The sequence below is a fragment of the Cyprinodon tularosa genome, unplaced genomic scaffold, assembly GCF_016077235.1.
Source record: "Cyprinodon tularosa strain WSP-4 unplaced genomic scaffold, ASM1607723v1 ctg186, whole genome shotgun sequence".
NCBI classification, from domain to species: domain Eukaryota; kingdom Metazoa; phylum Chordata; class Actinopteri; order Cyprinodontiformes; family Cyprinodontidae; genus Cyprinodon; species Cyprinodon tularosa.
Window position 1 is genome coordinate 1,713,387 of NW_024038652.1, and position 144,179 is coordinate 1,857,565.

Sequence of the window (144,179 nt, forward strand, 5' to 3'; positions counted from 1 at the left end):
CTCCATAAATTTAACTGGTCTAGAATGTGAACGCTGAATGAAAGCTGTTCAAAACCAATTTTTGTTTTGTATACACCGTGTATATATAATGACAATAAAAGTTGTCTAGGTCTAAGGGCTTTTAGCTGCTATTCTACCAATATGGAACTTCAACCCTCCATAATATAAATGATTTTGTTCTATTTAAATCTCACCTCAAAACTCACTCATTCAAACTGAACCATAAACTTTGACATAATTCGCTCTATTTGTTTTGCTTGTATCCATGTATTTTCATTGCAGTGCCACAAGGCTACTAGTGTGACAAAATTATGCAGAACCTGTAAGCACTGATTTTGTAATTTTCTATTAGTATGTTAATCCGGAGACAGTTGCCAACTGTAAGCTTAGAGCGCATTTTCTCGTTTAGCTGGAGCCAGATATTACTTCCTTAAATTAGACTCAAGTATTTAACATTACACCTGAGCTCACTGGGTCCAGATCGCACATAATCATGCTCCACCATGGCTTCTAGAGGCCATGACATTTTGGTTAGGAACATTATTTTGAATATCTTCCTTGTGCATGGGGTTAAGGGTCTTTGCTCAGGGACCCAGAACCCCTGGATTCCAAGCAACATGCCCTACCCACTCGGCTGCCACTCCACTTAATTGCTTTCATATCTGTCAGGTTTATTCAATGATGATTATGAAATTAATGTGTGGTTATGAAACATTTGTGCGATGGGATGCTCCACTCCTGTCTCATGATTCAATCAGGAGACCATCCTGCCTTGTCATTCTGATGGAGCATTCTGTCTTCATGAACTGATCAATTGTTCTGTCAGAACAATACTCTGTTTGTAACCATGCGTCATGTTCCGTTAATAAAATGCTCTGCAGAGGAGGTCCAGTGGGAGACAGTGTGTTTGAGTCTGGGGTTCAACTGTCTCTCCTTCCTGCAGGAATAGTATCGATAAGTCTGTATTTCAGTTTTTCTTAAGATTATGAACCCGACAATATCTGTCAGGTGTAAAGCTATGGTTGATTATGTGATGACTCCACAACTGGATTCAAAAATCAAGAATTTAACATTTCTTCTGCCTTTGATTTGCTTGAAATAAATGATCATCCTTGAACAAATGTGACGGCTGTACAGATTACTCCGTACTTTATGTACGTTTACACTCAGAAAGGTTATCTTAAAGGAAAAGCTCAGACATTGGGCATCAGATTAACAGACCAAAGACAGATTTTCCTGATGCCTTTAATATGTATCGTAGTTATATCTTAGATCGCCCAGAGAAAGGGCAAATAACCCAAGAAAATTGAAAGCCTTTGTAAGATTTTGCATAATCAAGTGATAATCATAGATCTTATAATGCATTTTAAAAGAAGCCAAACAAACAAATAAATAAATAAACTACAGAACAAAACCCACATATTGGAAAAATTAACAGCACAATCGATTAAGTTTGAGCAGTGAAAAAAAGTGTCAATTCCTCTTCTTTTTGACTATTGAGCCGTTGTGATGGGTAAATTTCTCCTCTCTGAGATCAATAAAGTCAATTAATCAATCAATTTATCAAAAAAAGTCAGAACATATTCTGAAAAAAAAACAAAAAAACAAGGTAGGTCGGGAAAGAAATGTGTTCTATTTTAGGTAGTTGATGAAAATGATGAATATTTCAGATTGATCAAGTAACTGGTGGATGCTGATAACTTTAGCCTGAATGCCTGTAATAGTCTGCCGTTTTTTGGATGAATACTTTTATCTAATAATCACCAGGCCAAATATTTAAGTGAAGAGGAAATAATGGGTGTATATTCACATTACATCAATGATATTACATTAGAAATAGATAAAATTAAAGTAATTGCTAAATCACAAAAAGCTCTTTACTTTTTGCACATTGCACATTGTGTACTTGACACTTGAATAAAATCTTTGTTCATGCATTTGTTTTTGCAGCTTGCAACATTTTTATTTTGAACACATTTTGTTTTTTGGTGCGTTAGCGTGTGTTTGATGTTCAAACGCATTCAAAATACAGAAATGCGTTAGCATGCCTGGACCATCATGCTTGGTGTAAGGGATTGCTTTTGAGCCAATGAGTCGTTGCAATCAGATGGTTTTCTTTAGATAGAAAAAGTATTGTCTCTGTAAAGTGCCATGAGATGATGTGTTGTGAATTTGCACTATAAAAATAAACTTAATTGAAATGGCATATGAGCAAAAAAACAAAAACAAAAACAAAAAACAAACAAACAAAAAAAAAACAAAGAAGGGAATACATCGGTTGCTAGACAATGGGAAATCCGTACACCCAGTGGTAATTGATGCCATAAACTATATATTTTCAACCTAATTTCAGCAAAATTACGATAAATAAGCATAGAACTATTTTAGTTTTGAACTGTGACCTAGTTTTAGGAGGGAATAATAAAAATAATACAAACAAATCCATGTACTTTTAATGAGTTTGGAACTAGATATTTTTTAGAAAAAAACTTCTCAGCACTGGAACCATGATTCACCAAAATCTACTAGCAATTTATTGGTCTGTGACATTCACACATGATTCATCTTATATATATGACTGAAAGATCTTTGTCGTGACACAGCAACAGTACCCATTGTGTAACTGGTCAGCCACCCGTGACACAGGACAATTAGCCACACGGTTGAACATTACAATTGACAAAGAACTTATATAATCATGTGTTGTGATTAAATGTTTGGTACGGGCGTCAAAAGTTTCACTGGAGGTTATTAACCACAATGCAAGCCTTTATTGACAGGTTGATATGCATCTCCATCATCTTTAAAGGTACAGTTTGGGAAATATGAGACTTCTGTCTTCGTGTTAAAGAACCATCCACATCACGTCGCTCTCACAACATTAAATATCGGCTTAGATATGGCAGCATCCCCTTTTTTCCTAAAATAAAAATATTCTAAAACTATGCACCAATGCACCAACAGCCATATAAAACAGCATCAAGGGATGGGAAAAAAGCAAACGCAAAAAAAAAATGTTCCTGTGCTCCTGGGTGTGGTGCCAAGTTTGTCTATGTTTGAGAATACGCCTCAGTTTTTTTTTGCACAGATATGAGAGTGCAACTGTACAGGCAGGTATGCAACTATGCCAATGTGCATTTCCAGTTCCCACAGCATGACTCATGTGTTTGCTTTCCAGCAATTTATGGTGCACACTGCACGGTGTTAACAAGATACGCTGTGTGCAAAGAGAACTAGATAGTTGGACCCGATCTGCAAAAAAGTTAATGATTTGCAAACACATATAAAATGCTTGTTTCATTTTTATGTGTCTATTTAAATGCACATGTGCATTTATGATTTTATATATATATATATATACATATATAGATATATGTATATATATATATATATATATATATATATATATATATATATATATATATATATATATATATATATATATATATATATATACATATATATATATACATATATAGATATATGTATATATATATATATATACATATATAGATATATGTATATATATATATATATACATATATAGATATATGTATATATATATATATATATATACATATATAGATATATGTATATATATATATATATATATATATAGATAGATAGATACAGAGAGAGAGAGAGAGAGAGAGATACAGAGAGAGAGAGAGAGAGAGATTAGATGGAAATAATATAATAATAAATAAATAAAATAATAAAAAATGAAAAAATAAATTATAAATAAATATATATTTATAAATGTAGAGAGAAGGACAAAAACATACAGCAAATGGACAACCTTTAAAACAATCTCCTTGAGAGATGAAAAAAGTTTTTCTTTTTATGAATGACAGGAGTTTTCTTTCATTCTACTGTTTTTTTTAGCTGCTGCAGAAGTTAGGCTGTTTCTGTCAGTACAAGCCTAAAACTTGTTTGCTCTGTTTGCAGTGACTCTTGCTACAACATAGCTGAACATATTTCTTTTTTATACATTTCCTTATGATGCACTACAGGCACGAGCAGTAAAATGGTTGTGGTAGTATTTCATTTGTTTTAAAAGAAGACCACTTTAAAAATATATCTAGACCAGAGTTCACAATAGAATATCACCTTTGTCTTTTGCTTTCTGTTGCAAGATGGAAACCTTATTAGTCAATGCCACTGCATGATGGACAGCCCTCCACCATCAGAAACACAGATTGAGTCAATTTTTAACTGATAATAGAGCAAAACGCACGAATGTCTGGAAACAAAACAGCGCAGAATTCTAGAGCAGAAAAATCATTCAACTTTTGCAGGAGATCTACAAAGATTGCTGCACAAACATTACAATATTTTGTACTATCATTGCTACACAAAAAGTAAAACAATTTAATAATGTAAAAAAAAAGTTAAACTTAAGATATAATGGAAAACATATAAAATGAAATAAAAACATGACAATGTTTTCTTTGTCTTTTAATTGACCCCATCCCAACCCATTCAGACAAAGAACGAGCAGATTTACAGCAGGTTATTCTCTAAAATGGAGCCTAGGCGGAATTTCAACTGAAGAAACTCACTGCTTTCCTACAACCACCTGCGACACAGCCAATTGGCTTTGAACCACACCTCCACCAAAGCCAGTCGGCATCCACAGTACATCTCAAAAGGCCTCCGATACGCACTTGTCTGCTCCTGTGCGCAGGCAGTGGATGCGCTGTGTGACTTCATTCAGATGACACCGTTTCAACCCTAATTCCCTATTCATTCCTGTATTATGCTTATTATGCATTTCCTTTTATGTTATATCTGTAAGATTTAGATTATGTCCTTGTATCTGTTTAGTTCCAATTAGGTCTGCCTATACAAATATACAGTCAAAATTAACATTTCTTTATCTTTTTGCTGGAAACACATTTGGCTCATCCAGGTCCACCCCTTCATGTCAAGCTTTGCTGCTACTCTCTGTTCAATCCATGTCATTCTCAGTTCTTTACTGGTGGGTAGAAACTAGCTACATCTACTAACATCCACTGAGTTTATTTTAAATTTGGAAAAAGTTTTGTACTTTATTGGTTTAACATTTTTTCCTGCTTATTCTGTCATGTGATTTGGAGGTCAAATATACCAAGTAGAGCAGACTGTGTGACTGGAAGAAACCTATTTTAACCTATATGCATAAAATAATGTAAGTACTGACAGGTTTTATTGTAGAAAGAAGATATTTAAAGATACATTTTGAGAAATATCTTTCCCCCCAGAAACTATTGTGTAATTACTATCTGTTATATATTTAGCTTTATCTCATTCTTTGAAACAGCATTTACATATAATTAGTTATTTTATAATTTTATATTTTATTTTCATCTCTGGAATAAATAAATAGAATGTTGGTACTTTAGTAGCCTTTTTACCAAATACTTAAAAATTTATTTCAGTAATTTATTGTATGGCTACTGTTTACTTTACTGAAAAATATGATGACATCAAGCTTTTTTACTTGTTTACAATTTTCTGGTACTCAACTCACCTGCCACAACCATTAGTTTCTCTTTCCACCCTGTATTTTTGTAAGTTTATTCCTTGATTGTTGACTAAATCATTCTTTCAGTCAACCTCTCTGCTCCTGTTCACCTGCCTACATATTTGCTGTAATTCCAACATCCTGGATAATATCATTCAGTTTATTCTGTTTCCCTAGTAATTTTATGTAGCTTAAGCAGCTTTCTTATGAATCCAACTGCTTTCAGAAGCCACCCCTTCTTTAAAAGGCATCAGTAGAGTATGTGTGATTTCTCTTCACCATTAATCCAGTCCCTTGGATGGGTTTATAGTCACCTGTGACATCGAAATGTACAGCTGTATATTGTCTGCATTTTTTCTTTTTATTATAATCTGAGTCAGCAGGGACAATATAGATACTGAATAGGAACGGCCCAAAGATAGACCATCGGGGAAGGGTACATGAGATCTCTGATGTAAAGATACTTTCTGTCACAAAAAAGGCCGGGTCCTTAAGGTAGAATTTAAACCAGTCCTGTCCAGTACCAGAAAGGTTGACCCATTTTTTCAGGTGCTCTGGAGAAAACCGTGTCTATTACCAGCACTGTGGTTCTTCCACAGTCTGTAAATACGGATGACATTGAGCACCTTGGGAAAGGTAGTCTGTATTGTGAATTAAAATTTGTAAAAGTAGAATGAACGGCAGATCTCTAATGCTACGTTTAGACTGCAAGGGCAAGAAGCAGCAGAAACGCATGTGCTGCTTTATTATTAATGCTTGTACAAGTTTAGCTCTGAAGCGCAGCTGAAGCATCTTGGCTACTCTAGCTTAGCGGTCGAAAAGTGGGTCTAATGCATGTTGGGTGGAGCTACCCAATCCTTTCTTTGCCTGTTACAATGGAGGATGAAATCGAGAGAGTCGCTTAGCTTATTTTGATGAATAATGCTACGTTCAGACCGCAAGCACTGGAACCAGCAAAAAAGCTATTTTAGGCATTAAAATTGAATTTAGGTGTCATGATGCGTTGGTTTTACTAGCCCATATGCAGACTCACAGACACGGAGGGAGGAATAAAAGTCCAATATTTATTGGAACTCAGAGGAATCACAGGTTCAAGGCTCAGACAGGCATGGTGGCACAGGTAAGACACACGATCCAGCACAGAGAGACATTCAAACACAGCTTAAATAGGAAGTTTCCTCAATCAGCAGATAAGCAACAGCTGATCAAGCTGAGTCCAAACTCCCAAGGCCTGGATCCACGGCGCCCTCTGGTGGGCAAAGTCCCGGATCCTGATATTAGGCATAGATAAACTGTTTCAGAAGAGCGATCATAGCGCTCTCCCTGCCTGCTCCCAGATCAGCTTCTCTGATTGGTTGATGTGGTGCGTCAAGCAGCAAAAGTTCAATTTTTCCAACTCCAGCAACTGCTGCTTCTGAGGCGCGTTGTGTGCGTCAGATACTCAGAAGCTTATGACGCGGTGCTTCCGCTGCTCAGACGTGCTGCTCTTGCAGCTCAAAATGCGCAGCAGGACTTTTTGCTACCCCCTGATTCAAGACAACCATTGATTTAGCATGTAAACTATCTGCTTCTGCTGCCTCTTGCGCATGGAGTCTGGACTTAGCTTTAGCGATCAGGCTCCTCTTCTGTGGAACCAACTATCAGTTTTAGTCCATCAGCAGCTTTACTTCATACAGATGCTTATAAACTATTCCTCATGAACAGCCTGTGCAAATAGAGTACCATGGGGCCCCAATATATCACCCATATGAGCGCTTCCCTGCGTGCCTGTGGTTTGATCGCGTGCAGCCTCCCTCATCCTCGCGTGTTGACCTGTTTCTGCTCACTTTTGTCACTTTGAAGGCTTTACCCACAGGACAAAGCACCCTGTGTGGGCCACTTTTCAGGAAATCCTGCATCTTGAGTTGTGATGCATTGCCAAGGTAACCAGTGTAAACTGTCTTCCATTTTTCAGCTTAACGTTTGAGGTTAAAGAAACTCCTGGGGTAATTGACGGACAGTGTTTTGTAGATGTCCTTTAACCCTATTTAACGGACGCCCTATAGCTCTCTTGAAGAGAACTGGTTTGCCTGAAGTTGCTTTGGTAGTAGGAAGAAGAGTACAGGCTCAAGAGGTGATATTTTCTGAAAAGTAACCATTCGCAGGCAGGTTGAGCACAACACTGGCACAGAGAAGCAACAAGCACTCATGTGGGTGATATATTTGGGTCCCATGGGACTCAATTTGCACAGGTTACATGTAAAACATGCACACAAGGAAGAGTTAATGCAGGCATCCCCAAACTCGGTCCTCAAGGCCCCCTGTCCTGCAGGTTTTAGAGGTTTCTCTGCTCCAGCACAGCTGATTTTAATTGAAAGCTGATTAACAGGCTTTTGGTCTACTGCAATCATTATAACCAGCTGTGCTGAAGCAGAGAAACCTCTAAAACCTGCAGGACAGGGGGCCTTGAGGACCGAGTTTGGGGATGCCTGATAATGAGTGTCTGTATGCAGTAATACTGTTCATAGGAATATTTATTGCACGTGTGGACTGGCAGAATACTGATGCCATAGTTTGTAAGACACCATGTCTACTTTTAAGACAAGGATTAAAACTATCCTCATAAATAAAGCTTATAGTTAGAGTGGCTCAAGTTATTCTGAGCAATGCTGCTATATGCTTAGACTGCTTGAGGACCACTTTTCATCATTCTGCTTCATTCCATCTCTATTCTCCCATTCTGCAGTATTTGTCAGTTTAACCTATAACTTTATGTTCTCTCTGCATTCTCCTGTCATATTAGCTTAATCTGGTCTGTTTGGTAATGGCACCATCTGGGAGGGATTTATCTGCGGGGCTGGTGCCATCAACACCTCTGATTATAGAAGACAGAATAAGGCCTGTTTTTCAGTGCTCATTCCTGTCTCTCTCCTTGACATCGCTAAGGGCTCAGCTTTTATTAGGGCTGACTGTATGGGCTCTCCTTCCCCCATTTTGACATAAAAAAGTTGGAGTTACTAGGAGTTACTATGAGTTTGTCTGCTTAACTGTTTCTTTCCTAGACAGAGCTTTCTGTAGAGCTAGTTTACTGTTACATTTTCTTACATAGAAGGTATTTATGGATTAGTGGTTCTATGTTCCTTTTCTATGTCTGCTTCTACTTCCTTGAACCCCCAGTTGGCCTTGACAGAAGGCCGCTCACATTGAGCCTGCTTCTGCAGGAGTACCCCCCCCCCCCCCCAGTTAAATAGACAACTTTCCTTTTCACTGTTGTTCCATATATGCTGTTCTGTTGCTGTAAAGTCACAAACACAATGCAAAGAAATATGTATTGCCACCACATGCTTAACCAGGAAACATGAATACTGCAATGTCAATGAGTTAATGCCATCACCTGTTTTTTTAGGTGGAAAACATTTAACCAATCTAACGGGATGGTCAGATTGAGTTGTCTCTGTAAGGTGCCCTGAGACAACGTGTGAACTGATGCAATAGGAATAAACTAAAATGAATTAAATGAAATCACTGTGGTGAGCTTTGATGCTTGACTGAATGGTAGAATTCCAGATTATTATAGTGTACACCTAAACATGAATGTTACACATTATCAGTCTGGTTATGTTAGATCTTAAGAAAGTTTTTAATTGAGCTTCCAGGTGAAAAAAGTCATTATCTTTTTTTTTGTTACTGAATTTTTATTGAGCATATTCTATTTCCAAATCAACGACTGAGACTTTGATGACACTTTGATTTGCAAAGGGGAGTGTTGGCCTAGTGGTTAGAGCAGTGCGCTTGTGCTCTGAGAAGGTTTCAAGTACCCTGTACAATCCCCACAGCCTCAACTTTGGCTTTCTAAGGAAGACCCTTAACCTCACACTGCTCCCCGAGCGCTGCACAATAGCAGCCCACTGCTCCCCAAGGGGATGGGTTAAATGCAGAGATAAATTTCTCCTGTATGAGATCAATAAATTTCAATTATATTATAATTTAGTTTTAACTAAATCCCCCAGCCTCCCTCCCGCCCTTGACACAGTTTATATATTTTTCATTTTGTTTTTATTTTAATGACTGCACATAAATGTAAAGTTATCCTCTAGTTCACAGTAACTATACCTCCTGGGGTGTAAATTGTTTTACAAGGCACTGTAAGATCAGTGTTTCTAAATAACCGAGTCTGTCGATTATCATGTCACGAAAAAGTGAGGGAAGTCCAGATGACATAAGATAAAATCCCTTTATAACCATTGCATACACAGAACATAGGCACCGAGATCCAGGAGCACTCCAACAGATGTCCTGGTAAGTTAAATAAGACGTTATAAAAGTACAGTCCAACAAGGGACTTTAGCACATTGTACAGAAACCCTCCACCACATCCAACCTGACTAACATTCACACACATCATGCATGCAGACGGTCGGAGTTCACACAGCAAAAAACAAATCAACACATCAGTTTCGATACATGTAAACCACTGGTAGCAGAAAGCAAGATTTACTGCATTGCTATGAAAAAATGTAAAGCAGTTATATAACTTGCAATTGAGTGTGAGAGCTGAAGCAGGTCGATAATATTGTTCAGTAGAAAGAAAGGAAGAAAAAACAGTTAGTTCACATAATTCTTGTATTTCTCTGATGATGTAGGGTAAGGGTTTATGGCTCTTGCAGTGGAAGTCTCCCTCTGCCCTCAGGATGTATCCATCAAAGACAAATGATAAAACACCATTCCTGCCTTTGAACGCTGTCTCACTTCCACGCTGAGCTGTAAATCTAAAGGCCTCATCAGCTACCAGTCAAACAGTTTTGGAAGAAGAAAGTTCCCAGCTCTAACATGTTTTGTCACATTTATTAACACAGAGCCTTACTTTCACCTATGCAAATACTGTCATGAAACGAGGACAGATGGACCCAGTATTCAAGGAGAGACAGTCAGTAGGAAAGTTCAAAACGTTTAATAAACAAACAAAACAAAAGCAGAGCTGTGGCTCGCGGACACTGCAGGCTGGGGGGGCGGGGCACCGCCCAATCGCAGACACTCTGTAGTGGGAGAAACACAGGTAAGTGACCACGATCATCTGACAGAAGATTATCTGAGTTGGTCACTTAGCTGGTTTAACAGTCCAGACCAAGAATGTCCCCAAGTGCTGCAGTCCCAGAGGTGATGCTGGAAGCCGATCCTGGTCAGGGATCCAGAACAGACAGGAACAAACAGAACAGGCAGGATTCAGATCAGGCAGGAACAGAAACAGGTGGCAGGATCCAGACTTCCAGGCATCCACAGGCTCCCAGGAGGGTTCAGAGTCTGACTGGGACCAGAAGCATGACCAGGTGGTCAGGCACAGGAGCAGACAGGATCAGGTGCAGACAGGCAGGCTCAGTGGAAGAGGTTAGCCGAGACAGGACGTGGAACCAGAACTTGAAGCAGGACTTTAAACTGGTCTCCTCCCTGGAGCCAGGCTTGCTGGATAAAAACTGAACCTCCCTACATATAGAGCCAAAAACCTAGAGGACTCCGCGGGGGAGGAACAGTGGAAGATCAGAAGACGAGACAAACACAAAAACCCTCTTTCCACTGGCAGCTAGGATCCAGGACATGAACCATGGCAAAAACTCAGACTAACAGAAAGACAAGTAATGATCTGGCCCTGAATGCTCAGGCTGAACTGAATATAAACCAGAGGAAACAGGTGAGAGGAATACATTATAATTGAGGCAGGGAGGGAAAACGGCAGGTGAAAGGAATGACTAATTAAGGAGCAAACAGGCCAGATCATGACAAATACAAACTTTAGTGTATTATTTTGGTATATTAATTGACACACCAACACACAGCAGTGCAGTATGTACTTGTTCTACTCTGGCTCTGGTTTTATCTAGCAGTTTCCATTTACATCCCTACCTGTATAAAGCAGTAGCCATGTCTAAACTCTAAACAAGTTTCCATTCCCTGCTGAAAAGTGCAGCATGAGGACACCACCACTATGTTTTACCTTACCTTTACCTTACATACTGACAGATGTGTGTACTTTCAGTTTGTATCTAAACTTAAGGATTCACATTTAATCAGCATAACTTTTTTCCCCCACATTGGTTGTGTCTTGGAAACCTGCATTCTGGGTGTCAGTCAGCAATGGCTTTCCTGTTCTGTCATAGAATCCAGATCAAAGAGTGTATGTCCAGTTGTCTCTCTACCAGTTCTTCAACCTGAGCTTCGGATGATTGTCGCTCCTCAACCTTGCTGGTCAAAATATATCATTGAACCAACACTGTATTTGTAGTGGCAGTTGGTGAAAACACTTTGTGTTAAATTCTTTTTCTGCAATCAATTATAGATCTTTATCATATTATTTTGTCATTCGGTCTAATTATTGCTTTTCATCCAGGGATGGACTCTTAGGGCCGGATCTATCAAAGGTTTGCTTGTATAAAAACGTGAGCTATTTCACTGCGCAGGCTAAAAAATGTACAAACTGATCTATCAACAGCGTGCTAAAAGGATTTGGTCTTTAAAACGTGCTAAATAGCGCCTCTTATCCATTTAGTACTTTTTCTGCAATGAATATGCAATATGGGGCGTTTACACGCAAAAGTGCGTCTTGTGGGAGGAGAACATGTAAATATATTAATTTAGCACTCGCAAAGTGATTTATTAAACCTGAAAGCAATTTTGCTAACGGTATCTGACTCTATATTTAACACGTTTCAAAAGAAGGTGCAAATGGTCTGTATGCGTAATTGCGCACACATGGCAGCGGTTATTGTCGCAAGAAGGAGACATGGAAATGAAGCAAGGAGACGCAGAGAACGCATTTTTTCACTCTGTGTGAATATTTTTGGAATGAACGAGGAAAAGATCATCAAAACATATCGTTTATCCAGCATTGCCATTTTGGAGCTGTTTGGGGAACTTCGAATGGATTTGGAGCCAGCCACAAGGAGGACCCACGCAATACCAGATATCACTAAACTCCTTGCACCACTGGATCTCCCAATCTAGTTTTTCAGAAGTGCTGTCTGACGTTCTAAATGCCATGTCACCCTGACGCCCTAACGGAGAACCCCGACCTCCCCCCTGCGCCTGTGGAGCACCATGCCAATGCTGCGGGGATGCGTACGCGCAGTAATCTTATCCACAGTCACTTCTTGTGAGCCATTTGGTATGTGCATTTTTCTACAGGCCAATACAAAACACCTGTTTTGTTTTTTGTTTTTTTTACTGCAGTGAAGTAGAAATTCAGCCACATACCACCTTAGGGAATAAAGGTTGCCAAAGTTTTTTCTTTATATATATATATATATATATATATATATATATATATATATATATATATATATATATATATATATATATATATATATATTTTTTTTTTTTTTTTTTTTTTTTTGGGGGGGGTCACTGTAAGATTTAAATTTCTTAATACACTAGTTTGTAGAAACTACAAACTACTTTGCCGCAAACCACAAAACGTGCAAAACCATCATTTAAATAGGGCGTCTCCAACAGTTTTGCACCTGCCACCAGTTACGCAATCACTCTTGTTAAATCACCCGCAAACCATGGTTCAGCCCCTCGCGCAAAATTCCAGTTTGCGAGCGCAAATTACTGCACGCAAAATTGGATCTTGATAAATCCGGCCCTTAGTCTTTGAAAATCTTGCAAAAATAAAACTAAGCTAGCAGTCCCCAAAACTGTTGCCCTCTATAAGAGCACAAGCATTTGTTAAAATGATTATATTGCCCAGCCAACTTCCCAAGAAGGAAGCCCTTTGATATGGAGTATCATGTCTAAATGTTTGCACACTCCTTGTGCGATTAGGTTTATCAGCTTGTTTTCCAAATGAGGCTCCTTTGAAAGTACCAATATAGATACTGCAGTCATGCGAGGAAGTCCTTTCTGCCTTGGCCAAAAACAACAGACTGTTTCGATGAGCTGTGCATGTCTACATCAGCAGAAAGATAAGTGGCCGTGCAACACAGCAGCCTTGACCGTGTAAGTGATTTACATTGAGAGTGAACAATGTCATTATGGGTTATCAAAGTTTTATTACCTGTTCTCTGGCTCTGATCTGTTCTAAAAATATCTATGTGCTCTCAGGTTTATGTAAAAGGTAGTTGTGGGACAGATGCAGCTGATTACCAGCTACTGAAAAAATCCCCAACAACCTGACTCGTGGGAGATGTTGGAACTTGCACTTGTTTTTGAGTATGTGAAGACTTTAGGAACACGCGTCATCAAAGCAATATCAATATTTTCTTAAAGGATAACTAGGGCAATGTGAAAGGCTTCTATTGTGGTGCTGACAAGGAAGTCGATGACTGGGGGACTTTACAGAGAGAATGGCAGCTGTCAGAACAGAGTCTTTAGACAATAATCAGTGTGGATTATTAAAAACCGAGCACACTGTCAAATTGTGCTTGAAGCATTTTGGTATAATGCTAGTGCCAAATAGAGAAAAGGTCTCAAGAGTCTGTTCTTTTGGTTTAATAGATTTTAAGCACATATTGTTTGAAATGCACATGACATATAATCTGTAATCCTTTGAGCACTAATCTCATAATGCACTTCAATTTAGGGTTTTTAACGATCATCTGTCTTCTTCCTCAGATTAAAACAACAAAAACTAGAATAGAATGTAAATTTAAAACTAATGATGCGATAAACTGAGGTAAGATAAGGGCCTTTACATTTCATAATGTGAAACTTTTAGCTCAGTTCAATATCAAAGAATCTAAACATACACGCATTCTATTGATATCTTATATTATGGGTCAGTAAGGGAAACATGTAAGTGGACGAAATATGATGGTTTTCAGATTGTAATTTCAGTTCTATTGTCCTGTAGTAAGTTTTTCTTTTTCCTCCAGGATTTTATTTAACTTCAGTTCAATACCATATTGGACTTTCTGACCAACGGACCCCAGAATGTCCGATCAGGCTCCAACTGCTCCACGTCCATCACACTCAACACTGGTGTACCACAGGGCTGAGTGCTAAGCCCGTTTCTCTATTTCCTCTTCACCCACGACTGCAAGCCTGTGTACATGTCTAATTCCATCATCAAGTTTGCGGACAACAAACTTGATGATGGTCTCATCAGCAACAACGATGAGACTGCTTATAGGGAGATCAAGCACTCTGCCACATGGTGCACTGAAAATAACCAGCTCCTCAACACCACCAAAACGAAGGAGCTCATCATAGACTTCAGGAAAGATTCAACAGGCGCCCACGACACCATCCACATTAATGGAATGGCTGTTGAATGTGACTCTGTTTCAAGTTTCTGGGGACCCACATCTCAGCGGACATGTCCTGGTCAACCAACACCTCCTGGTCAAGAAGGCTCATCAGCTCCCCTCAACTATCCTGGTGACCTTCTATCGCTGTGCAATATAAAGCATCCTAACCAAATGTGTAAAAGTGTGGTACGGAAACTGTTTTGTTGCAGAGCGCAAGGCACTGCAGCGGGCTGTGAAAGCCGCCCAGCACATCACTGGAACTTCACTACCCACCATTGAGCACATCCAGGAGAAACGCTGCCTCCATGGAGCCCGCAGCATTCTGAAGGACTCATCCCACCCAGCCCACAGACTTTTTTCTCTCCTGCCCTCTGGCAGGAGTTTCAGGTGCCTCCAGACTAGAACCAGCAGACTAAAGAACAGCTTTTTCCCCAGAGCTGAACTCTAACCCTCACGGATAGACTCTACCCTAATTCCTCACACCTACCACCATTCTGCTAACCTTTACAAGACTGTAATGTTTGCCTGCACTCCTGACTGTTACAATTTTAGGAACTCTTTATATGCATCTTGCACTCCTCACTTTGACCTAATATTGATTTGCACTGCCGACTGTTTATATTTGCACTGCTGACTGTTTATTCACAGCACCAATTGTTTACATATACATTTGCAATAACGTACTTTAACTGTAATATGCAATTACCTTCCACTGCACTTTAATTTAGATAGCTTCTGTCTAAACTTTATTTATTCATTTTATAGTGAAACCCATCTGTATATTATGCTATTGTACATAACTGTAAAAACATATCCAGCTGTAAATTTAGTTCATAACACTAGTGATCTATATATTATATTCATCTATTAGTACGATCGATTCTGTTTATAATGGTATTCATCTCTATACTTATTCACTAGAAACCCATGTCCTGTATTTATGGAACCATTATTTATCCTGCTGCTGGTTAGACCTAAACTACCTTCCGTTGCCTTGTACCTGTACCTGTGTAATGACAATAAAGTTGATTCTAATCTAATATTGAACTAAGTTATTATTTATTTAACTATTTATTGTTTATTGAACTATTTGGCAACTTTTCAGGCAATCAGGCTCTTGAGGCTGTTCTCTTCTTCCTACTGGCAAAGCAACGCCAGGCTAACTCCTTCTCTTAATTAATTAATAATAATAATAATAATTATTATTATTATTATTATTATTATAATTAGATATAACATGGTCTGGATGAATACTTGATTCTGATTGGCTGTAGGGTGTCCGTTAGAAAGGGTTTTGGGAAGGCGGGATTTCCTGAAAAGTAGCCACTCATAGGCGGGTTGCTTTGTCCTGTGGTTAACAACTTCAAAGTGACAAAAGTTAACAATCAGACACAGATCCACACATGTGAAGTAGGGAGGCTGCATGTGCATTGATATCAAACCACACGCGTGCATAGAAGGAACAAGCATTCATGTAATATGTTGGAGCCCCATGGTACTCTATTTGCACATGTAACATGCTAAACATGTGTGTGAGGAGTAGTTAATGAGCGTCTATATAGTAAAGCTGCTCGTAGGAGTATTTATTGCATGCATTATTATGGAAACGTTGCTGTCGCCTCTTTATTATTCCATGCCCTTTGTGTAATGTCCTGCGACTGTGTTCCTTTGTGATAACCCTAAGCAGCAAAGTCCCGCCCTGTTCTTGTGTTTTATTGTATTTGAGTTCAGATATGCAAATGAACATTAGCATCAAAACTAGCTGCCTGAACACAACTATGCTACTATTGGTTTGACCCATAGTGCATGAAGCTATTTTGATTATAATTAGGTGTTGAGAGATTGAATGTCATTTATAACCTTTTATTTTTTTTTATGTGTACAAACAAGCCCAATCAGATGCTTTTGATAGACATCTGATAGCTCTTGTATCGGACGCAGTGTTATTTACCGAGGAATAGGAGCCTTCAGACCACCCACAGGCAGATAAAGATTTGTGTGAGTCCAAACAAAACAACACGCGAGCAAACTTGCATAGTCGGTGCTGGCGTGACAGTATAGTAGCATCTGCAGACGTGCTGCATTGGTTAGATCAATGTAAAAACAACAAAAAAAGAGATGAATGTCAGAAGACAGGCAGAAGATAATTTGTTACTTCTGCTGATGTCACTGACCACAACCAAGAAATGTTGGTTTTTAAAAAAAAAAGATTAATTTCTGCATTCTGAAGAGGGTTATCCATATTAACAAAAAAACAAAACATTTATGAAACGGAAATATCATGCTTTGATCAAGGATGAAAATCCTGGATGGATACAAATAAACGTGCATGCTTCCTCCTTATAGAAGCTGTTATTTACAATGCGTGAAGTTGTGAATTAATAAGTTAAGCAACTAGGTTTTTTTTTTGTTTTTTTTTAACAAATTGCCTTGGAAAAGGTACCTGGAAAGGTTTTAATAAAGTGTAACACAAAAAAAATGCAACTTCGTAAGAAAAAGCTGTTTTTCTTTTGATGGTAAATCTTTGGGGCTTTTAAGCTAAAACTCAAAGCATTTGTGAACATTCCTGAAGAAGAGACAAACAATGAACGAATTAAATAACATGTCATCGCTTGCTTCCACTTAACTAAACGTCTCTAATGACCCCTTTTAAATCCTCAGCAAATAAGCATGCATGTTGTTGCAAATGCGTATCTCCACCAGGCAATGAACATTTCCAACTACAGTTTGTTATTTTTTTAACAAAGCAGTAAAAACTCTTGTTTTCTGTTTACAAGCCTGTCATAAAGCGCATTAGGTTAACATAGCGCCTTCGAAAAATGTTCATTGACTATTAGAAAAATCAGAATTTTTTTTTTCAGGCTAACTTTTACATACAGCTGCAAAACCTTTAATGTATGTCTCTACTAGGGGCAAATAAAGAAATAATTCTGTTATTTTGAGATATTTCATTGGAAGATAATGAGAGAATATTAAAAATATGGCTGAATTGACTGAAATATAAACAAAATTGCATATAGAAAAACATCCATGTCATTGCCTTCAGCCACTTGTTGGCAGTGCAGCGTCCAACATCTCATTATTCTGCCACTGTGCAACAGCAGAGTGGCTGCACAATGCACTTTCAGTACAAGCACTTGTGAGGTATATTTTTTATTAAGTATAACATTATAGCATATTATATTAAAACAGATATTTTCTTTGTTAATGTATCAATATAAAGAGCGATACATATTGTATCACCATATTCTTGCTGATTCACACCGCTAGTCTCTACTAGCATTAGACAAACTAAATTTTCTCCCACTATTTTTAACTAGCTTGAATATAATTCAGTGTGGATGAAGAATATTTTTGAATATTATTTCACTGAAAGATCCACCTCCTCCTAAAGCCTTTTGCAACATCTAAGGTCTTAATAGCCAAACAATGTCCTCTTCCTCCCTGAGTGGCCTTTCAGACCCTCTTGGTTCAGAACACTTTTCAGTGGGGGTAGGAATTTTTTTTTTATGTTATGGGATTGTTACTCATGCTTTACACCCCAAAAAATAATAAATAAATTAACAATATTTATCCATGGGCATGTTTCGAGATGTAGCTAAGCATCGCTAATATAGAAACAACCTATAGTTTAAAAAATGCACATAAATGTTTGTGATGTGACGTGAGGCGAAGTCAAGTCATTTTGTTATTGATCTATATCAAGTAAGTACAGGGCAAGTATCTTCGCCAATATTAATACCAATACCGATGCTGAAACTTTATAATACTTGAAATTGATATATCATCCAAAATCTGACATTGACTTTAACCTCACATATTAAAACACAACAGTAGGAGGGTTGTTGCTCCTCCCACTTCACACTGAGACCTGGATGCTTACCAGTGTAACCCAAGTGTGTTCCCATTTGATTTTTCGAATCCACATTTTGAAATATCTCATCAAAAAAACTGGATGTAAATTGGAAAAAAATCCCTAAAATTTACAAAAAAAAGTTTTTACACTCGCTTTCGCTTTTGTGAAAAATGGTTGATGCACAAAAATATTTGAAACCCTTTTTTTTTTCAAAACAGCTCTGGCGTTGCAAGCTTTTACCTCATGTGACTGATCTGCTGTTTCTGCTATCGGCTTCTCTAAATTCTCCTTAGAGGTGTGTGTGAATGGTTGTTTGTCCTGTATGTCTCTGTGTTGCCCTGCGATGGACTAGCGACCTTTCAACGACGTTCACCCCCGCTTGCCTGTAGACAGATGGATATAGGCACCAGCACCCCTAACGACCCCGCTTGAAATACGCGTGATGGAAAATGGACGGATGGATTATCCTCATGTTTCAGTTTTTTACAGTGTTAACACAAGAGGGATGGAAGCAGAGAAAAGTACTTAACCCTGTAATGCCAAATGTATCATATTTGATACATACAGTTTCTGAAATGTTTTGCGTCTGACACCTTTTGCATAATTTAATGGTAAAAACTTTGCTTAAAATCCTATTGTACACAATCAGATATACCTGATAACAGGGGGCAGGAGACTACACAAAAAATAATCTTGACTTAATAAATTATTAATATCAAAAATGTATTTCTGTTTTTTCTTTTTACATATTTTGTTAAAAGGTCAAATAAGGACTTCAACCCCAAAAAAAGGAATTTTCTGTTTAGTTTTATTCTTGGATCGGGCTTTAAAGGGTTAAAACACTCTGATTTCTAAAAGGTGTGAAAGAGGATTTATAGAATTATATATAATTTATAAACTTATGCTACTAAAACTACTTTACATATGATATAAAACTGTAAATATATAACTATATACATTTATATTTAACTATAAACATATATGTATTTATATCTGACTTTATTTCTGTGTGTAGGCAGGACATTACAATCCCTTTGAACATATATATATATATATATATATATATATATATAGATAGATAGATAGATAGATAGATAGATAGATAGATAGATAGATAGATAGATAGATAGATAGATACAGTAGATGGAGAGTTTTACAAGAAGTGCAAACTTAAAGCCTTTTCTCATAGAACATTTCTTTTAAATTCTTATCAAAAACAATAAAAAGTATTGTTAAAATTATTGAAATGCTCAACAATAATGTTACTCTTTGGTAAATCACAATATAAGCGATTTTCCACAATTTAAAATGTCCATGATACCTATTATCCCAGTAAAATTCTTAAAAAAAAACCCACAATAATAATAATAATATACCATAAAAATTTATAATATTTATATATTATACTATAATATCATACATTAATGTGTGTAACTGTGTTTATTATATCAATATTTCATCACAAATATATAACTGCATGTAGATATCTCATCCAATAAATATGTGTAATCTAACTGAAAAGTCATTACAAAATGTTTTTTGCTCTTTGAAGTGGTTGTTACATGTAAGAGATTATTGTGAGATTTTCTCTGACTCATCTTGCATGTGATTAAAATGAGATCTAAGGTGCCTCCTATTCATTCTGACAGCAACTGTCTGAACTGTGGTCTGACCCAAGATGGCCGACCTCTAGGCACATTGGCCTTGCTGCCGGCAGTGTCCAATAAGGGTTCTACATATTAATGTCTATGGTCCCCACACTGGGCATTGTTCCTTGCCTCATGTTTCCGTCTCGTCACCGGAGCATTGACTGAAATGCTTGGGATGGTTGTGGTAAGCGAGTGATGGAGATGATCAATGTGGCTAACATGAGCTTTGAAACAGAGTCTGCTATTGAGGATGACACTGGCTCTTGAACTGCGGAGAAGGAAGGACAGTGGACATTTTAACCAATAAAGAGAAATGTTGATTTACAAATTGTGGATTTTGTGTTAAGAATTAAGTATTAATATTAAGTATTTTATTTGTATTTTGAATACGTTTTAAAGCCCGGTAGGAGGTCCAGGGTTGGTCCTGCACACAATGAAACTCTTCAGATTCCCCAAAATGAATAGATGAGGTGTCTGGGGAGAGGGAGGTTTTGAAGTTTCTGCTGAGGCTGCACCACCGGCGATCCAATCTAATATAAATTAACAGAAACAAGTTTTAAAGAGCTTATGAGAAAGTTGTCCAGCCATTCACCATTAGTGGTGACCAATGGGTGTGGCACCCTTAGGCAGCTGGAAATTGCACTTAACCAACATTGAGGAGGTACACAATCATTCCTTGATACCTGTGTGATTTCTCGGGGGAAGGACAAAATGTTCTCTGATGTTGAAGAAAGTAAGAGAATCTCTTGGAAAGTTTCTCTGTATTTATATTTTTGATAACCAAATAGAAATATTAATAAACTGATGGTGGAAGAAGAGAGCTATAAGGCTAAATGCATGCATCAGAATGTGCATGCCTTTAACAAAAATAGGCTGTCAAAGTGTTGCAGCCACAGGCCAGAGCAGGAGGGTCAGTAGGAAGATAAATCTCTTGTCCTCACGCAAAGCAACTCTGCAACTGCAGGGAGCGCTTGTGTACTTGTCCAAATGAGACAAAGGGAGCAGAGGACTTGCCCATCCGGTTTTTCACACTCTCTGCAGAGCGGTGTGCATGCGAACAGCTTGTAAATGACAGAGGAAGCTAAGGTGTATTAAGATCAAATGCCTCAGGCCTAGGGAGTTTACACAGCCTCTTGCCATTAATACACCCTCTCAGATTTTTCAATCAGTTTCTGCCATAACTATGGCAGGCAGGTGCAACTTTCTTGTGAGGCAATGTACAAAGGCTTGTGACTTGCTGATATACATTCCTGAGCGATGTGATATTTTCTTCTGTTTGAAATTAACATGGATTCACTGCTGTTATGCATATCATTTGTGTACTCAATAAATTCTGCTTGTTTACTTCATTTAATGTGTGAACATGCTTTATTGTCATACTGTACAGATATAGAATGTTTCACATGTTTTCTTTTTAAATAAATTTCATATGCATTTATGTAACCTAAAGCCTTAGAGTCAGCATGTATTGTTAGGTTGTTGTGTGATCAAAGGGTGATGAAGCGCTTCAGTGAGATCATCATCCAGCAGCTCCTTGAACAGAGTAATAATGGAGCGCAGATAACATACTGATCATGGGATTGGTGACATTTTTTTGTCACAGCTAATAGCTTCATTACTCATCAGAGAAGGCAAATTCTCAGGCCTCTTAGCAGTACTATTACGGGCAGATTGACTGAAGGCGGCCTACAATCGGAAGAGGGTGCGTCTAAAGACAACGACTAGAGGAGGAAAACAGGCTTCAGAGAGTAAACTAGTGTGCTTATAGCTCATGGCCTCAGGCACGTAGCTCAGATTTAAGAATGAGTTAGCGTGTCAAGATAGCGTGTATTGCAGCAGACCACGCCTGCACCTGTCAGGTGTTCTGTGGTATGCCTAGGTTTCGTGAGGGAAATTGTATGCGTGTGTGGCTGCATGCAATATGTGTGCATGCTCCTTCTTCTTTTTGCACGCATTGGAATACTACAGCAATGATGTAGACAGGTGATTTACCCAACATCTGCAACTGGAGTGTATTTGCAGGAATAGCTGAATTTTGTCAAAGAGAGCAGTGGTTCACCTGCTGCATGAGGAATCCTCAGGCAAATGAAATCAGATCATTTGTCCCCTCTGATTGTTTCCATGTGTGGTTTTATACTCACACCATATGCTCATGTTTGATATTGGGCATAGATGTGGTGGACGAGTTAACTTAACTTTGAATTTAGGTCAAATGCACGATTAGGGGCTGTTTCAACCAACGCTACATTTTTTTATTTCCTGTTTTGTTAACATTCTTTTCCTGATCAATGCTTGTTAATGCTTTCTGAGTTTTTTTTAATGCTTTTTAAAAATAATTTTACAGTAAAATAATAGTTACACCTAAAGTTAAGAGCACACAAAAAGAAACATGCTAGGTCCTTAAGAAAGTGTTAGTCCTACTAACTAGTTAAAAAAATTCCAAACATCTAATTCCAAGCCTGAGAGATAGATGTTTCCTTTGGGATTTACTTTTTAAATAGAATTTTCTTTTTGTCAAACTGTGACTTTTATAAAATTCAATGAAAACTAAAGGAAAATAGTGAATTTATAGACCAAATTTTCTATTACTTCTCACTCGTTCACTTAGTTAAGAAAATGTTTCACACATGAATGACGTATTAATCAACAATAAGGTTGCACAAAATACAAAAAATAAAAGTTAATTCGAGGATAGTTAATTACCTAAATAAAATCAAGACTAAATTACTTGTAAAAGAAGACTTTTTTTGTGAAATATTTATTTTTCATGTAAATGATTACAGTAAAAATACTGTAAGCTCTTTATTTTCCATAAATAAACGTAAATATTATGTCACCATGCATTTTACACTGTGATCCATTGTCTAAACTAACAGCAGTCGAACATTATAGTAAAAATACCATCTCATGTAGCCCTTTGTTTAGTCTATAGGTTCAGGTCCACTCAGACCTAACCACATCCTCTACCCATAATGCATTGCATAGTTTAAAAAATGGCTACTTCCATGGGGGGGAATATATAGAATTTATAAATTTATGGAGTAACTAAAAGTTTTTTCTGCATCATAAACTGCAACTTTTAAGATTAGAACATAATTAGGCCAACATTTTGAACTAGTTAACCTCTTTAACAGAAAAAGCCCAAATATAACTACAGATAAAAAGCTCTCCAAAAAGATATTTTTTTTCCTGATTCATGGAAACAAAATTGAGGGAACTTGTCGTGTAATTCAAATCTCAGCCAAGGCCTTTTATTTTAGAAAGCTTGTATTAGCTAGACACCTTTACTGAGCAGTCCTTTCTCAGTAGAGACGGAGAGAGAATAGGAGAAACAGGCAGGTTCCCTCGGTGGAATGCTGTTTTTTTCTGTACATGGTGCCTCTGCTCTTCCAAAGGAAGAAAAACTTAAAAACTGCATGAAGGGCATGAGAATCCAATGAGGAAAGACTAGTGCTGCACTCTGACACTTGTAACGATCCTCACACAGGTGACAATCTGACAGAGACTGGCAGGTGTAAACAGGCATGATAACGGCTTTGAGGAATTAGAGAAACACAGGTGTATATGCTCACTCTGATTAGCAGTACATGTAGCCTACTACAATGCACCAGAAATGCTGTCTTACTTTTTAGGAGAACTCTAATCTCACATTTTCTGTTTTTCACGTAAACACCCCTCCCTTAGATTAAACTTCTTTCTGTGCAGGAGTGAATACTACGGTACTCTTAATCCTCTAAACTTTTGGGCTTTACTTATTGCAGAAAAAAAAGGCACCAACATGGCGATGCTGTCTCTATGTCTGCAACAGTTTAGGCTATCATGCATACACATCAGTCAAACTTATTGATTATTTACAACATGCCTCTCCTCTTGCCTTGGCTTGTGAATGTAAAATGAATGCTCAGAGCCCAAATGTAAACCCATATTATGAGGAACTGGTTCTACTGTTGCGTGTGAGCCTGCTGCAGGTGTATGTTATGGGTGAAACAGAGGTGAGAGAAGCACTAAAGCTGCACCTTTATTCATTCATACATATATGAATACAACTGATTTTACAGCTAGGACAATGTCCTGAACTTATGTGGTTATTTTTGTCATTATTTCTCCTCATAATATTTTTAAATGTGGCCAAGATTAAAAGTATAGTCTTACTGAGTTAGTTGATATCAAATTTATAGACTCCTTTTTATCTTCAACATAAAGCAGAATAGTATATTACTGCAACAATGCATTTGTATATTTCATACATGATATTTTGTGTTTGTGTAGGTTTGGAAAGGCCAGAGGAGAACAGGTTTAGGAGAATAGGTGGCGATAAAGAAAGAAGCAAGCAATGAAAATGAGCAACGGAACATCAGGAGGTCCAAAGTAAGAGTCTAGCAAGGAACGCTGAGAACGTGTGAGCTTTATATACTGAGGCAGAGTTGGAGAATGAGAAATGAACACGTAGAGCTAGTTAGAGGAAATGTGGAGCAGCTGAGGAAGAATAAAAACAGGGCAGATGAGGAAGACAAAAGCCTAATTCCCACTGCAGGTAAATATGGACCAAACCAGATTTTTGATGGCATTCAGTTTTGAATGACCAAGGTGGATTTGGTGCAATTTTGTGTGAGCTGGAAATGATAGCAGTTAGCAGAATCAATGGCAATTATGACATAATTAACATACAGAGAAAACCTCTACTAAGGCTTGTAAGGAACATTTCGAATTAAGGATTCATAGACATGCAAAGTGTCTGAGTACAATCCTGCACACACAGGAGTTTGAAATGCTGAAGTGGGCACTAAGGGTGAGGTTATCAGCCCCCTCTGCATGCAATACATACTTTAGAGTCAAAAGCAGAGGCACTGACATGCTTCATTAAAAGTTGCCCTCAACATCCTAAAGTTCTAAATTAAATTGGTTTCGGTGAAGTTAGTGACATCCCTGCTCCTCCACTCCGTGTCCACTATGTATTATGTCTCAGAATACACATTGTATTCTAGTTGCCATGTTGGCTGCAATGCATTCTGGCTAAGTTATGAATGCTATGTTCTGTAGCGCTAGCTCCAAAGTTTGAACCAGAGTGCTTTGAAATTGATGAGAATGTACCAATCACAAGCATTAATGTAGAAGAGGATGACAAAACGATGGAAGAGTGGAGAGATGGATAAAGAAGCTGCTGCTCTGTACTGAACATTTCCGTATTAAAGTCCTTCAACACCATTATTATCCAAACTGGTTTTCCTTTACTCCTGTACCTTTTAAATGATGGTCGCTGCTGCTCTTTATATTGGTTATGTCCTTTTCACTGTTTTAATCAATAAGCAATATAATTTTGTTGAGTTTACACTCGGTTTATACAAAATGACAATAAAGTTTGTCTAAGTCTAGTAGATGCTAAACCAGATGCTCCAGGTTCATGAAAACCTTGATGCAGCGATGCAGTGTTACATTCTCTAATTTTACACTAGTCAAATGCAATACAATAAAAAAACAGCTCTTGTTTGCGCTGTAGGTTCCACTCCAGTAAGACCTAACTTAATCATCAACCTACTGTAGCATACATAGCTTAGGTGAAAAAATGGAGACCTCCATGGTTGGAAAAACACAGAATATAAGATATTTGAAGTATTAATGGGTTTTTATGTAGCAACAATTTTTAAGTAAATAGGAAAACATATTTAAGCAAACATGGATCTATAGTACTAGCACTAAAACACCACACTCAAAATGGTGGTGGTGGCATCATAGTGTGGGGATGTTTTTCTTCAGCTGGTAAAAGTTGATGGGATAAAGGAGGGAGAAAAACATGGGGAAAAAGTTTAAATGGTTAACCCTTTAACTCGGGCGGAAACATGTAGCCAGAGCTGCAGCAGTGGCACAGTGAGTAGCACTGCTTCCTTGCAGCAAGAAGGCCCGGGGTCTTTCTGCCTGGAGTTTGCATGTTGTCCCTGTGCATGCATGGGTTCAAACACACCAGCACCCCTTGTGACCCCAGCAGGGATAAGCGTGACAGAAAATGGATGGATGGATGGATGGATGGATGCTCTGCACCCAAGTAGACCTAAATCTGTATAATGAACCAGGGCAGTAGGCTACTTGACAGCGATGCTTACAGATGCTCTCTCCAGTCACAATTGACTTGAACCATTTTTATGAATCCTCAGAAAACACCATGATAAAGCACTATGTAAAGCCGGTAAAGAGACTTTTCAAACTTATATTTTCAAAAAATTTTAAAAACCTTCCATCTATTGTCCATCACACTTATATCAAGCGGGGTCACAAGAGGTGCCGGTGCCTATCTCCAGCTGTCTACGGGCGAGAGGCGGGTTACACCCTGGACAGGTCACCAGTCCATCACAGGGCAACACAGAGACAAACAACCATTCATGCACACACTCAAAACTAAGGAGGATTTTGGGAAGCCAATTAACCTAACAGTCATGTATTTGGACTGTGGGAGGAAATGCAAACTCACATGCTCAGGGAGAACATGCCTGAACATGCAAACTCCATGCAGAAAGACCCTGGGCTGGGGACTGCACCCGGAACCTTCTTGCTGCAAGGCAGCAGTGCTACCCACTGCGCCACTGAGCAGCTCAACATAAGGATACTCAATTATAAAATCCTACTTATGAAGGGTAATTCCACTGGATCTGGTTTGTAATCTCCCTGTATTTGATTTTTTTGATTGATATTTAAAGTCTAACATCCTAAAAATCATGTATCATTTTAATGTTACTTCACAATTATGTGCTACTTAATGTTAGTCTATTACCCGCTTGCACCCTCCAACTATTTTTGGAGCAGATCAGAGATTATATCCCAGAATGTGCCTTATTTTCCGGCCTATGTGTATCAAGCATCCGCTTCCTTTGTGTTATTTTTGGAGAGCATCATTTTAAAAAAAGGAATTCCTTTCAACCGTGTGTCCCCTCTGATGGTGGTTTCTTTCAGGTTTACCAAGAAAAAAAGGATGAATGATAAAATCAAAGCTATGTCAACCTTCAATAAGAGCCTGCATTGAACGCTTGCTTACATTTCATTCAAGTTCAACGAGATGGGCTATTTTTAATATGTACGTGACTCAGTGGTGAAAAGCTAAAGCGCCAGAAGAGGGTTCCATCCATGAGATAATGAGATAACTCACGTACAGGATTCGCTATTTAGGAGAAAAATAGAACAAGTTTGAGTTTTTTTCTTCTGTTTGTTAGTCTTTTTTAGAGAGGCTTTCCTTATCCATGCTTTTACAAAATGTTGTTTTTGTTGAAACATAAAATAAATAATGATAAAAATATGCTGCTAAAAATGTTGATGAATTAATTACTTGTATAAAATGGTTTTTAAAAAAAAAGATTAATATTTTATGACAGGGGGAAATATGGGAAGGCATATTGGGAAAAGCATAAATCAGAAAGGGATTTCCTCCCAAAAAACAAAGGTTCTTTTGTAGTTATAATTATTTCACTTTCTTTATATAATGTTCTCTCTGATGACCTTTACATAAAAAGTCATAAAGTTTTATCATGTTCCTGTAATTATGGCATATTGCAGAGTTGACTCTTAGTGTGTGGGCTGATGACCTAAAAACAATAGCGAAGTATTGCTCTAAGGGAATATAATCACAATATAAGTTCTCTGTTGATGGCCTTGGATGCACGCTGAAGCAACCTAATGGACGCTTCTTTTTTTTATCACACTCGCCTTAAAACATGCCCTCTCTACTGCACACATCAACAGAATCTGATTATTTGAAGTAGTAGAACCATCCTGCAAAAGATGTATTTATGGGTGTCTGCAATGTGTTTGTGCGGAAATTCCTCTCATAGTAGGAAACATCTGGCTCGGCTTTGGGAGTTGTGTCTTTATCTCTATCTGAAGATGTCAGCAGGTAGTTGCAGCTCATTGTGCAACATATTTATAAGCCCCCAGGTGTTGTGAATTAGAATACCATGCTAATTTTCATCGATTTCAGTGACTACTCAAAAAGTGAAAGTTATATAAAGTTATATAATATGCAGACCATTATGCAGACTACGAATTGGTCTGTAATTCTTGGAACATGAAGGGACCACTCCAGTAAATGACATGGCTCCCTAAACCATCAATTAATGTGAAAATGTCCCTTCTGACTTGGAGCAGACTGGTCTGACACCTCCGACGTAAACCCTGGTTTAATGATGAAATTGGCTCCATCCACATCCACCCCCTATTAATCTACCATTAACTCTGTAGGGAGTTTTGCTTCTTTATCCTCTCCATGATGAGCTCATAGCCACATTTATGTGTGAAGTCTTTGCACATAGATAAAGGGTCGTAATGGTTCCTGCAGTAACTTGGGAAATTGATAACTGAGCCAAGATCTGCCCAATAGGGTCAACTTGAAAACGTTCTTTTACATCAGCATGTGGGACCCACTGCATGGGAGTTTTTCTTTCAACTCAACTTTGTGTTTTGGATAAAGTGCTCTTTTAAAAGTCAGCTTCCCTAGCAATAATTAAGCCCCCTCCCTTTTTATGAAGTGGCTCAATCAATTTTAGTGGATAATTGCTAAGCTATTCTATGACTCTTGCAAATGAATGTGCAGACGGTATCATGGCAATGACATTTCTTAATGTAAAAAATATGTTCTCGGTCTTATGGAGGAGTTATAGTTTTGGACAAACTTAATTTTAAATATTTCATTAGCTGTTAGCCATTTTATTAAAGAAAATGTAAGCAGGGTTCATCCACCCTGGTTCTCAGGTCCCCATGGGACATTAATAACAGGGAGAGTATTATATTAATGTTGCTTTTTATCAGCAAAAATGAAGTACTAAAAAAAAAAAAAACTTTTCCTGCCAAAGTCAAATAACAATCATTTATAAAATAAATGCATATCCAATAGGTCAGAATTAATAGTATCTAAAAACAAAGGTGGTGGTGAACCCAATGGGAGGGGCCATGTTGCTTTGCCATCTTTGATTATTATAGCCAAAAGCGGAGAAAGCTGTTACCCTTATGCTATGTTCACACCGAACGCGATTCAAGCAGCAGAAGCAGTGGGTTACATGCAAAGTCTATGGTGGATGTTCATCAAAAGGTGCTGCAGCGCTTATAGAGCAGTAGGTGCAGCCCATCTTAAAGGAATAGTACACCCAAAACATGATTAGCCTTCATTTTCTACTCACCCCCATGCTGAACAACACTCTGGAGTACTTTTTTGATATCTCAAATGCATCTGGAGATCTGGGAGGCTTCTTGCTGTCTGCTGACATTCAAATAATGGAGGTCTATGGTGACCGAGACAGAAAGGTCCATAAAAGTCCACAAAAAACGTGTCAATATTCCTCCATACTGCTCGTCCAATGTATTCATAGTGTCCTGAGTGGGTAGCGTCGATAATTTACTCGAAACAACGTCATTTAGAATGTTTTTAGAGCATAAACAGTAGTGTATAGGATTTCCTGAAAGCGCGTTCACGAGTCTTCGGAAACCGGCAGACCAACCAGATGAAAGTGCGCATTCAGCGTCTGCTCTGCCGATAATGCAAGCGTAGAAGAAGAAATGTGCTGTTTACCTGTGCAAAGAAAGAAACAACGAAAGAAAAATGTCTGAGGACTTCAGTGTTGAGGAAGAGAATGAGTTCTTTGCCGAGCTGAATGCGCACTTTCATCCGGTTTGGTCTGCCGCGGTTTCCCTAGCGTTGTGAACTCGCAGGCGCGCGCTTTCAGGAAATCCTATACACTACTGTTTATGCTCTAAAAACATTCTAAATGACTTCGTTTCGAGTAAATTCTGGATGCTACCCACTCAGGACACTTGGAATACATTGGGCGAGCAGTATGGAGGAATATTGACACGTTTTTTGTGGACTTTTATGGACCTTTCTGTCTCGGGCTCCGTAGACCTCCATTATTTGAATGTCAGCAGACAGCAAGAAGCCTCCCAGATCTCCAGATGCATTTGAGATATCAAAAAAGTACTCCAGAGTGTTGTTCAGCATGGGGGTGAGTAGAAAATGAAGGCTAATCATGTTTTGGGTGTACTATTCCTTTAAAATGTTAAAAACAGTCAGAAAAATATGTTTGCTTTTATTATCCTGGTGCCTAAAATTTGTACCACATACCTGAAAAACGCTAACATCTACTTCCAGCCGCCATAAGCATTAGGGAAAAAAACCCAATAGGTGACCGGACCTGCGGCAGCTTCTGTTTGGGATTCCTAGTGACAGAGCACCGCCGGTGTTGTGATCGTAATCTTGCTGAACTGATTGCAAAGACAATGTTTAGAGGTGGACTTTCTCACTTAAAAACTTCTTAAAACAACTTTTTAACCACTGATCACAGCAAATATAGCAAAGCCACTCTCTGCTGTTGAACACAGGAGCAGCACAAGCATCTGGACACATTTTACTGGACGCGCTTCAGGAGCATCAAATGGCCTTAATGAGTATAAGCATCAAAAACAATACAGCAGAGACGTCTTTGCTCCTGAAAAATTAGAATTACATATTTTACCTATATGACCAGCTGTTGAAAGAGAAGTGCAAAACAAGCAAAGGCAACCATAGATCATTCTACTTTCTGTTTTCTACTAAAATGTAGGACCATCAATTCTCTTTGCCCAGTAAGAGGGAAGAAAAAGTAAACAAAAAAAGTACAAACTAGGAGAAAAAAGGTCTACATCAGCACAGCTTTGACCAGGTGGAGACAATTCATGAGGGAGCAGCATTTTAAAACAGACATGGAGATTTCAGGCTTTCTGCTGGACATGTGTGTTACTTCAATATAAAAGTAATGTTTGTTTTAGGATTATGTTAGAAACGAGGCAGTGTAGTCCAGAAACGGCTCTGTCCTACCAGCAGTGACCGCCAGCTGGTTTGTTATCTGACACTTGATAAGCTCCACTGCAACTGTTATCAGTCGCTGTTTTTCTTCACAGAAGTCAGAACAGCAGGTGACCATACTCTTCTTTCAGCTCTATTCTCTGAGAGACTTTCCATTTGTTTTTCATCATTCCTTTTGTCAAAGGGGATGGAGGTTTATGTTTTCCCTTTAGTCAGAAAGAGTGATACCAGTTTCCTGTCACTAGAGCCGCAAGCATTCTTATGAAGAAATATATAAAATAAAAAACACAGAATCGTAGAATAACAGTATCGTTCAGTACCTCATCACCTGACAGGACCGTTCAACCCATGCAGGATGTGACATGATGACATTTATTACACTGTTAGCTTCAATAATAGTTACTAGGCACTTGAGGCAAGGTACCAGGGTACACTCCCTGGTTGTCTGTAATTCATTATCGAACCACTAGATCGCAGTAAATCTGATACACTGGGGCTTTAAGGTTGAAAGTCAGGCATGTATTCAGACCAGGGATTTCAGTCCTCGTTGTCTGGTGCCCTACACCTTTAAATATGAATCTGTGCTTAAACACACTAAAACCAAATTATTAGGTCCTTTGCAGGAATGTGGAGATCTTGAATTCAACTGAAGGGGTAGGTATGCCCTTTGATTTGGACCTGGGATGATCTGAAAGGTGCAGGACAGCTCTCAAGGACTGGTGTCCTTTTGAAATGTATTGTAATTCTTTGCTATGGAAGCCAACAGACTGTATTTTAAAGCCTTCAGCTGATCTGAAATGCTGCAGCCAGTTTTAACGAAAATTTAAATGTCAGATTATATCTCTACTACCCTAGCTATTCTTCACGGCTTCCTGTTGAATCCAGAATAGAATTTAAAATCCTCTTCCTCACATATAAAGTCCTAAATAACCAAGCTCCATCTGATATCAGAGATCTGATTGTTCCTTTTGTTCCTAACAGAGCACTTCGCTCTCAATCAGCAGATTTCCCAGTGGTTCCTAGAATTTCTAAAAGTAGAATGGGAGGCAGATCTTTTAGTTATCAGGCTCCTCTCCTGTGAAACCGACTACCAGCTTTAGGCCCCGTCCACACGAAGTCAAAACGAACACGAAACGCTAATATTTTCCAGAACGTTTGTCGTAAAGACGGAGACGTAAAATAAATGTGATCGACCACACGAATGCATGAAAACGCTGCAAAATGTATGCCAGGCCTGTAAGTGGCGTTGTCGTGCCAAAGCAAAAATAGGCGACGAAATGTTGGGCATGCGCACTAATATTTATTCATGGTTGCCCTGCGGGTCCATTTTCGTGGTTCAGTCAAATTCAGGTGCTGAACTATGTCGTCGATATTACTCTGTTCTTCCTGGAGATATTCCAGAAGAAGAAGATTCTGTTGTAAGCCCGACAGCAGGGTGAGTAGCATGAGCAGCAACCATTCAACACAGTACGGCGCCATTGTTGTTGTGATACTGTGTCGCGCATGCGTGTTTAGAGGCGACGCTATGACGCATGCGTGTAAAAAAAAAAATGCGGTTAGAGCTTAAAGATGGAAACGCGAAAACGGCGTTTCAGAATCTTCCCACTCTGAAGGCTGAATAAAAAAAAGATTGTTTACAGACCCCCGAAACGCCGGCTTCGTATGGATGAGAGGCTGGTTTGGTGAAAAATTTGTGCGTTTAGGCCAGGGTTTGACTTCGTGTGGACGGGGCCTTAGTCCGTGAGGCAGACACCCTGTCTACTTTTAAGACCAGGCTTAAAACTTTCCTTACTATGGTACTCTATAGTGAGAGTGGCTCAGGTTATCCTGAGCTATCTCTATAGTAATGCTGCTATAGGCTTAGACTGCTGGAGGACATTGAGCCTCCTTTTCCTCATTATGCTTAATTCTATCTGTATTCTCCCATTCTTTTCCTGTTTGGCCGTGACTCCATCCTGCAGAGAAACATCAGATGTGCTTCTGACATCTTTTTTTAGTGTTTAGTCGTTTCCCTGCTAGACATGGCAATGGGCTTAGCTTTTGCTGTGATTAACTCGATGTGCTTTACGGTTCTTTTCTAATAAAGAAAGTATTTACAGATCAATGCTTCTGTGTTTCTTTCTGTATGTCTGCTTCTATCTCCTTGAACCGCAGACGGCTTCGACTGAAGCCCCCAACAGTGAGCCTGGATCTTCTGGAGGTTTCTTCCTGTTCTTCTCCTCTGTTGCAACATCCATGCATGCTCTGTGTGAGGGATTGCTGTAGACTCACAATACAATGCTAGCGAATAACCCCTGTCACCATATGGAGGAGTTTGTCATGGAATTCTATGACTTAATGCAATCAGCTGGTTTTCCTTAGATAAAAATTTTTTAACCAATCTGACTGGATGATCCTATGAAATTGTTTCGATAAAGTGCCTTGAGATGACGTGTTGTGAATTGGTGCTGGATAAATAAAGTTAATTTAACTGAATTTGATTCAGGCGTGTTGGAGCAGAGAAACAACTTAAACTTGCAGGATGAGGACTGGCCTTAAGTCTATCAGTCTATGTGTAAGGAATCAATTCAATGTATCGGTTTCACTTGTGAAATGTTATTAAGTTTCTACGGATAATTAATTAATCAATAAATATAGAATAACTTTTCTTAGGTGCAACAGGGGAATTAATACCAATGCTACAAAAACTTTGTGCGCTGTGAACTCTGTTGCCTCTGCTGTCCCCTACAGACAGACAGCAAAGCCTCCCATTGCATGACAACCAGCAAAGGAAATGAGATCATCTCTTTCAGTCCCTTGCCTTTCTCTTACTGACACGGTTTTCAAATTGTTCACGTTGTTTTTCCTGATCCCTGTTGACCTGCTGGTGATTGTACTGAGAACTGTGACCGCACGGCAGGGGGCGGAGCTGTTGGGTGAGAAACCTGCAACCTGCACGCAAAGGTACTGAGGACACGAACACATACTGCACCTGCATATTTCACATCAACAAACTGTATGTGAAAATGGATGTGGTTTGTTTTCATTAAAGGAATTCACACAGAATCCAGCAACAATGAACCAAAATCAAAAAAAGACCACATGCTGACATCTGTCCAAGTCTGAAAATTCAAATTCGCCTTTTTTTCTTTATTTGAAGTCCAAACAGTCCCTCTCGGTGGTGTCTGGCCATTAACCTGCCTTCCACGTCTTTATATCCAATTGCTCTGACCTCTGACCTCTTACATTTCCACTATGCACATGGCAAATGGAATAAGGCTGCATCAGTATAAGGGAATATTTCCTACATTCAGTTTTTTTTCTAAGGTGCTGAGAGACCAAATATTTAAAGCTATGTAACTAGAGAAACATATGGGTTTAAATGGAGGGAATCTTTACTGAGTGAAGTCAGTTTTGTAAGAATTTTGTTTCAGACTTAATCAGTGACTTAGCATCCTCTGCTGGCGGAACCGGGTGAATTATGTTTTATAAGGCAGATGATGGGGAAAAAAGCTTTTGGAAATATACGGTCTGTAATTTCTGAGATCTCTTTGAAAACCTTTAAAATAAAAATCTGTAGGAGTTTTGTTGTATTGTATTTACAATGAAAACACATATATCTCAAATTAAGTCAATTAGTACAACTAATCCTGGTGCGGTTTCATTATTCATGCAACAAAGCACTACAATTTGAGAAAAATAGATATATTTGATGCATCCAGCTTTCAGATTATTGGATTTATTTATTTATATTTATTTTTTGTTCTCTTTTTTAATACAAACTCATATTTAATTTACAAAAAACAGAACATATTTAAATACACCTTTAATGTGAAATGAGCTCTTAACTTGAAACTGTTTGAATAAAAAAAATAAACATTTATTTCTATGAAATTTAATGTATTTAACCTGTTTACATGAGTGAAATGTTTACAAATTTAAATAAAATGATGAATATAAAAGTGTCATTAAAATAATTCCTTTGTCCGTTTTTTAGGTGAAACCATGTCAGTGACAATCTTCTGTATTTAATTTTTGCATCTTTTCATATTATCAAAGCAACAGATGCCAACAGTTTTTAGTTTCTACATCCTTTTTCTGAGCACAAATGAAGCTGTAATTATCTAATGAACAATTATGACCCGACAGCACTCTCATGAAATATTATCTGAGTTTTATCCCAGATCGGCTGTGGGTCCAACCTCAGTGCTGGACACTGCAGGCAGGTGCAGGAAAGGCAAACAGTGCAGGTTCTGATTTGTTTTCTTTTCTTTTTTTGTAACTAATTCCCCTGCAGGCAATCCATCAGTGGCAAAGCAGAGCTTCTATGGACGGACACAGGAAGGGGAAGAGATGTAGACGATAAAATCTATCGTTTGAAGTGGTTCAGCTCAAAGGCAGAGCTCAGAAGCTCAGACAGAAGGGCTCATGTTGTATCTTTCTCACATGATGTTCTGCACACACAGGGCTGGATCACACCCACAGCAATGAAAGCCAGTCAAACGGTGTAAGAGAGAGATTTTAAATGTCTGTTTTCTCTCAGTTTCACAGTTCGAAGTGAGTAGAGTTCCACCAAGACTCATGGCTACGTTCAGTTCAGCCCGGCTGTGAGCTAAGGTTTAACTGACAAGTTCAGGTGTTGGTTTTAAAACAGAGCTCAAAGGTAGGCACTGGTTAGGTCTGCTAGCCTGGAGTCTGTGAATGCTGATGTAAGGGTCAGGTTTTAAAATCTCCTTGTCCAGAGGCCCATTCTACAAAGTCTTCTTCAACACTGGAATGAGGAGGATTGTCCAGAGAGATTCCCCTCCGTTCTCCAAACACCTTCTCCTGAAGCTCAATGATGTCATTCCTGATGTCAGCCATCATCAGCAGAAGGAAGTCAAAGGAGCCGGGTGGTCCCTGCAGTCACACAAAAGGTGGGTTATGCAGATCAATGGTAAATGTTTTACTCTTACATGCACAAGGACCATAGCACATGAAAAGAGAAAAACTCTGCAGACAGCGCCATCTACTGGCCAATTACTATAAATTCACAAATATTTTTATTTTTTTAAACAAACACCGACCAACTGTGAGAAAAAACTCTGCATCACACTAATCTTTCTGGGTAACACTGATTAATAACTGCAGTTTAATTAGGCTGCCAAAGAGAGGACATCTATAAGGACACTTGAGCCAAAATGGAAGTGCATCAACCATTCTCATGATAAATGCAGTTTGCTTCCTATCATATTTTCTTTAGCATAGCGACCTCTTCACATTCCTAACCACTGCAAAGTCGCTATACTGTCTGAACGATGTTTGTGAGACAGGATTTAGTGTATAGACACAGCCCACCTCACAGAGTTAAATAAAAACTCATTATTTCCTGGCATGTACTCTGTCTACCACACCCTTATGTATACATGTTCATATTTTCTAGGTTTTATAACAAAGAGCTTCAGCCATTCCCTACATTTAAGTAACGCTTGCTTTTTTAGTTCCTTTCCAGAAGACTCTAGTTCCAGTTTGACAGTCATTCATATGCTTGTCTGTGAAAAGGAAAACAACAGTAGGTCGTCCGGATTTAGCACAGTAGTTCGTACTCTTTATTCTACCCTGGATAGTGCTTTTACTGCTGACCCCTCGAAAGGAAAGGATAAGAAGGTAAAGTCTACAATTTGATGGTCGGAATGAGTCTGCCCCTGTGTTTAGGTATCTGCTACCACTTTGGACCAGCAAAGTGAGAACTCTTGGATTCACTAGTAAAGACAAGGAAATAATCAACCAACTAGATTAGATCAGACATCAGGGAACCAGAGATATGTCTGATCAGGTAAGGGTCGGATCTGTTTGGTTGCCTAAAAATAAATTTGTACTTAAACAGCTCTCCAGTTAAAAGATTGCCAAAAACTGGCGCTCTGGGTCACATGACTCTTTCAGCGACGGATCCAACCAGCGACGGATCCAACACTCTAAAGTTACATAGGAAAGGTTTACAAGAAGAGCAGCCTGCCCAGACCATCAGTATGCGCAAAATGTGGAATGTTGACCTTGAAAAAAACCTAAGCAGTGTTGCTGTAAGCTGATCATGGATGACATAACACCTGCAGGGAAAGTGTGAAGCCACTATCTAAGTACAAACAGGTATGATACATCTACCATGGACAGCCAATATCTTAAAAAAACAGGAAGGATTGGAATAAGGCTTGGTGAACATTTTAGATCTAGATACTAAAAACCCTGAGCATTGCTTCCAAGCAAAGTATTCTCCTTATGGTACTCACAGGTGGGCCACTCGGTCCTGGAGCGCCACGGTCACCCTGTTGGAAGAAAACAGCAACACTTAACCACCTTGTCTCAACTCTATGCAGAATTCATTTTGCATAGGGTATATTGTCACACATGGACTGCTTTGCTAGTAGATGTAATTTAAATTAAGTCCAAAAGAAAGACCTACAAAACTACACCAATTCATTCCTGCCACCCAACAGCCGCTGCTTGATAAATACATTATAGTTATTTCTGGATTTTGTTGAACCAATAGGAAATAAATCAACATAAAGCCAACAAATCTAAGACTGAAATAACTTGTCTATATATTCTGTTCTTTAAGAACAATCAGAAGATTTAGATCCTGAAATGCTGCCATAAACTAAGTGAATAAAGATGAACTAAGCTTGATTATCATGTGTAAGGAGGATTTTCCTAAGAAGAGATAATACACAAAACATATCCAATGTATACTACATAAGGATCTGCATGTTATGTCTCCATTAAGATAAACATGCTTAAGTAGTAGATTGTTAAAAAATTTATAAATTCACGATTTGGCGCGATATGGATGCAGGCCAGAGCATTCACAACAGCACACACAGGTACTACTATCTGTAATGCATTAACGTAACACAGACACAGAGGTCTTTTTCCCAAAGCAGGTTTAACAAACTCAGGCTTAAATCCTTAACTCTGACTTGTTCTAGCCTGGGCTTGGAGACTCTGAGTTTTTGGTTTTACAACAGCTGGTGTGAGTTAGTTTAATCAACTCTGAGTAGGTTCAGTCAGATTTGAAAGCATGTGTAACAAGTATGAAAATGAATTATGATTCAACAAGTCACCATGACAGCAGGCAACAGGAAGTGCCTATTTCACCCCACTGGAACTAGAGATTTTAATAAATAAAAAAATAAAAAAATGTGGAGAATGTGTTTAAAAAACAGAGAAACAGCATTACAACTGAAAAGGAGAGGAAGATGGCAAAGGAGAAAATTGTTTCTCGAGTTAATGTGTAGGTTTATATGTAATCTGGTATGGCAGGCAGTTTTGACATTTATGTATAGGGTTGTCTCTGTTGGGATCCAGAGGCTTGCCCACCAGAGGGCGCCGAGGATCCCATCCTGATTGTTTTTACTTCTGTTGGGATCTGGGGTGCTGTCTACCTTCCTCCACCAGAGGGCGTACTGGATCTCCTGAAGCTGGAGCTGACTTCACCAGCTGCTTCTCATCTGCTCATCAGGGGACCAGTACTTAAGTGGGCTGTGGACAACACTCTGGTGCCAGAGTGTTTTGCCAGTTATGGTTAGCAAGCCTGAGCCAACCTGCCTGCCTGAATCTAGACTCCCTGATAACCTGAACCTAACCTGTTTTTGTCCTCTCTGCTTCTAGGAAGAACCTGTCTGAAAATAGAAACTCTGGAAGGGTTTCCCTGTCTGAAACCAGTCTGTCTGATCGGGGAAGAACCCTAGGAAATTGAACCTGTCAGCCCTCAGCCTGCCGTCTGCCTCTGGACCCTCCAGGTTTCCCACTCTGCCACTCTGCTCAAATCTCAGAACAGGTACAGACCTTCACTCAATCAAACCAACAAGATTGCCCGGCTTCTGCTAACCACTCTGTCCCCCTCTGCAGAGAAAATCAGTTGTGACCAGTCCTGGACCAGATTACCCCAGAATCAGTTCTGTGTTTCAACCAGTGTATTTCAATAAACCTTTTGAACTTTTTCCCCTGTCTCCGGTTGTGTTCTGCATGTGGGCTAGCAACCAAAACCCAAACATGACAGTCTCCTGTTTCTCCATTTGTAGAAGATATGATTATTCTTGGTTAAATTCCTTTTCCCAATTGTAACAACAGATATTCTGAATTACATTTTTGCAGCAGAAGCTGATTTTCAGAAGGTAAAGAAAAATGAAATTGTACCAGTATGAATCAAGTTTTATATACTTAGAAATGTTTACACATTTTAAGTGGCCATTTTGACATTTATTCGCTTAACTGAATGTCTATTTATGATATCTAAAAAACATTTCTTTCTTAATTAAAGTAATACAAATAATGACCAGTAACAACAGAAATATGGAGACTTGAAGTTTGTTTCTAGACATCCAGAAAGTTTTGTAATTTTTCAATATTTTCACAAGGGAAAATATATTTCAGTTTTCAGATAAATAAACACAGTTTCAGACAAATATCAAACGACCTGCCACAGACAGTTTTAATTACAATAAAATTACAGGGAAACTATTTTACTGGTTGAATGGTAGTGGATCAATGTTTTGTGTTTAGGTAGGAGCCGGTGAAGATGAAGTATAAAAATGTTGTTCTAATAGATAGGACCTGTTCATCATCTCATGGGGTTCATCCATATTTTCATTCTGCTTTTCATCATGCAGTAAATATTAAGCGGCTGTTTGACTGCAATTGTTTTCTACAATGCTGTCATCACATATCAATTAACTTTCACAGATATCAAGTTCTGATATCTATTATCTAACTCTGCGTAATTCTGTCTCCTTGAACCCCAGGTAGCCTCAGCAGATGGCCGCTCACACTGAGCCTGGTTCTGCTGGAGGTTTCTTCCTGTTCAAAGGGAGTTTTCCTCTCCACTTTCGCTACAAGCATGCTTAGTGTGAGGGATTGCTGAAGAGTCAATGAGTCGATGCAATCAACTGGTTTCCTGAGATAGAAAAACTTGAACCAATCGGACTGGATGATCTGGTTGAATTGTCTTTGTACAGTGCCTTGAGATGGCTTGTGTTGTCAATTTGCACTATTTAAATACACAGAATTGAATTGTAATGCTGCAAATGTGAGGGCTGATAAAGTCTGGATGTGATGGATTGTGAGGTGAAAATCTGAATATGAATGTATAAATACTTATTTCTCAGTGAATATTGCTGCTCATTCTTGAATAAATTCCTCGTCTAAAGGCATAAATAAAGACATGCTATGTTTGTGTTTTTAACACCTAATATATAACATATCTAGTAAAATATTTTCTTTTTAATGTCTGCACAAAACCATGACACAACTCTCCAAACTAAATTAGGAAATAATACAATGTGATTGTTTACACTGAGTTTACTGAATAAAACCTTCTCCCCACCAGGTTAAGGAAGCAAACAAACTTAGAGTTTTGATTAAATTTGACCTTAGGTGGCTATAACAGAATCAAAAAAAGTTCCAACCTTTAATCCGTCTCTTCCTGGCGCCCCAGGTGGTCCCTGTAGGAGTGATAAGGACATGATGATTTGCTCTTTACGCTTATTTCAATTTCCACGTCTGATGGTACAAATCTGACACAACTATCTAATCAGAAGAACACTGTGTCCTGCTGCTTCAGATCAACATTTTTTTCACAGATAGAAAAGCATCATAAATAGAAAAAGGGAGATGATTCCCGATGTTTTCATGACCAAAATGAGTTTTATAAACTTCACATTACAAATCAGAAATTCGGCTACTGTCAGTGGTGTTCATCTTTGTTTACCTAATTAGTAGAACTGGATGGACTGTAAAGGTAAAATTGTACTTTTTTTGAACATATTTATCTTTACTTCATCTTAAACGTCTCAAAACAGAAGAGCAGTGGAGAAAGTCTTATGAATTTCCAAAACAAACTGAGACAGAAAACAGTGAAGCCAAATGATTTCTTTCTACCTCTCAATGAAGCTTTATTTATGTTTGATTCATCACTTACAATAATGATAAAGTACATTAAAGTTTGTTGTTGTTTTGAGCCAAAAAGTTAAAAAAGAAGAAGCTTAGAGGTAGTAAGTTTAACTCCTCCAAATAAGTGGCGAAATCACTGCTCTTTTATATTGATGCTGGAAAGGTTTTTTTTGTTCTAAAAGCAAAATTTTGGCATAATTGCTGCTTTAAGTGGGTCGCTCTGTCAGTTAAAGGCATGTTTTAGAGTCTCTATACTACAATTAACAATTAATCGATTACTAAACTAGTTGATAGTTGTCGCTTATTCACGATTTATTGTTTCGGCCCTACTTTACAGTATGTTATTTGGATGCGTTATCATTTAATTTGGAGCTATGAACTTTAAGGGAGATAAATGCATTTTCAGAGTACTGTATGCTGCAGAGAAAAGATGCTGCTGGCTTCTCCACTCTTCTGACAAAAAGCTCCCCAACAGAATTCTTTTTGATCTTTCAAAGATTCAAAAAGGTCTGATTTCAGATTTTCTTTTTCTTTCATCTGCAGGTTTTTTATTGCAGCCGTAGTGATTAACGATATCTGTGGTTTAGAGAAAAACTCCACTGTCTGTCTGAATGTTGTTCCATTAATTCATGTCAACTTTGATTCCACTGTAAGGCTCCAAAACTTTTACTGTAATGAAGTAATGCTTGAGAACTGAAGCAGGAATATTTGGGTCATAAACTCATATGGTGATCTAGTTTTATGATGAGCAGGTGTGCAGGATTTAGGTATTGATCTAATGCTCTGAAGTAGAGACCTAAACCCTAAAGCAGTCATTGTTACACAGATGGTTTTTCCTACCACTGGACCCCTGCGGCCTCTCTTGATGTGCCTGAGGTCTGGTTCTGGTCCCATAGGCCCCATGTCTCCCCTCGGACCCCTTGGACCAGGCGGACCCCTCTCCCCAGGCTTGCCGTGGCTTCCTGGTTCTCCTGGATGTCCTGGTAAAGACAAACAGATGACATTTAATAGAGTAACGAGGCTTTTACCAACGTACCAAGAACATTTCCCCTCCAATAGTTGAATAAATAATCCTCCTTTGTCATCTCTTCCTTACCTGGGAGACCAGGAGCCCCTGGAGGGCCAGGTAATCCAGGCAGACAGGCGGTGTCCATGCTTTTCCCCCCTCGAGCCGGTTTGTCGCTGCTGTTAGCCAAACCAGACACCTAAAAACACAACAGAGAAAGAAATTTCTATTAATGTTATCCTTCCCGGGCTGCTCAGTGGCGCAGTGGTTAGCACTGCTACCTTGCAGCAAGAAGGTTCTGGGTTCAATTTCTGGCCCAGGGTCTTTCTGCATGGAGTTTGCATGTTCTCCATGGGCATGCATGGGTTCTCTCCGGGTACTCCGGCTTCCTCCCACGGTCCAAAAACATGACTGTTAGGTTAATTGGCTTCTCTAAATTGTCCTTAGGGGTGAGTGTGTGTGTGAACGGTTGTTTGTCCTGTGTGTCTCTGTGTTGCCCTGCGATGGACTGGCGACCTGTCCAGGGTGTACCCCGCCTCTCGCCCATTGACTGCTGGAGATAGGCACCAGCACCCCTCGCGACCCCAATTGGGACAAGCGTGTAAGATAATGGATGGATGGATGGTTATCCTTCCCTGCTGCCTGATGTTCATCCGTTACTCCGTTTACTTTGTTCACAGAAATTTATTCTGGAACTGTGACGTTAAGCTCGCTTTTCATCAATCAACAAAAAACGTTTTGGTTAAAGTTCTTTAAACTGAAGGGATTTCCTACCTGGTTGTGTGACTGTGTGTTTCCAAGCCGCAGCTTGAGCTGAAACAGGCTGCTTTTCATGTTCATGAAGTCCTGACAGGTGAACGAGCAAGAACCAGCACTCATCAAGGTGTCGGACTTTCCTGAGGAGCTTACTGCGGGACAAAACAAAGACTCTTTCATTTTCTGCCATGTAGCGCACTATATCAAAACACATCAACAAAAAAACAAAAACAAAAATAAAGCACTCAACAGCAATGATTTTATAATAGAAATGTTATAATGTTCTGAACCCACTTAGCATCCTGATTAAACAGTTGGGTCTTGAAATCCAACACGGAAAATTAAACTGAACGATTAACATTTATTTTTAAATGCTCGAAGATAAAAAGATTTTGTAGAAATATTGGCATAGTTGACCCATAATTTGGGTCATGAGTCGTCTCTGATAGCCTTTCGTTGGTTCAAGGATAAGAAATGCTGGGTCTCTAATTTAGAGTAATAGACTTCAACAAACATTTAACTTTAATGGAAGATATTTTAGTCACACAGTCCTGGTTACTGCTCACTTCTGCATTATATGTCTCCACAATCTAGATTATTAAACCTTCAACACTATAATGTCTTTGTAAACAGACATCAGGGCTAAAAGACGGAGACTAGACAAAGGTAAAGAATTTTTTTTTTCAGATGTCAAAGTAGTTGTTGCTTATAATAATAAAATTAAATATCTTACAAACCTCTACTTGTGTTTTTAGGAATATGTAAGCAATGCATTTTTTATTTACTTTTCTTTTTAAATGTTTAGTCCTGTTTCTCTCTTACACAGTTATGGGCTCAGCTTTTACTGTTACTAACTATCCTTTATCCCTTTTCACGTAGAAACTGGCTCAGAGATCATCTGAATAAACAGTTTCTTTCATAGAAAATCACATGGGGAGCTAGTTTAACTTTTCTAACATAAGTGTTTATAGAATAGTTCTTCTATGTCTCTTTTTGTACAGTATGTCTGCTTCTGTCTACCTGATCCCACAGTCGGGCTCGGTAGATCTGCTGAATCTTTTTCCCCCAGTTAAACAGTTTTTCCTCTCCACTGTTGCTGCATGCATGCTTACTGTGAGAAATTGCTTTCAAAAACAAAATGCAATTGAATATCTGCTGTCGCCACAAGCTCTTCCAAGAGAGGCGAGTCCTGCAAACTCAATATCTCGATGCACTCAGTTGGTTTTAACCAATCTGACTGGATGATCTGATTGAATTGTCTTAGTAAAGTGCTTTGAGGTGACATGTTCTGAGTTGCATCTATTTAAATAAAATTAACTGAATTAATCCGCTTCCTGATTAACATTTTTATATTACAGTAATCATGCTCTTCTAAGTTGGTCCAAATGCTCCAAAAAGCATTAATAGTTTTCATTTTTGAGTTTTCACAAATAGAAAAAAAGGTTTTATTGTTGTGTTTAAAGCACTGAAATTTCTGTTTATAGTTTTAATGTTCAAGGTGATGGTCAAATAAAGTCCAGATTCTTGGAAAAAAAAGAAACAAGAAAAACATAGTCAATTTGTTTGATGCCAATTAAGTTCAAACACGAGGGGGGGGGGGGAGGGGGGGGGGTAGACCATTTTCCCTAGAATGACTGATCAGTGCTTAGTAAATAAGCCCATGTTCGTTCCTAGTCATTGAAATCATCAGTACAGGGAACTGCTAACTTTGGGTCCATCAGTAAAAATAAAAAACAAATTAAAAGCAAACAATCCTGGATACGCAAATAAGATAAGAAAAGGCACAGCTGTAAAACGGCTTTTAATCCAACTGCTTGTGTTCACAGAAACCAAGTGGAAAACCCCCTTCCCCAAAAAAACAAGTATTTAAAGAAGATTGAGTGTCATGATGGTGATCATTTTCAGGTGAAACACATGAACTCACAGTTCCGCACGGGGATGCAGGAGCGCTGGTCTGGAGCCAGGATGTACCCGGTGTGGCAGCGGCACTGAAAGCTCCCGACTGTGTTCACACATTCATGGTCGCATAGACTTTTACCAGACGCCTCGCACTCGTTGATGTCTGCATGTACATTAAGCAGGCAACAAACAGAGGAGGTACAGTGACATAAAAAACCATTAACAACCTAAACAGATGAGGTTGTGAAGGCTGATATTATTATCTGTTGGTCCAATTTTTTATGTGTATTTCATTAGAGGAACTGATGAAATCAAACTTACCCAGGCAGTAGGGAGACTTGTGGGTACGGTGTCTTTCCCTGTCGAAGCGATAACCAGGGTAACATGTACAGACGACGCGACCAAAGTTATCAGTACATTGCTGCTCACACGGTGACGCCGCACACACATCAACACCTGCAAAAAAGAAGAGTAGACTGACTCGTTCTGATGAAATACATCATTATCACGTTAAATAAATAGTTGTAAATGTTTATTGAAATGAATAAATGTACCATGCAATATTAAAATGTAACACTAAACCATGCAATATAAAAATAAATCATTAAATGAGCCATAAGATAATGAAATACTGTACATCTTTAAAATGATGGCATTAAATAATGTAATTTCTTTAGATATAGATTAACTTACATTCATGACATGATTTTAATCTGCATTTATTCATATTATAATCCTTATTTGTACTGTTAACTTCACCTCAAACTCAGAGGGTGGGACTTGGTTTCTGTTCATAATACAGTGTGTGATTGGCTGCTTCTCACTTAGAATAATAAGGCAACATTTTCAGGTTTTCTTTTGCTTTAAGTCAACTTTTTTTACTGTAAATTTTTACAGTAATTTTCTAAAACATGTGGCCATTTATAACACATTGGGTGAGAAACTCCAACCTCTGAGATAGAAGTTGAGTTGGTGTTAGTCAGTGGGCGGGGCTAACTGATTCTGCTGACGTCTGTAAAGGCCTCCCATCACACCAGACCAGAGCAAGCTCTCTCCCAAGATCATTAGATAAATTGCAGATAAAATTGGGCTATAAAAGGCTGGAGTATCTCACCCAATGATGAGCTGGAAAATATATAACAAAATCTTTTTTGGAAGTTTTTCTGCTTTTCCAGGTATAATACTGATTTTAAAGGTTAAAAAAATTATTGGATCTCAGAAAACATTGCCAGATCATTTTCAGTGAGAATCAGCCAATCAGACATCGGGGCTTCTATGGACGTCCCGCCTACATTTATTTATTGTGTGCCTCGGTGCAGGAGCATGAAATAAACTATTGAATCATAACATAAGTTTATCCACTTTTTAAAGTGAAATGAATATATTCAGCTGAAGACAATTATATGTATTAGTTTAAATAAATTGATGACACATATAAATAATTATTAAAAAGATATGTATCAATTATATTGTGGCACTTATTGCCCTCCATATACTCATCTCTTCATACACTATAGTGAGCGCTCCAGAAGATCATGGGAGAACATTCATCTTAACTGAGGTGATAAAACCTTTTAGCTCTTACCCTATAAACTTTATACAAAACTTAATAGTAACTCACTGTCTATTTAAGCTTTATAAAGCTTAAATAGACAGTGAGTTACTATTTAGTTGTTTTCACCTGGTAAGGTTGCTTAAATTAGAGCAGTAATCCCGACATTGTATAAACACACAGAAAATATTCACTGTAACTTTAAGATGTGCACTTTTCTCTCAATTCATTGTTTAACTGAGTTTTGCTAATTCAGTTCAAAGAGAACATTCCTCTGATCCCTACAGGCCTCATTTCACAACTGCTGAAAGTTTTAGTGAAATGGAGGTACGCAGCATTGTTTTAATCTCTAAAGAAAAGTTTTCCTGGTGTGAGTCCATAAAGCTTGCTTCCAGTAACATGGAACAATTATTATTATGTTTTATTTACTGAAATCAGTGCATCGCTGGTTATTCTCAGGATAGAGAAACAGCGCCCCCTGGTGGTTAGTACAAAGAAGTAAAGATGTGCAGATGTTATTGCTTTAACATTTTAGAAGTTATATTTCTTCATGCATTTTTTTTCAACTTACCCTCTACAAAAGCATTATTTGCTTGCAAAAATAATGGAATAAAGTTCACTTGATACACATGAAGGATCAAAATAAAAAAATATGAGCCTCACAGCCTAACCTGACAAGCATTAATATTGTTTCTAAGCACCAGCAGGGTGATTTTCCACAGACCTGTAGACAACTTCCTTTATTCTATTTCTTCACCTTACAAATGCTTTGTATTTATTTGTTCTTTAGCTAATGATTTTTGGAGGCCCCAGAGCATCATTGCAAAGATCTCACAATAAAAAAAATATAATAATCATAGCAGGAAGACAGTAATTACTGAAAAGCAATTACCAGCTTCCATTGGGGGAACAAAGAAACAGAAGAAGAGTTTTTCCTTCCAACAGAACAACAGCCCTAAATATCCGGCCAAAGCATTAAATTAGGAAACATGTTACTACTTTTTGGAAATTACAACCCTTAATCAGGCATCAAACATTCTTATCATGAGTCCAACTGTAGTTTATGATATTTGATGCACCTTTTTCAAATAGCTTTAAGCAGGACATCTTTTAAATGTTTTAATCATATTTTCTTTTACTTCACATTTCTGCTTTTGATATGTATCATTTGAAATACTCAAACATACACATTTGTGGTTACAGTAAAATAAACTGTATCGGAAGTGTGTATTAATACTTTGCCTGGTACTAAAGTTTGCATTTTTTTTTAGGTTTTCCCCTAACCATTGCAGAATAAAACTTTAAATAATATAATAGCAAAACAAAAAGAAGCATCAAAGTCATGATTGAAGGTAAACATGTTAGCTCAGATTGTGTTTTATGAGCAGATCAGTGTATGGTTTACCTACTTTCAGGAATGCACTGGCCCATCACAAACCTGAATCCATCACAGCACTTCCTCCTGTATCAATAAAGAACAGAAAATTAATGCTTTTACTGTACATTTTTTTAATAAGATCAGGAAGCCCAGGATTTATTTACACAATTAGTTTTCCTTCCAGAGGATAGGAGGGTAAAAAGCAATATAAATCCTTGTATAAGTATCTGTTTATTTTAAGAGCCTAACCCTAACATACTGTTGTAAAGGAGAACATAACAAAAAAAAGAGATTTGGAAAATAAACATTTCCTTGTTTGTGTTCCTATCAGGACACATACATGTATTTATTTGCATGTAATACAAGATATCTGTGGCCCATTTCAATGACTTAACTGGATTTTGCAGTAAAAGCAGCATTTAGCTGAGGTTTAATCACAACATGAAAATTAAATTATGTTTAAAGTATAAAACTGTTCAACAGAACAGAACCAGCTATAAGATGAGTGAGGGAATAGGCAAATAAAACCCTGCTGAGAATTACATTATGAAGCTGGTGGATAAAGTAAACACAGAGTGAACTGCTGTGCTAACAACCGAACGTCTGATAAGAATAACTGCAGAGAGTGAATGCTGATCTTTCCATCTTGAGTCAGAGGACAACAGAGGACAACTAGATGGAGCGACCTACAAATCAGAAACGGTGAAGCAGTGAAGATCTGGACACCAGCCCTCATTAAGAAGCTTTCAGGCCATTCACCCTTAAACGAACTCAGAGCTGCTGTACTAATGCTGTGTCTATGGGGGGGATTTTGTTCCATTATTGCTGCAAATGAAGAGCAGGCTTTGTAAATGGAAATTTAAAAGAAATGACATACAGAAATAAAAACAAAAAATTGTTAATAAAAAAAAAGGTTTAGAGTAACTTTGCTGTTGTTGTTTTTTTTAGATTTTCATAAAAATATGTATTTTAAAACAGCTTTTTTAAACTGTTTTTTAGATTAAGTTTTTTAGGTTTCTTTATTCTATTTTTTTCATATTTATTAGTTAGTTATTTTCTAAATTGTATTTTTTAATGTATCTTTTTTCAAATTTCTTTTTGTCAGGTTGAGTTTTACTCACTATCTTCTTTTCAAAATGCGATTAATAGGTCATATTCCCTGCCGCGGGCTTTCCTCTGGATTGAGGAGCCAAGACACATTTCTATGAAAGGTTATTTTTATTGGTCAACAGTGAAGATTTTTAATTGGCTTGAAGAGAAGAAAATATCTGGGGAATAAATGCAATTCATAGAATTCAATCTGAAAAAAAGGAAGTAAAAAAGGAGTATTTATTGGTTTCACGGGAAGTGACGATTTTGGGGTTTTATCCAATCCAGGCTCTGCTTTCTCACTGCTTACCTCAACAGATGGAGGCTCAAATTTCAATTGGCATTTCTCACAGAGGCTGAAGCAGCGTCCTGCTGCTCCAGAGAAGAGGGGAGTTCAAGAGTGGAATAAACAGCTGATTGATGCGCAACATATTCATGAAATCAGGTGCATTTTACCACATATTTAATCCAGTTTAATGACTACATTTATGAAATTTGACAATGCATATTTTACAAATAATTTTAGGAAATTTCAAAGTGAGGTTTAGCCTCCCTATTATTCAGTAAGAATTTGCCACTGCTGTAGAGCCGTTTACTTTAATAACATCACGTGGTCTTCAACCACGCCGAGCTGCAGCTCTACCGCAATGTAATGCAAGATGGTCAGGCTCTATTAAGTAGCCACCTTGATTTTTTTGCCATGTGGCTTTTTGACAGTTATGCAGTACTCCCAAAAGGTGGAGCCAAAACTGTTTATGTTTGATATCACTCCCAGTGCTGGAATTCTATTTAGGCTCAAAATTGTAAATCTAAACACTATCAGGATGATGGATGGTTGGTAAAATTAAACTTTTTTCTTCATGATAAAATAGTTTTTGGTCATTTTTGCAAAGACACACAACATGACTAAGCACCTTCAATTTTAATTATTTTCATCAACAATAATAGCAAGAAAAGGAAGAAAAGTTCCCCATTTGTGCAAGAAAGAGTTTTTTTTCTTTGTAACCACAATGATTTCAAATGTTTTGGAAGCATCAGTCACCCAGTGAACCCACAACAATCCACCACATACTGCAGATGTTACAGCAAGAAGGAACTGCAAGAACTCAGAAAGTGACCACAAATATCACACATGAACGTCACGCAGACAATGAAGGAAAAGCCAGAAGGCGATTTAAAATGCTGCATCATTCACAGACCACTCTCAGATAGAACGTGTTTTTTTCCCCCATATAACCTATAAAACATAGAGGCTGGCCCACACTGATGAGATCCAGATGAGGACAGCTTTAATCTGCAGCCTGTAGCTGGGAGCACTGAGAAGGTTGGATAAAGCCAGAGGTGGAGGTGAGGTGGAGAAAGTAGAGGGAATGCTAACATTAAGACAGTCACTCATTCAGTCGATCCATCAATCAGTCACTCAGCTCTTCTAAGATGGTTAATGGCTTACAGATGCCAGAAGCTCTTTACATGAATGTATGCAAGAAACAAAAGGTTTGCCTGAGTCTTACCTCCTCTATGAAAGTAAGGAAGTAAACTAATGGATTTGTTCATAGTGAAGAGCAAATAGTGCCACAGTAGATGAGTATGGAGAGATTGTGGCTCGGTCACATGTTAGGGGTTAGTCTGACCCATTTCTGCATCTCAGTTCAGATGTCTGAATTTCTTCCTTCCCATAATAACCCTCCCTTAAATGCTTGAGCTTTTTCCCATTTAGTAATTTTGGCTCTCTTAGGTGTTGTAGGATGACTTTATGTGTTGTTGGCTTGTTTTTTTGTATGTGAGAATGGTTTCAAAAAGAGAAAAAGAAAAACAGAAAAACCTTTTTTAAGAGGTTTTACTCTCTTTGCCACAGAAATCAGAGCCATCAAAGAAGACTTTAAGATATTCTATTCTACGACTGAAGGTAGAAAGCAGGCTTGTCAGAGACCTTAGCTTCATCTGAACGCATATTCTGGTTGTTTGTGCTTAAACAACAATGGTAAATGGCCTATATAGACTGCTGAATGTTGAATAAAACGAAAAAAAAAAAAAACGCTGAATGTTGGAAAAACTGTAAATCGTATCTCAGGCTTATGTTTACATCTGATCACCATTCTTACATTTTATCACTGCTGCACTTTGGAAAATATAAATGTCTTGAGAGCTGTACTGAACGAAATTTCATTTTGCATATAACCTGTGTGTAGAAAATGATAATAAACTTTGTCTAAGTCAAACGACGATACAGAACAATAAAAATGCGTCATTGCTCCTCACTTCAGAGAAAAGTCCACCGAAGAACTAAAGAGAATGTGATCTATAAAAAAAAACTATTTGAAAATATGCAATTCACACAACTCAATCTGAAAACAGAAATTTGATTAATTAAATTTGAAGAAATAAAACCTGTAAAAACATAAATAAATTAAAAATAAAAATAAAAAAATATGAAAAGAAATTTCAAAAAATTAAATCTCAGAAAACACCACAGATACCAGGAAGGTTTTCTTTTATTTAAATTTTTTCAAATATCCATTTATAAGACATGTTCTTTGCTTGCAACAATAAGGGAACAAAATTAAGACCATAAGTTTACTCAGATCCAGAGGGAAAAAATATTTCATATGTAGCTACCTTAAATCACCACAGCTCCAAGTAACATTTCAGATTACAGTGGGGCAAAAAAGTATTTATTCAGCCACCAATAGTGCAAGTTCTCGCACTTAAAAAGATGAGAGAGGCCGGTAATTTTCATCATAGATATACCTCAACCATGAGAGACAAAATGAGAAAAAAAAAATCCAGAAAATCACATTGTCTGATTTTTAAAGAATTTATTTGCAAAATATGGTGGAAAATAAGTATTTGGTCAGTTACAAACAAGCAAGATTTCTGGCTCTCACAGACCTGTAACTTCTTCTGTAAGAGGCTCCTCTGTCCTCCACTCGTTACCTTCATTAATGGCACCTGTTTGAACCCGTTATCAGTATAAAAGACACCTGTCCACAACCGCAAACAGTCACACTCTAAACTCCACCATGGCCAAAACTAGAGAGCTGTCAAAGGACACCCGAAACAAAATGATAGACCTGCACCAGGCTGGGAAGTCTGAATCTGCAATAGGTAAACAGCTTGGTGTGAAGAAATCAACTGTGGGATCCATTATTAGAAAATGGAAAACATACAAGACCACTGATAATCTTCCTCGATCTGGGGCTCCACGCAAGATCTCACCCCGTGGGGTCAAAATGATCACAAGAACGGTGAGTAAAAATCCCAGAACCACACGGGGGGACCTAGTGAATGACCTGCAGAGAGCTGGGACCAAAGTAACAAAGGCTACCATCAGTAACACACTACGCCGCCAGGGACTCAAATCCTGCAGTGCCAGACGTGTCCCCCTGCTTAAGGCAGTACATGTCAAGGCCCGTCTCAAGTTTGCTAGAGAGCATTTGGATGATCCAGACGATGACTGGGAGAATATCATATGGTCAGATCAAACCAAAATAGAACTTTTTGGTAAAAACTCTACTCGTCGTGTTTGGAGGAGAGAGAATGCTGAGTTGCATCCAAAGAACACCATACCTACAGTGAAGCATGGGGGTGGAAACATCATGCTTTGGGGCTGTTTTTCTGCTGAGGGACCAGGACGACTGATCCGTGTGAAGGAAAGAATGAATGGGGCCATGTATCGTCAAAGTTTGAGTGAAAACCTCCTTCCATCAGCAAGGGCATTGAAGATGAAACGTGGCTGGGTCTTTCAGCATGACGATGATCCCAAACACACCGCCCGGGTAACCAAGGAGTGGCTTCGTAAGAAGCATTTCAAGGTCCTGGAGTGGCCTAGTCAGTCTCCAGATCTCAACCCCGTAGAAAATCTTTGGAGGGAGTTGAAAGTCCGTGTTGCCCAGCGACAGCCCCAGAACATCACTGCTCTAGAGGAGATCTGCATGGAGGAATGGGCCAAAATACCAGCAACAGTGTGTGAAAACCTTGTGAAGACTTACAGAAAACATTTGATCTCTGTCATTGCCAACAAAAGGTATATAACAAAGTATGGAGATGAACTTTTGTTATTGACCAAATACTTATTTTCCACCATATTTTGCAAATAAATTCTTTAAAAATCAGACAATGTGATTTTCTGAATTTTTTTTCTCATTTTGTCTCTCATAGTTGAGGTATATCTATGATGAAAATTACCAGCCTCTCTCATCTTTTTAAGTGGGAGAACTTGCACTATTGGTGGCTGACTAAATACTTTTTTGCCCCACTGTAACTAAACCACAACTACTGATAAATACAGATCATTTAAGCCTGTTTTATGGCCTTGATCCAGATGGTTTAGATTTTGCACAGGCAAGACAACAGAGAGCCTTTTGATGGGAAACCAAACCGCTGGTAGACTTGTGAGTTTTTCCACGCAAGTGAATAGACAAGGACTAACCCTAGTTAACAATACTCTTCTTCTCCATTTACCGGCAAATATAAACCAACTCTGTTGCAAGCTACACTAAGAGCAGGATCATTACAGCAGCTGGTAAAGCTCATGGAGCCACACCTACAGAGCCGAGTTAAATCATGGAGGCAAACTGAAAGTTTTGACATTTTTCTATTAACAAACCTAATATTCTTTTATAGGATCATTTGTTTTAGACCAAGATTGTGCAGAAAGCAGATGTAATGTGTAATGAAGTAAAACATAGTTGACATTTTGTATAAATAAAGATTTGAGAAATGTGGCATATATGGTCATTTACTGCCCTATACTCACCCTGATATATAAAATCCTTCACAACTAATTTCCCCTCAGAAGTCACCCTAACGAGTAAAGACAATTAAACAGTTTGTAATGTGTTTTCTGTATAAATACCAAAGTCCTGGATATACTCATATGTCATCACGTATTAAACGTAGACTTTACATCCTTCAGATGGCTGGCCTTAAATTTTTTTTCTGATAAATGTCTCAACATGACGTTTAAACAACTTAAACCATGGTAGTTTAAGCATGTTTAAAAAGGTATTTTCTTTTCCTCTGAAAAATTTCATCACTTCCCAGATGCCCCACGTTGGGCATACATCATAACACCCAGCATTCCTGCTGTTGACAACATGTGTGCAAAATCTTACATCGATAGGACGAGATGTTGCTGCCATATTGTGTTTTTTATTAAATCAGCACATTATGCCAAATATGTGTCCAAATGTGTCAAATTCTGTTTCATGCATTTAAACATGTTTTAGAACATGGAAATATATATATTTATCTTATTCTGTAGGCTACAAAGTTTCTTCTGAAGTTATTTTTTACTTATTTTTTTTCCATCTATTTTCCATCACGCTTATCCCAAGTGGGCTCGCAAGGGGTGCTGGTGCCTGCCTCCAGCTGTCCATGGGCGAGAGATAGAGTAAATGAGGCATTTACTCTATCGCCAATTTATTGTTGGTAAGGTTTATCACAGGCATACTGTTAGAGTTAGACAAGCGCACCCTTTCCGAGGCTGTCATTCTATTGGCTGGAAAGGTTGCTAGGCGACGATCCGATCCAATCTGAGAGAGAGCAAAAAAAATCCGCAAGCAGAGCCTACAGGTTTGCGAGCGTAACAGACTCGAGCAGAGCGCTGTTTGTGCGCGAAGCGAAGGAGGCAAGCGAGAGGAGAAAATATCTGTGCAAGAAGCATTAAATCTGAGAGAAGAAACAAAGATTTGAGAGAGAAGAGAAAATATTTGAGAGAGAGCGCATGTTTTGAGTGTGAGCATAATAAGTTTTGAGTGCAAGAAGATGAGATTCTTTTCTCAAATTGAAATTATGTGCTCTTGCATTATGGCAGGATAATTCTCCCATAGGTACACCCTGGACAGGTTGCCAGTCCATCGCAGGGCTGTCAACCTGTCGGCCTTCATTATTATTTATTATGAGGTTAAATCTAATTTGTTACGCACGACAATGTGAATGCTGACCATGAGCATGACAAATTGTTTTAAAGCTCTTCTTGATGGCTCTCAATCATTTATGGAAACGTCTCTGTGGTAATTGCTCTGCATGCCCCACTGGACGACTTCTTTCACCGGGCAGGGTTCGTACGGGTGCTGGAAAATCCTTGAAAATGCTTTCATTTTTACGTTGTGTTTTCAAGGTTTGAAAAGTGCTTATATTTTGGATGAAATGCTTGAAAATGCTTGAAATTGTAACTATTTCTTTCGCAACAAATACCTATCTAACTGAATCGTAAGTTTATTAAATGGAGAAATAAAATGTTGGAGAGCCCGAAAATGAAACCTGCTCGCTTATGTGTGACTGCGATCTGCAAGTCTATTTCCATGTGTGACTCCGCCCCCATGAAACCACTACTGCACCATGCCGGGAGGTTGTCGTTTCAATGAACGTTGGCTGGAAGATGAAAAATACAAATTATGGATTAAAAGGGGACAAACCCCACGAGTTGCCTCTTGTAAAGTCTGCAAAAAAGATGTGCAGCTTTTCACAATGGGCGAGTCTGCGCTGTCGAGTCACATGAAGGGTGAGTCATAGACTTATCCTTCATGTAACTGAAGTAGCCTAATACATGTTAACGTTAGTGCCTATTTGTTTACGCTAGTAACTGCTAGCTAGGAATTCACAGGCTAAGTTACTGAGTGACTGAGAGTACGGTGCGATAATGTAATGTTAGTACTGCAGTGTTTCCTGCAGCACGGCGGCCGCCTCGCCAAACTCACGCTACTGCCTCGCCAACGTTTAAAAAAAACAATAGAAAAACAAAGTTTTAATTCATTGCCAGGCCCAGACCTTAAAACAGCATTGATAACTCTACGGCTGATAATACTGAACTGCGACACCCTCTGGTTGGTTATCTTACTACGCCATGGCAGAGAAGTAATTTTCTTTGATCATCCGAGGAGACGTGTGGGGGGAAAAAAAACGTCTTCAAAACTTGTGTTTTGCTTAAATATCTGATCCTTCTGCTAACACAATTTTGGTTGTTTATAGCATCTCTTTTAATGCAATGAAAACACTAAATAATAATTTTGACTATGTATTGGTATGTAATTTACGGTGGCGTAAGGTGCTGGAAAAAGTTTTAAAATGGATCTTGAAAGTGCTTGAAAAGTGCTTGATTTTGACTTTGGAAAAGGTGTACGAACCCTTAATGGGAAACTGCCAGCATTGGATTAGCATGTTTTGATCAGAAAAGCTTTATTTTTTTTATTTTTTTCTGACAGAAAAACAATTTTTAATGGATTACTCTGGGGAACCAATAGGCCTATGTGGAAGGGACAATATATTTTTCATTGTCTGTGGATTATTACAGATAAAAAGAGCCTACACTTGCCTAGAACCAACGACTGTCGGACATTCTCGGAGCAAACTTTATTTAAAAAGGCAAATACTTTCATGTAGTCATTATCACAAAAACTTACTTCTAGAATTTTTATGATTAAAAAGCTACATAATTTTGTTGACAAGATAGTTTTCTTTAGAAAAAAAAGGGGGGGAAATTTAAAAGGCTCACAGTAGATGAGAAGATGAGGGGAGGGCAACAAAAACTGTCAGAGGTGAAACAATCAGAATTTAAAAATCTTGTGTGAGAATGGCCAAGTCAAAGTAAGATATGAAAACTGCCTAGAATTTAACAAAGTTGATGCTCCAAGAATTCCTGATATGAAGATAGAGGGGGAGTAAGATTATTATTACCCCATGAGGTTCTGCTATAGGAAAGTTGCTGTAGGTTGGTGAGAGAGTTGGCAGTCCTGAACAACAGCTCAATAAAGGAATTTGGACGAAGTCGAGGTCACCGTTTAACAAAAACTTTCAGTGTGGCTTACAGTTGCTTAAAGCATATTGTTTGCATTAAATACAGACTACTAGTCACATTTGAGTGTGAATTTACAATTTTCTTGCAAAGACTCTGTGATAAAGAAAGGCTTGGGCATAATATAGTATCAGGGTACAGCCTTTTAACATCAGTCAGGACTGATTTATTAAACAAAGCACAAATCTAACAAGTTCCCTCTCCTTTGGTCCATTTTTCTACTCTGTACAGGTTCTTTAAGATTTGAAGAATGCTTACATAGGATCAGGCCAAAATTAGCTGCATATTTCTCTGATCATTCTGTTTTCTCTAGATGTTGACATAATATCCTTCTCTCCATTTGTTTCTTGGCTCCTCTGCTCTGATTGACATTATATTGGCCCCGTGTTGCTGTCTGTTCGTGACAAAGACCTAATGGCTCTTACCTTCTTAGGAACAGGCGTATCAGCCAAGTCCCTTAAGACTTAAAGAGGCCAGAGCCTTTACAGTACCTGCTGCTTATATAAGGAGTTAGTATCATTGGGGCTTCAGTTGATTAAATGTTGTTTTTCAGATCCAGTGTTTAGAGTGATATCTGTCCATCTCTTTATGCATTCTTTTCTATGGGGTTAAGGTCTGCAGACCAGCTAGGCCACTCCAGGACCTTGAAATGATTTGTAACAGAGTCACTCCTTTGTTGACTGAGCAGTGTGTTTAGGATCACTGTCCTGCTGGAAGACCCAACCACGCTCCGTCTTCAATGCTCTCACTGATGGACGGAGGTTTGAGCTTTAATCTCAGCACCATGGCCTTTTTCATTCTTCCCTTAATATGTATCAATCATGCTGTCCCCTTTGCAGACAAACAACCCCAAAGCATGATGTTACCGCCACCATGCTCCACAGTAGCTTTGATGTTCTTGGGATGCAGCTCAGCGTTCTTCTTTCTCCAAACATGGGTTGAGTTTGTGCCCAAAAGTTTTTATTTTGGTTCCACCTGTCCACATGCCATTCTCTTTATACTCTTCTGGATGCATCTGCTCTCTGGCAATCTTCAGACAGACCTGGAAGTGTACTGTCTTAAGCAGGGGGACATGTCTGGTCCTGCAGGATCCAAGTTCCTCTGGTCGTAGTGTGTTACTGATGGTAGCCTTTGTTCCCTTGGTTCCAGCTGTCTGCAGGTCATTCATCAGGTCCTTCCAGGTAGGTCTGGAATATTTTCTCATTGTTCTCATGATCATTTTCTCTCTTCTAGTTGCTCCCACTATTCGTTTATTCCCAGAAATCTGCTTCCTATTGTAGATTCTCTCTTCCCAGCCTGGTGCAGGTCTATGGATTCCTTCTGATGTCATACAGTATGACAGCTCTTTGGTCTTGTCCAAGGTTGAATTTGGAGTCTGACTGTTTGAAGATGTGCACTGGTGTCTATTGTAAGACAGAGGAGCCTCAAAGGGAAATGAACAGGTCTGTGAGGGCTAGACATGGAGATACTGTAGACCAAATGCTGAAGAACTTAATGTTTATTCAGAAAGTTTTCAAAATACGCTGTGCATCAAAGCTTGATATTTTTCTGCAAACCAGTCAGGACACCCATGCCACACCCTTAACACCAAAGGGCATCAAAAATGTTGGATGAATGAAATGTTTTTTCACTTCACTTCCCTGAAAAACTAAAACTGAAGGTTCCACTAAGAGAAGAATCCAAGCCTGCAGAGACACTGCAATGATTTAGGCATATTGATTCTTGGAAACCTTTGGTTCTAACATCCATGTTGTTCTTACCTTTTTCAATACGAAAAGCACAACAACCAGTTTGAACTCAGTGTCAAAATTCTCAATGACGTCAAAGACCCACAGGAGGTGGTGGAGAAACAAGTCAGAACGACTTGCAGGAATTGGGGAGACTGCAGCTACAGGGAACACCATGTCTTTTTGTATGATAAAGGTTGCAGGCCTCTTTCCAAGGCTGAGTGGCTCTTCCAGGAGAGTATTCCTTGTGCTTTAAATGAAATTCCTCATATAAATATTAATGAGGCATTTACTCTATCGGCAGAATTCTGATTTTATACATGAGGTCCCTGGTTTGAAACTAGTTGGAACGATTCTTTATTACTGTATTTGCCCTGGTAGCTGGAAATGATCATATGATGCTGCTGTGTCTTGGCTGCATCACCCTCTGGGTGAAAGATTGTTTTGGGGATGGCAGGTTTTATATAGAAGACTGCATTTACCTGGGTCAGTCACTAGAGCATACCTCTGGGTTCCTGATTAAGACCCTTAGACCCAGATATCTCCCTATGTATTGTAAGACGCTCACTGCTCCCTAAAGGGGATGGGTAAATGAAGAACAAATTGGCTGCGGAGTAGAACTGAAACAACAAAATAGGTGACATATTGTTAGCTCTATGTGCGCTCGTTCGTAACCTGATCCCTTGATCCGTATCTTTGATATAATTGAATAAGGGACAGCACTGCAGTGTTTAAATCCCTTCTCTTTAATAACTGTGTACTGTATGAATTGAAATGGCTGCCATCTGGAATTCATTTATGCTTTCAAATGTTTTACAGTAAATCAGCCATTAAAAGTTTGTTAATAATAAAAAAAAGAACGTGATCAGGCAGCCTTTCTTGGCCTTTAAGATACAGTCAGTATGGATATCATCAACGTGATGGTTGGCTTCTCTTTTTGACAGCTTCTGTACCCAGAGCCAGAGCATTACAATAAACAGAACCTAAGACTGGATGTTACATTGCTCATGAACTATGTGCTGTAAGCCTTCTATTAGCTTTGATACAAACAAATAAAAAAAACAGTGAGATCAGATACCAATAATCTCTTTGATTTACGGCCAGAAAAATAAGCCTGATCTGAATTTTAAGGTTTCATTTATAGGTTTGTTTGAATCAAACCTCTAACAGACAGTTGCTCTTCGATTATTAGTGTGGGTGTAACTCTAGTGTGGACCAATCCCTGCCATCAGTCATCTCAGCTGGTTATGATGTTGACCCAGTAAGGGCGGTAAGCAGCCTCACAGGGGTGCAGGTTCAGCCAAAATCAGCTCAAAAACATAGCTAGAAACTAGAAATCCAAAGACCAGAGCAGGAGGCTGGCATGAGTCTGGATCACTTTACGCTAAAGATTATGTACTTTAGAAAGTCGTCTCTTCTCACAGAGGGGATGATCTGTATTATGGTTTAAACTACAGCAATCCATGATTTATTTGAACAGTTGCAGACAGGAATGAACTACAAAGGACATTACAGAGTGACCCCCCCGCTTTTAACCCAAGTGCACATTGCAGTTGTCAGCCTGGGTGAAGCTTTCCATTGATGTTGCTGTGTAAGTATAATCAGCCTAACTCTCCCAACTGACAGACAGAGGTACTTTAATGAACACCCTTCGAAAAATGTGAAAAAAGGTTGGAGCTCAAACTGAACAGAAAACTGAGTTGAAAATGGGTGACACTGAGTGGTCCCACCTTTAAAAACCTCGAGTGGAGAAAGTTTGGGCCTATGAACGTAACATCCGATGTCTGATTCCAGTAGCTGTAGGGCAGATTGGTTACAGAGGCCCTACAGTAATGACATCATTTCCTGTATTTTCTTCTCTAATTGGCTCTACTTTTCTCATAATAACTTATCCAAAATCAGTTATCCTGAGCTACTTTCTATACTTATGCTGCTATATCTTTAAGCTGCTGAAGGATATAGGGAACACTTATCTCATTCTACCTCTATTCTCCCATTCTGAAGTACATGTTAGGTTGTAACTTTATGTTCTCTCTGCTTTTTCTTGTCATAAAAGCTTCCTCTTGTCTGCTTCAGTTGACTGAAATATCAGCTGGGCTGCTACGATAAACACCTTTGTTTATAGATGTTCGACCTGGGCTTGATTTCCAGTGCAGTCCTGTTTCTCTAACTGCGACTAACTGTTGTAGATGTGCTCTCTTTTATCCTTTGACATGAAAACTAACTACATATGGAGCTAGTTAACAGTAATCTTTTCTGTATTGCTTCTTTTTCTACGTTTTCCTCTTCCTCCTAGCACACCAGTAAGCCTCGGCAGATGGCTCACAATGAGCCTGATTCTGCCGGAGGTTTCTTCCTGTTAAAAGCAAGTTTTTCCTCTCCACTGTCGCTACATGCATGCTCGGTGTGAGGGATTGCTGAAACGTCAACAACCAATTGCAAGCGAAAATCATCGCCTCATCCTGGAGGAGTATGTCTTGCAAGTCAATGACTGGATGCAACCAGCTGTTTTTCCTTGACAGATAATTTTGATCAATCTGATAGCATTTTCTCTGTAAGGAGAAAAGAAGTATTGTGAATTGGCTCCAAATAAAAAAAATGAATTTAATTGAATTAATTTACCAACAGAACTTTTAACTCTACACCACCATTAACATGAGGCTGAAGGGTACATAGTGGCCAGATTGTTCTGTAATGGTCAAAGATGTACTTTTAGACCTAAAAGATCCAGCTAAAGCACAAAAGAAATATTTAAGTCTTTATTTTGGAATCAGAAAATGGCAGCTCAGGACACTAGATAGCGGAAACCATATGCAGATCTGTCATAATGATTCTAGAAGAAGCTATGAAACTTCTGAGATGATCCGTGAATAGTATCAGTTGTTCTTAGACTAAGTAAAGGCATTTGATACAGTGAGTTACAATATCATATTTGTTGTAAGGAGGGTTGGGTTGAGTTTGCCTAAAAATTGACTTAATGGAAACAGTTTGTGTGTTATGGTTATCTCCTTTAGACTTCTTTTTGAGTTTCCAGCTATTTATGTCGTTCCTTCTTGGTAATTGGTTTCTTTTCCTCTTTTTATCATTGTAGTTGTTTTCTGTTTATATTTAAGCAGTGTTGTGTTTTGTGTTGCTCTCTGTTGCTCCCTTGTGCCAGTCTCCTTTCCCCTAGCTTCTAGTTGCTTCTATCCACACCTGCTTTCTGTTAGCTGATTAGCCCAGTCTTTGTTCTGTCTCACATATATACACCTCCTGTGTAGTTCCTCAGTGCTGGGCTCTCGTTGTTACTTTGCTCCTTATGTGTGTTTCCTCACTCTCAGTTTTTTATTTTCTGTATTTTGTTGTTGGATTTTGCTTGTTACCCTTTTGAACCTTCATTAAATCAGCAAAGCTCATCTCTGCATTTGGTCATCAAACAACCTCCACTTCACCTTGACATTATGCAAATAAGCGGATAAAGGGAAATACATGTGGAGTCCCGCAGGGTCAATATTGGGATCTCAGTTATTTATAGTGTGCATCAATAATATCTGCATTAAAAGTTGTTACATTTATTTTGTTTTCAGATGAATAAAATAATTTTTATTCTGGAAAAGTTTTAAGCTGATTCTGGAAACTATTAAAAACAGAAATAAATAAAGTAAACCTATAATTCACCCAAAATAAATTGGAGTAAAACAAAGATTTACTTTTTAGAAGGTTTGAACTGAAAACTGAAGATAAATATAATGAAAGAGTAAATGAATCAAGTTTCTTGGTGTAACTGGATCACAAAATCTGCAGGAATCTTGATGTAGGATATGTAAAAATTATACTAGCGAAATGCACAACAATGGGGAAAGAATAAGACATTATTTTGGACTATAAATCACTGTACATTCTCATCAGTAGCTGAATCTATCCTATTGTGATGAGGTTTGGGAAAATAGCTACACAAGCACTCTGCAGCCAATAATCACACTTTAGAAAAAAGCAAAAGGATTACACAAAGTAGGATTCAAAGATTCTCATACTTTGAAATGTCTAGATTTTATTACATATAAAACTGCAAATATTATGTATAAAGCAAGATAAAAATCACTGCCAAAAATATTCAAGAAATGAAAAAGAAGGAAATTATAAATATAATCAAAGGGAAACAATAATAACAAACAAAAACAACAACGAAAAGTATATTTATGTCTAGCTGTGGAGTGACGTAGTGCAAACTTATATTCATCAAGGAGGGCAGCAAATGATGTGAAAAATTATTTGTATGTGTATAATTTCATATGCATGCGTATGTACAGTATCTATGTCAATGTATGTGTGTATATGGGTTATATACAGGGTCTTATTTATGTGGAATAAATATAATATACATGGCAAAAGAAAATTGACTATGGGTATGAAAGGGTGGGACTTAAAAAGACAGATTTAAACTTCTCATACCCTTTTCAAATTTAAATCTAATTGATTTGAGTTATTTTATACATTGATTTCTATTTATGTATTTATATGATTATATACATATTCTTTTTTTTTTTGGGGGGGGGTCAAAATGATTTAAATTCATTCATTCATTGTTGGTCCAGTTCCTGGTTCTCAGAAATCAAAGTTTAGCCACTAGAGGATTGAAAAAGCAGGTAAGGGTCGAAACCATTGAAGCAGACACTGTATGAACTGGCAGGCTGGGGCAGGCAGAGAGCAGGAGGCCAGAAGGCAGAAATATGGTAGAGATCTCTGCTGATTGACTTAGTTAAAAAAGGGGCTGGTTTTGTTCTGCATTAAGCTTCAGATAATCTGCAGCTGAACTGAGGCTTGAATGTGTTTAAATCCTGGAGAGCACAGGGGGAGATATTTACACCAACACAAGAAAATGGGATTAGTTAATTGGTGATGAGTGCAGTAAATATATATGGTACACTATTTAAGAAATAAAAATATTATTGCTTTAATTTCTACTTAACATTTTTTTCTTTTAATGAAAAGCTTTTAAGCAGTTAAAATGCTAGTTGCAGGGGGGGGTATTAAAGACAGATGTATAAAGGAAATGGAAATAAAAGGAATAAAGACGGGATTTTTGGTATCGGAATGAGGAAGAGGAGGATGGTTTTTGGTTGTTCTGAGATCAGAGCGTTCCCTCATGAGACTGCTTTGGAAGGAACACAGGAAGTGCAGATCGATGGAGGTCAATGGCCTCTTGACACACCAAGACAAGGGGCAGGCCATGTGTGTGCCACTTTGATGGATGCATCCAACTAATGAAGCTCATACGTTTTACAGTTAGAGCATATTGCATTCATCAGCCGAGCTGCAGCTGATTTATTTGTTCTAAAACCTCTGCAGATGAAGGGAGCTGTAAAACTTGGCTGGGTTGCATTGCACTGTGCATGATTGTTGGGTGATGCATTACACTGAAACACATTAGCATGATGAGGCAGACAAATAAGACGTGGCTTTGGAGGAGACCCAGGTCTTTATATTCCTTTGTGAAGTTGATATTCATTTCATGCACAGCTGTTTGTAACGTGTTGCTAACTTTCTGCCTGCTCTAGAGGTGATGAGAGAATTTTATAAGCTGTTGCAAGTTATTATTGTTTTTTTATTATTACTCTCACTCAAAGCATGTTTAGAAGACAATTATTAATAATTTTAAATAATTTTCGTTTCACAATAAAATCAAGGCTTGAGGAATTTTTTATCTTTAGGAAGTATTTGAAATGCTTTTATCTATTTTTCATTATCCTCTTTGTTAATATAAATGTGGTACACTGGCTTCCTTCTAAAAGATATAGGGTGTCAGCACAGCAGCAGGTCACTTTTAGAGGCATACATGTGGCCTCTTTCTAACTTGTGTTAGTATACATGTGCTGAGGTGTTGAGTGTAAGCGCCTCCTCTTTGTTTATTTGCTCTACCAGTCCACTTCCAGGATCAGGCCTCAGGGGAAGCATCAGATCTGCCTCTAAAACAGAGGAAGCTTTGACTGGATGAGGCCTGCACTCCTTTGACCAGAACCCATCCTGCACTCCTCCTCCTGTTTTTTGCCTCAAATTCCCCCAAAACTGCAACATCATTTCTCCCATTGTCCTCAAAAGCTTCCATGTTCCTGTTTCTATATAAAAGTCATAAATGAGAAAGTGTTTCCACACCAGGCTCCATTGTTTTCTGATCTTTTTTGTTCTTTGGGTTTTACTATCTCAGACCAAACCTCAGACACCACAAACCATATCATTAAACGATACTGATGACTGAGAATGAAGTAGCTTCCCCACCGCTTTGCTGTGATACTTACAATGCTGTTTTTATTTCATGCATGATTTCCTGAGAAATGCTGACCAGATTTCAGTAAGAAGCAGATTTGCTTTCACTGAACATGGTGGTTTATTAAACCGTTGGGTTTTAGGGCAGGAAAAAAAAACTGCAACTATGCAAGCAGAACAGGTATTGGCTTTTTTAAATGTCAAAGAAAAACTGTGCTGCAGTTTTGCAAAATTCCTCTCTGGTAGGCTATAATAAATATCCATTCAGGCATTTCAATTTGACTTAGAACCCTTTGTCTTAGACCTATACTGGTACAAGTATTGATGATATAAAGAAAGCGAGAAGGGCTGAAGTGTTATTGCGTGATTAAGAAGGCTGACACAACTCTCCTTGTGGTCTGTGGCCTCTTGACCCCATCCAGACTCAATGTCTCTGCAGGAATGTGCCATCTAAGACCCCCTGAGCTGTGGTCCACACTTTCCAAGCAGACAACTAATCTGTAAACACGTGAGGTTTGAAGTGCAGAGCAGTCAAATAGGGACAGGTAAATTACTTTTACAGTAATATTTAGAGAGATCTACTATGTATGGAGTACGTTTTTTTTCATTATTGTCAATTTATAAAGAGTGCAATAAGTCGAACTTAATCGGAAAAAAATGTAAAACATAATATCTGTTAATTTTTTTATTCAATTTAATTTGAAAATGTGAAAAAAGGAAGAAAACAGCAAAGTTGCACCAAAAAGCCTTCCTTTGATAATGAAATGTCATTTCTAGATTCCATTTACAAAAGTAAAATTCACTTCATGCTGGTCAAAATGAAAATTGTTTAATTCTCAGTCATCTCATAATGATTTAATGGGAAAATTGTTCTTACTGGGCTTTCTAAAGGTATTCAGGCTACTTTATAGTTTCGGAAACATTAAATAATACAAAAGTTTTGTATTTTATTGGGGTTTTTGTGCAACAAACCATTGCAAAATAGCACTGAATAATAAAGCATAGATACATCATTAAGAAAAATGCAAAATTTCTTGCAAAAGAATTTGCTACAAATTGTCTTCAAAATACATAAAGTTAGTAAATAGATTTCATCTGTATGTCATTTAATCTCAGGAAAAATTAAACTGACCTTTAAAGGCCTTACACTGTGCCATTTTTTTCCCTTTTCAAGCCGACTTTCCCGTCGTGCGAGAATTTTTTCGATCGGCCCGACTTTCAGCCTTATCGTGCGTCGTACGTCGTGCATCGTGTAGTGTAGAGCGGGTAACGGAGGGGCGATCAGCCTCTCCCAGCCTCCTCCCCATCAGGAATCGCGAGGTCGGGAGACAATCAAACATGTTTGAGTTTCAGTCGACCGTCGTGGGCAAACCGCTCAGTGCGCAAACAAGAACTTTAAACAAAAAGGCTTTTAGCACAAAATTACACAAACTGCCAAAGCGGCGCCGTTCACTCTAGTGAGCTTCATACTCTTTTCTACTGGTTTGGCTTCCGGATAGACGATTCCAAGTCCACCATCTCCCTGCGGAGCTCAGTCCCACGTGGTTTTTAGACGTACAGTGTGAGCTGTAGCTGCGTGCAACGATTGAAAAAAAAATTGCACAGTGTATGCCCAGCTTTACTGGTTTCTTAAAAGCATTATATCTCTTTTTTTGTATTTTTTTATTTTATCTAACAGTCAGCTCAGTGTTGCAGCAGTGTTGGGTCTTATTGTCAAAATCAGTAGTACTTCCTTATCACAGTTGTTCTCGATTACATTATTTAAATCATTCTTCATTAAAAATAAGAATATGCTACACTAAATCACAAAGTTTTAAATAGCAAAAATTTTACTAAATAATGAGTTTACAGTGTAGCTTAAGATGTAAATGTAATATAGCGAAAACCTGAATATTTAATTTGCTGAAACATTTTCAGTTACTTCAACAATCTTTTTTTTTATTATGATTATGTATATGAGAGTCAGAAGCCAACAAATGGTCCTTCAAAGAGAAAAAGAAAAATCATATCTCATTATCTCAGCAGGTTTTAATTCAACTTACTCGGCAAAAAAGTTGCTCTGTCCTCTGTTCTCATAACATTCCTTTATTCCGTTTTTAAATTCCACCACATATCCAAATGTATTTATGTCAGCTGTATGTTTGTCTATGTGTTTCCCCTAGCCGTCGAAGCAACTTCTCAGTTTGTTTAAAACTCCACTTGGCAAAAAAAGCTTTTTCTTACCCTGATTTCGATTAGAGAACAAACAGCATCATGAGAACCATGGAACAAAGCCGGCAGGTCAAGGGTAAAGTTATAGTTTAAAGCGGGCTCACATTACAAAACAACATCCCAAGCTTTAAACATCTCACACAGCAGTGTTCAATCCATCACTGGAAAAACAGAAACAGTTTGGAACAACTGTAAACCTAACAAGTCATCGCTATCCACCTTAACTGACAAGGAAAGGAGCTTTATAAAGAACGAACACATATATCCCCATGAGCAAAAGGTGCAAATCTGTTGTATAAGACTCAGCCTACATGTCAGGAAGGCTTACTTTACTGTTAAGATGAATCTGAAATTAATTTCTATGCCGACATGCAAAATAGTAGTTTGGTTAAAAAAACAAAAAAAAACACAGCTCATCACCTGAAAACTCTGCCCCCAATTGAAACATGATGAAAACAGACATCAAAGACAGCAATCCTGTTAAGGAGAGAATAGACCAGATTAGGGCTGAAACAACGAATCGATAAAATCGATAAAAATCGATTTTTAAAAGCGTTGAAAAACGAATTTTATTATCGATTAGTTGTGTCGCGCGATTAATGCGTCATCCGCGGCTGTCGTCATCACATCCACTTGACTGAAACGGGGGAAGAAAAAAAAATATGGCAGAGCGATTCAGCGCCGCAGGTGCAGTGTTGCCAACTCAGCGACTTTTCAGACCCATCCAGCGACTATTTTTCAAAAAAGCGACTAGCGACAAATCTGGCGACTTTTTACGGTGTCACTGGCGGCTTTTGGAGACTCTTACGTGAAAGCATGTATCGTTCCTACTCTGCCGTGGGGCGCCTCCCCCACACCAACCCCGTTCTCCCTCCTCCCGCAGGAGTCCCTCTCAGCGCTGCAGTCAGAGCAGCAGGATGTTCACTCTCAACTGCAAATGAAGCACGCATGTGCCGGGATTGAAGGCGCAAATTGATCACAATAATTAAAATAGCCTGCGCTTTGTAAAGTGAAAAAAGTCGTAACATGCAACTTTTGTCAAAACAAATGAACATGGCACAGAAGCACCATGTTTGTTTGGTTTTAAAGTGGGGAAACGTAACGTTAGTTTCTCAGGTAGCTCATCTGATGCTTTCCTTACCTTGTTAGTAGGTTACAGACAGTGATAAGGTTGGCTACTTATTTTACTTTTAACTTCATTTGAATTAGCTTAAGCAGCGTTTATATTTTCTTTATAAATAAATTAACTTGCAAATTATGAGGGCAAGGCTTTTAAAGTTTAAATCTTCTGGCAAAGATAAAGTAAAGAAGATCCTGCAATTTATGGAAGTAAAGCAGAATAAAATCCAGCAAGATCAGTAATATGTCAATTAATTATCTGCCACATTCCCATGTAAATATCTGTCTTTGGAGGATGTGTTTTTTAGCACCCCTAGTTCTCTCATTTTTATTCCAAATACAATTTATAATTTGAATCACAGGGCTATTTTTATCTCTATGGTTCAGTATTTTCTCAAGTAGCAACTTTAACTGCTATACTTTCCTGTCTTAAAAGGCAGAACTCTTCTAGTCTAAAAAAACCTCATTTGTTGAAATGGGGGGGCCTATTGTTTGAACCCCTTAGGGGCTTTAAAAACAAAATGTATTTTTTTGCGCTTTATGAAACAAAGTAGCCTATATTTTGTGGATGTACAGCTACATTTCTCATGTAAGTTTGCATAGTTTTAACACAAACATTTATTTTTCATATTGCACCAGTACAGTTAATGAGCAACCTGTACTTGTGTGCTTGTTTGTTCTGTCTAAAATGTTTATTTTGGAATAAAGAGGTTAATATAAAAAATATTTTTTGTCCGATTCATCGATTAATCGAAAAAATAATCTGCCGATTCATCGATTTTTAAAATATTCGTTAGTTGCAGCCCTAGACCAGATGCATCACAGCACCTGAGTGCCTCCTCCGTGTAGGTGACATATGTGACAGCTTTGTGTTTTTAATCAGTGGAGACATTTAGCATAATTTAGGGTGAAGTTCTCATTTCAGACACAAACTGGCTCCTGAGTTGGCTAAAGAAATATGGCAAAGAACAAGATCAAATGTCAAATTAATCAGCAGTTCTTGGTAATTGTGACAAGCTATCAAAATAAAATATATATGACATCTGAATAAGATGATCAAGAAACAAACTTGGTGATCAAAACCTTAAATTTATAAGGTAATTCATTATCGTAACCATATTAGAGGTAAAAGTTCTTCAAGTGATCAGTGAGATGGCAGATCTATGCCTCATGCTGTCACGGTTTGATGTGTTGATGTTCCATACCGCCAATTACCTTTCCGTTCTTATACTGAGTAAAATACAGGCTAGTATCGCAGATACGAGCCGAAACTCTGTGAAAATACACCTAATGTGTCTGTTAACTGTACAATAAGTGTCAATGTTTTATAATGATGCGTGTGTTCAGTTCACAAATAGACAAAAAAATAACATGATGAAAAAAATTCCAACATTTTTAAATATTAATTGAACAGTAAATAATATTAGCTGCATTTTAAAAACTCGTACTCTTTGCACTGATTATTAACCTTTTTTCAAATTTTACCATAGCTGTTTTATTAGCGTTTCAAATCTTTATAACCTAATGACAAAATGTCAATTTAAATGACGAACTCCTTTGGAAATATAACTTAAATCCAGCCTCTCTGCTTGAGTAAGATCACCACAGTGATGCAGATTACTCCAAGCTGAAATCATTTATTTGTTGAAGCATGGAGCCAACTTTTAAATTTTTTTGTAGCATAATACAACCAACAGCAATGGTGTTGAAAGCTGTTCAGCGCTCCACACTTTCTCCTGTACCTGGATTGTTCCTGCCTAAAGCAAACATCATAAGTTTTATCTTGGCTGTATGAGGGACGTCTGAGTGTGTGAGCGAGGTCCTGAACAGGGGCAGCACCTTCTGCTTGGTAGTATGTAGTGAGGCATTATGACGTTATCAGGCAGAATAACAGGTAGACCCTACCAAACTCATGCATTTAGGCAATGTTATTGTTAAGGAGCCTGTATCATGTAGAATAAATTTTTCTTAGCGTTATATAGTGTTATAATATTCCCTTACAGATCCAGAAAAGTGTTTTTTTTGACAACCATCTTAGATTTAGTCTTAGTTTTCTTCTTTAGGACGAAAACTATCAATAGATTCAGCTGCATTTTGTTTATTACTATATGTCAAACTTTAGTCGGTCGACTAAGTCGACTAAAATTCAAAGATGCTCTAGTCAGTTTTATGTTGCAATTTTTTACAAATATTAACCTTTACAATTTGAAATAACAACCGGATTCCTTACTGACAGCTTGTGCCTAGATTCAACAATTGCTGGTCATAGAATGCTGCCGTGCAGTTCATCAGTGCTGTTGCCAGAAAACTTTGATTTATAGAATCCAAATAAACTTTTTTATGAATTAATGCCCTACGTTATGAAAAAAGTTTTTCACAAAAGTTGTGAAAATAGCAGATCTAGTTCAACACACCACATTGGTTAATGTAGCAGACAGACAAGCTAACAAATCTAGAATAAAAGAATCGTTTTAGACATACAAGGTTTCCATCCCAAAGCAAACACTTCCTGGCCTACTATGGATTATGCATTACACACAGATCAATAAAATCTCCATTGCTCTAAAAAAAGCAAAGAACAAAAACATTCTTATTTCTACTTTGGCAATTTTGCCTTTATTTATACAAATTTACCCCTTGGTTAGGGGAGAAAGAGAAAGTAGATTTAAATTCATAGGGGTCTGATATAAAAATTAAACAGAGAACATACATAATTGCCTTATAATGCCATGGCAATCCAGACCTCAATTTCAAGAATATGTGAACTACAATGTGGAAATATTCAAAGGAAACAGAAAATATTTTAAAAACAATACAAGGAAACATTTACATCGCATATGAATACATGAATACAAGAATTATAAGAGGGAAATATTCAAAGATCAATCTACCTTTTCATCTGAGTCTTTATCCAAAAAACAGTATGCAGTCAAATATTATCTTTGGACATAATTTAGGGATTCCTTTTGGTAGAAATAAAAAAATGTTCAGCATCAACTATTGTGAGCTGGAAGAAATATAATCTATATAGTTAGGCAGTTTTAAGCTCAGCAGAGGATGATCAGCCACACATAGTTTATTAAGTAGTGAGGGCTGGAAGAGCCATACTGCTTAGAACGAACCATCATTGTGGAATCTAAAGCGAAGACTCTGAGCTAAGCGTGAGCAAACACGCATTTCTGCAAAAGCAGCTCTTTGAGTTTGAGTTAAGACTCAAACTCAAAGAGTTAAGCGCGCAGTACCAGACCATTTCGGCTTACTTTTACCCACTGCCACTGCTGCCATAATCCTACTTTTGTCACCCAGAATGTGCACAGCTGCACGCCAGGAGGGCGTGACCAAATAGGACTCAGCAGGACGGCTAATACTGCTTAGCTTGTCTAAGAGTTTTAGACTCTTAGACAAGCTAAGCATTTTATTTTAAACATCTGACAGTCCACTCGCTAAGGTTTTTATCCAGTGTGGTCCTGTTAGCGAAATGGGACACACCCATGACTTGTTATGTTTTCGTCATCAAAGATGTGGAAATCATTGTTAGCAGATGCTCCCTATCTACTAAAATATAATAAACTATTTACTAAGCAATTTTAAGAAAAAAATGGCAAATGTTTTAGTCTCCAGCTGAGCAGAGCTGACTGGTACTTTGACTAAAAAGCACCAACTCACAGGCTGAAGATTAACCGATGCGATACTTCTCAGACTTTTATTCATGACTAATTATGCTTTTATCATCAAAGATGTGGGAGTCACTAAAGAACCCAAATAAAAGACACTGAAGTTTGTAGTTTTTACATAACAATAAGTGAAAAGGTTCAGGGTCTATAAATAGTTTTGCAAGGCACTATGAAAATAAGTATAAAAAATTGATAGCTGTTTTTTTATTTCAACAATATGTTTCCGTTGTCATGCACTGGAGGATTTCTTTGGAAGCACATACTGGCATGTGTAGTTGAACAAAAACCCAGTTGTGGACTGCAGAGCGTCTCGTATTAAAAATGTCAGGGATGGAGGCCAAATAACATTCAGTCGGGGGTAATCCAGGACAACAGAATCATATCAGAGAGAGTCGAGCAGTGAAGTCAAACTAACTGGAGAACATCTAAAAATGAAGAAAAAAAAATCTCTGGCCGACCTTTCAACTAGAAAAAATAAAGAAATGCTGAAAGTGATAAATTGAATGGACAAGGACAGTTTCCAACTCTTGTAAATTATGGAGTGATTTTTTTTTCCATTACTGTTGCTAGCAAAGAGCATATTGAGTAAATGGAAATTTGAGAAATAAAAGACATTTTGTAAAAAGAAACAACACAGAAATGTAACTTGATATTATTTTATCAAAAAAAACATTTCGAGTAACTCTTGTTTTCTCAGATTTTGTTTTTTTCCAAATTATTTCCATTTCACATTTTATTTTTACATTTTGTTTTTACACATTTTTATTTTCATTTTTTTGTGTGTGCTTTTTTCACATTTCTGTTTTTCAAATTAAGTATTACAAATTGTAATCTCTTTAAAATATATCACAGTAGAATTCTCTTCACCTCAGGCCAAATACTCATCCTCTAAAAGCAATTTGAAATGAAAAAATGTATTAACTCAATCTGAAAATCACTAATTTGAAGAAAAACATTTTATATGTATATATTAGGGATGCGCGATATCCGATATGCCGATATTTTAAAACTCATGTAGCCGATAACCGATATCGATACCGATGTTAAAGCTGGACAAAAATAAATAGTCATTGAAAATAGCAGTTTTATTATCCATTTCTGACACTTTGAAAAATAATATACTCAAATATATTTTCATGTTCTGATATCAAATTGATTTTTAAAAACGCGGTATCGATCTATTTTACTTTCAAAATCTCGTGAAATTTCATCGTTCTGTTACAAACTCTCGTGATATTTTGCAAATTCTTGTGAGATTTTGTTAGTAAAATAGATCGATACCGCGTCAATATATCAACATATAAAAATATGGCAAAATCTCGTGAATTTTCGGGGGATTTCGTAGCATAACGATGACATATAGCAATATTTCGTTAGTAAAAGAGATTGATATGGTGTTTTTAAATGGCAATATATCAGCATATGAAGATATTGGGATATTTTAATGGATCAATATTTTTTCCCTCTTCTTTAGAAGTTTTTAAGTCTGTAAAAAAGAAGTTCTTGAGGAAGACGAAGAAGTAGTATATTTTTTTTTTAGGCTTTAGAAACTCAGAAGCTGATCAAATATCGGGTTAAATATCAGTGGGGTGGCCGATGTCCGATATTCAGTTTTAAGGCCGATACCGATAGGGGGCCGATTATATCGTGCATCACTAGTATATATATATATATATATATATATATATATATATATATATATATATATATATATATATATATATATATATTGAGAGAAGGAAAAAAATAAATTTCAAGTCTCTCAAAACCTTTTTTTAATTAAAACATGTTTCAAGTTTCATTTCTCAAAATTTTTTTATTTCCACATATAAAACCTGCTTTTAACTTTTAACAATACTGAAACAAAATTCACTCCATGGTAAAAGGCCTCATAAGAGAATAGAATAGAATAGAATAGAATAGAATAGAATAGAATAGAATAGAAAATCCCTTTATTGTCCCACACTGTGAAAATTCTGGTGCTACAGCAGCAAAAGTCTGGATCAGTCATCTGAAACTCCTGGTTTTTCAGTGCCAAACAAGCAAGACTATTCTCATATTTCAAATATGGTAGATACAACTGCATAGACACGGAGCTGGTCGACATCAAACAACACTCATAACAACAATACAGTTCCAGTCTGTGATCAATTGGCTGGTGATTTGTTTCTACGAGGTATCGATAGTGACAGCGTAGCCATAAAAGGGTTGCAAAGAGCTAATCTGGAGCAGATTGTTTTCAAGAAACACTAAATGTACATGTCCAGAGGGGCCTTCAGGTGTGCACTAATCAGAAAAAGATGGAAAACCACGTTAAAATTGCTGGGGAGGTCCAACATTTGGTCTGTAGCTCTACAGTACAAGACAATTAAAGAACTATTAAAAACAGGGAGCCCAACACAAAGGCCTCACAAATGTCCTCACAGAGCAAAAGACTTAAAATGTTTTTATAGTTCTGGGGTACAGCTTGAACTATACAAAAATCTAGTGTGAAGTCCAAGTGTGAGAAAAACAGACTTGCTGAGCTTCACACAGCTTGAAGTTTACTGATCCCCCTCCAAAGTATACAGAGACAGGAAAAGGGATAACAGAGGAGTCATACTTTGAAGAAAAAAAAAGATGCCAACATGCCCAGTGGAATGCAAACAATCTTTACGTGTAACATATTCAAATGACAATTAGTTTCCACTCCAGATTTCAAATATCAATGAGGCGACATTTAAAGGTGAAGCAGACTAAATTCAGAGCGATTAACAGTAGTCCACTGGTAGGCAAAGCTGAGCCTACAGAGCCACACATGCTGGTATATCATATGTGAAAAGCATATAAGTGCACATGTGTTTACGATTTATCAAATTGGTCCCACTCACTGCAACCAGATATCCACAAAGTAGGACGGCATACGGCAGTGTTTTATACCTGTGAACACAGGTTTACAGCCGTATGAAGGTGACCTCATTTACCCGCACCTGCTCACACAACCCCACACAACCAGCCCCACACACCCACACACAGGGCTCTAGCAGATATACTGTGTCGAATTTAATAGTATCCGATCCAGACATCCACAAATTCTAACAATGCATACACGTCTAGGTGATCAGAGCGTTCAGACCCACATTCATGGCTGCATCTGTTATTTGCTTTAGAGGAACATGAAACCAGCTTGTTTCATTCTTCAGTCAGACATTTTTACTCTAGGTTTGTCCAGCAGCTATGACTAATTCTATCTCTGTGCAAGCAGGTCAGATCGAAAGTGTGGAAAATAAGTATTGAACATTCTCAATGGTTTTCTCAAAGGGCCTTTATTCACACCAGATGTTGGAAATGCCCCAAATTATTTCACATATACATTTAAATAAAAAGAGGTTACTCTTTGATGTAGAATGACACATGGAGTACAAATTAGTACATATGCATGCATTGGAAATGTGTGAAAAAATGTATTTATAATTTTTTGATTGATTTAATAATCTAAGATGATACATTTGTTAAATTATAAAATTATAAATAATAAAATAATTAATGGCACCTTAAATATGAATTATATCATATGAATTATTTCATATAATACATTTTAGTTAGGACAATTTTTCTTTCTTAACATAAATGGCTACATTTGCAAAAATATCCCTTTTTACCCACTTTCACCCAAACAATTATAAATAAGCAAACATAATGTTGTGGTAATCATTTTTGGTGTTGTGGTAAAATGACATTTAAAATTACATTACAATACTTACTTAAAGCGAAGGAGTGTAGTTCCCAGCTAGCATCAATGCAGTGTACAGTTACACGAAGGTAGTTATTCTTATTCATGGCTGTCCAGTGGTCCCCCATCTGTGATGAACATGTTGCCTCGACCAACTTCTCATCTTTTGCGGCTTTCTCTGCAGCCTGCTGGTCATGTATTCTCCTCATGATAGTTCACCTCGCAGGTAGTTGGATCACCAGTGGTCCCCTGGAGAACAACTCGAGCCCATCATCTTCAACCACGCTGAAGGCCGTTCTTAACAATAAATGTTCCTTTAAGCAAACCCAGCAGCTTTACAGATGCATCCAAGTAGGCACATTAAGCTTGATGTGTTAACAGTAGGCCTACATGAAAGACTGATTCGTTCTCGCCCCCAGATATACATCTATGCTAAGTCATAGCTATAAACCCAGGTTCCCGAACCAACTTTGAGGATAGATTAAGGGCAACATTTTGCTTATTGCCCCATAAGAGTCTGGGGTTAAAAATGACAAATTAAAGTTGTCTAAGTCTAAGCGGTCTACGTACATAAGCCTGAATCACCTCAGCCAAATAATCAACAAGACTCAGACCTGGGGCCCCTATTAGCCACTTCCTTTACATGGGTGACATCAATTTGTAGGTTAGTAGTGAGCGAGACACTGACTCACTGATCCACAGCACCAGGATTTACAGTAGGGACATTGGAATGTCATTTGGGTTGGTGAAGGGTGACAAAGAGAGGGAAGGTAATCCACACAAGCTACAAGTACCTACCTTGCAATACCACAAGCAAAGGATAACCACAAAGAGGCTTCAAGGAAAGCTGAAACAGGCAAATAACAGCAATGAGTAAGATAAGTTTAGAGAAGTCAGCCAAATAGTAAGAAAAAGGTCCAGACAATCAACAGCTAGGCCTGGTCAGTAATCAGATACCTTGCAGGGGTAATAGACTGGCCTAAGGAGGAAATTCAGGTCACTGATGTTAAAATATGAAAGCTACTCCTCACCATGCATGGTGGATTCCACTGCAAATCCAGGATCCACAGATTATACAGTAAGAGCATCGAAGGAGTCAGAGGCCTATTGAACATCAGAGCCACCATTAAAGATGAGACTTACAAGAGATGGCCCAAAGGGATGACGCACTCAGCGAATGTCTAGCCTAATGGAAGTTAGAAGAAAAGGAACTGAAGGAACATTCATGTGAGGAAAACCCCTACAGGAGATGTACAGTACTAGGAACAGATAGCTGAATTGGGTGATATAATCAAATTCTACCAATGGCTAGAGAGTGCCGGGCTGAAGGACACAACAGAAGTACTGATCATGGCAGCACAGGAGCAGGACTTGAGCACCGCAGCCATAAAGGGACCAGATCTACTGTACTGGATAAGATATCAGCTGAAGGTTATGCAAAGAGGCCCCAGAAACAATCCACCATCTAACAGCAGGGTGTAAGACACTAACAGGAAAGGAATACATGGAACATCATAACCAAGCGTCTGGCATAGTGTACAGAAACATCTGTTAAGAATAAAAACTGGAAACCCCCAGGTCAGAATGGGAGCCACCTCCCAAGTTGGTGGAGATTGACGAAGCCAAGATCCTGTGGGACTTTCAGATAAAAACAGACGAAATGATTGTAGCCAATCAACCCAACATGTGACCATTGATAAACAGCAGAGGATGGCCGTAGTGATCGTTGTGGACATCCTAAATGATGGAAACATCAGGAAAAATTAAGAATAATGGCTCAGGAAAGAGAGCCTGGAAGGTGAAGGCAACAGTCTGTGTCATCATGTCTGTGGTAATCGGAGCCCTGGGGGCAGTAACCCCCACATTAGAGGAGTGGTTCCAACAGGTACCTGGGGACACATCAGAGATCTCAGTCCAGAAGAGTGCAGTTCTAGGGACAGGTAATTTAATTTAACTTAATTGAATGAAAATTGTTATATTTTTTTGTAGTTCTGTTTTAATTGCTGATGTAAGTTCTTTTTCAGCAAATAACATATTTTATAGTCTGTGTACCATTCCTGATTAGATTTGATGCTGCTGTTATTATTTCTTAATAAAAACATCCATACTGAGATATGCCCATATTCAAACCTCACTATGGAAAAGTCCTTTTTTGGTGATGTCCAATTTTGTCAGGGTCTTGTTCAGTTTGTTCCTGTTTTCCTTGGTTATCCATTTGTTGTCCACTGCTGCCCTCTTGTGTCCTCCCTTGCTCTGTTTCTCTGTCCTGCCAGCACCTGTTGCCAATTTCCTCGTCAGCTCTCTCTTTGTCTCTGTCCCCTTTAAAAGCCCTCCCTCTTCAGTTCCTGTTTGCTGGATCCACGTCAAACATCTCGTCTAACTTCCCGTCTTTCATCTGCCTGCCTTGTCTCGTCTCTCCCTGGCTTCTGGTTTAGGTTAATCCCTGATGTCTCCTTGGTTCTGGTATGTTTGTAATTTTCAGTTGGACTCTGATTCCTGCTTCTGGATCTGTTAACCGGAATAAACAGGCTTAATTCACCTCTGCCTACTGGTCTCTGCGTTTGGGTCCTCCATACAAACACCGCTGCATGACAAATTTCATTACTCATAGCAGTGTTGTTTTAGTCAACGATGACGATTAAATTATTTCGAGAAACTGATGAGCTAAACATGGAGAAACTGATGAGCTAAACATGGATCTTTGATGACGAAAACATGACAAGTCATGAGTGTGAGTTTTCGTCGACAAGACGAGACCTAATAAAAATGTTAGCGGGTAGTCGGTCACATTTAAAATGCATCATTGTTCTTTAATCTGTTGGACAAGCTAAGCAGTATCAGTTGTGCTGATATGTCCTGTTCGGTCATGTCTTCCACCTGGGGTGCAGCGGTTCACATTCTGCATGACCACAGATGGATCATGGCAGCAGTGGCAAACTCTGCTCTTCCAGCTGTGCTTGTGCAGAAATGCGTCTTTGCACGCGCATAGCTCAGAGTCTGCATTTTACGCTCCACATTGATGGTTCGCTACTTAGTAAACTATATTGGGCAAGACACTTTACCTGCATTGTCTACTGATAGTGGTCAAAGTGGTCATTTACCATTTAACGGTATAATGGTATATTAAATATTTAGATTATGGGCTGGAAGAATACATAAATAAATGTTACATCTTTTTATTTATTGAATAAATTTTTGTGCATTAACAAGGAATTTTACTTTGGTTTTCCTACTTACTTCATGATCAATAGTACAAGGAAACAAACAATGAATTTTTTCCAAATCCTTTGACAGCATTAATGGATTTTTTTTATAGCCTGTAATCGGGGGACTTGTGACTGCAGATCCCAGCAGACCTTACATGTTCAGCCCTGCAGCCTGGGAGCCCCACACGCTAACATGTAGCAGACAGGAGAGAGAAAACATGTGGAGGTGAACACACAAATGCATGTTCACGTCTGCTTCTCATCACCTGTTACAAAAAGCAGCCTTCCCTCTCTCTCCACAATTACAAGCAGATGAATCACACCTCAGTGATGCAGTCTGATCTCTCACATGCCAAAAGTGTTTGGCTCTTATTTTGTCATGTTATGCATATCCCAGTAATTGAGAGTAATTGGGAAAGCAAATTATGTGAGAACATACAGTAACAGCAACTTAGGCTGATTTACTGTTAAACATTTTTGTTAGGCTAAAAGAATGTAATTGGCAAGAAGTTGGATTTGACACATTTTTTGGTCTATGTGATGAATGAGAGAAAACACCAAAAGGAACCTGTTTATTATTCAATATGAACAACAAACTTTATTAAAAATCTTCCATAAGATGAAATAAGCAACAATAAGACAACACATATGTTGCATGCATTATTGCATTACGTTTTAATGGTTTACTCTAGACAACTATTTTTTTTGTTAAAAGATTAGATAGTGCTGCATAGGCAGCAACCTGTTACGTCGGCTCTGTACTCTCCTTTCCTACTTTTTCTATTTTAGATTGTTTTTTGGAATGCATTTCTATTAGCAAATACTGTATCTGATATTCTGAAAGTACATATTAGAAGCCTACTTCTGGGACTATAGTGTGTATGCTGCAATGGGAGATCCCTTTGTCCGTGCCTTGTTTACACACAAGACCTGCACCTCAGACTACATGACTCTATGTGCAGAAGCCCTGCTCCCCACCACACTGCAAGACCAGACATCCTTGCAGAAATTAGGAAAAAAACTGAGAGGCAGCAGTGGTGGCAGGATGAAGAGGAGTAAATATATTTACCATCGTTTGTCATGGGAAAGGTAAGATCGCTCTGCAACAAGACTGAGGAGCTAGCAGCTTAAACCCGCCTCCAGGGCAGGTACAGGGACACTAGTATCATGCTTCACGGAGATGTGGTTAGATGGATTTGTCCAGGACTCAGTGGTTTCTCTGGATGGCCTGGCTATGTTTGAGAATCAGAGATGGCCAAGGAACCGGCCCACTTTAGACCGGTCACCATGACCTCCCACCTGATGAAGACCATGGAGCACCTCATCCTAGGTCATCAACCCGACCCTGGACTCGCTGCAGTTTGCTTACCGACCTGACATTGGAGTGGAGGATGTCATCATCTACCTGCTGCAGTGGGTGCTCGGACCCCCGGGAGTGAGAGTCATGTTCTTTGACTTTTCTAGTGGTTTTAACACCATCAGACCAGAGCTGCTGAGGAAGAAGCAGGATGAAGTTGGATTGGACAAACATCTTGCTGATTGGACTATCAACTACCTCACCGACCGCCCTCAGCAGGTGCGGCTGCATGGCTGTCAGTCAGAGATTCCAGGCTGCAGTACCGGGACCCTGCAGGACACCGATTTGTCTCTGTTCCTCTTCACCCTCTACACCAAGGGTGTCAAAGTCGTTCCAGAAAGGGCCTTGTGGCTGCTGGTTTTCTTTCCACCCAAGCAGTAGAACCAGACTCCATTCATCCCATCAAGTCATCAGGTTAAGACTAGACTCACCTTGATGAGATGAATGGAGTCTGGTGTGCTACTGCTTGGGTGGAAAGAAAACCAGCAGCCACACGGCCCTTTCTGGAACGACTTTGACACCTGTGCTCTACACCTTGGACTTCACCTACAAGGACAGCTGCAATCTCCAAAAGTTATCTGATGACTTGGCCATTGTAGGCTGTTTCTGAGGGGAACAAATTAGTGTATTGATCGGTCATCATGAACTTTGTGGACTGCTGTGAGAGAAACCACCTGTATCTTAACACCAGTAAGACCAAGGAGATGAACAACTTCAGGAGAAGACCCCCACCTCAGTCTCCCGTGAAACATCCAGGGGCAGGACATGGAAACTGTGGAGAGGTTCAAATACCTGGGTGTTTAAGTCAATAATAAACTGGACTGGGCTCATAACACCGACGCCCTGAACAAGAACAGCCACAGTCGCCTCCACCTCCTGAGGAGGCTGATGTCCTTTGGAGTGAGCAGGCCACTGCTTAAAACCTTCTATCACTTTATAGTAGCATCAGCCCTCCTGTATGCTGTCATCTTCTGGGCCCCTGCCAGCGGGACAGAAAGAGACTGAACAAACTGCTGAGAAAGGCCACTTCTGTCCTGGCCTGCACTCTGGACTCAGTGGAGGAAGTGGGTGAAAGGAGGTAGCTGTCCATACTTACATCCATCATGAACAACACCTTCCAACCTCTGCACCAGAGTGTAGAGCAGCTTAGCAGCTCCTTTAATGAAAGACTTTTACATCCTGTCTGTAAAAAGGAGCTCTACCGCAGGTCATTCATCCCTGTTGCCACCGGACTCTATAATGCAACACTACAACAAGCAATAACTTTAATACCCTGTACAATAACCTGTTTTTTTTTTATTTGATAACCAGTGCCATCGCTATATATATATATATATAAATACCCATCTATATTAATAGTCATGTTAATTCCCTGTGCAATAACCCTGTATAATAATTCAGATAAACGAGACATTAGCTCTCATATATATATATATATATATATATATATATATATATATATATATATATATATATATATATATATATATATATATATATACATATACTCTTATGTGTGTGTGTGTGGAGACACTGTAAATACTGTATATACCCGAATGCACCTTTTCCTCCTCTTGGCTCCTTCTTCTTCTTTTTGTCTATAGAGCCGATGTAACGAGAGTCAATTTCTCCACTGTGAGATCAAAAATGTAAATAAATCAATCAATAGCTAGAATAGCATAAATTAGCCTTTTCCCTCCTTAGTAGTTAACGAAAACTAAAGATAGCTGAGTGCAACACCTACATTATTAGCCATCAACTGGACATAATGCATTGCATTTTAGTCTTTATATGAATTTTAAAAACTTGCTCAATATTGTCCTTATCTGACCGACACCCAACTTTTTCTCGGTAGTCTCAGTGGACCAAATCTTTTTTTTTTATGTCCCATAAACTCTAAATCACTTTCACATGTGGTAGTAAATGGAATACTGTATGTCAAACAGTTGAGTTTCATTGCTTTTTTATGTTGTTGCCCTAATTTTATGCAATCACACAGACTCTACAGTCTCAGCAGTCACTGCCACAGGCTACCATGGTAGCTGAATACCTCTGCTCAGTTTCTTAACTGAACTGTTTCTTAACGGTTTCTTAAAGGTACACTATGCAACCGGTGTTGATTTTCCAGCGAGGCTCCCCCCAGAGGGCGAAAGTAAAAGTGCACTGTCGTAAATATGCTCAGCTGTTCTCCTGGTTTCTCCGTCAAGCCAGGCGCGGTTGTTTTGAGCTTAGCAGCGAATGACTAATGCTGCGTTCACACTGGACGTAGCTTGCGCGACAGAAGCAGCGAGTTTACATGCAAAGTCAATGGTTGACGCGCGTCAAGGCGCAGCAAAAGGTCCCGCGGTGCGGTGCTGCGCCTGCTGCTCAGGCGTGCAGCAGGCGCAGCACGTCTGAGCAGCTGAAGCAGCGCGTCGGTGCGTTTAACGCAGGGAGAGAGACACAGCGCTGATGATCACTCCTCTTAAACAGTTTATTGACGCCTAAATTAACTTAAAATGCAGAAATCTGCCGGCAGAATAAGCAGTTTGGATTATTTAGATGAAAAACACCTACCAGCTGCCGCGGTGAACCGCTGCTGATGAAGGGATCCATACTGTCGGCGCCCCGCTGGTATGTGGGGGTCTGAGCGGCTCCGACAGAAAAAATATTGAAGGCAGGATAATAATCTGAATGAACTGACGGCACTGATTACGTTTTCAGGTGTATTTTCTCACTTAACACATATTAAAACTACTTTATTCCCACTGATCACAGCAAATATAGCTGCAAGGCAGAGAAAGGATAGTGAAGCTCCGCCCAACGCGCCTCAGATACACTTTTGCACTGCGCAGCCAGAGCAGCAAAGCTGCTTCAGCCGCGCGTCAGAACTAACTGGTACAAGCAGCAAAAATGAAGCAGCAGACGCGATTTTGCTGCTTTTGCTGCGTGAACGTAGCATAACTGCACAAGGATTGCCACTGTGCTTGCAACGAGAATGCTTTTAACTGGGGGCGTGTAGCAGTTCTCGTCCGTAAAGCAAGACTGACTCTCACGAGACTTCTGAGCCTGTGGGTGCGGGTCGGTGCTCCTGCAATTGCAAGTGCTGTATTTCCACCACAGACCACCAGGGCGGCCGAGAATACCTTTGTTCAACCTGAAATGACTCATTTAATCATCCATAACGTTATGGAACACATTAATTAACTGAAAAATGTTGCATAGTGTGCCTTTAACTTTATTATTTACTGGTATATTACTTATAGCCAGTACCTTTTTGCTTTAGAGTCGAGAACAATTTAGACTGAAGTCTGATGTTGGTCACTAACAAATATTAGTATGATCAGAAAAAAAAATGATCATCTAGAAAATTTTAAGGAAAAAAAAGTTATCTTGTTTCCATTTTTGTTGCAAGCAAAGAACAGATTTTGTAAACTGAAATGAAAAAAATGCAATCCTGAAATGGAACTTTGAAAATGTAAATGTGGAGTAAATGTGCAGTTTTCTCACATTCTATTTTTTCAACAAAAATACATTGTTCACATTTTTTCATATTTTGTTTTTTCTGCAATTTAATAAAAAATGTTTTTTTTGATTACAGATTTTGCTTTTTGTTTTTGTTTTTGTTTCAAATTTTTACTTATTGTGTTTTACAGCTCATATTCTATTTACTTAGTACATAACAGACACTCACTCTTGAGGCACACATTGACCTCTAAAAATGTTGCTGCTAACATCCAATAGAAATGGACCAATAGAAATGTTTCTTCACTGCTCACTCCAAAGGAAAGCTCATCCCCAGCAATGAAGAGAGGATTATCTGTTAAACACAGTTTAAAAAGGATGCAATTCCATAGACCTAATCTGAAACACAAAAATTTGAAAAAAAAAAAATATAAAGTTACACTTCACAAGATAATGAAAAACGAAATCTGAAATAAATTTAATGAATAATAAAAAAAAATATAAAACCAAACTTAGTCTCACAAATTTTTGGTTTAAATGCTTTACAAATTTTGCAGTTTTAAAAAATTATATTTTCAATGTGTTACTTGCTTGCAAAAATAATGGAATAAAATTCACTCCGTATTTAATTATATTTTAGCATCAGTACATTAGTGAGTGAACGCAGCTTCAGTCTGGGTCGGCTACACAATCATAGGGAAGACTGCTGACTCGCAGCATAAATCAAACTCTTCCCTCAGTCATTGACATCATCCCAGGAAAGATTACCCACAAAAGGTAATTGAAAATAGGCTAGTCATTCCCAGAGTGCCGTATTCAATCATAATGACAGTGGCGTGAGTATCAGAGAAGAAATGTGGTGGGAAAATGTGCTTCAACAACATAAACAACCAGAGGCATCTCAAACCATTCAGACTGAAGCTGGAGGCATCAAGAGGTACTATGGACAGACACATTTTATACATGGGTTAGAAACATCCCATCCCACATGTGAAGCTACTCACAAACAAGGGACAACAACATTAGACGCATCTAATGAGGTAAAGGGAGAACAAAAAGACAAATTCCTTAATTCAAATGAAAGTAAAGTTTACATTTCTTTTGAAAATCAAGAGAGGATCCACCCTCTTCGAGGTCCAGAGAGAAGTTTTAACAGTTGGTAATGATTTGGGGTTCCATGTTATCTGCTGGTATCAGTCCACTGTTTCTTTTTTTTCAGTCTACAGTCATTAGAGCTATCTATCATATTTATTTAGAGCCTATCATGCTGCCTCCTGTTGATGAGCTTTATAAGGATGCTATGTTCATTTTCCAGCTAGATCCAGTACCTGTATACACTGCAAAAGGTTCCAAAAGCTGGTTACTGGAGTATCTTTGAGAGGAAGATGAGACATGCCAGACCCAGCAAAACAGATGGCCTACTGGGTTCTATTGAACAACAGGCTGATCTCCTCAGGGCCCATTGATTGGCTGAGGAGCATGCATTCCTGCTCCTTCCACCTGCTATCCATTCATTTTTGTTTTTGTTGATTTGCTGATAAAACTTTGTTTTTATTTACAACGTCAGGCCATAAGCTGACATCAGTTATGGACATTGGTTGACCAATGCAGGTTTTCTTTGCAAACTCTAAAGGCTGCAGCCTCTTAGCAAGATGCTCTCAAGAAGGAGCTTGACACTCACAGGGACATGTGATGCTCATCTAATTTAACCCAATTCCAAACTTACTGCAAACTTTGTTTCTCAAACATCAAATCCATTCTGAACTGTGGTATCACCATCATTTTATTGATTATGGTTTCCTACCACTTTCTTCTCTGTGTGACCACATTATTATAAGTTTTGTTAAATTTCCACACGTCAGTCAACATGTTTTTTGACTAAAATATATGTTTGACTTTGGTTTGAATGATTGTTGTTCATAAAGTCTTATATTTCTAATGAATGAATGTATTCCATGGGTGTTCAGAATTAACTGTTTGACCACGATTTGAGCTTGAATCGAGTCCTAACACAGCCAGCTGGGCATGCGTTCACAGAACAACACATGACAGTACAAAGGTTATTTGATTAAATAATATAAGTCACAACAGAGTTTATTTGCACACTACAGAAGTTTAGTATTTGTTATTTTGTGTAATTTCCATGCTGAAAATAAAGGAAAACCCACTTCTAAAATTGTCCCAAAAGAATGGGCAGCACATATCAGGGATTAGTTAGACAGATGTCAAAATAATCTGTGTCAGAATTGGTCTTAAATATTTTATATAATTCTGTCTCTCGTATTATTATATAATACGAGAGACAGAAACACTAAAGTTTCCTTGAGAGACTTCTAACGCAGATAGTGGCTGAAGTGACAAAATACCAGCTAAATAGATAGCAGTATGCATTTGGACAGCACATTCCGCCCGGATAGTTCACTCCACCTCTGTAAAGCAAAGCCCAGTGGTTCCCAATGTATATTTTAAGTTCGCTATCTGTTTTGTGTCTTTTCTAGGAGAAACTGAGCATATCAAGCTGAATGCCTGCTTTCAACCTGCCTGCCAACTGGCAGCCTGCCACTTAGATTTAAGTATTCTCCTTTCTTGCCAACTGTTTGAGTCTGCAGTCCTGCTCAGTTATTTTTCATGCACACCACTGAACCTGCTAAGTCCTCAGCTCTCCTTTACTATTATCTACATCTGTGTTCATTTTACATTTCTTTCATTTGAACTGAATACCATTTAGTGTTTGGCATTGCCACCGATTGGCATGCTAAAGACTCGGATTGGATGAAAAAAGACTTTTTGGCAACTAAAAATAACAAGGAAAACCATTACTGGGAAAAAGAGAGTAAAACGTTTCTCTCATCGTCTGTCATCGCTGTATTTTTCTGTTATTCAGAGTTTTCTTTGGTAACAGTAGCAGCATAATATGGAAGATGATGTATGTAAGAAGTTTCTGTTTCTCACTCTAGGAGAATAAGACAACTGATATCTTTCATATAAATGAATAACTGTTTAACTTAGTCACTAAATGATGAATGATAAAACAGAACTTTAATCATTTAAAGATAAATAGTGAATCTGCAAACATCCCCGCCATTGTGTTCTGACTACGCAGATGAACGAAGCTCTTTCATCCCCAAGATGGTACATAGAAAATAAAAAAAAGAAACCGGTATAAAATAAAATCACTGACCTGAGAAAAGAAAACAGAGCAAGAAGGTGAAAGCATTAAATTACTTAATATACACATTAGAACACCTGGCTATTAGCATGAATACCCTATTATGTCCAATAACATATTTTCTTCTCATTTTGTTCACTACAAGAAAGCACATAAGCATATAGGTAGGATGCAAAGACCTGCAGCAGGGTATCAAGACTGGATGGAGGATTTTTTTAGCTTTCTAATCACAAAACTAGGAGACTTTTAGTTCTAGTCAAGCTGCTTTAGGCATGAGATAAACAGAAAGGACTCTAACAACAATGACAGTGATGCCATTAAACAAACTCTTCCCTCAGGCAGGTTCAGGATTCTTACAGAGAGACATAGAGATCCTGAAAAAAAACCTCAAATGAACAGATTCTGTCATTTGTTGGATTTTCAGGTTTGGGGTTTCCAGGTTTCTGGCATTGTCTTTAATTTCTTTTTAGTAGGATCATCTTGTATCTTGGATAGTCTGGCTCTTGTTCTATGTTCTCTTTGCTTCCTGTTTGCTTATTCTTTCCATGCTTTTCCACTCAGCTGTTGGATTCGAGTCTTTCTCATGTCTACTGTTGTTCTGTTTACCATTCATTGCTTCATGGCCTTTGCTCAGCTCTTGCTCTGCTATTCATGCCACTTCGTTCTCTCTTTCTCTGGTTGCCTCCACTCTTCTCATTAGTCTCAGCTGTTTCCCATTCCACTTATAAATTCTGAATATGCAGTGGTAATTATTAGACCACCCTTGTTTTATTTAATGTCTTATCCTAAAGCTATACCACCTGAGAAATACTATAAACAAAACGAGGATTTTTCTTTCCATAACAGTATGTAGAGTGACAGTCATGTGAAAAGTATTTGCTGCTCTAAAGATTCCTTTGTTTTTTGTTGGTTTTTAATCTAACGTAAATGTTTCAGATTATTTAATGAATTTTAATTATTTTAAAGTATAGATTTGTTTCCTTTTAAATTACAGGTCTGTTTTTAGTCGGGTCTGGTTTGTGAGAAATGCTAGCAAGACCAACCTCATCATACTGAAGTTTAATTCATGATTACATTCTTTCATAGTATAGCTTTTTCCCACTAATAATAAAATAGTAATTTATAGGGATGCACGATATTGGGATTTTGGCCGATATCCGATATGCCGATATTTTAAAACTCATGTAGCCGATAACCGATATCGATACCGATGTTAAAGCTGGACAAAAATAAGTAGTCATTGAAAATAGCAGTTTTGTTATCCATTTCTGACACTTTGAAAAATAATATACTCAAATATATTTTCATATGCTGATATCAAATTGATTTTTAAAAACGCGGTATCGATCTATTTTACTTTCAAAATCTCGTGAAATTTCATCGTTCTGTTACAAACTCTCGTGATATTTTGCAAATTCTTGTGAGATTTTGTTAGTAAAATAGATCGATACCGCGTCAATATATCAACATATAAAAATATGGCAAAATCTCGTGAATTTTCGGGGGATTTCGTAGCATAACAATGACATATAGCAATATTTCATTAGTGAAAGAGATTGATATGGTGTTTTTAAATGGCAATATATCAGCATAGGAAGATATTGGGATATTTTAATGTATCAATATTTTTTCCCTCGTCTTTAGAAGTTTTTAAGTCTGTAAAAAAGAAGTTTTTGAGGAAGAAGAAGAAGTAGTATTTTTTTTTTTTTTAGACTTTAGAAACTCAGAAGCTGATCAAATATCGGGTTAAATATCGGTGGGGTGGCCGATGTCCGATATTCAGTTTTAAGGCCGATACCGATAGGGGACCCATTATATCGTGCATCCCTAGTAATTTATAAAAATAAATGAAATATTTACTTTGGCTTTTTTTCTCATAATAAAATTTATTGATTAGATGCTTAAAAGTGTGATAAAAATAAAAAAGAATAGACTAAATTTCTGGGATGGCAAATACTTTTTAGAGCTTTGTGTATTTCTCGTGGAATAAGAGAACATTTTGCTTATAATTCACATTAAAAAAAGCCAATTTAACTAATTTCAGTTATGCAAGGTGAGGGAAAGTGTTTAATTAGATGGTTTTTATCCTGATAACACAATGCTAAAAATCTATTATACGTAATCAAACTTGTAACAGCCTCCTCCACATGAATGATGCTGGCATTTTAGATCAAACAGTTTGGGTTTAAGCAAAAACTCAAACTAATCAGTCAGTAAGTCTGTTAATTTTCAAATTGGACACTAAATTAATCACACTTTTAGGAAACAGACTCTGCATCTATCAAATTGTCATGATCGGTACACTAATGTGACCCAATTATGCAGAACACCACGACACAGGAAACAGATGAAAAGTTAACAGAGTTTATTGAAGACAATCCAACGATAGTATGTTCTGGTTATGGTCCTGGGCAAACGGGTTCACCGGAGTCTGTGAGGAAGACAGTTAGTTAGCTGGGCTCTTAGCGGTTTGTCCCTTGATAGTCTCTGGTTTGTACCTTGTGGGTCCTTGAATGGATCTTGGAGAGGAAGGTTGTTGGAACTGGAGAGAGTCTGATTAGCTGAGTCCGTTAGCTGCTTCAGCGTCTTGCTTCTGAAAGGTAGCTGACCTTGACTTAGGATCTCCAGCTCTTGGTCCAGAGCTGCAAGAGAATCCAGGGGAAGTCTTCAGGTTTGGCTCAGAGGGCAGGCTCGGTGGGTTAAGTTCTTCCAGAGCTTCACGAAGGAGGATCAGATTTTCCTGGAAAAACAGAGACAAGATTAGGATCCTGTCAGGATCTCAGAGCAAGCAAAGTTCTCAGAGGTTCAGGGCTTAGGTGCTAACCAACTGGCTCAACACTGCGGCGTTGAGGCAAGGTCTGAAGACAGCTTAAGTAGAGGGTCCTCCTGATGATGGTAACGAGCAGCAGCTGTGCAGAGGGCTCTGCTCAGGAGGATCCACAGCGGACTCTGCTGGAGAAGAGAGGTACTTCTCCAGCTTCCAACACAAATCTCAGAGAGAAAACAACAGCAGAGCCGTTTCCCATGTGGCCCTAATTGACAACCTTAGATGGTGATAAAGATGCAGAGGCCGGCACAAACAAAAAGGCAATGGGGCAAAAAAAAAAAAAAAAAAATCCTGTCAGACTAAATTCTTCTGGCTGCAGGGAACAGTTGTGATCACGTTTGACAAAAAGAGAGGATCAATACCTCAACTTAACCTCTGAAATAACAGACTTACCACAAAGCTGTCCAACTTCAGCATTTCTGAAACCTGTTGGTCTTCAGCCTACACTTGACCCGACCTCTACCCAAGAATTAATGCTTGAGCTACGAGACAGAAGTCTGGCTTCTGTCTCTCTGGAGCCACACAGAGTCCAGCCAGTGCAGGTCGAGATGAAGTCCAGGCCTAGAACTGAGTCAGTCTCAGTCAGGTCTTAGTAATGAACACTTGAGATGTTTCTGGGTGACGCACAAAGCAGTGGTAAGAGGGGATGATTGGACTTGGTGCTTGAGAAGGTTTTCTGTTAGGCCTTCCAGACACGTTAACATTCTTATATAATCCTTTTGTGTAAAGAAGTGAATAATTACAAACCTTTGGAAGGATATCGTAACAATGTGGCTTGAGCTTTCAAACCACACAGTACCTTCACTTGAGGAAGTTCTTGCCAGATCTTCTTGGCTGTTAACAAATATAATTATTTGGCATTCAGAAATTTCCACCAAGATTTTCTAATGCATCTTTTTCACAAGATGTTTGAGTCTTTTTCAGGTAGGCGAAAGTAAATAACAGACCTTGACAGAAGCAAAGACGATCACAAGAATCAGTGACGCCGTAATTTAGTGCAATCAGTTCAATGCCATCTGATCCAGTACGTAAAACAAAAGGTTTTCAGACAGACATTAAAACCACATCATGTATGGGAAGAAGATATCTTTTTTTAACAAAATGTTCAACGCAATTTGCAGGATACAGATGTATCATTTTAAATAAAAACAGAAGAGTTTATTTTGAAAAGTAAAACAAAATGAGATTTAAGCAAACCTAACAAAGTGTTGTCGAATGCCAGCAGTAATATCCCATGGATTCACATGGGTAAGCCTTATGTGAGAAGTATAATGAGTCAAAGGAAAAAGAAGTTGTAGCACAAACCTTCACCAACATTTAAGCCTTAAGCTTTGTTTCTATGGCACTGTGGGTCAAACAAGAATACGTTAATCCAATGCGTTCAGCGTGTATTTTCTGTAGGGTGCATTTTTAGGTCAAAGTCTGGGTTGAAAAACGTAGATTTATGTTAGTATTCAACTTTAGATCGTCTCAGTCAACAACTGAATGCCTTGAAGACTTGAGATGATACATGATCTGTAGCCAAGTTAAGCAGAGCAGGACTTATTCACAAGAAAGAGAGTGAATGAATAAATCAGTGATGTTTCGCAGAAACAATCACATAAATTCTTAAGAACATATGGAAGAAAGTGTCCACTAGTAAAATGATATGACAGACCCCTGCAAAGATGCTTTCAGAGACTAAACTCCAGACAAAATGATCAAATTCTGCTTGACTCAGACTCAAAAAGATTCCTGAAGAAATATTCCAGAATTTATCTATTTTTTGGTCTTTGGATTACAGCCCAGAGCGTGTGCCAGAATCTCATTTCTTTGTAAGTTCTTCCCAAAAAAGTTTATCAAGCTTTCCATCATATGATCTTTCTTGTTGACAAAATCCGGCTCTATTTAATAAGAAAATTTGTTTCTGTTTTATTTCTTTCAGCAGGAAACATTCAGCTACAGGAAGAAGCACTTTCCTTGTGTAATTGTAGCTGAATCAGGAACAACCAGACATTTTTATTAAATTAGTGTACAATCAGTCTCATTGACAAACTAAAGCTTTGTCTAACTAAAAACATGTTTCAGTGCTAGCTCTTTTCATGGGAGAAATTAAATTAACATCTTTCAAAAACAACCACGTCTATTCAATTAAATTTAATTCAGTTTATTTTTATAGCACCAATTCACAGCACATGTCATCTCAAGGAACTTTACAGAGACAATTCAACCAGATCATCCAGTCAGATTAGTTCTAAGTTTTCTATCTAAGGAAAACCAGTTGAGTGCATCGACTCATTGACTCTTCAGCAATCCCTTACACCAAGAATGTTTGTAGCGACAGTGGAGAGGAAAAACTCCCTTTTAACAGCAAGAAACCTCCAGCAGTGAGCGGCCATCTGCAGAGGCAGACTGGGGTTCAAGGAGACAGAAGCAGACGTAGAAAAAGAAGCAGAGATACAAAATCTGATGCTCTATTCAAAAGTAACTTCTAATGACAGAAGGAGCGCTGTTTTCTAGGTCCTGAGGATTCTCTAAAACCAAACAGATTGGTGTAAGAAAGGTAAATATCTGTGGGGGTTACCTTTAGACCAAATTAAAACAGCCAGAGCACTGGGAGATAACAGCTACTGTTTTTAATCATAACGTTTATTAGGTAATAAAATGTGTTAATGACCAATCATTAGCTGTAGCTATAGCATTGCTTTAGAGCAGTATTGGAACGTGGGCATCAGACTGATAATGCTGGCCAGAAACATAGTTGGCAACATTAAACCCAAATCCCCATGTGGCCAGGGTCGGATCTAGAAAAATATTTATGGGGTGGCAAGAGGGGGGCAGGAATTTTTTAGGGGTGGCAACATATGGCATTTGTTTACACTGAATTTAATCACAGTTATCACAGTTTGGTGAGAATAGTATGTACAGTACTAGTGTTTCATGTGAAACAGTTCATATAAATAATACATCGTACAATGGGATCTCACTAAATAGGAGATAGAAGAATGATAACACTACTTCTAGAGGGGCCTTATGACAGGAAAGGTATTAAGGTAAGACACAGGTGCTGAGTCGCAGATGTGTGAGACTGACTGTCAGAGAGGCAGCTTTGCAGCATTTGCACAAGAAGAAACTATAGAAAGAAAAAAGTTTCCCATCAGAGATCTATGGACTGAGCTGTACTAAAGTGAGCAGAACTACACAGTAGAAATAAATGGGTCAAGGCACCCGAACAAGGTACTGGACATCTATGTAATGTTTACTCTGAACACACATTTACCCCATTTGTTCCTCAGTAACTTGACATACAGCAGTTAAGGCAACATGAAAGGGACATTTCATGCATGTAAATATGCTGTAGATAGAGCTGTATATGGAGGACCAACTCTGCCATATTTAAAAATAAATACAGAAATAAATAAATGCTCAATAAAAAGATAAGCATACAATTAATTGCCACCAAAAATACAATCAACAAATAAATGTAATTAGAAATTATATTATAATGGCAGGCAGAAAGAAATAGCGGCGAAGAAATAACTAGGGTAAAAAAATACAAAGGAAGAATAAAACAGACAAAAATACGATAACATGCACATAAATAAATACTTAAAAATATAAGTAATTAAAAAATGAAGTTGAAGATAATAAATGACAAAAAAATAAATAAGGTAAATATTAAAAAGGCAAAGAAATAAAGAAGCCAATTAAAAGAGTTATATACCTTTATGATTAGCTGTATAATTTAATTTCTACTTACATTTATTGTTTGTATTTTTGGTGGCAATTAATTGTATGCCTATTTATTTATTAAGCATTTATTTATTTCTGTATTTATTTTTAAATATGGCAGAGTTGGTCCTCCATACTGCTGTATCAACAAATCAACAAAAAGGCGGGTTCTGTATGTTACATCAAAATCTCCACAAATCTGAAAAGAAGCAACATAAAAATAAATTTTGCTTGTGAGTAGGTTCATACGGGTCATTTCTGGATAGTTTCATATTATATATACAAAAAAAGAAACAACAACACTGCTTCATATTAAGCAGGATTTACACCAGTATCACATTTTTAACTTTTAACACTTTTGGTTTTATTAAAGGAAATATCAGATTTTCTCAGGTGACAAAACAAAATGTGACAGCTCTGTAAAGGTTCACCAGAGAGCATAACATAAAGTTAACATGACTATAACAGCTGAATGCAGCGATTTCCATGTTGCTCAGCAAAACGCTTCACAACTTTATTTAGATCCAATGCCTTTGTGCGTTTTGATTTGAGTAAAACCAAACTTGATCGTCTCTTTTCTGTCATAGTTGACAGCAAATATGTCTTTCTGAGCCTGAGACGTCAGGCCTAACTAACATCATAGATAGAGAAATAACGTTTTGCAACCTGATTTTTATCATCTCAAAATCAGCATTGCAGCTATGCTAGCAACATTGTGCTTTCATTATGATTTCATTTCTCGATAGATAGTTAATCAGTTTTTACCTGTTTCATCCTGTGTCTCCTCTCCCCATGACCCCTGGCTCCTTCGCTTTGCCCCATTCGGTTTTCAAAACAATCAGTCTAGAGTCGCTCTCGCGTCATCTCGTGCTGCATTCACTGCAGTCCGACATTGGAAATTAGCGGTCGTAATTCTCAAATGATCCATAATTTATAAGCCTCGCCACCCCTACCGCCAACTGGGGTGGCAGCAGGGGTGGCAAGGCTGTCATTTAGGGTGGCATTTGCCACCCTATGCCACCCCAGTAGATCCGCCTATGCATGTGGCAAATACAGTCAGTTCAATTTGAGTTCCACACAGTATCAATGTGGAAAGGCTCCTGTGGAAAATGTCCCACCAAAAGGAGGGACATTCAGTACAATTCTTCTCGCTGATTGTATTATATTCTTGATTTGTTTAGAACTAGCGGAGTTAACTGATTGAACTCCCACCATGGAGAAACTGTCAAACAAAGATCCACTCTTTTAAAATATATTTTGGTGTCAGTGTTGTTTTTGTCAACAAAATTTAAGACCAATTCTGACTCTTTTTTGCATGATGATAACGAAAACTGAAGTGCAAAACATGGATCTTTGATAAATAAAACATGACTAATCATAGGTTTGAGTTTAAGTCAACGAGACGAGACAAGACTAAATAAAAATTAGCGGGCTGTCGGCGTAGACATTTAAAATGGATCACTGTGCTGTAATCAGCTAAGCAGCATCAGCCATTCTGCTGCATCCTGTTTGATCCTGCCGCCCACCTGCCGCTCAGTGTTGCACTTGCTGCAGGGTCTGAGAAAATAACCCGGATCAGTCCGGTACTGTGCGCTCAACTCTGGCAAACTCTGCCCCGATCTTCCATCTATGCTTGTGCAGAAATGCATCTTTGCGCTGAGAGCTTCTAGTCTGCACTTCACGCTCCACACTGATGGTTCGCTCTCAGCAATATGGCTCTTCCTGCCCTCGCTACTTAATAAATTATATGGGGCTGATCATCCTCTGCCAAGCGTAAAAAATCTCCTTATCTAACTATCAATATTTTAGTTCTTCCAGCTCACAAGAGGTGATACTAAAATTTAATTTCTATCAAACGGAATCACAAAAGTATATCCAAATAAAATATTTCATTGCATTCTGTTTATTTTTGGACAAAGAGCCTGATGAAAAAGTATCTTTTAATATTTCTCTTATTGTTCTTGTTCATATCTATTTAATGATGATGTTTCTGTGTATTGTCATTAAAGTATTTTCTATGTTTCCCATGAATATGCCAACATTTTTGTTAGCATTTTTATTTAATTTAGGTCTGATTGCCATGGCAGTACAAGGCAATTATGTAGGTTCTCTCTGTATTTTGTTTGTTAGTACCATGGAAAAATAAATGGATGATATTTTGTCAAAGCATTTGTCCTTTGCCTGATTGCTTGGTCCTAGACAGCACGGTAGAGACATAAAAAAATAAAATCCAAAAATTAGAAAAACATGATTTCTCTTTTAACACAGCAGTCTGTAGGAACAAAATGTAAATCATTACAAAACCCAGCAGGTTTGTCAAGATTCATGTTTCTCCAAATGTTTGGCAGTTTATATTGGCTCAGGAAAAAAAAATCCCAGTGGAGAGGTATTTGTTTTTAATCCTTTAAAAATTCACTAAAACAACTATGGATGTAAAATCCACACATTTAATGGACCCACTTTTCTCTTTAGCATAAAATTAAGCTAAATTCACAGCACATTATATAAACAAAAAACTTGGATTTAAGAAGGCTTTTGTGCCTAACATAACGTGTCCCAGCTAGGTTTGAAAATCAGTGCGATTTGCTAATAATTAAGGGGTAGTTTTTCTTTTTTGTTTTTTGTGTTTCTTCAACTATCTATTTTTTATATCTAAGGTAGCCTATTGGAATTTAAGAATTGAAAACGTTCAGACTTTCCCATTTGCCATTCTAACTTCCCTCATTGTTTTATAATAGATTTTATTTTAAAGGCACCTTTCTGGGTACTCAAGGTCATCGTACAAAAGATAAAAAAAACAATGGGAGAAACTAAGTCAAAACAGAATAAAACCATTTAAAAAAATACAAAGTCTGGGACAGGGAGATTAATATTAAAGAAAATAGACAATTTTAAACAGATGAGTTTTGATTTTAAATGGAGAAGAGAGTCCGTGTTTCTAAGTAAGGGTGGTAAAAACTTGCCTAAAACATTTATAACTTGAACTTTAATTTAATTTACCAAACATGTCAAAAAAAAAAAAAATCTAATCCTTTTTCTGGACAAAGCATTAAAAGCTCTGTTCATTCCTAGATAAATATAAAACTAACTATTTTGAAAGGTTCGGGAACCACTGATACTAAATATGTGTGTTTATCTTGCCCATGATTCCTGCTGTAAAAGCTATCCCTCCAGAAAAGCCTCCTGCTTGTAACCCGTTATAAAAATCCCAGTTGGTTCAGGTGCTTTAACAGCTAATGATTTCAAATAAAAGATAAATAAACATAACAAAAGCTAATACAAAATAAATAGCAGTTAAGAATTACAAACAATAAAACCACAAAAGCCAAGATTTCAAACATGATTAAAAGCCACAAAGAAAAGAAAATAGCTGCACTTGTTTTTCACTAAAACCAGTTATAAGACAGGAAGCAGCATTTTGGATGGACTTTAGTCGGGCCACGAATGTTTTGTTGAGCCCAGAGTAAAGAGAGCTGTAGTAATCTAAATGAGTGGTAATAAAACCGTGTAACAGGATAGTTTAACTTTGGCCGACTGACTCAGTTTGATCCGACCACTGATTAAATCTGACCGAGGTAAGATCATGGTCTAGTTTACATCCTGTACCAGTCTGTGTCAGATCCTGACTCAAAGGACTCGGCTCTAAACGAATTAACATGATTGGCCAGAACATCACCACCTCAATACTTTAATGGCTTCATAGTTTAAAAAAATATATATATATCTATGACTTGATTTTCCAATTTACATAATCAGTTGGTTCACTGTTTTCTTTTTTAGTGCATTAAAACATCCTCTGTTGCCATAATTACCTGGAAGGATACTTTCCAATTTTAGCAAAACTGTTGTTCATTCATGCAGTAAAAGTGATAAATTAGCATAAGGGTCGTTATGTTCACCTCAAAAGCGTCACATCTATTGAATAAGACAGAATCATGAGTCGGTACTTAAATGTACATTTCTAGCCAAACTAAAAAGAAACAAAAAGTTATATTTGTTTTCACATGTAGCAAATAAATCTGGTGTTACATGAAGTCATCTGCAAAATCTGTTTGATCCTTCTGATGGCAGACAAAAGGAAACATGGCGACGAAAACACAGCCTCATCTACGTCGGCCTCCTCCGGCTCCACACGTCTTTTACCGAGACAGAAATAAAACGAGACTAAGAGCCCTTTACAGTCTACTACTGACAGTAAACAGATCACATGGCCTGGCATCACACCAGACCTGGTGCCTCATTTATTCAAGGATCTTCTCAGGCCAAAAACCACAATCTAAGCCAATGTGGCCTCTGCTGAAGCCAAATGAAGCTTATCTCACAGTGTTCTATATTATATATCATGAGCTCAAAGTCCTAAAACTTGTTTCATATTGTATAAGGTCTGTTTCTATTTTATTTAATATGCATTTATTTTATTATGTTAATACATTTAAACCCTAGAAACAGTTTCCATTATATAAGGAATAGCTAAAACAGATCCAAAAACTGCCATGCTTTAAATCCTTTCCAGCGTTTTCTGTTCTTTAAACCCGTTAAAAAACAGCCTCCTTACTAATGATAAACAAAATCTGGAGTCTAGAGCTTATTTCTCCTGATAACTAACACTCTCCTGTCTTGTCAAGCTTCTGCTTTTTAGTTAGAACGCAGCCCTGACCCCTGGAGGGACATGCCTTCCCAAGCTGTTTTAGCTCTGGACATAAAATAAGAAAATTCAAGTTCAAGATTTGTTTTGCTGTTTTGGAGCCAGCACAGATGGAAACAGCAAGACACAGGATAGAATAATAATGTGCTAGAGCTTCGAAATGTTCCTCTTTTCAATACTAATGTTACCAGAGTGATGCATCAAGTAGAGAGGGGTGAATAATCGCTGCTGCTGGCTGATATATAGGACGCATTCACAGACACTTATTACAGACACTTATTATTCATTCTTGTGAAATGATTATCCACCTCGTGGACCCCCAAGAGGGCAATAGAGTTTCCACTCAAGGATTTGTTGTGAAGTTGTGGAAATGACACAGCAGGGGGGTTAGTGGTTGCTGAAACCTTTCCATAACCCTGGAATAAATCAGAATCAGTGCTCCCGACAGCCACTTTTCAGCCAAACTGTCCTTGAGCAAATCACTGCTCTGGGAAACAAAAGAGCTTAATAGTGGAATTTAAATTTTTATTATTATCTAGACATACGGCTAGTATGGAATGTCAGCGGTGATGCAGAGGAAATTTATACAACATACCTGAAACAAGTGCCGTTCTTCCCTCCGGCTCTGACACAGGGATACTCCACAGTCAAGATTTTATTATCCGGACACTCCATCCTAAAGAACGACGTACAGAAGGGGAGAAGAACGGGAATGATTGACCCCCAGTGTTTTATAGCGGTGCTAAAAGATACATCCTTGTAAACAGTGAGCAGAGGTTAGGAGAAAGCTGAGCACCCAAGGTCCAGGAGAGGCTCACGTTTTTTTTCACCTTTGTAGTTTGAACTGTGAACTCTCGACAGAGGGTTTTAAAACTGATTGATTATGATATCTTTAATTTTTTGAGATAATTTATTACACTGTTAATTTTGGTGCTTTCATTTAGACATAGTGAATACAGATTTGGAGTTCGGCAGCTGCCAGATGGTGACACAAATTTGTCCTTATTCTGTCATTAAAAAGACCAAACAATGAATTTATTTTGTAACAGACAATGTCACAATACGGTTACCTGAAATCCACCACTCCTCTAAAATTGTGTGGAACTGTTTCTGTGCATTCATGCCAACTTTTGTCACTTTAAATGGGAAAACAGCCTGAAAAAGTAAACCAACTATGATTGGCTTCTTTACAGGAAGCAGTACTGTTTTCTTCCTAGTTGGGGCTATTAACGTTAGCAAATGCTTTCATTCATTTTTAAATATTTACTAACTTTTAAACAAGAAAAATCAAGAGTAAACTCCAAAAATGTGCCTCTCCTATATCCTAAGATTGATAAAATTAATCAATCGATAGTATTTATTTGTGCCATCTGGTCATTCGGTATTCTCTGTCTTCTCTCCTCTCCATCTTCTTTTATTTCTAGCTTCTCCTGTCTGCTCTCTGTTTAACGCTTCTAAGTAGATTTCTCTTCCTTCTCTTCAACTGATCTTTCTATCAGTGTCCCTATTTTCCTCCGCTCTCATTCAATCTTCTTTTTATTAATCTCCTAATCTTCTTCCTCTCCTCTCCATCTTCTTTTCTTGGTAGCTGACTGACTTCTACCTCTTTTCAGTTTTACTCTTCAAAGTAGATTTTTCTTCTTTCTCACTAATTTAGCAATCGATTAATCGTTAAATTAAGTATAGAGACACTAAAACATGCCTTTAGCTGACAGAGCAACCAACCCTTAAGCAATAATTATGCCAAGATTGAAAAACTATATATATAAACATTTTGCATTTAAGATAAAAAAAAAAGCTTTTCTTTCTCTCAAAATGCTCTATCCAGCACTCCCTGAGTGGAAAGGTTTTAGGTTCACCTGGTTTAATTTCGTATAAAGTCTTCTTTAAGGAAAACTTTAACTATCCGATTATTAATCAATTAATCGAAAAACAATTAGTTAGTTGCAGTCATAGATCTTTCCATGAGTGTTCCTATTTTCCTCCCCTCTCATTCAATCTTCTTTCTACCAGCCTTCTAATCTTCTTCCTCTCCTCTCCATCTTCTTTTCTTGGTAGCTGACTGACTTCTACCTCTTTTCAGTTTTACTCTTCAAAGTAGATTTTTCTTCTTTCTCACTAATTTAGCAATCGATTAATCGTTAAATTAAGTATAGAGACACTAAAACATGCCTTTAGCTGACAGAGCAACCAACCCTTAAGCAATAATTATGCCAAGATTGAAAAACTATATATATAAACATTTTGCATTTAAGATAAAAAAAAAGCTTTTCTTTCTCTCAAAATGCTCTATCCAGCACTCCCTGAGTGGAAAGGTTTTAGGTTCACCTGGTTTAATTTCGTATAAAGTCTTCTTTAAGGAAAACTTTAACTATCCGATTATTAATCAATTAATCGAAAAACAATTAGTTAGTTGCAGTCATAGATCTTTCCATGAGTGTTCCTATTTTCCTCCCCTCTCATTCAATCTTCTTTCTACCAGCCTTCTAATCTTCTTCCTCTCCTCTTCTATCAATCTTACACTAATCTAATATATATATATATATATATATATATATATATATATATATATACCTATATATATATATATATAACTTTTCAACTTTTTTTTACAAATTTTTTTATTTCAAGTTTTAATCTTTTCAATGTTTGGTTTACAGATATACTTTTTTTTCAAATGTCTGTTTTTTAGATTGAGTTTTAACATTATTTACAAATTGTATTTTACAGATCACTTTGGGTGCCTTCGATTTCACAGCCTGCATCCTCCAAGAACCTGGTCTATCTGGACTGGATTCTTCGACGTCAGGGAAAATAACGAGGGAGGAAGAGTTTTGGCTGTGAATTGAAACAGGTTCTAATGCCCCCGGCAGAGCACATGACCCGCCCCCAAAAAACAATGCCAGGGTGTCATTGGTCAGACTCGCTGTTTTTTACAAGATGGACATATAAGCGGGAATCTTTCAAGATGGATTTGTTGTGAGACTGAAAACTCAGATCTCGTGACCATCCAGCTTGCAGCGCAAGATTAAACAGGTCCAGCCTTCTCCGGCTTTCACTGCCCATACCCTCTGTCGCATAGAAACCATAAAAATTGACACACAAAGCAGGCGAAAAATGGATGCCAGACTTCTGAGTACATTTCTGGGCGCTAACAACATTTTCAAGAAGTTTCAGCAGTAGTACCGTTGTGACGTATATCATATTTAGAGTTCACACACTGCCAAGATACACTATATTGCCAAAAGTATTTGCTCACCCATCCAAATTATTGGAATCAGGTGTTCCAATCACTTCCATGGCCACAGGTGTATAAATTCAAGCACCTAGGCATGCAGACTGTTTTTACAAACATTTGTGAAAGAATGGGTCGCTCTCAGGAGCTCAGTGAATTCCAGTGTGGAACTGTGATAGGATGCCACCTGTGCAACAAATCCAGTCGTGAAATTTCCTCGTCCTAAATATTCCACAGTCAACTGTCAGCTGTATTATAAGAAAATGGAAGTGTTTGGGAACGACAGCAACTCAGCCACGAAGTGGTAGGCCACGTAAACTGACGGAGCGGGGTCAGCGGATGCTGACGCGCATAGTGCGAAGAGGTCGCCAACTTTCTGCAGAGTCAATCACTACAGACCTCCAAACTTCATGTGGCCTTCAGATTAGCTCAAGAACAGTGCGCAGAGAGCTTCATGGAATGGGTTTCCATGGTCGAGCAGCTGCATCCAAGCCATACATCACCAAGTGCAATGCAAAGCGTCGGATGCGGTGGTGTAAAGCACGCCGCCACTGGACTCTAGAGCAGTGGAGACGCGTTCTCTGGAGTGACGAATCGCGCTTCTCCATCTGGCAATCTGATGGACGGGTCTGGGTTTGGCGGTTGCCAGGAGAACGGTACTTGTCTGACTGCATTGTGCCAAGTGTAAAGTTTGGTGGAGGGGGGATTATGGTGTGGGGTTGTTTTTCAGGAGCTGGGCTTGGCCCCTTAGTTCCAGTGAAAGGAACTCTGAATGCTTCAGCATACCAAGACATTTTGGACAATTCCATGCTCCCAACTTTGTGGGAACAGTTTGGAGCTGGCCCCTTCCTCTTCCAACATGACTGTGAACCAGTGCACAAAGCAAGGTCCATAAAGACATGGATGACAGAGTCTGGTGTGGATGAACTTGACTGGCCTGCACAGAGTCCTGACCTCAACCCGATAGAACACCTTTGGGATGAATTAGAGCGGAGACTGAGAGCCAGGCCTTCTCGTCCAACATCAGTGTGCGACCTCACAAATGCGCTTCTGGAAGAATGGTCAAAAATTCCCATAAACACACTCCTAAACCTTGTGGACAGCCTTCCCAGAAGAGTTGAAGCTGTTCTAGCTGCAAAGGGTGGACCGACGTCATATTGAACCCTATGGATTAGGAACGGGATGTCACTTAAGCTCATATGTGAGTCAAGGCAGGTGAGCAAATACTTTTGGCAATATAGTGTATAGGAGATACGCCAATATTCACCACTATTCGGTGGCATTTACCTTTGTCCTCTGATTACCGAGCAGCTGGTTTGCTTGGACTCGCAATGAATCATGGGATACCCAAGGCTACCTAGGATACTGTACATCAGACCCATCCTTCAAAACGCAAAAAAAGAAGGCTGCATTTCTTGGCCGAATAACAAGGAATCATCCAATCGGATCAGGCCTCCACGGCGCGCTATAACGTTATCGGCTGACTAATCTGGCCTTCGTGGACGCAGCCCCTGAATTTGAACTCAGCAACTATGTAGTTGCGTTTGACATGAGCTAGACCTGCACAGATCTGGTCAGTGTTGGTCTGTGCGTGGTGAACAGCGGTTGGATCTCTGTCCAACTTAATCCCGTCTGTGTCTGATGTCTGAAGAACGTGAACAACTAAAACTGATGCAGGCGTCACAGCTAATCATAAGCATCTGCGGCAGCTGCACTGCAGAGTGCATGATGGGAAAACGCCCTCCTATCTCAGGTGAACAGATAGTTGATTGGATCTAACTTTTAACACTTCAACATTCCCCAACCCTTCAATTTGTCTTTTTTTTTCAATATATGTATGTATGTAACACAAAATTGTACAAGAAATCAATGGTATATATATATTTTTTTCAAGTATTTGTTCATAATAAGCTTAACAGGCTTTTTTGTAGATCAATATTAGGCCACGCTTGACCGACTGATTAATACTTTTGTGTTGTAAAATCTTATCATATTAACAGGGTTATTGCTGATTGTGGGTAGGAATATTATTAATAAATAGATAAATAATATGAAATTATTTATAACAAAACCGACTGTGAGACACTTCATCGATACAGTATGGAAGGTTCAAAGGAAAGTTAATTTTATAATTGTTTCATTACATATTTTTCATCAATAAGTTGCATAACGCAACTGAAATTCATAATCTTAACCCTGCCCATCAGAACATCCTAAGCTCTCGTCCACATTCCGGACAAAGCTCTGTTCACCTGGAACACACCTAGCCACTTTAACTGAAGCCCAATTCAAACACTTGCTCTTGACGTGCTAATTGACCAATAAAAATTTAGCTGCAAATGGCCATGCTGATCATTAGAAATGCTTATTTTAAAGGTAACCCCAGAAGACAGTAAAAATGTGATCTGTAAAATACATTTAGAAAAAAAATGCAATTTATATAACGAAATCTGACAAACAGAAATTTGAGGAAACAAAGCGAAAAAAATATAAAATCTTTAAAAAAAAAAAATGGGAGCAAATTTGAAAACGTAAAATGAAAAAATAAGTTAAAAGATGTGTTGGAAAAATTAATTGAGAAAACAGCAAAGTGACAAATAAAAACCTTTTTCTTTTATTTCAGTTTACAAAACGTACTCCTTTTTTGTAACAATAGTGGAGCAAATTTCACGCCATACTAAAAGCAGAGGACTCTGTTCTATCATGTATTCTATCATGTCGGCAATAGAATACATTATATCTTTGTGAAATTTTAAGGCTCAAAGTGATTTGGGTCTGGAAACAGATGCAAGCTTAAAGTTTCTTATTTGTGTTTGTGGGGAAAAAAAGCAAATTTCCTTTAATTCCCACCAGATTTCTGTCAGTAAGGCATTAGTGATTTAATCTGATGTTTCGCGCGTTGCATCTGACTGACATGCACCTCCTCACCTCCTGACCTGCTCTCACCGGGCACCTGAATAACATCCGTCATGTTATGTCTAAGCAGAGGCAACATTTGGCTGCCTGCTCGGCGGTTCCAGCTCTCTGCGTCTCTCTGGAAATCAGATGCGCCGCAGTGGTTCTTCCAAGGAATTCCACTTTTGACAGCTTGCTCGCACAAACCAATAAAACCCACAGTCTAAACTGTATTACAGAACTGTATCTCTGCGCACTAGACACACTGTTGAAAACTGGTTTTGAATTTAGATTTAATAAAGTTAAGGCTGTTCAACGCTGCCAGATTTTAATGTCATTAACCAGAAACATGTGATATCAAAGTAGAAATATAATAATAATAAAAAAAGAAAACAAAAACTTGTCGCTCTTTTACCTTGATGTATCCACGGAAATCGTCGTCCTGATGGAGCTGGCACCAGATTCCCACAAGAAAACAGCACAGATGGCCCCAAACGGTAAAAGAGTCACTCCATTAATCTGAGCCATGTCCCTCGTGGCGCTCCGGACAGATGACCTGATAAAGTAACTCTTCACATCCGACAGACGTCACTCCTTTCATGTGTCAAGGACCTAAGTTATTGAAAATGTCGTAGTCAAGTGTCCCGCAGAGGTGACGCGCTCAGAGGCTGCGGGATGAGTGAGCCGCGCGCCCGGACCCCGCTTCTTAACTTTACGCAGTGAGACAGACCCTTTGGAGAGCTGCTGAGGGCTCCACAGCCCATTGCCCTCCAACTAATCCCTCTAGATTTACATTCCTGCCTCCAAAGAAGAGACAAGAGGGAGCTGAGTAAACAGTCTGACTACGTAACGGCGCTGGCGACACATGCCAAGATGTTATGATCTCATTTCACACACATGCACACAAAGAAAGGGGGGAATCCTAAATAGTATCTATGGAAATATTATCTAAAAGTGGTTTATTAAAGTATACTAAAAGTGCACTAATTTCACACTTAGAGTACACTTAGAGTTTACTTATTCTAAACTACATTTTATATACTTAACAATAGTATAGACAAGTGTACTTGACTATATTATTGTTTACTTTATTGTTAACTAAAGCTTAAAAATGTCCCAATTTAGTTTGAAGATTTTAGTAATACTTCAAGTACACTAAAATTACATTGTTCGTATACTTTCTAAAGTTATACTTAAGTATTCTTAATAGAATTTACTTCAAGTATACTACTTTTTGCTAAGGGGAGGAACGTAGATAAAGGACTGCTTTCGCATTAATAAAATATTCTACATCCAACATATAGGCTATTCAAAAAAAGATGTAAAAAGATAATATGATTGAAAACAAATAAAATGTAAAAGATACTAAAGTAAAATCCAAAGACCAAATAATATCATTAACATAATTAATAATTCCTTATTTTCCAACATTTTTTAAAGTTTCCTCAAATGGTCTTACAAATCCAAAACTATTATAGCCGATAAATATGCAATTTCTCCATTAGAATCAATGAAAAAATAATAATAACCTAAGGAAATAGATATGTAATATTAGTTTATATGGAGTGAATTTTGTTCCATTATTTGTACAAGCATTTTTGTAAATGGTCTGAGACGCAAATTACATTACCTTTGGTCTGCAAGGATGTGTTAGGATTACTTTTGGTTATTCTTGTATGTGCTTGTTCAACTCTAATATTACCTGCCTGTTAAAGGGGAACACTGTTTTTTTTTTTTACATTTGGCCCTTGATTTTATGTTATTACATCATGTTCTAATCACCCATATGATTTTTGTGTCATTTGGAGCCGTTCTGAAGATATTTGGTTAGGTTATATCCAAGTAACGTCTTCCTATGGGCAAAGACTTGAAGATACAAACTAAACTGTTCAAAATTATCATTTATGGTACGCCAGCATACAGAACATGTAGGGGAATCACTGTCCCCCAGACATTTGTTGTTATATTTTTTATAGTTCTATTTTTTAAAAACAAAGCGGAGTGTGTATGAAGTCATCCGCCCGCGCCGGCTACTATTCATTCATCCTGTCCGCTGAACTGCTGCTAGTTTTACTCACATCCCTGGAAGATGTCTAGTGCTACTACCACAAATGATCCCTCAAAATGGAATTAAACGATTCAGATTAGCTAGCCGAATGAATAGAAGGAGTAGAGCGTAGCTGCATGTTGCCCAGGCTGCCTGTAACTTCTCCAGTGCGGTGCGGTGATGACGTCATACACGTGCTGCTTTTTTCAAAATTAAACTTTTGCTACTTAACGCGCCACATCAGCCAATGAGAGAAGCTGATCTGGGAGCTGGCAGGGAGTCAGACACAGCGCTGCTGATGCAGAGAACTATGATCACACCTCTGATCACATTTAACGCCTTAAATTAATTTAAAATGTTGAAACCTACCGGCAAAATATGTTCGCTTTTAATATCCTTGCGCCTGCAGTTTGGATTACGTACATGAAAATCGCCTTCCAGCCGTCGCGGAAAGCAGCGGAAAACCCAGAAGAAGAAACCATGCCAGAGTCTGCTGTTGAAGGGGATTCCAATCAACAGAGCACCGCCAGTGTACGGGGGTCTGAGCGGCTCCAACAGTGAAATAATATTTGACGGTAGGTTAATCATGATGAACTGACTGCACAGATAAAGTTTTCAGCTGGATTTTCTCATTTAAAAACATTTTACCCACTTATAACAGCAAATATAGCAAAGCTACTCTCTGCAGCAGAAGCATCAGACTTATCTTCTTTTCTTCTCATACACTTCGTAGACACTTTTTCTCTTACGGGCCTCTGCCTTTTTCAACTGAGATGAGAAAGGTGAGCTGCAAAGACTGTCTGAAACTGTAGCTTACCGCAGATATACACTTATTTTTATTTTTTATTTAACCTTTATTTTACCAGGAAGTCCCTTGAGATAAAATCTCTTTTTCGAGGGAGACCCGGCACCTACAAGGGCGCATGCACAGAAAATGACAGCTAACGGAACAAGCACATAGGGAAGCTGTAAACATATCCCCACAATGATTGACATTTAGGAGGACCACTTATTTAAATGATCCACCCGAAAAAAAAAAAAAGATTGTCCTGTATACCTTTAATATGTTTTTATATGCTCAACTTACTCTAAAAGTAAAGTTGCACCAGTAACATTAAAGCTATTGAATCAGTGATGGGGATCAAATCTCAATGAAACCTTATTTTATAAAATAGCTGTTTTTACTCCATCGCTGGTTCAGTGCTTCAGTAAAATATATATTTAAGTGTTGAACCTGTGATGGAGTAAAAACTATTTTCTAAAATGAGATTTCAGTTGACGAGTCAGTTAATCTTATTTAAGGTTGAGATTTTTACTACAAGAGGAGATATATTTAATCATATTTTGTTCTGGCAGTACTAAGATGGAGACTGCTTTCTCTCAATGTTACCTCCTGCTTTTAAAAGTAAAGTTGGAAAGAAGCGAGGTGTTGTCTTAAAAAGTTATAAAATTGAACCTGCTCCTTGTGTCAGCACGGATTCTTACCGTACATGGTGCATGGTGATGTGAAATCAGATTATCTGATGTGTTCCCAAACAGAACGTGTAGCATAGCTCTCTCTGAGGAACAGCATGCATTACATTACCAGCGTAAAGATGAAATCTCTCAATAAAGCGTTTTTTTTGTTTGTTTATTCTTCAAGGGTCACAGTCTTAATATTACAAGTTCGACGGTTATACAGAACATTTATTCACGCTTATCAGGGGGATAAAATGTTCTCGGTGTGGGGTGAAGGTGTCTGCTTGATAAAAGAAGAAATGGTTTGTTGAATAAATACAAAGCTTTAAGAAGAAATCTTTTCATGCATAATAATTATCCAGTCATTATTGCTGTTGTTGTAAGCAAACATGCAATTACAGCCTGATTGCTTGAGATGTAAGTTTGCCACAGGCTTTCGCCTCTTGACTGAGCCCAGTGCTATCTGATTAACCCAGTGCACTACATGTGGAGGGTAATAAATGTACTGCACAAAGTGTCTTTTAATCCCTGTTGAGAAGAATGTCTCTAGTTTGATACAGATGTCTCCATTATTACTGTAAAGCAACATTAATGAGGCCTAATCTAGTACTGTAAGTAAGAGGAGTAAATGAGAGACAAATCTTCTGAAACAGAAAATAAGGAAAAATAGTTAAATTTGCAATAAGACAGATTTAACAAGAAATTTGTTTTTACTACTATTCCTGACAACTAATTTGTAAAAAATCGCCCCTATGTGTTCTTCCTTGGTGCAGGCTGATATCACCAGTGGAAATAATAATTGTGTGAGAGAACTCTGACCGATTGTTCCCTCAGACAACAGCAGGGCACTCGCTGGACGCGGTTCTTACATGCTATTAAATAGAAACATCTGGCTTTATTCACAGCAAAATGAATAATGCTGGAAGTACACATGCGCCTGCATATGGTATACTGCACATCAAATTAAACAGTACAGACTCTTTGCTCTCCTCCTCCAAAAATGCCAGAATCAAATAAATTTATTAAATACATAAAGGAACATTATTAAAGAACCACAGCAGAAAGGCAGCTGTTGAAATTGAGGCCTCTGCCTCATTATTACGACCACACAGGGAGGTGATTTTCTCTCGTTCCCACAAAGGAGTCTCTTTTTACTTTGGTTTGTGGCTTTTCTGCAGTATCTACCTATAGGTATAGGCCGCAGGGAGAAAATGTGGTTTTAATAGAAAGCTGAGGAAACATTTGTCTATGTTGCCTATTTTTAAATGAATGTGTAGATGCTAATATGTGGAATAAAATGACAACAAAAATAAAAGATACAATTTTTTTTAAAGAAGTTTGTCCTATTAATTGTATTACAAAATATTGAAATCTAATCCAATCAGGTTTTTCTTTAAATAAATGTAATTTCACTTGATTTGAGTAAATAAGGGGGACAATGTGCCAATGAAATAACACAACTATGACACAATCATGTTTCATAAGGGCTAAAAACTAACTCCATTGGCAAATCATCTTATCTACCTGATTAAAATAAGGAAAAATGCACTTATTTTAATAAAATTATATTTTATTAATCACTTTTTGCAGTGAAGTCATTATAAGTAAACGTTCAAGGAGAGTCAATAATTTTACATCCATCCATCTTCTTCCAGAGTCAGAGTTGGATGGGACTGGTGCCTATCTCTGGCAGTCTATGGGCGAGAGGCGGGGTCCATCCTGGACAGGTCGCCAGTCAGGGAAATACAGAGACACACACGCCTACAACAATATAAGGGAAGCCAATTAACCTAAAAGTCTTTTTTTTTTTGGTCTGTGCCAGGAAGCCGGGGTACCCAGAGAAAACCTAGGGATGCAAAGGGAGAACATGCAAACTACATGCAGAAATAACTTTGGCCAGGAATGGAACCCATGACCTTCATGCTGAAAGGCAACAGTGCTACAACTTACTCCATGTTGCAGCCAATAGTTTTTTTTTTTTTACTTCTTCTTATTTGATAACACATTTACAGCCTAGATTATACAAGAACAAGGAACATTAAACATTCATTTTCAAAGGCATTTTCTACATTCTGTAATAATTGTTCAAAAAAAGAGAAAATTAAGTGAATTAATTTGCCTTTAATCTGACAAGGAAAATAAGATAGCCTGTCAATGGAATGAGTATATTTTCCCTTATAACAAATTAATTAACAAATATGCTTTAGAAAAAATTATAATGGTTAAGTTTATTTTCTTTGTAAACATTCTTACTCTACCTTGTAATTGTCTTACTTACCCGCTGAAATAAAGGAAAAATACTCTTATTGCAAGTAAACCCTGTTCCCATTAGCTGACAAACCCATTTAAAACGGGAACAATCGGCTTTTAATGGCAGTGAGAACAGTTTGCTGACACATGTCAACCCGGGTCAAACGACGCCGCATGCGAGCTGTCATGCTAGCCGTGTCAACACGCTAGTTTACGTGACATCATTGAACGCAACGTATGTTGTCATCAGACAAGCAGCGGCAGGGGGACAGAGGCCAAATAGCTGCCAGCCAGGAGTTACACTCAGTTTTTTTGCCAATGGGAAAAACATGATTAAACCCGTTATTTTCAGTGGGAAACAGGATATTTAAATTTTTGCAGAGCACGGCAGCAATGACCTGCCTGTTGCAAAAGGACAAGATTGCGAATGCAAGGGGCCAAAATGAGGGTGGCTGGACGCACACTTCGAGATTGGATGAGGAGCTCAGTTACGCAGGAGGAGCTCGGAAAAGAGTCGTTGCTCCTCCAGATCAAAAGGAGCTAGCTGAGGTGGCTCTGCATCTGTTCCGGAGGGCTCCCGGTCCCCTCCTGTGTTCCGGGCATGTCCTATTGGGAGGAGGCCTCGTGGAAGGCCTTGGAGGGACTATGTCTCTGAGCTGGCCTGGTGTCGTCTCTGTGTCCTTTCCAGAGCAGCTAGAGGAGGTGTTTGTGGCTGAAGGAGTCTTTCCACCAAACCGTTTTTTGTAACGAAAAAAAAAATAAATCCAATATGTAACAGTACGGTAGAGTCACTGCAGGGTTAGTTGGCAGGGCTTTTTCAGAACTGTAATTATGATGGTTACTTCTGGGCTTGAAATGATTGTAAGTAATATTTTAAAGGCAAAGCTTAGATTGTTTAGTTCTTATATTCTAACTACTGCTTTTATCTCATAGAGAGAAACTCTATATTAATTAACTTTCTTTGTTCGATAGTAATGTCTTTTGACTAAGACATAATTCCATTAAATGGCTGTATTAATGCTGTATTCTACAATTAAAACTATTTGCCTATTTTGCATATTTCTTATATGCTGTCATAAAGATTGGCTCAGAGCCCTGATAAGACCTGTTTAACATTTTCTGTGGTTTTCATCCCATGTTTGTTTCCGTTGCTCGGTTATAGATGACGACTCAGATTGGTGAGTGCTGCATGTCTCTTTTATCAGAGTAAACACCTGATCGTTTAAACCAAAAACCTAAATGGTCTGTCAGAATCATTGTGAATTGTGAATCTGTCTGCAGTAATGATTTAGGGTTGGCTTATGTTGAGCAGAATTTCCCTGACCTTTGGAAAAATCTACCTTTCTCTTAATAATTCAGTTTGCAGGCTTTGGTTTTAGAGACAGAAAAATATTTCCACTCTCTAACATCCAAAGACTTTTTATTATACGTCTGAGTCTTCGATCTATGAAAAAAAAAAAATTAAGCCAAAAATTCTTAAAATTGTTGTATCTGCCCTTAATTTGGGCAAATAAATATGATGATCTATCAGTTTAAATAATAGTTCTGCCGTGAAAATAATAATAATTAGATATTATGCACTTGAAATACGATAACTTTCAGTTTTTGTTCAAGTTATTTTAAACTAATTTATTTTCTCACAAAACCTGCTCAAACCAAGTGAAATGCACTTATTACAAGAAATAAGTAACAACTTAGATCAGGATCGTTGCAGAGTATTGGCCTCCAAACCCAAATGGTTTGATTTATATGTGCAGACATTGAATTAAGATGAAGTAAAAACAAAAATCCATAAAATAACACATAACCAAGCCTTTATGGGCACAACAGTTTTAAACTATGGCCTATTACCTCATAGATCTTTGGAAGAATTTGGACTTGCTTCATTGTAAGAAAGTTATCTAGATCATTAAGCATTAATAACCCAAACATCGAACCAAATAGAGGGTAGAGAAGTGACTTGGCTGATCTTAAATTCTCCATTGTAAACCCTAAAGGGTTCTGACTGCACCTTCTAAGCCTCTTACTTTCTAGCAAACGTTATATGAATACTTTGTTTATGCTCATGGTGTTGTTTTGATTTTGTGGACCTAACTTACATGTATATATCTATGTTATGGTCTTACATTTTAAAAAATTTTATGTTAAAGTTTTTGTTTTTTGCATTATCTAGTTTGCTTTGTTTTATTCTGTGTTCTCTATATTTTGTGATCATTTTTGTATTCTTATCTCTTTTCTTTAACATTTAAGGTATTATTTATTAATTGGTCTAGTTAAAATTTATTCTTCCTTATCTTTAGGTTAGGTTTCCCGTAGCTATCTCAGTCCCTTCTCTTATCCTCTAGCTTTTCCCTTGGTCATTCCTCTTTTTGTAGTCATTAGTTTTATTCCTCTTTTCGCCGTATTTAAGTTCTTTTCTAGTTACTTTTAGATCTTGTTGTTTCTCCCTGGTTGTTCTATGCTGCCCCCTAGTGTCCTTTCCTTCTCCAATAGCTCCTTCTAATTACTTCTGTCTACACCTGCTCCCTATCAGCTAAATAGTCCTCTCATTGTCTCTGTCTCCCTTATATACACCTCATGTGCATTTGCTCGTTGCTAAATCTTCATCATTTCTTAGGTGTATTCCCCCCTAGTGTCTTCTGGTTTTTTGGGGGTTCTTGGGTTTTCTTTTTCATCAGTCCTGGACTATGGATTTTGTACTTCTACTACTTCATTACATTTTGCAAGTAATCATCTCTGCCTCCTCCACTTTGCACTTCAACATCCACCAACCCTGACAATCAAATTTTTCTGTTTTATGAGAACCTAAAAAATCTTTAGGGGATGAAATACTTCCTCAGTAGGTAAATCAAGCTAGAAAATGGATAAAATAAAAATGCATTTGATTTGGGCTTTTGCCAGATGTGGTTATCCTGAGTTATTATTTCCACTCAAACAAGCAAACTTCCATTCTGGAATGCTAAATTTGAAAAGGGATGTGGGAAATTCAATGTGAAAAGCTTTATTAATATTTGGCAGTTTAGTTTGAAAAATGGTGAAATGCAGAAAATGGGTTGGGAGTTGTCACTATTTGCTGCACGAGGCATTTGTTAGCACGGATATACAATTACAGGTACTGTAATTACTCACAATGCAATTACAGTTAATAAAAAAATACCGTAAGAACATCTGTTAATAGGCTTTTCACTATAAGTGACGTGTTTGAGCAGCATTATAATGAATTTCTATGGAGGCTTAGAAATGAGAGCTGTACTTTAAGCGGAAGAAATCTCCCTGTCAGCTCATTTTAGTGTAGTACCCTAAAGACTTCAGACACTCTATTGGCAATTCATTAACAGTTACAAAGAATTTATCTCTGCTTATGAACAAGAACATTTTGGAAAGGCAAACATATGTGGTTTGACTGAAGTTGCACTGAAGTTTTATTTGCATTATTTTGCAAAAAATAATCAAATAGTCAATAACATACATCCAAACTGATAATTGTGCTAAACTGGATTCTAAAGATCTTCTAAAAAAAGATGTCTTGTACAGTAAAAATACTGTAAGCTGTTTAGTTTTCATAAATTTTAATAAAGTATTGTCACACAGATGTTGCCACGTTGTTTACGGTGCCATTTATCCCGGGTAAATGGCATTTGCTAGGTCCTTGGAGCATGTGAGAATTGATGACAATGTAGAAGAGGTGTTGAAGGAAAGCCAAAAAATTAAGAGGGGAGAAGAAGAGGCTGGTGTTTGAGCAGCTGCTGCTAGAAGATGCTAACCCAGATAGAAAGCTATGCTACAAATGTGGGGTGCAGTTTCTAACTTAGGTTGTTAATGGTTAACATCAGGGTCAGATAATGTCATAAGATATATTAGGGCGATGCATTACAAGATTCTTAACTGTCACTTTAAACAGTCGTTCATTGTTTCTGCTAAAAGCAGATCACATTTACTGTATGTGTTCCAACCAATATCTCATGTATAACGACTCATGGAAACTTTGAGACGATGCCAAAATGTGATATGGTCTTCATGTGTTTGCTCATTAAGGCTCTAGACCGGAGGTCTTCCACAGGGGGTCCATGACCCCTAGGGGGTCCACGGAGGTACTGCATTGGGGGCGCGATTAAACTTTTTGGTTGATTTTTTTAATATTCACAACCTGCAAGTTTTTCCACTAATTGAAATGTATTTAACTGCACATTAACATGAATTCGACAACACTGTACTAAACAGATAAATGGAGGCATAAGATGCCTTTTAGTCATTAATGCTCACATTTAGCAACACTCATTCGCAACACCTGTCCCATCAACGAGGAATCAGAACCAGAAATACTTTAATGATCCAAGGGCAAAATTATTTTCGTTACATGACTATCTGTAATAGAGTGACTATAGAGTTTGATATAACATAATTTCATACGATATATATGATTAGGGGGGCCCTGCTCCATCTCGCTATCAGTTTAGGGGTCCTTGGCCTGGAAAATGTTAAAGACCCCTGCTTTAGCCCAAACCATGTCATCTCCAAGAATGCATTGCACAGTTGAAAAAAATCGATTTGTCAAGATTTCCATGGGTCAAAAATATAATGAAGGATTTGTTCTGGAAAACTCTGTGTTTACAACTTGAAGCTTTCTCTCTCCAGTTCTTTTTCCTGATAAGACATCACTCAGGACAAACACTTTAAATAACACTTCATATTGTGTATGTATTAATTATCAATGGGACAGGACAACAGATTTGTATAGAAATTATAATCTTACTCAACCCAGAGAAGTTGCTTTGAGTTACAGAAGGCAGCACTAATCAACCGGGGTCACATCTCGTGAAGTGGCCCAGAATCACAGTTAGAGAAGCATTTTATACAACTCCGTTGTGCCACATCATCACATCATTACTTCATACATGTTTGCATATGGGGAGACATCCAAGGCTCCAGCCTGATCAAAATATTACGTTGTTCTTAGATCAAGGACACTGCTGAACTGTCCTAATCAGATAAACTACTTGGGAAAACATTAGTTCTGACACGCAACAAGTAGGTAATACAAGTGGGTAACAGACCCATACATCATAAATAAGAATAATCCTAACAGAGAAGTATGAATTTTAACATATTAGTTTTTAGGTTAATAGGAAAGTTGCACTATATTTAGGCCAAAATGTTTCCTCTCTACTGTCACCAGGTTCACACCATGGAGGAGGGGTTACTGCAAAGACAGTCACTTTCATCAATGAAATTGGGGTGGTTTCCTCTAATAAACAGCCTTTTAGAAATTTATATATTAAGAACAACTACATTTGTTCTATGCTATGATTACCTTGAATTACATTATAAATAATTTGGTCTGAATCATAATTTTAGAGAGTAGGATTTTAGGGTAATTAATTATAATGCTTGACAATGGATTTGGCTTGCATTTATTTGGACTAATATGGATGGATGGATGGATGGATGGATGGATGGATGGATGGATGGATGGATGGATGGATGGATGGATGGATGGATGGATGGATGGATGGATGGATGGATGGATTTAAACAATTTGCATTGTGTTAGATATTATATAAATTGTCCTGCTTTTGTTTTTCCTAAAAAAAGATGCTATCAGCAAAGTCTGACTCATTCTGGGAATGCATTCAAGAAAAAAGTCTGTAACATATACGAATAAATATTACTGTTACTTTAACAGTGAAAATACAAAATTTTAACATACAGTAATGATAATATGATAGCATAATAATGGTGGGGAAATCATACAAATCTCCTCCAGTGTTTCTTTGTCTTCAGGCAATCATCTCTGAATTTTGACAAATTGCCATAATCAAAAGCTGCTCCATGGTTGAAAGCATAATTCATTATTGTGAATTCATACCCCCGTTTTGCCCCAATTTATACTCCCACCCCTCACTGCATTCGCACTTTTGTGATTTATAGTTTGTGGGAAGCTTTGAAAGTGAGAGGCTTCCTTGGTCTCACAGGTGCACCCAGCAGTCACCAGCTGAGAATACAGGCTCTCACTAGTCTGGCTCTGACATGAATCAAAACTTAACACATTTCTCCTGGTCCCCTGCAACGGAAACTGCCTAATGAAAGCTGCTTTCTGAAAGCGGTCTGCATTAACACGACAAAGTAAAAAAAAGAAGGCATACTGTATTTCTAAGGGAAACATGTATTAAGTTATAGCTTGTTAGAAATGCCTTTATGATTTTTTTTATCAACAATTGGAGCAGGTAATTATAATTAGTAACAGAAGCAACAGCCCCAGGGTTCGAGGCTTATTATTCTAGTACTTTGAGAAAATAAAAAAAAAGGCAGAGAGTAGGGGTAGAAAGACTGAACAGGGTATGCAAGATTACTCTAAATGTTTAAGGTCCAAGGGGTTAAATTACAGAGAATAGCCACCTGCAAAACAGATATATTATAATAACTATATTTCTATTTATTTAAAAAATAAATTGAAATGCACTTATAAGTTTGTGACAACATTTAAATGCTGTGTTGGAATTCAGCGGCTGCATCCTCAGCAGGCCAGATTCGTCAGCTGTTTACATAACGCGGCACCATGGCCTGTTCGGATTGGAAGACTCGTCGTTGTGCGGCCGAAAAATGCAGCCATTTTTCTGCCCGTTTTGAAGGACGGGTCCGCTGTATCCTACGTAGCCTTGGGTATCCCGTGATTCGGTAAACATATGAAGTGTAGTTTAATGTAATACAGTCAGATCTGTGGTGGGTTATGTTTACTGAAAGGTTTTAGCTGTGTTAATCATGTTTATTCATCCTTTTAGCCCAACAGCCTGTACTCTGGGTTACTGTGCAAGACCCTTAACCCCGCACTGCTCCCCAGGTGCCGCACAGTGGCAGCCTACTGCTCCCGAAGGGAATGGGTTAAAGGCAGAGAGTTCATTTTGTTGCTCTGTACTTGTGATAGTGTAATGAAAAACAAAGAAATGTCCACCTTTCTGTCATTACCTAGATATCATTACCATAAGGGACGTTAAGTACATAGACGGACCAGTAAATACAGTAGAGCTTTGCCCGTTTGCTTGGTCAAACTTTCAAGCTTGACTAGGCCAGTTCCCCGCAAGGAGGAATCCACTAAAACCCCTCCCAACATGTTGAGGTGGCAGTTCAAAAAGGATTAATTCAAAAATTTTTAAGGAACTAGCTCTGACATAATTCAACACTTGTTTTGTCTAATTCAACTATGCCAGTTCAAGTTTCTCCTAAAGTTGATGTTGATCAGTGAAGTTAGACCCAAGCAACTCTGATTGGTAAATGGTAAATGTCCTGTACTTATATAGCGCCTTTTCAAATTAGGAGACTTGACCAAAGCGCTTTACACTACATTCACTCAACCATTACACACACACTGATGGAGGCAAGCTACATTGTAGCCACAGCTGCCCTGGGGCTCACTGACAGAAGCGGGGCTGCTGTACGCTGGCGCCACCGGGCCCTCTGACCACCATCAGTAGACAATGCAGGTGAAGTGTCTTGCCCAATGACACAACAACACTGAAAGTCGGAGCTTGGGGCTTGAACCGTCAATCCTTTGATTTGATTATTGTTGATTTTAAAATTCCCACATGACAACAACAGTGGACTTCCTACTGTATTTCCTCCTGCACCCAGGTTGTCATTGGCTATGTTTGTTTATTTGTTATATTCTTGGGAAAGATGTGTCACCTGCTGATGGTGCCTGCTGATGTTGGTCAGAGGGCCTATAGCAGCCATGTTTCAGTCAGTTTGCCTTGGACAGTTGTAGTTACCGCTCACCACCATTAATGGGTGAATGATTAACATTAGTGATGTTAACTTTTGACTCTACTCAAGTGATAGATCTATTCAACCTAATAAAAATGTTGAACTACAACTATTAAGGGGGTTGTTTTAACTCTGTTAACTGTTTAATACTTTCAAAAAACTATATCTAGTCTGGATCAATATAGGCATTTTAAAGTGATGAATTTAACTTCCTAGGAGTTGAGTAAACACCTTAAGATTTTCATGATTTAAAATGAAAGCTGAAAACTTAGCGTAACCCTAACCTACAGTTTACATTTTAGGACAACCTTAGTTCTCAAGAAAAAAAGTGGACAGTCCTTGGAAGACCTTATCAGTTTTCAGGTGACAGAAAACATTGCAGCTTTCTTTAGATTTAGTGAAGTGAAATTGTTACCAAGTAGGGGGATATTTGAGTGGTGTTTTTAGGTGAGAATGTTGCTTTGGTAAACTCAAATATCTGCACAGTTGATAACAATTAAAAAAATAAAATTAAAACAAGCTCCAACATTTTTTTTATCCCTGAGAACTGACAAGGTTTTACCTGAGAACTGAGGATGTCCTAAAATATTTACCGTGCCAACCTCTTGTAACAAACCACTGCTCACTCTACCTGTGATTTCTGTGGATATTGGATCATGCAGTTATGAATTAATGCCATAACTGTTCTGGAACTTTTGGCTGAGTTCTTGGCTGGCGTTAATTTGCCATTTTTCAGATGTATGTCCTATTTTCTAACAGAAAAAAGCGATATATATGTATAAATCAGGTCCTAAAAGCACATTAACCAAAACAATTGTGAAAATTATTTACAAGGCTCAAAAACAGATCCCATGAGGAGTGTGACTTCCATCAGTTGTACCAGTGTTGTTGTAAGTGGCTTAAGTGCAAAGCTGTGCAAACCGATGTAGGGGGTTGACCCTACTCGACACGCCGACCAGTCAGGCTTAAGAGATGGCACCCCCAACCCCCGCTGTAGCTCCCACTTTGTGTGTGTCCAGCGATTGGTTTAATGGGGCAGAGAACGTGGCTACGTCTGGAATTTTTCCTAACACGGCCATGACCTCCTTGGATGAGAGGGATTACAAGCTGTGGGAGAGCACGGACCTTTTCTTACACGGAGGGCCGATCCCTAAAACCGCTGATCAGCAAGCCTGTGGGGTCACAGGCTGGAAGAAGAGGACTAGGCACTGGCCTCTTCTCTTTTCTGCACAATCAGGCTTAACAAGGTTTACGATGTTTATAAAGAAACGCTGACTGACTCCACTCTGACTAAAGGGTAATAAAAATATCTTACATCTAAAGTGGAAGGAAACACAAGCATTTATTACTTCTTTGTATCTCAGTAGTGTTGTTAAGTAAGACTGTTAGAACTTCAGATTTTCCAACAGCAGTTGGAACAGCATTGGCTGTTTTATTTTACTTGTTCTTTTGTACTTCCTATAGTAATTTTAAGAAATTACATTTTTGGAAATTTTTATATTTGTAACTGTTTTTACTGTATGTTTTTAATGTGGACCCCAGGAAGACTAGCTGTTTGCCATGGCAACAGCTAATGGGGATCCTTAATAAAATTACAAAAGTTGAAACATGATTGAACAGGAGTTGAAGCATGCTTTATTGCAGGATTTCCAACAGTGCACTGTTCAGAACCTAAACCAGTTAGTCGAAGGTCAAAGGTCAAATAAGACAATAAAAAAAACGTGCATGTTTAAAATTCATTTCCCAAGACCGATATTTATGATATGTTGCCAGCGTGCAGTAGGGTACGCAAAATAAGAACAATGTGTGAATTCCCTGGCTGAAACTGCAAACTCTGGGAAGATATTTTTCCAGACAGCTGTGCTGTGCGGTCTGGAAAAATATATTACAACAGACAGTTAGTAAATAGATAGAGCACTCTCAATGGAAATTTAGAGGCTTATTTAATATTTTATTTACTCCTTTTTTTTTTTTTTATAAACACACAAAAGGAAGAGTGACAGTTTTTCTGTGATCAAACATATTCAGTGAAAATTTCCATATTTTAGCCGACTACTGCTGAATCAATAATGGGCAGCAGCACTCTTAATCATATCGCAGAAAGCTACAAACATCCACTGATAGTTGCACATTAAATCTCATTCTCCATGTGAGGTCTTTTCCACAACACAATGTGAACATATGTTCTGAATGTGTGTTGCTGAGGAACAAAATCAAGGTAAAGTGATAATCTGTAACAGCAGTGAGAGGAAACTTATCAGTATAAATATTTTTTTCAGCATCCATTTAACTGCATGATTTTATTAATTTAATTAAATTCAGTTTATTTCTATAGCCCCAATTCACAACACAATACAATATAGTCAGATTGATTCAAAGTTTTCTATCTGAGGAAAACCAGCTGATTGCATCGACTCATTGACTCTTCAGCAATCCCTCACACTAAGCATGCTTGTAGCGACAGTGGAGAGGAAAAACTCCCTTTTAACAGGAAGAAACCTCCAGCAGAACCAGGCTCAGTGTGAGCGGCCATCTGCTGAGGCCGACTGGGGTTCAAGGAGACTAGTGTCATGGCCAGAGATGGCAAAAGTACTCACTTTCCGTACTTGAGTAAAAGTACAGATACTCTGGTAAAAGTGGAAGTATTGATTAAACTTCTTTACTCAAGTAAAAGTAACAAAGTACAGGCTTGTAAATTTACTTAAAGTATAAAAGTAAAAGTAGAAACCACTTTTTTCATGCCGTTGCCTACATTTTAAATGGATGTCTGCCAATAGGACTAGATCTCCGTTGTGTTCATTTTCAATCATCTCGTTGTCCATGCTACTATGCTAACGCCACCGCCACCAAGCTGCAATGATTTGCCGCCAATGAATACCGCCGACTGGCTAAGGTGAGGTCGGTTTTTTAACAGCTTAACGAGCGATTTAAGCGACGTCTGTGGTGAAGACAACAAGAGGAAGACCAGGCAGACTTCATAAGTAAAATTATGAGCATCTTTGAGGATACGCTGGGGGAGTGAACGCTGGCACGACTTGCTGCCGCTGCTCGCCGGTATTTTTGTATTCGTTGCTCACTGCCTTCGCTCACCGGTAACTTTTAAACTTTTTTACTTTCTAACGGACAGTCTAATTGTTTTTACTGGGATTGTTTTTACTGGGAATACGACCACGATTCGTCAGCACTACAGGACTGTGTGAGTCCCAACTAGGCTACTACCAGTAGCTCACCTGTCCTGCCTCGTTTTCAGCCTCACCTGGCGTTTTTAATAATGTGGACCGGCAGGACATACACCCTGCTTGTCTGTATCTGGATATTCCTACTGCCCGCTCACCTGCAAGTGGCGGGTTTGCTGCAGTATTCACCCGCTGACCTGCTCCGGCTCCGCTGTCACTCCCTTGGACCTGCGCCCGAGGCTCTCCACCTTCACCCGGACATCACCTTCCAGCCACGTCGGAGATACATCCACCGAGGTTCCCGTCGGATTGTCCACCGCAACGGTTCAACAGTAATAAAATCCATCTGGTCCAGCTCCCGACGGTGGATTCGTCGCCCTCCATGCTCCACCAGCCGGGCTGTCGACCACAGCGTGTTAGCCCGCCTAGCTCGGTCGGCTAGCACCACCACCAGCTGCGACAACAACGCACTCAACTTTGCTCTGCTCAACATCCGTTCACTGACAAGCAAGGGACATCTCATTCAGGATCTCATCACTGACCGTAAACTGGACTTTCTCTGCTTAACCGAGACCTGGCAACAGCCCCAAGATTACTCTCAGCTCAACGATTCCACTCCTAGTGGGTTTGTTTACGTCTCTCAACCCCGTGGTTCCGGTCGCGGAGGAGGTCTCGCGATAATTCATCGCGAGAATTGGAAAGTCTCGCCGGTATCAGCTCCAGTTTCAAGCACGTTTGAATCCACAGTCTGCAAGCTATCTGGTCCAACTCCAACCATCATTGCTGCTGTCTACCGCCCCCCAAAACCGAATAGTGCCTTTTTAACTGAGTTTGCTGATTTTCTCACCCACCTATCCTCTCTCTCACCAAACTTAATTCTGCTGGGTGATTTCAATATCCACATGGACAACACCAATTCGCCTCTTACCAAAGACTTTACTTCCTGCCTAGAGAGTTTTGGATGTCAGCAATACACCACTACCCCCACACACACCAAAGGACATATTCTGGATTTAATCTGTTGCTCTGGTGTCATCCCCCACAACATAACATCTGATGAACTCCCCATAAGTGACCATTTTCTCCTCTCATTTGCAGTTAATCTTACTCTCTCAGTCTCTAAAACATCCCGCCTCATATCCTTCCGGAACATAAAGAAAATTGATCCCTCCACCCTTATTTCAAGTATCCACTCATCCTGCCTCCTTGACTTCAATAATCTACTAACCCCTGATGATCTGGTTTTTCATTACAACACTGGTCTCCATAATATTCTTGACTCACTTGCTCCTCTAAAAAATAGATTTGTTTCTTTCTCTGTCTCCTCCCCCTGGTACACCCCAAATCTCAGAAACATGAAAACCAAAGGACGGCAACTTGAAAAACTTTACAGAAAAACTGGTCTTACTATACACAAAGAAATGTACAATAATCACATTATGCACTATAAGGACTCCATTGCCAGCACCAAATCACAGTACTACTCCAACTTAATCACTGCCAATCAACAGAGCTCTAAGTCACTTTTCTCTATACTTAACAATACCATCAAACCCCAGGACCCTTTCCCCCTGCACCTTTACACAACCTCCTTCTGCAATGACATCATGTCATACTTCACAGAAAAAATCAAGAACATTCACCAGAACCTTGGATCAACGGCTCATCTCAACAACTCAGCAGATCTCCCCCCGCCTACACATTTATTCTCCTCCTTCCATCCTCCCACTGTCTCGGAAATCACAGAGCTCATCCAGAAATCCAAATCATCCACCTGTCAATTGGACCCCCTCCCAACACAACTTGTCAAAACCTGCCTTCCCTCTCTGGCTCCCCTCATCTCCGCTATCATCCACTCCTCCCTCACCACTGGAACTGTCCCTACACCTCTCAAAACTGCTGCCATCACCCCGATTGTAAAAAAACCTGGTGCCGACCCCACCAACTTCAACAACCTCCGTCCTATCTCCAATTTACCCTTCATCTCCAAAATTCTTGAAAAAACAGTTGCCTCCCAACTCCATTCTCACCTATGTGCCAACAGCCTGTATGAAGAATTTCAGTCTGGTTTCCGGCCACTCCATAGCACTGAAACAGCACTCATCAAAATCACCAATGACCTCCTCATGGCATCTGATTCTGGACTACTCACCATCCTCATCCTCCTCGACCTGAGTGCAGCCTTCGACACCATCTGTCACACCACCCTCCTCAGTAGGCTTTCTTCCATTGGCATCACGAGCACTCCGTTGGACTGGTTTATTTCTTATTTTTCTGATCGCACTCAGTTCATTCAACTGAAGACCCTCAAATCCACCCCCTCCCCCGTCACCTCAGGTGTGCCCCAGGGCTCTGTTCTGGGGCCTCTGCTCTTCATCATCTACCTCCTTCCCCTTGGCAATATCTTCCGTAAATTCAACATCCACTTCCATTGCTATGCTGATGACACCCAGCTCTACCTCACCACGCAGCCATCGTCCTCTCTTCCGTCCACCTCCCTCAGAAATTGCATCTGTGAATTAAAGGCCTGGTTCACCAACAACTTCCTTCAATTAAACAGTAGTAAAACCGAGGTTCTCCTCATTGGTACCAAATCAACTCTTTCCAAAACCGACAGTTTCCAAGTCACTATTGATAGCTCCTCCATCTCCCCCTCCCCCCAGGTTAAGAGTCTGGGTGTCATCCTCGATAGCACACTATCTTTCCAATCCCATATAAATAACATTACCCGGTCTGCCTACTTCCACTTAAGAAACATCAACCGCCTCCGTCCCTCCCTTACCCCACACACTACTGCCATACTTGTGCACAGCCTTGTCACCTCCCGACTAGATTACTGCAACTCCCTCCTCTTTGGACTTCCTCAGAAATCACTCCACAAACTACAACTGGTCCAGAACTCAGCTGCTCGCATCATAACAAGAACTCCCTCTATCCACCACATCACTCCGGTCCTCCGACAGCTCCACTGGCTCCCCATACAGTTCCGCATTCAATATAAAATTATCATGATGACTTTCAAGGCACTTCACCATCTTGCCCCCCCATATCTGTCAGACCTCCTGCATGTTCCCACCCCCTCCCGTGCTCTTAGATCCTCATCTGCTTTGCACCTGTCTGTCCCCTCCGCCCGTCTCACCACCATGGGGAGCAGAGCATTCAGCCGCTCTGCCCCCCGCCTCTGGAACTCTCTACCACCCCAACTTCGAAATACGGACTCAATTCTCCATTTTAAAATACAACTCAAAACCCATCTGTTCAAGATTGCTTATTCTCTTTAAAAATATCAATTTCACTGTCACAGCCTCTGTATTTTTAAATGTTTTTAAATGTTTTTATAATTATAATTTTTATTTTTTCTGACACTTTTTATGTTTTGTACGGTGACCTTGAGTGTCCAGAAAGGCGCCTTTTTAAATAAAATGTATTATTATTATTATTATCTGTCGATTCATCTTGTAGTGGTGCGTCAAATGCAACGTAGATTCCCATCCAATTAGATTGAATTTGGTATTGATGACGTGAAAAATAATAACGGTAACTCCATTGAAATGATTCAAAACTAAAGTAACGAGACAATTTTTTAAAATGTAAGGAGTAGAAGTAAAAAGTTGCCATAAAAATAAGTAGTAAAGTAAAGTAAAAAATATCAGAAAAATCTACTTGAGTACAGTAACGAAGTATTTGTACTTCGTTACTTCCCATCTCTGGGCATGGCACAAGTATGTCCATCGGTGCATTTGGCAGTCATATTTCGGCCGCATGTATTGGACACTCAGGTTAAGAGTGGAGCAAAGCTTTCCACCAGTCACCACCTGGTGGAAAGCTGGATACTCTGAAAGAGGAGGAAGCTGGATAGACTTGCAAAGCCTAAGCAAATAGCTGGGAATGTCTGGCAGAACCCTGGGTCAGGGACTTATTCAACTCCCACATCCATGAGACGATCCATTGGGGGAGGCAGGGGACGTGGATTCTGAGTAAATCTTGTTCTCTGCCTCCATTGTCAATGCAGCCAGCAGTAGCTGTGGTTATAAGGTATGCAGTGCCTGGTGTTGGATATAAGCAGTAAGGGATGCTGTCAAGCTAAAGACTGAGTCCTATCGAGCCTGGTTAGCTTGTAGGACTCCTGAGGCATAAAGCCTTGATTACGAAGTTTTTCAAAGTTTTATGTCTGGATGATGTATTTTTTCAAATCTCCTCTTACAAAACATGTTCTCTATTTGCAACACAAATGGAACAAAATTCACTCCATACAGGGCGAGTCAAAGTTTAGCTTCCCTGAAGGACACTAACTACAGTTGCTACTGTCGCAAAATTAAAAAGTCGCTCTGTTTCCCTAAACAGTCACTTTGCTCGGGAATCTGATAGCAGACCAGTTTGGAGCAAACTGGGAAATCTTTGTAAAGCCAGGCCACATTCACCTCTCTAGATTAAATCTTAGTTCAGAGAACCAATCATACACTATATTGCCAAAAGTATTTGCTCACCTGCCTTGACTCACATATGAGCTTAAGTGACATCCCGTTCCTAATCCATAGGGTTCAATATGACGTCGGTCCACCCTTTGCAGCTAGAACAGCTTCAACTCTTCTGGGAAGGCTGTCCACAAGGTTTAGGAGTGTGTTTATGGGAATTTTTGACCATTCTTCCAGAAGCGCATTTGTGAGGTCGCACACTGATGTTGGACGAGAAGGCCTGGCTCTCAGTCTCCGCTCTAATTCATCCCAAAGGTGTTCTATCGGGTTGAGGTCAGGACTCTGTGCAGGCCAGTCAAGTTCATCCACACCAGACTCTGTCATCCATGTCTTTATGGACCTTGCTTTGTGCACTGGTGCACAGTCATGTTGGAAGAGGAAGGGGCCAGCTCCAAACTGTTCCCACAAAGTTGGGAGCATGGAATTGTCCAAAATGTCTTGGTATGCTGAAGCATTCAGAGTTCCTTTCACTGGAACTAAGGGGCCAAGCCCAGCTCCTGAAAAACAACCCCACACCATAATCCCCCCTCCACCAAACTTTACACTTGGCACAATGCAGTCAGACAAGTACCGTTCTCCTGGCAACCGCCAAACCCAGACCCGTCCATCAGATTGCCAGATGGAGAAGCGCAATTCGTCACTCCAGAGAACGCGTCTCCACTGCTCTAGAGTCCAGTGGCGGCGTGCTTTACACCACCGCATCCGAAGCTTTGCATTGCACTTGGTGATGTATGGCTTGGATGCAGCTGCTCGACCATGGAAACCCATTCCATGAAGCTCTCTGCGCACTGTTCTTGAGCTAATCTGAAGGCCACATGAAGTTTGGAGGTCTGTAGTGATTGACTCTGCAGAAAGTTGGCGACCTCTTCGCACTATGCGCGTCAGCATCCGCTGACCCCGCTCCGTCAGTTTACGTGGCCTACCACTTCGTGGCTGAGTTGCTGTCGTTCCCAAACACTTCCATTTTCTTATAATACAGCTGACAGTTGACTGTGGAATATTTAGGAGCGAGGAAATTTCACGACTGGATTTGTTGCACAGGTGGCATCCTATCACAGTTCCACGCTGGAATTCACTGAGCTCCTGAGAGCGACCCATTCTTTCACAAATGTTTGTAAAAACAGTCTGCATGCCTAGGTGCTTGAATTTATACACCTGCGGCCATGGAAGTGATTGGAACACCTGATTCCAATAATTTGGATGGGTGAGCAAATACTTTTGGCAATATAGTGTATGTCTGATTAGGTAAGGCTCACATCTGTTTTGTTGCCTAACAATAACTTTTAGCTCAGTTAGCCCCAGTGTTTAAGGGAACCCACGGAGCATCGATACGCAGCGATTGCTTTATAGTTACCTGAAAAATAATATAATATATCTCAAATTAAGCTAATATGTATATCAAAATCCATGCTGTGTTGCTCCTAGAAAGAATGATTATATTTGAAACCATTGTTCATTTTCATTTAACGTAACTCCCTAGATGTTTTTCTTTTAATAAAAGAACTACGTTTGGTTGTTAAACATAAAACATGGGAGTTACCTCAGGAGAGCCTTTTTTCATGACATCTTAAGGATCAGATCTAATTGCTACTAAGATTACAAGAGGTAACAGACCAGGGATTTCTAGCTAAGGCAAAACTTGACTGAAGCCTCACTTTTATGAACCTACACCCAAGCTTTGAGGGATTAACAGTATGACTGGATCATGTCTTGAACCAGTCAGAGTTCTTGTTTGAAACTTCCTGCTGTGTTATAGTTTCCTTTCACTTACACAGCTACTAGCACATATGCACAACAGAAGACAACCAGCGGTATCCTCATGGTCACTGACCCAACTGAATGGGAGCCTCTCAACCTTTTAATTTGAAATTCAATGTAAATAATAACTACAAAACACACTACAGTAACAAATAATGTGTGGGTTTTTATTCTATTTTATTTTTTGCATAAGGGTGGTTGTATTTTTAAAAGCAAGACAGGGAATTTAAATTCATAACGTTAAAAACAAGCAGGAGAGATGGGCACAACTGCCAAATCTTCCAACTTGCAAATGTTTTGGTTTTGTTATTCGGCTGTTTCCACTGTTCTCTCTGAATGCTGTCATCACATTAAAACGAGGAATGCAAGTAAGAGGGAAGTTGTTTCATTAACAAACAAGTTTGGGATAGATTAAAACCATTCAATTTTCTTAATCAAAACCATAAGATGAGGAGCGACAGGCAGTCTGCTGTAGGGAGAGATCGCTGAGGAGGTAACTTAGCTGCTGAAAGCAGACAGGACTGTTCTCATGACGCATATATTTGTAGTAAGAAAGAAGAGAAACTCAAATGCACTTCCTTACTCATCTTTATTAATAGATAATTGTAAAAGTATTCAAAAGGAGGTATTTCTGTAACAGCTCTTTACAATTGCTGAAATAGGAAGGATTGGCAGACTGGTTACTCTGCTAAGCTAAAACAAGATGCATTTAAAATAACTTCTGTGCTTTTACAGTATGAGCTAGAAATGTCTGGATCTGTTTTCTAGACTCATTTGTTCTAATTATGCTAATAAGCTTGGAGCCAAATCAGGCTAATGTGTCCATTTTCAGCAATGAAACAACTTTCCATGTATGTACAAGCCAATACCCCAAACCAATAAAGTTTGTTTCATTAATTGAAATTGTGCTTTGGCCTCTGAGCCTGGTACTGAACATGTGTGATGGGTTAAATGCAGAGAGTGAATTTCATTGCTCTTTACTTGTGAGAGTGTAATGACAATAAAATGCTGGGAAAAAAGCAGGTTGGAACAAATCAAATAACTAGATATGTGACACAGGGTATCTTTTTTACTGAGACGAAGCTTTTAAAACAGCCGGTTGTTAAATTTTAAAGAGAAATCAAGGTCATTTGGGAAATAATAAAGGTCACTATTAAAACACTGCTCTGTCGCAGCTGCAATCTGGATTAGATTTAGTGTCACTTAGAGCTCATTGACAATGCACTGGGCTTGTCAGATTGCATGCATGCTGAATGAAATAGAACCCTGGTTTAATTTTTAGTCCTATCTATGCAGCAATTTGGCAGCAATGCTAAGAGTTGACAGGGAGATAGAAATGGGGAAAATAAAGCACATCCACTTTGGGAAAAAAACAAAGTATGACGGTCAATGCTGGACACACGCATCTTATAACACTTTGGCTAATTTAATTTTAAAAAAGCCCTCTGGCAATCACCTTTCACTGACTAATGCAGTTAAAAAATGTTAAGGCTGTATTTTCTTTTCATTATATGTAGTTTCAATTATATATCAAAATCTTTCACTTGTATTTTAAGAGCATTGTGGTGGACATGAACTGTAGCACTGCCTTGTGTTTGGATTGAAAACCCAGCACAGATTGGAACACCTGCTGATATTTTTTAGCTTTAGTTGCTTGGTTATCTTCTCTGAAAATGTTTATATTTCTATCTTATTTGTATCTTTATCCTGTTATATATGATTAAATTCATATAAAACATCCATCAATTTTCTGCTGGCTATCTCTCGAGATAACCACCCTTTAACAAGGGTATAATATAACAGAAAGTGAAAACATGTTAATTAAATTCTTCATGTTGCAGACAACAATCAGTGCTTGAACACATCTTTTCCTCAGTGAAGCATTGTAGTGGATCTCTGAGCAAGACCCTTAACCCCACACTGCTCCCCGGGCGCCGCACAATGGCAGCCCACTGCTCCCCAAGGGGATGGGTTAAATGCTGGGGTAAATAATTAGTGGCAGAATCCATCATGCAGAGCTGACTGGAACTGGCACCAGTGGCTCCATCCAAATTCCCCTAAAATAGAAACCCATTTAAGCAACTTTTTACAGAAACTGTAAAACACGATAATTAAAGAATAGTCAGTCAATTTGTTCCTGTATGTTTTAATGATATTTTTCACTAAATTATGCTTCTATTAGATCAACAGGCAGATTGGTGCAGCATCTGCTGTGAAGCGGGCGCTGTACCGGTCCGTCGTGGTGAAGAGAGAGCTGAGTCAAAAAGCGAAGCTCTCGATTTACCGGTCGATCTACGTTCCTACCCTCATCTATGGTCATGAACTCTGGGTCATGACCGAAAGAACGAGATCGCGGATACAAGCGGCCGAAATGTGTTTCCTCCGTAGGGTGGCTGGGCTCTCCCTTAGGGATAGGGTGAGAAGCTCAGTTATCCGGGAGGGACTCGGAGTAGAGCCGCTGCTCCTCCACGTCGAGAGGAGCCAGTTGAGGTGGCTCAGGCATCTGGTTAGGATGCCTCCTGGACGCCTCCCTGGTGAGGTGTTCCAGGCACGTCCCACCGGGGGGAGGCCCTGGGGAAGACCCAGGACACGCTGGAGGGACTATGTTTCTCGGCTGGCCTGGGAACGCCTTGGGGTTCCTCCTGAAGAGCTGGAAGAAGTGGCTGGGGAGAGGGAAGTCTGGGCCTCCCTTCTTAAGCTGCTGCCCCCGCGACCCGACCCCGGATAAGCGGAGGAAGATGGATGGATGGATGGATGGATGGATATGCTTCTATTACGGCAATATTTAGACTTTTTATATGACTTTAACTGAATGGTAGTCGAACCGTACAACAGGAATAGCATTAAATTGTACAAATTAAATTGTAAACTGAACAAAGAAATAATCTCATAATCCCATGATTTTGAACTAATGTTGCTCATCAAGAGTAATTAACTGCATGAACCATTGCTGTTATCCTACTGTAAATGAAATGTAACACTGGGGGACTCAAAAAGAAGAAATATTGTTTCCCCTTAGATTGGAGATGTTTTGTTAGAAGACCTCAGATCTTGAGTTTTTATTTTCTCCTCCCAAATAAACACATAATGCTCCCAGCTACCTTGAAATGTTTTCTTTGTCGTCATCGTCACATAATCATCTGACTTCCATTATTGGTATAGCCCTGTTTATGTTGCTCTGTCCCCCAGCAGTTTAGCAGAGCTAAAGTGACGCAGATTCGACACAGATTGCAGGCTGGGAGTGTTGTGTAAATACATGCAGCCAGCTGTAATTCAGCAGTTTGGAAACAACCTAGTTATCAGATGAGCTGTAGATACAGTTTATTTCCCTAAACTACACATTGGGTCATAATTAGTGAATCATTTGTTGCAATGAAAATTAACTTTATCCGTAGCATTAATTTTAAATTAACTACTTTGTTAATCCTTAGGGTAAATCAAACTCATTCTTTTTTGTTTATGTTGGGGTTCAACCAAGCGGTTGTAGAGGTTCATAGATATTTGCCGGATAGGATTTTTTGTAGTGATCTGTCTTGCACAGGATCTTGGGAGGTCTTCGGCTTAAGAAACACTGCTGGTGTTTTCACTTCCTTGAATTTTCTAGCTTTCTTAGTCTGCTTGAAGGATCAGAAAGTCAGACCGACTGATGATACAGTAGAATTGGGAATATGATCATGCAGCCTTGTTTCAGTAAAACACATTAATCCTGTGCTGCTGGTATTCTGTCTTGTTCTTGCTTGGAGTTCTTCTAACTTGTTTCCTCAGGATCTCACATAGCCCATAATGACTTAGGGAAGAGATGGCTTCAATTTCCTGCTCCTCTCTTAGCTCTGTGGTTTCTTCATACCTCCTTTTCAGTTAGAGCATTTTTTTTTTATTTTAGAGATGTTAATGAGCTGCCAACAGGTGTAAAAAAAATAAAATAAAACTACTTGCTATGTCTTCTATAGTTACACATCCAAAAAAAATGCCCAAAGAGGAAGAAATACCAGCCAAAATTCCTCTCAATTGCACAGCATTTAAGACCAGGGAAAAGATATTGAAAAAAAAACAAACTTTACAAATGAAGGAACTAAATGGAGGAGTTTAAGTTCTCTTAAAAAGAACATCAGGATGTTCTGCCAGCTGGCAGAGCTACTGCGCAATTCTAAATTTACAAAGATTTATAATTCTTTTTTAATTCAATTCAATTCAGTTTATTTCTCTAGCGTCAATTCACAACGCATGTCATCTCAAGGCACTTTACAGTTCAACAGATCATACAGCCAAATTGATTCAAAGTTTTCTAAGGAAAAGCAGTTGATTGCATCGATTCATTGGCTCTGTTCGAAAACCTAGGACGCATCCTTAGAAGACCGGATTCGAAGGCCCATTACGTCATAGCGCGGCGCCGAGGTCTGGTCGGATTCCAAGAGTCCTCGTTATGCGGCCTTAAAATGCGTCCTTCTTTTTGCCCGATTTGAAGGACGGGTCTGATGTATCCTCGGTATTCTTGGATATCCCAGGATTCATTGCGAGACCAAGCAAGCTGTGATCAGAGGAAAGGTTACTTGGCGCCGAACAGTGCCGAAAATTGGAAGTTCAGTTTAATATAATACAAGTAATTTAATAGTTCCATCTGAGATTAATGAAAATAGTTGTTTTAATGGTTATAGAGTCAGATATGTGGCGGTAGTGTTTGGTTTATCTAAAGGTTTTATCTGTTACTGTGTAAATGAGTTTGGCTGTAATTTAAGGACAGATTCTAATAGATCTGCAGGGTGGGGACTATAAACCTGATAGGATTTTAATTTTTTTATTGCTGTTTTGCACAATATGCTTAACTACGTATTTTTTGTTGTTGAATATTAGAGATTTTGCAGATATATTTTTTATAAATACATTGTTTAGATTTACTTATATCTTTCTACCCCTTTTATAGAATAGAATAGAAAATCCCTTTATTGTCCCACAATGGGCAGATTTACAGCAGCAGAAAGATTATTGAAAATGGTCACACAAATGTGGACCTTAGAAAAATGTATAAGAATAACATAATAGGGAAGAGTTAAAATATAAAAAATAAAATTCTGTAAAGTGTTTTAACAATATAAAACTGGGGAATTAATAACCAATATGCAGCTATGGACATTTTTCCAGTAATGGATATTTGAAAATAGCAGCAACATCAGAGATGTGCAGAATGACAGCAGCAGGTTATTTAACTGACTAAGGTTTCTATCATTATATTTGATTTGATTAGTTCCTGCTCCCGGTGGTTGGAACCTTTATTTCACTCTGGATTCTTGTGAGTGTAGTCTTTGTGCGCTTCACAATAAAAAAGAAATAAATAAACAGTTTTGAAAACTTCTGTATTCATTCTTTTCCTGCTTTGTGTGTCAACGTTTACGGTTGCTAAGCAACAGAGCATACGGCGGTAAAACCCGCCGAAGGGTAGACCTGGTCGAATTCACAGCCTAAACTCTTCCGGTCTCCTTATTTTCAAGGACTTCGAAGGATCCAGTCTAGGTAGACCGCGTCCTTGGAGGATGCGTCCTAGGTTTTCGAACAGAGCCATTGACTCGGATGCAATCCCTCACACTAAGCATGCTTGTAGCAACAGTGGAGAGGAAAAATTCCCTTTTAACAGGAAGAAACCTCCAGCAGAACCAGGCTCAGTGTGAGCTGCGATCTGCTGAGGCCGACTGGGGTTCAAGGAGACAGAAGCAGACATAGAAAAAGCAGCTGTAAAAGGCGGCCCAGGAAACACACAGCCAGCCAGTCACGGTCAGAGAAACAGGACTACACTGGAAAACAGGCCAAGCTCCAACACCTGTAAACAAAGGTGTTGATGGCAGCAGCACAGCTGACATTTCTCTCCAGGATGGAGTCACAGCCAAACAGGAACAGACCAGATAAAGCTACTATGAGAAAAAGCAGAGAGAGCAGAACGTTAGAGATTGAACTAACAGATTCTGCAGAGTGGGAGAATAGAGATAGAATGAAGCAGAATGATGAAATGGGGGTCCCTATGTCCTCCAGCAGTCTAAGCCTATAGCAGCAGAACTATAGAGATAGCTCAGGATAACCTGAGCCACTCTAACTAGAAGCTTTATCAAAAAGGAAAGTTGTAAGCCTAGCCTTAAAAGTAGACAGGGTGTCTGCCTCATGGACTAAAACTGGTAGTTGGTTCCACAGGAGAGGAGCCTGATAACTAAAAGATCTGCCTCCCATTCTACTTTTAGAAATTCTAGGAACCACTAGTAAACCTGCAGATTGAGAGCGAAGTGCTCTGTTAGGAACATCAGGAACAATCAGATCTCTGATATCAGATGGAGCTTGGCCATTTAAGGCTTTATATGTGAGAAGGAGGATTTTAAATTCTATTCTGGATTTAACAGGAAGCCAATGAAGAGAAGCCAGGATAGGAGAGATATGATCTCTCTTTTTAATTTTCATCAGAACTCTGGCTGCAGCATTTTGGATCAGCTGAAGGCTTTTAACTACAGTTTGTGGACTTCCTGATAGTAAAGAATTACAATAGTCCAGCCTTGAAGTAACAAATGCATGAACTAGTTTCTCAGCATCACCCCTGGACAGGATATTTCTAATTTTTGCAATATTCCTCAGATGAAAGAAGGAAACTCTAGAAACCTCTTTGATATGAGATTTAAATGACAGGTCCTGATCAAAAATAACACCAAGATTTTTTACTTTATTATGCGTTACAAAGGAACCCCTATTTGAGAGATCAAACAAGTTCTAATACTTGTAAAATGAAATAAAAAGCATGCACTTAAAAAGATTTGTAATTCATTTTTTCTAATAAATATTCAGTTCTTCACAAGCCATATTTTATTCGATATATATAATAATTAGTTGTATAATAAACACAAGGAAATGCAAAAGGGAAAGGAAAGAAAAACAATATGTGCTTTACAATTTCACAATGTAATGCTGATTATCCCAATGTTAAAGAGCAGTTTGGGACTCTAATGTGACAATATGAAAAAAGTTCAAAGGCCCCGAATAGTTTTGCAAAACCCTGATTTTTCACCCATGCAAGAATGACTAAGAACATCTGCTCCCTTTTTTTATGCTTTATCGTCACACTCTTATTTACTCTTATATAAACTTGCAGTATTTTTTTGTGAATACAACAAATTAGTATTTTTCCTTTGAAATGTTGACTTCAAAGGGTCTCACATTCTCTGGGGTGGAGTTGGAGATTTGAGATTCAATTGTGTTTTTCTTTCACACATAAAGCTTTGTCAGTAAACACATCAACAGAAATGTTTTCTGGGGAAAATAATCTCATGTGTTTTTGCTTAAATGTTGCCTGTCCTATTGTTTATGCTGGGAGCAGAGAGCCACACTGAGTCCAGCTGTGCTGGAATATTTCTGCAGCTGTAACCATGCACCATGCGGTCCCACAGGTTGCTCGCCATGTCTGTTACTGCTTTCTTTTGTTTCTCATCTTCTTTTTCTATTTTAAGAGTTACTGTGCCAACGGGGAATAAAATGTTACTCTTTGAGGAATATTGAACAAAAAAAGCTCAATTAAAATATCTTACATATTTCGACATGTTTGGTATGACGAAGAGGAAAGGTTAATGATTGCTAAATAAACTCAAAAGCTAAAGTGTGGTGTGTAAGCACTTTTTTATACTTTCTTTGCAGTCATAGTGCATGCAAAAATATGCATAAATGTATAAAATCATGGGGAGAATTTTGTTCCACTCTTGTTGAAAGCAAGGAACATGTTTTGTAAATGAAAATTTGAAAAAAAAGACAGTTTGCATTATTTAATTGCAAACATTTTAACTTGTTAAAAAAATAACGCATCGAAGCTGCTGCAGAAAGGCCCCTGCAGTCTCTATAATAAATGCTAAATAGTGCTGGCAGTAAGGAAGGAACATGGATTATTTCTGGTAATAACTGGTCTAACGGTAGCCTCAGTGGTACATTTGTAACTGCACTAAATGCTGCATATTGAATAGCAGTTTTTAAGCAATGTTTTATGCAGAGCCCATGTATCTTAGGTCTGACTGTATTAAAAATTTAACTTTATCTTCTGCTTACTGTTACAGGCAACAATGTGTGTCTTGGTGCTATATATATATATATATTTGTACCATAATTGGTAAAAGGAATTGTGCTAAATTTATGTTCATTTACTATTCACATTTCTATAGAGGTAGTTTTTGAAAGAAATTACATAAAATATCAGGGATTTCTATATAAAGCTAAATTACTTTCAACCAATCGGATGGTTGAAAGAACCTAAATAATCTATAAAATACAAGAAATATATATTTGTTGATGCGCTCAAATGATTATTTAATAATTGATGAGAAAAAAGTTTTTTTGAATTAAAAATTTAGTTCATTTTGTCAATCTGGTTTTAATTAAAATGCAATTGATTGTGATTAATTAATCAATTTCAACTTTCAAGCAAAACAGTATATGTACAATTTTAGAGGGTAATAATTGAAAAAAATAAAATTGAAAATCTAAATATGAAAATATATATAAATACAAATTTGAAAATTTAACATCTAAGAAAACAGAGTAGCTACTCTTAAAGTTCTTTTCGGATTATATCTTTTTCAAAATTGAACTTCCATATGTCTTTTTTTTCAGTTTACACAATGTTTAAATATTATTTACACAGAATGCTTGCAACAATAATGAAACAACATGAAACATGAAACACTAAATCAGCCAATATATTTGATGTTACAAAGCAAGGGGTGTGTTTGCACCTGTGCCGTTGCCTTTATCCACTTCCTATTAGTCATTTCTGGAGGTTCCCTCAGGCCCCCGAAAAATACCAGGCGAGTAAGAGAGTCGACATGTTTACATGTTTTCTCTGCCTGCCAACCACGGTTCCGGCTAACTTCTCTCCGCTCTTGTCCCTTTTCATCAGGCGGCCATTTGATCCAGCCCAGTTGATCTGGAGACCTCTGACCGGGCTTCAGTTCCAAGGGCAACAGCAACCTGAACCATTACAAGGGGGCGTGAAAACTTGTCTGTTGATGGCGGAGCATCCATTAATCACAGTCAGACATATGTCTGATAATGGAAAGAAAAAGTTCTCTGATCCTCCTCCAAATCTGCTGTGGGCTACAGATGTGAGGTCTGACTGGAAAGTTAATCACAAAAACCCAAACATACAAGCAAGCCTGCACACAAATGCCATGAATCCTGCTAAAAGGCTTTTACCTTTCAGTAGCAGGGGGCGCCGTGATGCATGTGTGGGCCTCGTTTTTTCAAATCAGTGCTGCACAAATATAAAAACTGCAGCTCTCACCTGGAGTTTTGTCAATTCAACAATTCATTATAAGGTGTATACAAACACACAGAGCTAACCATACCATACCAACTTTATTTATGAAGCACTTTATACACTGACCAGGACCAAAGTGCTGTACACAATCATAAAATACAATAAAATTATAAAATAGAGAAAAAACGAGTGTAAAATACATATTAGTATACAAAAGGAATAAAACAAAGTAACTAACCTATGTTGATTAAAGCTGATGCAAACTCAGCAACACATGTTCTATAGGTGCAATCATGTTCATTAGCAGTGGTGGAAAGTAAGAAAGTACATTTACTTGATTACTTAAGGTTTTAGTATGGGGGGGTAACTTTGGGCTCCACTCCATTTGCAGGAAGCTCCTAGTTCCTTGTTCCTTTGGCTCAGCTTAGCTTTGTAATCCTCTGTTGCTGTTTGTCTTTCTTGAAATGCATTGTCATCATGGCAAATTGCAGCCCTTAGGACTGAATCTGAATGCCACGGTTTTAGAGATTTAAGGACGTTCCACACATGTTCGAAACTCAGGGCGGATAATATTAGTTTATACATTTTATTAAGGTGTTAGTTGTTGCCATGTGGCCAAGGTGTTCAGTAGGATGAGTCTCAAAGCAAAATTATAGTTTATTTGTGGTAATATATTCAGCCTCAAACCTCTATTCCATAGTGAAATTATGAGGAGAATCAAAACTCTCTTGTTTTAGTTTTCTTTTATATTTGAATAATAAATGAAGAAAAAAAAAGCTGTCCTTGGGTTCTTTTTTGGCATTTTTATGTTGAGATTCTTTCCAGGTGGTGTAAAATCTGTAGCAGGTGGCTCTACGCATCAATACATCAGGTGGTTTCTGTAAGTTACGAGACTCTTTAAAATTAGTCTGAAAATTATAGAGAAATGTGCTGATATTAGAAAGTATAATTTGTATCCTCAAATACTTTAAGCTAAAGAGGAAGATCTTTTATTTCCAGGTGGATCATCTAAATAAGTGGTCCTCCCAACTGTCAATCATTCTGGTGATATGTTTACGTAAGGCCGTCCTACATGCAGGTAATGTTAGATATCTTTTTCTGCGCATGCGCACATTCAGGCGTATATCTGTCGTGAGCTACGGATTCAGACGGTCATTAAAGCTCACCTTTCTCATTGTGGTTCTTTGAAAATGGCCGAGGGTCGTAAGTGAAACAGTGTCTACGAAGTGTATGAGAAGAAAAGAAAGGCCTCAGAAGACGCATATATATCCCAGAATGCTTTGTTCAGAGAGCTCTCTTTGCAAAGCATTATGAGGTTTGCTTTTACAGACATTAAAGGAATAGTACACCCAAAACATGATTAGCCTTCATTTTCTACTCACCCCCATGCTGAACAACACTCTGGAGTACTTTTTTGATATCTCAAATGCATCTGGAGATCTGGGAGGCTTCTTGCTGTCTGCTGACATTCAAATAATGGAGGTCTATGGCGCCCGAGGCAGAAAGGTCCATAAAAGTCCACAAAAAACGTGTCAATATTCCTCCATACTGCTCGTCCAATGTATTCCAAGTGTCCTGAGTGGGTAGCGTCCATATTTTACTCGAAACAAAGTCATTTAGAATGTTTTAGAGCATAAACAGTAGTGTATAGGATTTCCTGAAAGCGCGTTCACGAGTCTACGGAAACCGCGGCAGACCAAACCAGATGAAAGTGCGCATTCAGCTCGGCAAAGAACTCATGCTCTTCATCAACACTGAAGTCCTCAGACATTTTTCTTTCGTTGTTTCTTTCTTTGCACAGGTAAACAGCACATTTCTTCTTCTACGCTTGCTTTATCGGCAGAGCAGACGCTGAATGCGCACTTTCGTCACAATCCGTCACTCTAATTTTGAAACTATTCCTCAAGCGTTGTTCAGCAAATGAATACATGCCTACTTGGAGTTCAGTGAGATGATAAACAAGCAGTGGATCAATATATCTACTGTGGATATTGTGTTGGTCACTGACATTTAGACTGCTCTGGGATCCTGAACATGACAGTTTTCTGTGTCTTTAAAACTGAATGCAGCTTTTTGCTCCAAGTTTCTGAATTAACTTTTAAACTATTAACTTCTTTTATCTTGGTTTTGTGATGTCTGCCACTTTGTTTTCCACTGTCTAAAAAAATCATATAACATTTTTTAATAATTCCACCTTCTTTTTCTCTTGCTTGATGTTTTCTTCTTCACAAACTTTGATGTTCAACCTCAAAGGCGATGATAGAGGGAGCTGACAGACTGTAACAGCACCAGCAGGGTGGCTGCAGGCCCACACAGAGAAGAGGCCTCAGCAACAATGACTTCGCCTCCCACAGGAGAGTGGGAACATCAGAGGAGTTCAATGCTTTACAGCCTCATGCCAAGCTTCTTTTATTGTGTGCTGTTTACATACTTTTATTTGGCTTTCATTTGTAAAACTTTCACTTCTTTCTATGGAAAGTGACAAATCGCACAAATCGCTCAGGCTCAGTCAGTTCGTATTTGGAGTAGGGCTGCAACAACGAATCGGTAAAAATCGTTTTTTAAAAGCGTTGGCAACGAATTTCATCATCGATTAGTTGTGTCGTGCGATTAATGCGTCATCCGCCGCCGTCGTCATCACTGCCACTTGATTGAAACGCGGAAAGAAAGAAAAAATACGGCAGAGCGAGCCAACATCGCAGGTGAGCAAAGGCTGTTTTCAAAAGAAAGTAACGTCAACTGTTCTGATGACCGATACCACAAACGCAAGTTGCGTCTCAATTCACAGACAGCCTGCGCTTTGTAAAGCGAAAAAAGTCGTAACAGGCAACTTTTGTCAAAACAAATGAACATGGCACGGAAGCACCACTGTTATGATGTAGCACCTGAAAAGGAAACACGTTGGAGCCTTGGATGGCAGAGAGCTGATCAGCAGGGTGAGCGGCCATGTTTGTTTGGTTTTAAAGAGGGGAAACGTAGCGTTAGTTTCTCAGGTAGCTCATCTGATGCTTTCCTTACCGTGTTAGTAGGTTACAGACAGTGATAAGGTTGGCTACTTATTTTACTTTTAATATCATTTGAATTAGCTTAAGCAGCGTTTATATTTTCTTTATAAATAAATTAACTTGCAAATTATGAGATGCAAGACTTTTAAAGTTTAAATCTTCTGGCAAAGATAAAGTAAAGAAGATCCTGCAATTTATGGAAGTAAAGCAGAATAAAATCCAGCAAGATCAGTAATATGTCAATTAATTATCTGCCACATTCCCATGTAAATATCTGTCTTTGGAGGATGTGTTTTTTAGCACCCCTAGTTCTCTCATTTTTATTCCAAATACAATTTATAATTTGAATCTCAGGGCTATTTTTATCTCTATGGTTCAGTATTTTCTCAAGCAGCAACTTTAACTGCTGTACTTTCCTGTCTTAAAAGGCAGAACTCTTCTAGTCTAAAAAAACTCATTTGTTGAAATGGGGGGGCCTATTGTTTGAACCCCTTAGGGGCTTTAAAAACAAAAATGTCTTTTTTTGCGCTTAATGAAACAAAGTAGCCTATATTTTGTGGATGTACAGCTACAATTCTCATGTAAGTTTGCGTATTTTTAACACAAACATTTATTTTTCATATTGCACCAGGACAGTTAATGAGCAACCTGTACTGGTGTGCTTGTTTGTTCTGTCTAAAATGTTTATTTTGGAATAAAGAGGTTAATATAAAAAATATTTTTTGTCCGATTCATCGATTAATCGAAAAAATAATCGGCTGATTCATCAATTTTTAAAATAATCGTTAGTTGCAGCCCTAATTTGGAGGACATTCAGCTGTGTCAGAGTATAGTGTGTATCTATTTTAAATTTACAGGACTGGGGCACAAATCATAACTACACTGGAAAACAGTTATACCATGAAGAAAACCTGAAAATTTGAAGGACAGCAGTTCTATATATCTTATCTCTCTATATTTCTATAGATCTTCACTATAACAGATATGAAAATCAATCACAAAATGCCAAAGCAGAGAGAGACAAGGTTTAAATAGTGTAGGTATTTTCACTGGTTTTATTTATATTTAATTTTAACTTCTGATTTTCAAGTCTATTTTCATTTTCAGTATTTGGTAGATAGATTAGTTTTTATTTTTTCGATATGCTTAGCTCCAGTTAAATTTTTAACAGTTTCAGAAATAGTTTAAGTCTTTCATGTAATACGACTTTCTTAGAGAGGTGGAGCTAAAAAAGTGCCCGCCCATTGAGTGTATATGAAATGATGATGAAGGACTTTATATTTTTGTCAGTCATATTTATTTCCCTTTTAGCTTCTCAAAATACCAAGCAAAAAATACAGAATAATATGCAGACAAAATGCTTCTTAACATGTAAATAGAGAGCAAAGTTTATAGTTGCAGCCATAGCTTCAGATTTACCTGTCTTTAACGTCTACCATTTATTCAAAATTAAAATCATCCCCAAGGTTGCCAACTTGGTCACAATCTTTGAAATGGAGCAGTTTGTTAAAGTGACTGAACATCCTCCCTCTTTTAATGGGAAACAAGCAGGTGGAGAAGCCGTTCTGTTGACCCACTGCAGTAATGACTAATCAATTATACCTCCCGTTTTACATCGGATTTATAGTTTCTCATACTTACAATAAATAATCTGGGTTTAACAGAGTTTTTCCCATCAGAGGGAACCAACTGTTTAATGCTTGGTATAAATCATTGAGGTCCAAAGTCAGTCCTGCATGTTTAGGCTGCTGCCATAATTTAACACACCTGAATCAAATGCATGGCTGGCCTTCAGATCTTTGTTGACCTGCTTGACATGTTGATGAGAGTATTCTAGTTTTTTAGAATGTAATGCTGAAGCAATGACACATCTAAAATCCTTAGAGGTTCTGCACCTCTGAGCTGGAACTGAAGGTATACGCTCTAAATTAATGGAACTATTTAAAATTGATAGGGAATAAATTATACCATATTTTATTATCTGTTGCAAGATGAGATTTTGGAAGATTGTCTCATAATTGAATCCCACACCTTACTATTCCAAAACCATCAAAGTAGATTAGGTTGAGTTTAACCAGACATCTTATCTATACTCAAGAGTGAAAACAATCCATGAAATTCAAATATTAGGCTCTTATCAACTTTTCTGGTTTGAACAATAAACCCAACCACAGAAAAAATAAAAATAAAAGCAAAACAAGCCACTGTATCATGTTTTTTTTGTTTTTCATATAAATGAAAGCAGTTATGTTTTTAGGTTATGGCTCCTTTAATCTCATTCATTGAAGAGATCAAAAACTGTTAACAGCTGCAGTTTTCCTTCCATCAGTAGGAATATGGATGATCTCTGCAGATGATCGGGAACGCTTTCTGAGGTACACAAGTATGGAATGAATTTTGTTTGATTATTTTTTCAAGAAAAGAACACATTTTGAAAACAAAAAAGGTATCCAAAAATGAAACTTTGAAAAATTTCAAACAAAAGGTTGAGCAACAATAAATGTTGCCACTAACGTCAATGTACACCAATAGAAATGTGTCTTTGCTCCTCACTCCAGGGGAAAGCCTGAAGAGAAGAATGTGTAAAAAATAAATAAATACATTTTGTAAAAGTAAAATTTGAATTTAATAAAAAAAAAATGGGAAATAAAAAAAAATACAGTTTTTTATATGTTTTTGAAAAAAAAAAAGCTTTATTTCTGGATGGCATTTTTTCTCTAATTTCCATTTAGTAAATGTTAAATGACTTGAGAGAACATGTGCTGTAAATTTGCACTATATAAATAAACTGAATTGAAAGCATTCAACAATAAATAATAAATTCACTCCGTAGACCCATAAAAGGATGATAATGGAGATTAAAGGTTCCCCAAACAGTAGGACCATCAAACATCTTTGTACTCTTCGCCACTCAGAGGAGCCTGATCAATGGGAGATTGCTTCTCCCCAAATACAGGACCAGCAGACTGCTGAACTCCTTTATTCCTCAAGCCTTCAAGCTGTACAACTCCCCCCTTGGGGGAAGAAGGATGTGATAGGAAGAGGGGCAAGGGTCAGCACCCCCCTCCTTGGAAATCTAATGCAAAACATTACCTATTGTCACTCATGTGCAATATTCTTCTCTCTCACTGTGCAATAACATATGCCAACTAATGTGTAGCCTTTGTAATTTTTTACTTATTTATAAGGCCAGAACATCTCTGCAGTACAAGTGCAATAATCCAAGTCAACTGTGTGGACTTTCCTTAGCTCTTTACTGTGCAGATATTTTTATAATTCTCTTGTTATTCTTTTTGTACTACATACATTCTTTTTACATTGCATGTTGTATTTTTATCCTTAATGGCATAATGCTTTAACTCTTTGTATAAAAGCTAATGGAACCAGAATTGTCCTGAAGGAGTAATCTCAAGGGATAAATAAAATTGAGTCTAAGTTTAAGTCTCTTCCTTCCAATGGCTGAAGCACCTTCCCAGATTCATGTTATTAGGTACGATGGAGTCTCTGTGGAGAAGCCCTCACCACCAGCATCTGCTCAGGCTGCTGTGTGATGAAAAACCTAAAGGGGGGTTGCTTTTATCTAACAAGCTTTTCCGGATACAAATAGAGAAAAAGAAAATATATGTTTTTTTCTCAACAAATGATCATAATTACTAATATTTAGATATTTACAGATAAATATTCAAGCATGCCAAACACAGTGGTCAAACTCTAACTCTAGCTCTGTACAGAATAAGACATGGATAAGTAGGTGCTACAATAACACAATAGATTCACAGTACATCCAGGTTGCTACAGTTTCACATCCTTCAGCATTCAGGAATCACAGTGAAGTTATCACTATTGCCATCAGGTTGGACAGCTGTGATATCAGACAAAACCCCAGTGTGATCCCTGCTTCGCCATCTATTGTCCTGGAGACAATGTGGTCCTTCACCTACAGTTTTTCCTACACTGAGTCTGACTGGATGCTGCACCAGCGGGTGGTTTCAGTTTGTCCCAGACAGCAGGTTTCCCTCCAGTGCTCCTGTCCTGCATCTGAAGCATCACTACCAATCATCACGCGCCCCAGGATGCTGTTCTTCGTGTAGATGCGGCCCTGTAATAATAAACACTGATTCAGTCACTGGACCTCGCATCGTGGCTTAGTCACTTTTCTGAAACTCAAACCTGCATGACGATGAACTCGAGGAGCAGATGCAGCTTGGTGATGTCACCAGGGGGAAGGTCAAACAGGAAAGGAGCATTCCAAATGGGGTTTGGACCGCTGACCACTTTAGTCTCCTTCGTATGAATTATTTTACCATTCTGATGTAGATTGATGACAACATAGTGATCTGTTGAAAAAGCAGACTACTGTAACAACACACATCTCTTAAATGTGACCTTTAACTTACAAGAAGGTTTCCTCCTACATCTTACTGTATATTAGGCTGGTTACTCAAAAACACACATTTTCTAATCTTCTATATCTTAGTTATTCTTTTTTTTAAATAAAAATAGCTTTACTGTAACTAAGGTTGTTGTTATATGCAATGCCATTGCCGGGACTTGAAAGTAAAAAAAATGGTATTTCATAATAATTAACAAGATTTATATTCATAATTATGAGACATGAGGTCATAATTATGAGATTTAAAGTCCTACTTTTGACTTATGAAGTCATAAATATGAGATTAAAAGTCATAATTTCAACTATCAACGTCCTTTTGATACTTTTTATCTCATAATTATGACTTCTTATCTCATAATCTAGTATAAGGAAGACCCTTTTTTATTCAGAGGAAAGAGGGAAAGTGTTGTAGCACCACCTAGTGTCCATCTGTTAATATCTCTATGTGGGGGGGTACAGTCTAAATCCATCCAAATCTGGTCTTTGAGCTAGTGTCAGGTTCAAACATCAATAGTGTGTTTAAATCTTCCCACATTGGTGACTGCTGGGAAATTAAAGACACTTATAAACGATTGTGGAAGAGCGGAAAACATTTCTGTACCTGTATCCTGGATACTTTTTTTTTTATAAATATGTGACTAAAGTAGATTTAATTTCATTATTGTTTTTATTTTTGCTTTTGTTATTTTGCTGCCCATTATGAGGCTTTACCTCTTTAAAGAAAGGTTATGAATAAGCAAATGTTATGTATTTTATTGTTCTTATAGTTTTGGAAATACTTTTAACATTAGTTTTTTTTTTGTAAAAAAATTGTGTTTTTTCTAACTAACAGCTACATTTTGTTATGGCACGCAGTTTTTTCATGTTTATTTTTTAGCATGTTCTGCCTATTTTCCTGTTTTTGAACTTGGTCACAAGTAATTTGCCAAACTACACTGGAGTTACCTACAGTATATATAAACTTTGCTATTAATGCTAAATTAGCGCAGTTAATCA

The 144,179-nt window shown here is 38.4% G+C and overlaps 1 protein-coding gene across 1 annotated transcript; it reads right to left on the minus strand.

Moving 5' to 3' along the window:
• Positions 1 to 35,287: 35,287 nt before the first annotated feature.
• Positions 35,288 to 104,409, minus strand: LOC119781949 (collagen and calcium-binding EGF domain-containing protein 1-like). The gene is made up of 11 exons (XM_038282605.1): positions 104,011 to 104,409; positions 98,061 to 98,141; positions 47,568 to 47,620; positions 44,928 to 45,062; positions 44,632 to 44,769; positions 42,726 to 42,859; positions 42,042 to 42,150; positions 41,786 to 41,925; positions 40,462 to 40,497; positions 37,288 to 37,323; positions 35,288 to 35,920 (listed from the first exon to the last, which is right to left on the minus strand). Exons 1-11 carry the CDS (start codon positions 104,121 to 104,123, stop codon positions 35,738 to 35,740), a joined length of 1,158 nt encoding a protein of 385 aa, XP_038138533.1. The 5' UTR covers positions 104,124 to 104,409; the 3' UTR covers positions 35,288 to 35,737.
• Positions 104,410 to 144,179: the final 39,770 nt, after the last annotated feature.

What these genes read in the sequence shown, in the direction of transcription:
- LOC119781949 (XM_038282605.1), bottom strand. Translation starts at nt 104,123, where the DNA reads ATGGCTCAGATTAATGGAGTGACTCTTTTACCGTTTGGGGCCATCTGT. An exon ending in GGGCCAGTGCATTCCTGAAA is followed by an intron (nt 45,063 to 47,567) that starts GTAGGTAAACCA and finishes TCTTTTTTGCAG; the next exon opens with GTGTTGATGTGTGTGCGGCG. An exon ending in CAGGAAGAGACGGATTAAAG is followed by an intron (nt 37,324 to 40,461) that starts GTTGGAACTTTT and finishes TTCTTCCAACAG; the next exon opens with GGTGACCGTGGCGCTCCAGG.